General features: G+C 38.6%; 2 protein-coding genes and 1 pseudogene across 4 annotated transcripts; 2 read left to right on the top strand and 1 right to left on the bottom strand.

Moving 5' to 3' along the window:
• The first annotated feature begins 32,636 nt into the window (after nt 1–32,636).
• LOC118572624 lies at nt 32,637–47,772 on the top strand (annotated as a pseudogene).
• LOC118572338 (zinc finger protein OZF-like) lies at nt 46,836–89,504 on the bottom strand. 3 transcript variants are annotated; one of them, XR_004943487.1, is made up of 6 exons: nt 89,353–89,504; nt 83,207–83,333; nt 80,137–80,229; nt 73,980–74,089; nt 71,690–73,227; nt 46,836–47,691 (listed from the first exon to the last, which is right to left on the bottom strand). XR_004943487.1 is itself a non-coding variant. In XM_036171888.1 (5 exons), exons 1-5 carry the CDS (start codon nt 89,353–89,355, stop codon nt 71,857–71,859), a joined length of 1,704 nt encoding a protein of 567 aa, XP_036027781.1. In that variant the 5' UTR covers nt 89,356–89,504; the 3' UTR covers nt 66,010–71,856. The 3 variants fall into 3 exon arrangements, 2 of the variants coding, with proteins under 2 accessions (XP_036027781.1, XP_036027782.1); XM_036171888.1 differs by lacking the exon at nt 46,836–47,691 and having other exon boundaries at nt 66,010–73,227; XM_036171889.1 differs by lacking the exons at nt 46,836–47,691; nt 80,137–80,229; nt 83,207–83,333; nt 89,353–89,504 and having other exon boundaries at nt 66,010–73,223; nt 73,980–74,041.
• A 21,252-nt stretch (nt 89,505–110,756) lies between these two features.
• Nucleotides 110,757–111,698, top strand: LOC118572623 (olfactory receptor 7A17-like). Its single transcript, XM_036172349.1, has one exon. The coding sequence runs from the start codon at nt 110,757–110,759 to the stop codon at nt 111,696–111,698; it is 942 nt and encodes a 313-aa protein (XP_036028242.1).
• Nucleotides 111,699–119,591: the final 7,893 nt, after the last annotated feature.

Genomic DNA, 119,591 nt, shown 5'->3' with positions numbered 1-119,591 from the left:
AACTAAATTATGCAAAAACAGAGAAGTATGCACCTAGAACCTTGCAAGATACCATTGATTTTGTTTTTTATTATCTCATTTATGGAAATAGATTTTTCTTATACTATATTTTTTATCATAGTTTTCCTTCCCTCAATTCCCACCAGAACTTCTCCAACTTCCAACATTCCTAAGAACACACACTTTCTCTCTCCCACTCATTAAATGATGCATACATGTAAAATTAATTAACTAATTAATTAATTAACTCATTTTAGGAACCAACCAACCAAACAAACAAACAGAAAAGTCATAATTCCCCACTGAGTTCATTTTCTGTGGCCATTTACACCTAAGCATGTGGCCTGCCCTTCATTGTGGTTTGTGTATCCTAAGAGGCTTCATTGGATAAAATTAATTTTTCCTTTCATTTCCTAAGAATATCTAAGTTTCTGCAGTGATTAATTTAAAAAATAGGAATTTTCTTTTTAAAGCACCTGAAGTAATGTGAAAGTGATCATATAGAGAGAAGGGATTATCTTTAAAATGAGCTCATGCTTTTTCTTCAAAATTTAATAAATACCTAGTGTTAGAAAACTAACCTGGAGAGATTCTCACCCTACAGATATCTTGTCGCTCTAGATAAAAAAAATTATGAAAATAAACAATGTTCAAAGTTATTGTCATAGTAAAAGTAAAATGACTGTGTTGAGAGACACCAGCTACAACAAAGATATTTACAGTCTCAGACCCTATATTTTAAGGTAAGGAACTTCATTAATATGCACCATTACAGTTCAAATATTCCAATAATCTAACAGAATTCAACCTACATATCAGCTCACATATGCAAGGACTGCATTGACTTATGAACAAATAATTGTATGTCATTTTCATTAGTTACTTTTCTCTTCCCTGTGCAAAAGATGGCCTGAAATGAAAAATGTCATGAAAGACAGGCTTATGTTACTTCCTCATCTTTAAGAGATGCCATCATCGTTATTATAAGATACATATAATAGGATGCAGGTGAGCTCTAGGTTGTGAGATTTGGGTATATTAACTCTTCACTTAGTAGAGAACAGCCAATCTGAAAATGAAGATCAGAGCCTGAGGCAGATAGAACCTTCAAAAGTCTGTGAATAAAGATCTACGTCTACCAAACAGGCTCAAACTCTTCAAAATCCTACATTTCCATATATCACCTGAACCTAATTATCACAAATGAGAGAATTAGAGAAAGAACAGTAGTTCTCAATAAAAGCATCCTTAATTTCAGATGCACATTCAATATCTAAGAGTAGTATTGAGATGATCTGGTCTGCACTGCAACATCCTGTGACATCAGGTCTGCTTGCTATAACATAAATCACCACAGTGTGAGTTCAGTTCCACACCATGTGTATGGTTTCCTTAGTGTGCTTGTCAGTTAATTCTGAAACACTGATGCCAGCTACATTGGCCTCCTCATGTTTGTAACCCTTTTTACTTCCTGCAACACAGAACCAGTTAAACCATCTTAAACTTAAGCCTGGAGCCTTGCACCATAGTTAGAGTAGTCTCTTTGTAATAATCCTTGGCAATATGTCTATATTTGATCAGTTTCTAGTGGGGATCTACTTGACCAGCATTTTCACCGAAATACATTTTGAAGGAAATGGCATATTTTCATTTTAAGTCTTCTATGGTACCTGTTTCTAATCAAGGAGAAGCTAAATATTTTCAATGTGCACAGCATAAAATTTCCACTTAGTGGTATTTATCTTTTTACCAATTAGAAGATCTTTGTCATGAACTGCCTGCAACTTTGACTCGCCAGGTTTGATCCAAGATATTAGTTCTTTGAGAATTGTGTTCCATAGATATAAAACCTATCTGATATTCTGAAATTTCTGCCATGTTTAAAGCCATCAAGAAAATGAGTCTATCTAGAACAGAGATGAGTGTCTGGGTTGTAGTCAGAGAGGCAACTGTGCCTGGGTCCCACCACTGGACACAGGCCACCCCAGGAGGATCTGACCAACTTGGCACCAGTTTCCTGCCAATGGGCAGACACTGCAGGAAGGCTCCCCTTTTCCAAGACTGCAGGCAGACACTGCAGTCCCCACACCCTGCCCCACACCCATTTGCCCGAGACCACAGCCACTTCCTGAGACTCAGAGACCAGCCCCGGCTCCCGTCCGCCCCAGAACTCCCATCTGGACCACAGGTGAGAGCCTGTGGTTATAGCCAGAGAGGCAACTGCCCCTGGGTCTCACCACTGGACACAGGCCACTCCGGGAGGACCTGGCCAACTTGGCCCCAGTTTCCTGCCAATTGGCGGGTCCTGCAGTAAGGCTCCCCTTTTCCAGGACTGCAGACTGACACTGCAGTCTCTGCACCCTGCCCACACACCCATCTGCTGGGGACCACAGTCACTTCCTGAGAGTAGGGGACCAGTCCCCAGCTTCCATCCTGCCCTGGAGCTCCCATCTGGACCAGGGACCTGAGGAACTCCCATCTGGACAAGAAGAGCTCCCATCTGGACAAAGTGAGGAGACCCCCGGGACTTCCTGAGGCTTGGAGTCAAGCCCCCAAGCTCCTATCCGGCCAGCACTCTCATATGGACCACCACTCCCATCTGGCACAGAGCTTCATTCTGGACCAGAGAGAGGCTCCCTAAATCTGTCAACTCTCTCTGGACCAAGTACACTTATAAAACCAATAACGAACCCAAAAGGAGATGGGCAAACGTCAAGGCAGAAGTACATACAACAAAATAAAGAGCAATACAGCATCACCAAAACCTAGCCCATCTTCAACAGCTAGACCTGAACATCACAGAATGGATAAGAAGAAGAAAACAACCTTATAAGTAACATCAAGAAAAGGCTAGAGCTTTATATAGAAGAAATCAAAAATAAAGTAGAGGAACAGACAAACAAAAAATGGGAAGAATGCTATAAAAAATTAGAGGAAAGGACAATTAAAAAAGAAGAAAACAATAAGTCTCTGAAAGACAATCATGAAAAAGCAAGGGAGACAATCCAAGAACTGAAGAGGGAAATAGAAAAAATGAAGAAGACACTAGCAGAAGGAATGCTGGAAATAGAAAATCTGAGTAAACAAACAGGAACTTCATGCAAGTATAACCAACAGAATGCAAGAGATGGAAGAGAGAATCTCTGGTGTTGAAGATACGGTAGAAGAAATACATTCATCAGTCAAAGAAAACACTAAAACCAACAAAGTCATGACCCAAAATATCCAAGAAATTTGGGACAGCATGGAAAGACCAAACCTATGAATAATAGGGATAGAGGAAGGAGAAGAATACCAACTCAAAGGCACATAAAATATATTCAACAAGATCATGGAAGAAAACTTTCCCAAATTAAAGAAGGAAATGCCTATGAAGATACAAGAAGCCTATAGAACAGCAAACAGACTAGACCCCAAAATAAAATCCCCTCGCCATATAATAATTAAACAATGAAACACAGAATAAAGAAAGAATGTTAAGGGCAGCAAAGGAAAAAGGCCAAGTGACTAACAAAGGCAAACCCATTAGAAAAACATGCAATTTCTTGATGGAGACTTGAAAGCCAGAAGGACGTGGACAGATATAATGCTGACACTAAGAGACCATGGATGCCAGCCTAGACTAATATACTCAGCAAAACTTTCAATCATCATAGATGGAGTGAACAAGACCTTCCAAGACAAAATCAGATTCAAACAATACTTATCCACAAACCCAGCCCTACAGAAAGCACTAGAGGAAAATTCCAACCTAACAAAGCAGACTCACCCATGAAAACACAGGCAATAGAGAACACCACAGCAGTAAACCGCAAAGAAGAGAAGTACACACAAACTACCACCAAAAAATAAAAATAACAACAGGAAAGAACAATCACTGGTCATTAATATCCCTTAATATCAATGGACTTAATTCACCTATAAAAAGACACAGACTAACAGAATGGATACAAAAACAGGACCCATCTTTCTGCTGCATACAAGAAACATACCTCAAATTCAAGGACAGACACCTCCTAAGAATAAAAGGCTGGGAAAAGACTTTCCAATCAAATGGTCTTAAGAAGCAAGCTGGTGTAGCCATCCTATTATCCAGCAAAATAGACTTCAAACTAAAATCAATCAAAAGAGATGATGAAGGACATTTCATACTCATCCCAGGGAAGATCCACCAAGATGAAGTCTCATTTCTGAACATTTATGCCCCAAACACAAGGGTAACCACATATGTAAAAGAAACATTACTAAAGCTTAAATCACATATAAAACTTGACACATTAATAGTGGGAGACTTCAACACCCCACTTTCACCTCTGGAGAGATAGGCCAAATTGAAACTTAACAGAGACATAATGGACTTAACTGATGTTATGGCTCAATGGACTTAATCGATATCTACAGAACATTCCACCCAAACAAAAAAGAATATACCTTCTTCTCAGCACCCCATGGAACCTTCTCCTAAATCGACCACATACTTGGCCACAAAGCAAATCTCAACAGATACAAAACAATTGGAATAATTTCCTGTGTTCTATCAGACCACCATGGTTTAAAGTTAGATTTCAACAACAACAACAAAAAAAACCCACAGAAATCCTATAGTCTCATGGAAACTGAATAATGCTGAACTAAATCACCAATGGGTTAAGGAAGAAATAAAGAAAGAAATTAAAGACTTACTAGAGATCAATGAAAATGAATACACCACATACCCAAACTCGTGGGATACTATGAAATCAGTGCTAAGAGGGAAATTCATAGTACTGAATGCCCACATAAAGAAGCTGGAGAAATCTCATGCTAGTGACTTGACAGCATACCTGAAAGCCCTTGAACAGGAAGAAGCAAAGTCTCCCAGGAGGAACAGACACCAGGAAATTATCAAATTGAGAGCTGAAATAAATAAAATAGAAATAAAGAGAACAATACAAAGGATTAATGAAACAAAGAGTTGGTTCTTTGAGAAGATCAACAAGATAGACAAGACCTTATCCAAACTAACCAAAAGACAGACAGAGAGCATCCAAATTAACAAAATCAGAAATGAAAAGGTGGACATAACAACAGACAATGAGGAAATCCAGAGAATCATCAGGTCATACTTCAAAAATCTCTACTCCACAAAACTGGAAAATCTAAAAGAAATGGATAATTTTCTGGATAGGTACCACATACCTAAGTTAAATCAAGACCAGATAAACCATTTAAATAGTCCAATAACCCCTAAGGAAATAGAATCAGTCATTAAAAGTCTCCCAACCAAAAAAAGCCCCGGACCTGATTGTTTCACTGCAGAATTCTACCAGATCTTCAAAGAAGACTCAATACCAATACTCTTTAAAGTGTTCCACACAATAGAAGTAGAGGTATATTACCAAACTCCTTTCATGAGGCTACAATTACCCTGATTCCTAAACCAAACAAAGATGCAACAAAGAAAGAGAACTATAGACTGATCTCCCTGATGAACATTGATGCAAAAATACTCAATAAAATTCTGGCAAACAGACTCCAAGAACACATCAAAACAATTATCCACCATGATCAAGTAGGCTTCATCCCAGGGATGAAAGGGTAGTTCAACATACAAAAGTCCGTCAATGTAATACACCATGTAAACAAACTCAAAGGAAAAACCACACGATCATCTCACTAGATGCAGAAAAGGCATTTGATAAAATCTAACACCCCTTCATGATAAAGGTGTTGGAGCGAACAGGAATACAGGGAACATACCTTAAAATAATGAAGGCAATCTACAGCAAGCCAACAGCCAACATCAAATTAAATTGAGAGAAACTCAAAGCATTACCACTAAACTCAGGAACAGGGCAAGGCTGTCAACTCTCCCCCTACTTATTCAATATAGTACTTGAAGTTCTAGCCAGAGCTATAAGACAACATAAAGAGATTAAGGAGATTCAAATTGGAAAGGAAGAAGTCAAACTCTCCCTATTTGCAGATGACATGTTAGTTTACATGAGTGACCCCAAAAATACAACAACAGAACTGATCCAGCTAATAAAAACCTTCAGCAGCATTGCAGGATACAAGATCAACTCAAAAAAATCAGTAGCCATCCTATATACAGAAGACAAACAGGCTGAGACGGAAATCAGAGATATGTCACCATTTAAAATAGCCACAAATGACATAAAATACATTGGGTTTACTCAAACTAAGCATGTGAAGGACCTATATGACAAGAACTTTAAGTCCCTGAAGAAAGAAATTGAAGAAGAAGTCAGAAAATGGAAAGATCTCCTATGCTCCTGGATAGGCAGGATTAACATAGTAAAAATGGCTATCTTCTGAAAAGCAATCTACAGATTCATCGCAATTCCCATTAAAATTACCAACACAATTCTTCACAGATCTGGAAGGAATAATACTCAACTTCATATGGAAAAACAAAAAATCCAGGATAGCCAAAAGAATCCTGTAGAATAAAACAACCTCTGGAGGCATCACAATCGCCGACCTCAAGCTCTACTATAGAACTACTGTAATAAAAACAGCTTGGTACTGGCATAAAAACTGACATATGAAACAATGGAATTGAATTTAAGACCCTGACATTAACCTGCACACCTATGAACATATAATTTTTGACAAAGAAGCCAAAAATGTAGAGTGGAAAGAAGAAAGCATCTTCAACAAATGGTGTTGGTATAACTGGATGTCTATGTGTAGAAGGCTGCAAATAGATCCATATCTCTCACCATGCACAAAACTTAAGTCCAAGTGGATCAAAGATCTCAACATAAATCCAGGTATTCTGTACCGATAGTAGAGAAAGTAGGAAGAACTCTTGAACTCATTGGCACCAGAAATCACTTTCTAAATATAACACTAGTAGCACAGACACTGAGTAAAACAATCAATCAATGGGACCTCTTAAAACTGAGAAGCTTTTGTAGAGCAAAGGACACAGTCAACAAGACAAAGTGACAGCCTACACAATGGGAAAAGGTCTTCACCAACCCCACATCTGACAGAGGGATGATATCCAGAATATATAAAGACCTCAAGAAATTAGACATCAAAATGCCCAAGAGTCCAATTAAGAAATGGGCTATAGAACTAAACAGAGAACTCTCCACAGAGGAAGTCAAATGGCTGAAAGACATTTAAGGAATTGCTCAACATCCCTAGTTATCCAGGAAATGCAAATCAAAACAACTCTGAGATACCACCTTATACCTGTCAGAATGGCTAAGATCAAAAGCACGGAGGATGTGGAGCAAGTGGAACTCCCCTCCACTGCTGGTGGGAATGCAATCTTGTACAGCCACTTTGGAAATCAATATGGCGCTTCCTTAGAAAATTGGGAATCCATCTCCCCCAAGACCCAGCTATAGCACTCTTGGGCATATACCCAAGGAATGCTCAATCATACCACGAGGGCATTTGCTCAACTATGTTCGTATCAGCTTTGTTTGTAATAGCCAGAACCTGGAAACAACCTAGAAGCCCTTCAACTGAAAAATGGATAGAGAAAATATGGTCCATATACACAATGGAGTACTACTCAGCAGAGCAAAACAATGATATCATGATATGTGCAGGCAAATGGATGAAAAAAAAAATTATCCTGAGTGAGGTAACCCAGACTCAGAAGGACAAACATGGTATGTACTCACTCATAGGAGGATACTAGATGTAAAACAAAGATGACTAGACTGCTACACAACTCTAGGGAGACTACCTAGAAAATGGGACCCTAGGAAAGACCCAAGGATCACCCAATGACAGAGAAATGGATGAAATCTACCTGAACAACCTGGACAACAGTGGGAGTAATGAAGGGCAAGATTTGAGGGAAAGAAAGCTTAGGGGAGCAGGAGATCCCAGCTGGATCAAGAACAGAAAGGGAGAACGAGAAATAACAGACCATGATAAATGAATACCACATGAGAACAGGAATAGGCAGAGTGCTGGAGAGGTCCCCCAAAATCCACAATGATACATCCTCTATAGACTGCTTTCAATGGTCGAGAGAAAGCCTGATCTGTCCTAGTCTGGTGATCAGATGGCTAAACACCCTAACTGTTGTGCTGGAACTCTTGTCCAATAACTGATGGAAGTGGATGCAGAGGTTCTCAGCCAGGCCCCAGGTGGAGCTCCAGGTGCCCAACTGTCGAAAAAGAGGAGGGACTTCAAGAGTGTGAATTGTTGTATCCAAGATTGCAAAAAGTACTGGGACTAATAGCCAAACAAATGGAAGCACATGAAGTATGAACCAAAGCCTGTGATGCCCCCAGCTGGATCAGGCCCTCTGGGTAAGTGAGACTATTGAATAGCTTGATCTGCTTGGGAGGCACCCAGTCTGTGGGACCAGGATCTGTCCTTAGTGCATGAGCTGGCTATTTGAAACCTTGGGCTTACACAGGGACACTTTGCTCAGTCTGGAAGGAGGTGACAGGACCTGCCTGTACTGAATCCACCAGGTTTAAATGTATCCCCAGGGGAGTCTTGGCCCTGGAGGAGATGTGAATAGAGGGGAGGGGATGTGGTAAGGCAGGAGGTGTAGTACAGGGGAACCCATGGGTGATGTGTAAAATTAAAACACAAATATTAAAAATGAAGGGAAGTTTAGGAAAAACACTATGGATGTAGGTACCAGTGTGAATTTTTAATAGAACTCTATGAGCACAAGAAACAAACCCCCAATTGGCAATATCATTACATGAGGTTACTCAGCTTTTCCACACCAAGGAAATTGTCAATGAGTGAACACAAAAAAATTCTGAACAATGGGAGTAAACTTTTTCTTCTCTTCTATAGAGTGTTAATATGTGGAACATTTGAAGAAGAATTAAAATTGAACAGCAAAACTAAAAATAAATTTAAACCAACCACAAACTATTGACCAGAAGTGGGTACAAACCTGCAAGGATAGTATCCAAAACAATTCAAATATCCTGGAAATGCATTTTAAGATGCTTGCCATCTTTTTCTTCCTAAGGAATTGTTTTTATTCATTTTACATACCAATCACATATCCTCCTCTCCTCCCTTCTCCTGCCTCTATCACCTTCTCCCACCAGCCCACACCCCATATCCTCCTCCACCAAGGTAAGGTCTTTAATGGGAAGTCCTCTGAGTCTGGTAAAGTCAGTAGAGGCAGGTCCAATGCCCCCACCCCTCACATCAAGGCTGTGCAAGTTGTCCCACCATTGGTAGTGAGCTCCAAAAAGCCTACTCATGCACCAGGGATGGATCCTGATCCTACTGCCAGGGGGCGCCTTAAGCACATCAAGTGGCTAAACTGCCTATCTGTTGTCCAAAGCTCAGTGTCTAAAACTGATGATTATCCCTGGTTCTACCACTACAGGAGAATTGGCTAACAAAGTCCTAAAACACTAGCATATCCCAAGGGAGAATAAATACCTGCAGAGGAGAGACAAATAAGCAGTCCATCTGCATAGCTCATATAACTTAAATTATCAGAATCCCTATGATGTACAAAGGTATCTTGGTCACCACACCCCATTAACCTGGAGTCATTTACACAACCTTAACTTACTCCTATTCCCAAGGTTCAGGATAGAAGAAAGGTGTCTCAGGGACATTGATCAAATATTGCTCCCAAGCCTTGCGTAAAGGTACAAGAAAAAAAACAGTACCTGGATAGTAAACAAGGCAGTCACAGCCAGAAAAAATGAGGAAGGGGTTAATCTGTTTCTTGATCCCTGACTTTATCTTTAGTATGCAATATTAGCACCTTAACTTGGACCTAAATTCATAAAGAAACCTTCTAGGTTGCCCTGGTATTGATTAAGTTGTAAAAGCAGAGAGGGAAGGAGATCATTAGCTACAGGGGGATCACAATTGTCCATGTCCTCTGCCATATTCAATGGCAGTTGATGGGAGTGTCTTTTTGTATGCTGTGAAATATGTTACTCTGATTGGTTGATAAATAAAGCTGTTAGGCCAATGGTGAGGCAGAATAGTGTTAGGTGGGACATTCTAACTAGAGAGGAAGGAGAAAGGCAGAAAAGAAGATACTGCCAGCCGCCATCATGCGAAGCAAGATGTAAAGATACCAGTAAGCCACAAACCACGTGTCAGGGTATAAACTTATAGAAATGGGTTAATTTAAGATGTAAGATCTATTTTTTTGTTATTTACTATAATTATGTTTTAATTTTACACATCAGTCATGAGTTCTCCTGTCCTTCTACCTCCTGTCCCCACTCCCACCTTCCCCCAACCCCTCCCCTCTATTCCCATCTCCTCCAGGGCCAAGACTTCCCTGGGGATTCATTTAAACCTGTTGATTATAACTAACAAGAAGCCTGAGCCATTAGGCCATATAGTTTTAATTGATATAAGCCTCTGTGTGTTTATTTGGTTCTGAGTGGCTGTAGGCTAGGCAGGACTGGAGAAAATTCCAGCTACAAATGGAACCCAAGGGCTGGCTCAAGTTTCCACCTGAAACCTGAGAATACTTATTAAGCAGTTCTATAAGGAGCCAAAAACAAAAGTTCCTGCTTCATGTCTCATTCAGGCTATAACATGCAGGCTTGAGCTACAGTTTGGCAGGTTTCTGGTATGCTGGCTTAACCAATGGCATAGCTATGGATTCCCACCACAGAACACAGAGGCATCTCCAAGCTGCACAGTGTGTTGCCTGGTGGAGAGTTGATGGTAAACATGGCTCTCAGAGACAGAGCAGGTGGTAAACATACCACCGCCATGTTGGAAAGCTGAGATGGGTGGAGCCAGCAGCCAAAGCTACCATTTTTGTCCTAGTAATGCAGCAGTTTAAAGCAATAGATTCACAATCAGATCCAGATTGAGTAAAACTCTAAATGGTTTACATTGTGAGTAAAATTGTAAGTAGGCTTAAAAGAAAGAGGAAAAGGAAGATAGAGAGTTATGTAAAGAAATAGATAGGTTTAAAATATAACATCTTTAAAAGGAAAATAAAAGTAATATAAAAATAAGCCATGTAAAAATGGATATTACACAGAGAATCTGGATTATGTTGTCTTTGATATTTTTAATGGCAGAAAGATTGTAAAGGCTGCTCAGTTAAACCAATATGTACATTTTAAAGGTATTTTGACTTAAAACTATGTATCTAAGGATATGTTTCTTTGGAAAGGAGGCTCTGTTTTTGTTTCCCCAAGAAACAAGAGGCTATGTATTTGTTCCAGGTTAAGATACATCATGTTTGATGAGCCAAGACCCCGTGAAAGTTCTCAAATGACACCATGGCCTAGATCATCCAATATCCAGAACAGTTTAAGAGGCAACTGGCTCAGACAATGCAGCCTCACAGACTATTAGAGTCAGGACTTGTTTCTGATTCTTAATTTTCTCAGGATCCTCATTAGATTGCCAGCATCCTCATCTAGCAGGAAGTAATATGAGAAGCTACGCCCAAATTCCCAAAATAGTGTTTATGAATATTTATTTTTATTTAAAGCTGTTGATTCTAAATGCAACCTCTTTCTAAAATAGGGGTCTAGTATAGATATGATAGGATGAAAGGGAAGATTAATGAACCTACTTTTAAAGAGCAACAACTTGTTTGAAATGTTTTTCATTTCTATGAATTTTAGTTTATTGATACAAATTAATAGTTGATTTTCATATGTATATGCCTCTGTGTGTTTATTTGGGCCTGAGCAGCTGTGGGCCAGGTAGGACTGGAGAAAACTCCAGCTACAGATAGTAGATGAGCAAGGTATATTTTAGGCTGCACTAGAGGTCTATGAAGTCTTTGGTTCAACAGGGTCAGACATGGAATTTGAGAGCCTGATATATGACCTAATAAAACAGTCTGGGAATCAGAGTGTTATTTCACCATTCCATAGAAACATGCAAGCATATCCTCTTCTGGAAGTCAAAAGGACATCCAGTTCATTCTAATTTTGTTGCTGTTGTTGTTAATATATCATTCCATCTAACCATAGATTTAGTTAATTAGTGTTAGAGTATCTTTGGGAAGCATAAATTTCCTGAGTCTAAATTAAGATAATTAAGTACAAAAAGAGCATGATTTAAAATGTGAAGGTGGAGAAATATTTATACTCTACTTGTTATAACTTGTGAAGTTATGATTTTAATACTTGATGAAAGCATTTCACAATGGCCTGTCCCTAAAGATCATAGGGAATCCAGGTTGAGGGTGCAGTTACATGGGGAATATGAAATTATAAATACAGAACTAGCATTTCTCCTAAAATCTTATGGTTAGAGCCTCTCCAGAAGAGTTATGCAAGTTTGCAATGTCATGAATTACTGTTGCTCTTTCAGGGTAGTCACAAGATGTGTTGGAAGGCAACATCCTTTTATTAGAATCATGAATTCATGGTCAAACTTGAAACATCAAATTGTTAAGGATTGAATTAGGTACACTGTTTATTGGATATTCATCAAGGGGGTGTTTTTCTCTTATAAATAGATATTTATCCATGGCTCTGATACAGTAATTCTAGAGGATTACAGCAATATGATTTGTATAAAAAATGCAAGGGGAGCAGGTATCACATAGGCTCCTGGGGTCATATCCAGAATTATCCTGCTATGTTGCTGAAGATTTTTATTAGCTGTATAAGTTCCTTGGTTGAATTTTTGGGGTCACTCATGTATACTATCATGTCATCTGAAAATAGGGAAAGCTTGACTTCTTCCTTTCCAATTTGTATCCCCTAATCTCTTATGTTGTCTTATAGCTCTGGCTAGAACTTCAAGTACTATATTGAATGAGTATGGGGAGAGGGGACAGCCTTGCCTTGTTCCTGATTTTAGTGGTATTGCTTTGAGTTTCTCTCCATTTAATTTGATGTTGGCTGATGGCTTGCTGTAGATTGCCTTTATTATGTTTAGGTATGTTCCCTATATTCCTGATCGCTCCAAGACCTTTATCATGAAGGGGTGTTGGATTTTGTCAAATGACTTTTCTGCATCTAGTGAGATGATCATGTTTTTTTTTTTTTTTCTTTGAGTTTGTTTATATGGTGTATTACATTGACAGACTTTCATATGTTGAACCACCCTTACATCCCTGGGATGAAGCCTACTTGATCATGGTGGATAATTGTTTTGATGTGTTCTTGGAGTCTGTTTGCCAGTATTTTATTGAGTATTTTTACATAAATATTTATGAGGGAGATCGGTCTGTATTTCTCTTTCTTTGTTGCATCTTTGTTTGGTTTAGGAATCAGGGTAATTGTAGCCTCATAGAAGGAGTTTGGTAATATTCCTTCTGCTTCTATTGTGTGGAACAATTTAATGAGTATTGGTATTAAGTCTTCTTTGAAGGTCTGGTAGAATTCTGCACTGAAATCACCTGGTCCTGGGCATTTTTTTTTTTTTGGTTAGGAGACTTTTAATGACTGATTCTATTTCCTTAGGGGTTATTGGACTATTTAAATGGTTTATCTGGTCTTGATTTAACTTAGGTATGTGGTTCCTATCCAGAAAATTATCCATTTCTTTTAGATTTTCCAGTTTTGTGGAGTAGAGGTTTTTGAAGTATGACCTGATGATTCTCTAGATTTCTTCATTGTCTATTGTTATGTCCCCCTTTTCATTTCTGATTTTGTTAATTTGGATGCTCTCTCTCTGTCTTTTGGTTAGTTTGGATAAGGGCTTGTCTATCTTGTTGATCTTCTCAAAGAACCAACTCTTTGTTTCATTAATCCTTTGTATTGTTCTCTTTATTTCTATTTTATTGATTTCAGCTCTCAATTTGATAATTTCCTGGCTTCTGTTCCTCCTGGGAGACTTTTCTTCCTCCTGTTCAAGGGCTTTCAGGTGTGCTGTCAAGTCACTTGTGTGAGATTTCTCCAGCTTCTTTATGTGGGCATGTAGTGCTCTGAATTTCCCTCTTAGCACTGCTTTCATAGTGTCCCATAAGTTTGGGTATGTGGTGTATTCATTTTCATTGATCTCTAGGAAGTCATTAATTTCTTTCTTTCTTTATTCCCTAACCCATTGGTGATTCAGTTGAGCATTATTCAGTTTCCATGAGATTGTACGATTTCTGTAGTTTTTTTTTTTTTTTTTTAATGTTGTTGTTGTTGAAATCTAACTTTAAACCATGGTGGTCTGATAGAACACAGGAGATTATTCCAATTGTTTTGTATCTGTTGAGGTTTACTTTGTGGCCAAGTATGTGGTCGATTTTAGAGAAGGTTCCATGGGGTGCTGAGTAGAAGGTACATTCTTTTTTGTTTGGGTGGATTCTTCTGTAGATATTGATTAAGTCTATTTGAGCCATAACATCAGTTAACTCCATTATGTCTCTGTTAAGTTTCAATTTGGCTGATCTGTCCAGATGTGAAAGTGGGGTGTTGAAGTCTCCCACTATTAATGTGTGGGTGTTTAAATGTGATTTAAGCTGTAGTAATGTTTCTTTTACATATGTGGATGCCTTTGTGTTTGGGGCATAAACATTCAGAATTGAGACTTCATCTTGGTGGATCTTTCCTGGGATGAGTATGTAATGTCCTTCATCATCTCTTTTGATTGATTTTAGTTTGAAGTCTATTTTGCTGGATAATAGGATGGCTACACCAGCTTGCTTCTTAAGACCATTTGATTGGAAAGTCTTTTCCCAGCCTTTTATTCTTAGGAGGTGTCTGTCTTTGAATTTGAAGTGTGTTTCTTGTATGCCACAGAAAGATGGGTCCTGTTTTTGTATCCATTCTGTTATTCTTTGTTGTTTTTTTTATAGGTGAATTAATTCCATTGATATTAAGGGATATTAATGACCAGTGATTGTTCATTCCTGTTGTTATTTTAATTTTTTGGTGGTAGTGTGTGTGTACTTCTCTTCTTTGGGTTTTACTGCTGTGGTGTTATCTATTGCCTGTGTTTTCATGGGTGTATGTGCCTTCCTTAGGTTGGAATTTTCCTTCTAGTGATTTCTGTAGGGCTGGGTTTGTGGATAAGTATTGTTTAAATCTGACTTTGTCTTGCAAGGTCTTATTCACTCCATCTATGATGATTGAATGTTTTGATGGCTATATTATTCTAGGCTGGCATCCATGGTCTCTTAGTGTCTGCATTATATCTGTCCAGGTCCTTCTGGCTTTCAAAGTCTCCATTGAGAAATCGGGTGTTATTCTGATGGGTTTGCCTTTATTTGTCGCTTGGCCTTTTTCCTTTTCTGCCCTCAATATTCTTTCTTTATTCTGTATGTTTAGTTGTTTAATTATTATGAGGTGAGGTGACTTTGGGGGGGGGTGTCTATTCTATTTGGTGTTCTATAGCCTTCTTGTATCTTCATAGGCATTTTCTTCTTTACGTTGGGAAAGTTTTCTTCCATGATCTTTTTGATTTTTTTATTTGTCTGTTCCTCCACTGTATTTTTGATTTCTTCTATATAAGGCTCTAGCCTCTTCTTGATGTTACTTATAATGTTTTCTTCTTCTTCTTCTTCTTCTTCTTCTTCTTCTTCTTCTTCTTCTTCTTCTTCTTCTTCTTCTTCTTCTTCCATTCTGTGATGTTCAGGTCTAGCTGTTGGAGAAGGGCTAGGTTCTGGTGATGCTGTATTACTCTTTATTTTGTTGTATGTACTTCTGCCTTGGAGTATGCCCATCTCCTTGTGAGTTCGTTCTTGGTCTTATCAGTGTACTTGGTCCAGACAGAGCTGACAGATTTAGGGAGCCTCTCTCTGTTCCAGATGGTAGCTCTGGGCCAGATGTTAGCTCTGTTCCAGATGAGAGTGCTGGCTGGATAGGAGCTGGGGGGCTGGAGTCTGAGTCTCAGTATTTCCCTGGCCTATCCTTATCTTGTCCAGATGGGAGCTCCTCTTGTCCTGATGGGTGTCCTGGGGCAGATGAGAGCTGGGGGCTGGTCTCTGAGTCTCAGGAAGTGGCTGGTGTCTCAGGCAATTGGGTGTGGGGGCATGGCGTGGAGGTTGTAGGGTTCACCAGAGAGTCTTGGAGAGGGGCAACCTTCCCAGTCAGGACGGGGGTTCCTGCCCTATGGACAGAACCTGGGGCCCAGTTGGGCATTTCTTCCCTGGAGTGGCTGGTGCCCTGGGATAGGACCTCTGGTGCAGATGGGAGTTCCTGGGAGGATGGGAACTGGGGGCTGGTCTCTGAGTCTCAGGAAGTGGCTGGTGTCTTGGGAAAATGTGTGTTGGGGCAGGGTGTGGAGACTGCAGGGTCTGCCTGCAGTGTTGGAAAAGGGGAGCCTTTCTGCATGGCCCACAGAATGCCCAGAAACTGGGGACAAGTTGGGCAGGTCCTTCTGGGATGGCTGGTGCCCAGGGTGGACCCAGGGGCGGTTGCCTCTCTGACTATAACCCCAGGCACTCACCTCTGGTCCAGATGGGAGTTCCCTTAAATCATCATTTAATAATTCCATTAGTAACATCAGTCAATTGAGTACTCCCCATAGGAGCTCTCATAAATCAGTGGAAAATAGGGAATGTGCTGCTCTAACCAGTCAAGTAAAACTTGTGCTCAAGCCTTTCCTCAGCTATTGATTTTTAAACAGTGGTTCATGTGCTCAATTGCTCATACTTCTTCACTTTTGCAAAACTGCTCACTATTACCTACACTGATACCATATATTGTGTGCGTCTTACACTTTTATGAGTACCCATTTCTCAATAACATAACACTACTTCATGAAAGGCAATAAATTCTTTGGGAACAACACTAATAGATTCATCTAATTTCTTGTGTACTATGCATCTGCACAAATGTCAAAGACTTTAAGTGCTTTCTGAGTTGTATGTTGTCCTCTGCTTCTAATCATTCTTTTTGTAATCTACTGGCTATTAACTTTCACAAATAAGGGAGTGTATAAACTATGCTAATGTCTATGATTAAGTTGAAAACAAGACAGATTCTACCATTGAGAATTTGTCCATAATTATGACTTTTTTAAATACATTTTTTCATACAGTGTGTTCTGATCATAGTTTTCCCACCCTCATCCTTTCTCATATTCTTCATACTTTCTGGACATCTAACCCTCTGACACTGTTTCCCAAAAAAAAGAAGAAAAATAAACAAAACATAATAATACAAAAATATATGAAAACATCATGATAAAGTAAGAGAAACAAATACAATGGCAAAGACAGACAGACAGACAGACACACAACACACACACACACACACACACACACACACACACACACACACACGTATGCATTCATGTACATAGCAATGGAGCTATTGCAACAGTAACATAAATCTTGGGTGGGGGGAACCAACCAACATCTGGTTTGACTTAAGGTCCACACAATGAAATGTAAAACATACCTGGCACTGTTTTCATGATTAAGCACCTGAGAATAGGTAACCCAAGGACCTAGGGTAAAACTAACTACTACTATTATAATGAAGGAATAAAATGACTCCAAAGGATATTCTGGTATATATCAGTGCTTTGCACAGCCATTGTGAGAAAACTTTCCCCCTGAAGCAGATGGAAATAATAAAGAGACCCACAGGCAGACTTTATGCAAAGACTTGGAACACTCAGCCTTAAGAGGGATGTCTCCACCAAATCCCTCTTCTCAGGACACAAGGAACCCTGTAGCAGGTATGGTAGAAAGAGTATCATAATGAAAGGGGATAGAAAAAAAACAAGAAAATGAGGCATTCCAGATCAATGGAGTAGATGCATATATAAAATAACAGAGGTTGAGGTAACATGAGTCTGTACAGAAAGATTCAACTGCAACATAGTTTATGTACAAGATTATATACAACAAAAAAGTTATCAAGAATTGCAGTTTCATATCCCATCCATTTGTATTTGTCAAAATTAGAGAAAAGACACAATTATCTATACTATCTTGGTGAATCAAAAATTTTGTACCTAATTCACTTACTATCCTAAGAAAAACTTTAACTATGACTATGTAGTCTTCAACTCCACCAAAGACCCCAAAACAAATGAGAAATGTTACCTAGTGAGAGGGACATCTCACTGTTTGGACAGTTACCTTAAGTTCTTATGTAATGTTGGGATGTCCATCTTTGTCCCATAAGTTTAGTATATTTGACAGACTTTCCTGTTAAGCAAGGAATTTGGAAGGAATGTCCTACCTTGTCTTGGCAAAGTTCAGCAGCCACTTTTCTTGTGTCCTGCTTGCCCAGTTTGGACAATATACTGTCAGCAATTGATGCCATGACAATTTCTATGCTAATATGGCTAGATTTTGCCATAAAAAAGAAACTCCATACAGAGTATCTTTGATGCCCATTATCTTCTCTGAAGTAGATTGTTGCTGCCAGGAGCAGATGTATCTCACTGTCATGAAAAACCTTAGGTTATTAAACATATTAAATGCCATATTCTGTAATTTGTTAAAAATTCTGCAAGAGCGTGAATTGTTGAATCCAAGTTTGCAAAAAGCACAGGGACAAATATCCAAAAGAATGGAAGCACATGAAGTATGAACCAAAGGCTGTGGAGCCCCGAGCTGGATCAGGGCCTCTGGATAAGTGAGACAATTGAATAGCTTGATCTGCTTGGGAGGCACCCAGTCTGTGGGACCAGGATCTGTCCTTAGTGCATGAGCTGGCTATTTGAAACCTTGGGTTTACACAGGGACACTTTGCTCAGTCTGGAAGGAGGTGACAGGACCTGCCTGTACTGAATCAACCAGGTTTAAATGAATCCCCAGGGGTGCCTTGATCCTGGAGGACATGGGAAAGGAGGGGAGGGGCTGGGGGAAAGGTGAGAGTGGGGGTGGGAGGGGGAAGTACAGGGGAACCCATGGCTGATGTATAAAATTTAAAACATATAATAATAAAAAAATTTGAAGATGATATTTTGAAATATGTGTATGACCTTGAAATATACCTACACGACTATGTTTGCCTGTTATAGATGACTATAATCTGCATTTCATTATTATTTTTCATTAGTTTTTAATGAAATTCCAGAGTACAATATTCAAAACAAGAGTACAAACATACATACAGTATAACATAATAATTTTAAATTTGTATTAACAAACAAAAATCCATACCAATGTAAAATACTTTGAGATTAAGAGTTCTTGTTTTGATTAAAGTAGATTCAATAATCTATCCATTTGACCTATCATTTCTATATCATATACCCCTTCATTCCTTTAGAAAGAAATCTTTGAATTTAACTCTATCATTTAGCTTTTTTGATACTATGAACAATAACAACTTGTAACCAACTCCACTTATATGAAAACAAGCATCCATAACCAATCATTTGGGAATGTGAGCATAGTTCTCTAGACAACTTCCTATTGTTTGGGGCCACTGGTGATCTTTGAGGGACAGGAGACTATTCAGAATTTTGGTCAAGTGCTTATTGGAATATTCTGTTTGATGTATAATCTAAGCTGGGAGCCTTGAAGCTGTTCTGGGTGCAAAACTCTGAGTAAACTGCAACAGAGGAACTTTAAGATGCTGGAACAACTGGGCCATTCTTTTTCATTGGTTTCTGGTCCACTTGTTCTGAAAATATATAACTTTTTAAAGGTAACATGCATATCTATATTAATGCAAGGAAAGAGTGTGCATTGTACACAATCAGTCAAAGATATTTTTTATTTTGTATAATATGCAACACAAGTCTTGCAGATCTTTTAGATTTATTTCTATATATCTGCAATCGGGATTTTCAGAAGTTCTTTCTTGATCAAACCTGATTTTTTTTAACTTCGAATGAATCCACAGACTTTCTTTTTCTGTTGAAGTAAAAGCAGAACCTCTTCCCCAAAATAACATATCTTTTTATTTCCACAGAGTAGTCAAGACATTTAAAAAATATATAGGTTGTTTAATCTAGAAACATATGTACTCAGTATCTCTTCGCAGCTATTGTTCCATCTTTAGCAATCAAAAACTTCAAAGAGAACTCAATAACTTACAGAATCCAGACATTTTGTGTATTTTCCAATATGACTTATATTTTATATTACTTTATTCCTTTTTTAAGGACTTTTTTCTAAACTTTTATATACCATGTCCTTGGCTTCTCATTTTCAAGAGGTCCCATTTATAGTTTATCTCAGTGTCTATGCTACGGGTGTTATATTATGAAGTGGTCTCTGGTGCCAATACTACTTGCTACTTTCTCTTCTATCAGGTTCAGATTAACTGGGTTTATGATGAGGTCTTTGATCGACTTGGACTTAAGTTTTGTACACGGTGATAGATATGGATCTATTTGCAGCCTTGTACATGTTGATATACAGTTATTCCAGCATAAGGAATTGCTCAACAACCCTTAACATCAGGGAAATGGAAATCAAAATGACTCTGAGATACCACCTTATAACTGTCGGAATGGCTAAGGTCAAAAGCACTGAAGACAGCTTATGCTGGAGAGGATGTGGAGCAAGGGGAACTCTCCTCCACTGTTGGTAGGAATGCAAACTTGTACAGCAACTTTGGAAATCAGTATGACACTTTGTGAGAAAATTGAGAATCAATCTACCCCAAGACCCAGCTATACCACTCTTGGACATTTACCCAAGGAATGCTCAATCATTCCACAAGGGCACATGCTTACTCATTGCAGCATTGTTTGTAATAGCCAGAACCTGGAAACAACCTAGATGCCATTCAACTTCAGAATAGAAAAATAAATGTGGAACATATACACAATGGAGTACTACTCAGCAGAGAAAAACAATGACATCATGAGGTTTTCAGGCAAATGGATGTATCTAGAAAAAATCATCCTGAATGAGCTAACCTAGACTCAGACAAACATGGTATGTACTCACTCATAAAATGTTACTACATGTAAAGCAAAGGATGACTATATTGCTACTCACAACTGCAGGGAGGCTACCTAGTAAAGAGGACCCTAAGAAAGCACAGGGATCACTCAATGACAGAGAAATGGATGAGATCTACATGAGAAAACTGGATGTGAGGGGGGTAACGAAGGGCAAGCGTTGGGGGAAAGAGAGCTTAGAGGAGTGGGAGATCCTAGCTGGATCAAGAACAGAGAGGGAGAACAAGGAAGATATACCATGATAAATGAGTACCCCATGGGAATAGAAAGAAGCAAAGTGCTAGATAGGTCCTCAGAAATCCTAAAAGATACCTCCACAATAGGCTACTGGCAATCATCAAGAGAAATCCCAAACTGACCTATGCTGGTGATCAGATGGCCAAACACCCTAACTATTGTGACAGAACTCTCATCTAGTGGCTGATGGAAGAAGATGCAGAGATCCATTGCCAAGCCCCAGGTGGAGCTCTAGGAGCCCCATCAGTGAGAGAGGAGGAATTATATGAGCAAGAGATATTGAGACCATGATTGAAAAAAACACTGGGACAAATAGCCAGCATTTTGCTAATCATGACATGATAAATTAAAAATAATGCTTCACAAAAACAGATGATAAAATGTTAGCTTCATATTTCCCTATTGCTGACATCATTTCTGCCCTGTTGATCATGAGCTGTATGCAATGGCATTGTTAGTATGTGTTGATATTTATTGAGGAATTGGTATTCCTAATTCCAATGATGTTATACTGTTTTTATGGTTTTTTTTTCTTAATGTTGGGTTTTTCCAGCCTGTGATATTTTGCTGACATGGCTCTAAATTAATGAAATTAATTTTGAAAGTGTCTGGACTTTGGGCCTTTTGTCATGACTGTGATGGGGTCCAAATCAAGTGTCTTCTGTATTCACATTATATCCTATACTACTTTATTCAACACCCTTTTCTTCAAGTCTTATGTCCATATCCTCAAATAAGAATCCATGACCTGAAGCAATTAAAAAATCAGGAAAAGATAAATCAGCAGGGTGTGCATCAGGGGGGTGTGGTGAAGATGAAGAGCAGTACCCCAGTGATCTGAATGGGAAATGACAAAATGGGAATGGGTGACTTTAGTTAGGAGATGAGGGAGGTAACTACAGAAGGGAAAAAGGAGGGATAAATGACAGGAAATGCCACATTTTAAAGAGGAATCACACTTTTAACTGTCTATACAAAAATAACTAAAATTCATGTAAATCTATGAATAAATATATATAAATAATACTTATGGTAATTTCCCATCTAATTTAATGCTCCTCTGAAGAGCAATAGAGCACCTTACAAAATAGAAACACATGATTTGTGAAGAAATTTATGAGTTGTTGTCCAAGATTCTTCTAAAATCCTAGAATTTATGTTCCTGATGCCAGAAAGAACATCTACTTTAGAAATAACACCCAGAGATTTTGAGTTAAAACTATTGTGCAAATCTCCCTAAAGTTTTGCTCCAGTATAAATGAAGTTGTTATGTGAAGTTCAAAGGGAGACATTGTAAGTAAGTAATTCTGACTACAGAATAAATACTCTCCCCTAAGGAAAAACATACAGCTTTAAAGAAAGAACTGGAAAAAAAAACACATTACAAATGGAAGGATGCAAGTAGAATGAGGCAGAAGGGTACTCCAAGGATGTCTAAACAGTTAGAAAATGGGGAGGAAAACCAATAAAATCCAACCTCTTGCAGAAATATTCTAAGTGAACCCATTACTTTATAAGCTAATTAATATACAAATCAATGTGAACTCAGCTGCAGCCTGACTCAAGGTCATTGTTCTGCATCCCAATTTCTATTATCTCTCTCATATCAATGTCCATTTGTTCAAATTTCTTTATTTTTCTCCCCAATCTAATAAAAATGCAAGGTGTTTTGATGTCTATCCTACTGACATGAACTGTAAGTTAAACATACATGTGACACATCACAGGAAGAGATCATAAGTCCTAGTCATAATATAAAATACCAAGTATCAGACAATAAAATGAAAATGAGAACACAATATATTGAGGGCCACAATACATTGCCACATTTCCCCTTTTCTTGTCTAATAAAAAATTAAATAAAATAAAAAATGTATAACTAATATAAGAAAAACTACATACAATAAGTACAATAACTATATGTAATTTATACAAGCAATTAATATATTAACAATGCCTAGTCCATTTGCACTTTAGAAATTCAAAGAAAATACTTCATTATCTATCCTATTTTAGTGAGTCCAAAGTGTACTTAATTCACTTTCTATCCTAACTTATTTTTATGTCTTTCAAACTTATACATTTTATACCTCATAGTGAGTTTCTTTTGTGAAATTGTTATCAAGGAAAACTGTAACTACAACTATATAATCTTCAACTCTCTCAGAGACCTGAGGAGGAAATATTACCTAGTAAAACAGTAAGTACAAACAAGTGACTTCCAAAATATGTGAATTATGACAGAAAAAATCCATTCTTCCTAGACAGTCACCTAAGGTTTCTCTTTAATATTGTGGCATCATATTTGTCCTACAGGATTAGAATATCTGACACACTCATTTGTGAAGCAGGATTACAGAATGCCTACAGCTCAATCCCACATTCAGTGCAAGCATTCCATGTACCAGATAAACATGAATTCTGCCAGTGTCCTGTCTTGATTCAGGATTTTAAATACTGGCAGGTATTTTTGGAATTTGGCTTACCATTCTTCTCAAATTGTGGGTGGCTTCATCACTTTTATTAAATGCCAGTCTAGCATTGAGAGGCCAGACTCCATCAGTCTAGTTACTCCTACAAGAATAATTGTTCCAGCTATTGTTCCATTGTACACCAGGATCCATCAGCTCACTGCCTGTTCAGCTGCCTTGGAAGAAAGGGACACTGTACCTTTTCTGCATTGCAAAGTCACTTCAGTGATAGTGCCATATTGCCCTGGTCTCAGAGGACACCTGTTGCCAAAACAGCAACCACACTTGTCTTCATAAGGATTGGCAGTCCTTTGTTTTGTGACCTGCTTGTTGCTATTGAATAGCATCCTTTCAGCAATCAATGTGAGGGCACTTTCTTGCTTAGTGGTTTACTTTTGCCACAGTGAAAGTAAACTCCATGTGGAGGTTCTTAAATGCCCATATCTTTTCTAAAGTAGATTGGTGCTGCCAGGAGCAGACATCTCGGAATCATAAAATGAGAAAAAAAAATCTATGTTATAAAAACATTTTAAATACCATATTATGTAGATCTCTGAAGGGTTTGAAGATGACCTGTCTAAGATATATCTCTTTTTGACCATGAAAACATTCAATTGTAACATCTAACTACTTTCATTTCTTTATATCCTAGTCGTTGGTAATAATAACTTTCAAGATTATCAAATTGCATTACATTGTTAAATGAACTGTATGGGTACAATATCCTCAAGAATGTTAGAAATATATGTACAATATATCAATCTCAAATTGGCATCAATATACATAAGTTTTATAGGATATACAAAAATCCAATCCAATGTAAATTATTTAAAACTCATAGTTGCTTTCTAGAAGAAGATTCAACAATCTACCTTTTATCTATGTCATATCTATGTCCTCTCTTTTTTGTTTTTGGAGTAGATACAATAATCTTACCTTTATTCTATCATTCATACAACATTTTTCAGAGTAGATTCAATAGACTACCTCTTATCTATATCCTTTTTTTTTTTCTTGTTCGTTTTCTTAAAATAAGAACCATAAATTTAACCTCTGGTGTTTAGTATTTTACCTGATCATTAACAATAACAACTTATATCCAACCATTCTAGACAATGATAATTATCCAAAACACACTGAAAGACAAAATTACTACCTGCCCCACTTCTTTGGAATGTGGGCATTATGTTATCAAAATTGCTTCCTGCTGTATAAGGGTGATGACATCTTTAGGGGATCCTGAAAACCAAAGTTTTGGATTAATTGTCAAGTCTTGGGAGAGGTAGCTGTATCATATGTTGTCCAGCCTCTGTGTAATGCAAAAGTACAGGGCTTATATCAAATCCTTGCTTGAATAATCTGTAAGGTTAGATTACCTCCACTTGCCATCTCAAAATTTTCCTGAGTAGTTTGTAGTCCAAAACTGATATTCAGGTGATGTTTGTCAGCATAGTGTTGTTATTATTATTGTTGTTCATCTGGAATCGTCATTGTGGGGTCCAAAAATCTTTTTGGATACTTCAAATTTGCTGTTAGGTATGGTCATGATTCCCTGCAGAGAACTGACAGAGACTTCAATACATAATATGAATAGGCAGCTGAATGAAGCCTTTTTTCTAGAATTAGTTAGTACTCTATATGACCAATAATATAATAAAGAAAGTTTAAAACATATATGTTAATATTACAAATTTTGATATAAAATTCATACCTTAAGAAAAGTTTAAAGAATAAAAATAGAACCAAGGAATTATGAGATTGGTGACAATAGAATAGTCCCTTAATTTTGAATTCATTCTGTCCCATACCAGGTGGCACTTCTGACATGATACAGAGATTTTGCATTTTCCTTTTAACAAAAGATCTTGGGTTTAGAGAGGAGAATGCCATTCTCCAACTCCAAAGCCAGTTTTAATTTTCAATTTAACTTGGACTACCCAAAGACCATTTGCATTGTGTGACTGTAGAGAAGAGCAGAAACAAACATTTAGGAAGACTTATGAAAATGTATATGTGATATACAAATAGGCCAATTTACTCTTTTTCTTGGGATTTTTTTTCTGGATGTTTTGACCTTTTCCTTCAGACGTCTCATTTGTCCAGTGTTCTTCAGATTCCTTAGCCTTTATTCTCCTGAAAGACAAAAAAAATCTTCTCCAAGCCTAACTTTGGGGAGGTTCCCTTTTGGTTCCCCTTTGGCAAGTTATATCTGATTAAATGAAAAGTATTTGTTAGTGGTATAAGTTAATTTTAAACTGGATGGTCTTGCTGGCCTTTAATGGCCTGATTACCCTCTTGAATGCTTCACTTGCATTCTCAAAAGCCAAAGTTTCAATTATCTGTATAGCTTCTGAATTTGATATCATTCTATTTACTGCTAAAGACAGCCTTTGTAAGAAATTTGTGAAGGATTCTTTGGGGCCCTATATAACTTTTGTAAATGTTCCAATTTTTCTTCCCTGCTTCTTCAGTTCTGCCCCATGCATTCATAGCTGCCATGCAGCATAGAATTAGAATATGGTATCATATAAGCAATATCTTTGAATATCGGTGTAATTGCCTTCTCCAAGAAGCTGATCCTGGGAAATTTCTACCCCTCCACTCCTACATTGTTGTTCCATAGTTTTAACCCCCTCTTTCCACCATGTTCTTCACTGTAATTGTAGTCTACCCACTAGGATGGCTGTAATTAATTCTTTCTAATCCTGAGAGATAATTCTATTACAAATTGACCACAAGTTTAATATCTGCTTTACAAATGGAGTATGTATGCCATATGATACTATAGCTTTTAAATCTCCTTAAATCTATCATTTCCACTGGAGTCCAGTTAGCTCATACACATTTCCCATTTGGCAATTCCTGCAATGTTACTGGCTAGATTACATTTGGTCATTTGAAAACAGGCTCTTTCTCTGTAACCGTATAATTCAATCCTGAGATAGGTTCATTTTAAATTCTTTTATCTGAGTCTGACTTTCTCTATAATTCCTTTTTACAGATTTTTCTAAAGCTTTTATCTTTGCAATCAAATTGGTCAACCATTTTAATACTAAAATAAAAATTTTCAAACAAATAATATTCATATACATTCCATCAACACTACTTATCCTCTCATTTAATTGTTCTACTTTCAGAATGACCAATGTTTTATCAGAGACCAAATTCTATCCACTGTAAAAATGTTTCCCATTATTTAATATGGAAAAAATTATCTTTTAAATAATTTCTCCCTTAAAATTATCTTTATTGATTTACCAAGACTGTTGACTGCATAGAACAGTAGAAATCTGAGGGAATTTCAAAGCAGCTACCTAGTCTGAGATGGGAGTCTAGAGAGAGCTTACCATGCACCAGTAGAAAAAAAAAGCCAAAGAGACTCCTTCAGCCAAGGTAGAGAGGAGATCCAGCTGTGTGCAGCTATGGCATGAGCCATGAAGTTTGGGCCTGAGCCAGGGACCTGTAAAGCCAGAAGTAGCTTTTTACTGAATTCTTTCCACAATCATTGGAGCACCAATGGTAGAAAAATTGCTAAATGGTCTCCTTAAATAAAAAACCAAGAGCCAGAAATTGGGGTTAAAGCCAGAGAAAGATCAGAAGAATAGGAAAAACCACAGCTAACTTCACCTCACAAACTCTGCAGCTTCCACAGTGAGCTACTTTCTGTCTACCCACACCTGAATGCCTTTCTTTTCTGTTCATTTGTTCTCTGAGCCCAGTTACATCACTTCCTCTTTCTGTCCAACTCTTTCACTTCCTGTCTGCCTGTACACACTTCAAGATATCTATGGATAATGCTGGAATTAAAGGCATGCATCACCATGCCTGGCTCTGTTCCCAGTGTGGCCTTTCACTCACAGAAATCTGGACAGATCCCTGCCTCCAAAATGATAGGGTTAAAAGTGTGTGCTACCATTGCCTGACTTCTATGCTAATATAGTGGCTAGCTTTTGCCTCTGATCTTCAGGTAAATTTTACTGGGAGATACAATATACTGGGGCACAAAATATATCACCACATTTTTCCATAAACCTGAAACAAAGAAATTCAAGCTGAAGGCTTCCTTGGTCCTATATAAATTATGAATCTCTGAATAAAATAGACTAGGTTTCTATGAATCAGATCATGAAGTCTCAGTAGTTCTGGCTTCTGTATTCCCCATCTTGGACATTGGTCTTTCCAACAATATCAGGTCCAACAATAATTACCTTATCAACATTGATAACCTCATAAAATTACTCAGGTTTAATCAAAATTCACAGATATCAAAGTTTAGAGGCTTAACATAGCCATCTGGGAGACACAAATATAGACTCACTAATAACCTTTGTCAAGATAATAAAACTGCAGACCCCTATGACCCTCAGTAAATGTAATTGTTTTCAAAACTCGCTTTTATTCTGAAGATTGACATTAAATTGTGTGGCAGTACTCAGATTAGAAGCTAGCTGGTATATTCAACTTAGCCACTTAGGATGTATGAAGTAATTGAGTGTAACAATGTGTAGTTATGGCTAACATGTTTGGTATAGCTACACAGGTGAAATGAAATTTACAATTATAACACTTTCTGCTCCTAAGATTAACTTCATTTAAAGTATTACAAATAAACACTTTACACATAATACATGCATTTATTTATTTATTTATTTATTTATTTATTTATTTATTATTTACCTAGGGAAAATGGAAGGAGTGCATTCAAATATCACATTAAATAAAACATAAATAGTCCTTGAATAATTTCTCTGGGTGTATGGAGGAATTGGGATTTTATATTACCTGAACATTTCAACATTGAATAAAGCACAATAGCACAGTATGTCTCAGTTCAAAACATAAATAGAAAACATAAACTGACCATTGGTTGAGCCATTAATTTGTAATTCATGAATTCAGTTTATCAGTTTCACAAAGGTGGTACAGACTAATTTTGAGGTATAGGGAGACATGGAAGAAATATTGGTATGCAGACATGGAAGATTTATAGAAATGATGATTTTAGATTCATCCAGAACATTGGCAAGTCAGGCTGGCATAGGGAATGACTAGTTTAAAGAGAAGGGTGTCCTACTGATTTTTACTGAGTCATGTCTGGCTGGGACATTTTTGAGGATGTTTTCTGTCTCATCTTCCTTGAAATTCTCTCTTGCATAGTCTTTGCAACATCTTGAGTCACTGTGTCATGTAACTTTTATGGCAGAGAGCTCTTGCCAAATCTATTCAAGACGATTTTCCCCTTGCATCTTGTTGTTCTTTCTTCTGGAAATTGTGGAGCCTGGGATTAAGGAAGATTCCCAAAAGTATTTTGAAGCTTGTTTTTATCTTGAGTGCAGGGTCTGAAATGGGAAGTCTCAGGGAAGAAAATTGTCCAAAATTCTCCATGGAATATAGAAGAGGCTTGTTAAAAATGTATGTGATTAGAGTAATTACTTTCATCACCAAAAATATTACCAACTCTTCTGCTCACAAAAACATGATCTCTATATGTAGCAGCTGAACAAATTGGGTTCTGTATCCCCATGCTTACAGTGTGGTAGACACTACAGTTTCATGATGTTCTCTTGGATTTTTCTTCTCTTGCTCCTGGAGACTCTTGCTCATTTTTACACCTTTAATGATTTTCAATGCAACTTAAAGTCACTAAGTCCTTTACATAGTGATGGAAATGTGAGGATTGCTGCACTTTTTAATTATTATTGCACAAAAACATCATTTAAATGTGAAGATAAACAAATGATACAGGAAGTGCTTTATAATGATTCCTTTTCAGAATTCAGATTTCATTGTCCTCAAGTAAATTTGGTTTCACATGAATTTATCTTTAATTTCCCATCCTGACATTCTCTTTCTTCTACTCACAAAACTTTTTCAGGTGTGCCTTTTTTCTTCTCTCAAAGAAAGAAGAGTTTGTTTTAGTTCATGTTTTCTTACACATTTGATAAGCTGAATCTGTCTACATTCCTCTGCTTTGCCATTAGCTTTTCATGTGTGGGACATTTTTATGGATTTCTCTACAGAAGATTTTTTAAAAACCGATACGTTATTTTGGGAAATTTTCAAAGTGTAGTTTTTCTCCTTGGGGAGGAAATAATGCCATACATTGCAGTGACTACAGAGTCTTTGTGTGATGATAGAGTGAGAGGGACTGCCTGTGCTAGCTGCTGCTGTTTTGGAAGTCAGAATATGAGAATTTGCTTTTAGGACTTCATCTGCTAATTGGGATTTTACAGTGACTTACAATATGTATATATATTTTTGATTAGTAATTTTCTAGAGTGTGTTACTTTTACACCATTCTATTTCATTCCAGTGTTTCTAATTATGTACAACTAGTATATGTCTGTTCTGTAAGACACATAGATGTTGTTTCTTAGTTTGATGCCTATAGGATTAGAGGGGATTGGCAGACAAAGTGATAGACTCTGTCCTGTGGAGAGGACTCTGCTAGAGAGAAATGTCTTCTTTGTGAAGGATGCAAGATTTATTGTTTTCCATGCAGACATTTCTGTGGCTGTAGAATCCACCTCTTAATTTCTCAAATGGAGGAAGGTAACTTGCATTCCATTTTAGAACAAAACTCTGTGAAACGATGATGTGCAAGCAAGGTACAGGATGAGAGTCAGCAGACAGACAGTTAGGAGTGAATATACATTTACAATTGTGTTTTTGCTGAAACCAGGATGTAGTGCTAAGTTATCAGTCCTGGAATATAGAACAGGTTAAATGACCAGGGAGGAAAGCGTAGTCTGAAATAGACAGAGCAAATATGGTGACAGAACTCTGTTCGCATGAATGTGCTTATGAGACTATGCTGTGGATATTGCTCTGTATAAATGAAGTTCTGATTGGCCAGTGGCCAGGCAGGAAGTATAGGTGGGACAAGGAAGAGGAGAAGGCTGGGAAGTGGAAGGCTGGGAAAAACACTGCCAGCCGCTGCCATGAGAAGCAACATGTAAAGACACTGGTAAGCCACAAGCCATGTGGCAAAGTATCAACTAACAGAAAGGGTTAATTTAAGATAGAAGAAGTAGATAACAAGAAGCCTGCCACACCATACAGTTTGTAAGCAATATAAGTTTCTGCATGTTTACTAGGTTGGGTCTAAGCGTCTATGGGCCTGGCAGGTGAGAGAGATTTGTCCTGACTCTACGCCAGGCAGGAAAACTCTAACTACAAGACTATATTTGGAAAGTGGGTTTGTTTTGTCTTTTCCCCTCTTATTTGATTCTCCTCACATTTTGATTGGTTCCACACAAGTATTTTCTTTCTGATAATCATAACAAAAAGTACATTGAATGTGTGACCAGGAATATATTCTATTGCTATAATATTTTTATGTCTTAATCTCTAATTTTATTTTACCTTTGTGAGGTCTTAATTAAAAAAAAAAAACTACATATACATTCTCCACATTCTCACCAGGATTATCTGTGATTAGAGTTTTTGGTCTTAGACATTTTGACATCTGTAAGTTAGAAGATCAATATTCTTTTGATTTGCCTTTGGCTGATGGCTACGGCTGTTGATCATTTCTTTAAGTGACTCTCAGTCTTTTGAGGTTCCTCTACTGAGATTTTCTGTTTAGGTCCCTACCTATTTTTGAATTGGATTATTTAGTCTCTCACTGTTTAGTTTCCTGAGTTTTCATATATTTTGGATATAAGCTGTCTGATATGAAGTTTGCGAAAATACTTCCCATTTTGTAAGCTGCTGTTTTGTCCTTTTGACAGTGTCCTTTGCCTTAGAGAAGGTTTTCAGTTTCATGGAGAATGTATTCCTTGTAGTCTGGACTTCATCAATAAACATCTTATTTATATATTAATCATAATATTTCACAATAAAGGACACAACATTTGCTTTGTGGTTATTCTAAAATTTATCACAATGTTATGTACATTTCAAATAGCTTTTATATTTCTTTTTGTGAAATAAAAATATTAATTTCAAAATTGATCAAAAGCTTTCAATCCTTATCTTTATTATTCAATTTTCTCATATATACACACTGTCTACAAATATGACCACATCAATTCTTCTAGTCCATACACCCTCATTAATTATATAAACTGCAGGTAATTTAATGATCCCTGAAATATCTATGGTTTTACCACCCATTAATTTTTCCCATCATTCATATCATCCTTTAAACTGAATTTCTAACATGTTCTATCTTTTTTGATTTTTCAATGTAAATGATGTTAAATGGGAACCATTCAGAAATCCATAGTGGACATTTTTGTACTTAGTCTCTTTGTATCTCTGTATCTGAAAACATCATTACTCTACTCAAAATACTGAAAATAATCTATTTGTAATTCTTTTTAGTATTTGCATATACCTGGTGATCAGTGTTGTTGAAAACTTTTTAAAGTAGGTAATAGTTGTATATATTTTTCTTTGGTACAGAATCTGTTCATGTAAATGAAACATGTTTTCTACCTTTACATGGTTTTCTGATGATAGTTTTTTTTTTCTTTTTTGCTGTACAGAATATTTTCTGTTTAGTTTCATTAGTTGCATCTGTATTTTGTGTGGTTCCATCTTTTGACATCTAAGGATATTTTCTGTAACATTGTCATTATCTTCAGTAGGTTCTTGCCTACACTAATGTCTTGACAATTATTAGGTGTGTATTCTCCTATCACATTCAGTGTTTCATGTTTTAAGCTAAGGACTGTGATTATTTTGAAATTAATCTTATACAATGTGCAGGATAATGTTCCCATTTCACTCTACTGTGTGTTGATACCCAGCCTCTCAGCTGCCTTTGTTGTGTAAGCTGTTTGTCCTTAACTGTTCATTTAACATAGTAAAAATAGCAATCTTACCAAAAGCAAACTAAATATTCAATGCAATCCCCATCAACATCTCAACACAATTCTTCACAGATTTGTAAAGAACAATACTTAACTTTATATAGAAAAACAAAAAACCTAGGATAGCTAAAAGATTCCTGTATAATAAAGCAACTTCTGGAGTCATCATGATCCCTGACCTTAAGCTCTACTATAGAGATACAGTAATAAAAGCAGATTGGCACTGGCATAAAAACTGATACATGGACCAATGGAATCAAATTCAAGACCCTGACATTAATCTGCACACCTATGAACATACGATTTTCAACAAAGAAGCCAAAACTGTACTATGGAAAAAAGAAAGCATCTTCAACAAATGGTGCTGGCATAACTGGATGTCAACATGCCGAATATTGCAATAACATCCATTTTTGTCATCATGCACAAGCTCATGTCCAAGTGAATCAAAGACCTACACATAAATCCAGTTACACTGAACTTGACAGAAGATAAAGTAGGAAGTAGTCTTTAATGCACTGGCACAAGAGACCACTTTCTAAATATATACCCCTAGCACAGACACTGAGAACAACAATTAATAAATGGGACCTCCTGAAACTAAAAACTTTTGTAGAGCAAAGGACACAGCCAATAATGTGGCAAACAAAAAAATAGCCTACATGGATTTTCACCAACCATACATCTGATAGAAGGCTGATCTCCAAAATATAAAAGGCTAGACTTCAAAATACTGAACAATCCAATTTAAAATGGGCTACAGAGTTTAACAGAGAGTTCTCAACAGAAGAATCTCAAATGGCTGAAAGACATTTAAGGAATTGCTCAGCATTTTTATTCATCAGGAAAATGCTAATCAAAACAACTCTGAGATACCATCTTATACCTGTCAGAATGGCTAAGATCAAAAACACTGAAGACAGCTTATGTTGGAGAGGATGTGGAGCAAACTTGTATAGCCACTCTGGAAATCAGTATGGTGGTTTCTCAGAAAATTGGGAATAAGTCTTCCTCAAGAACCATATATAATACTCTTGGGCATTTACACAAGGAATGCTCAATCATACCAAAGGACACACGCTCAACTATGTTCATATGAACATTATTTGTAATAGCAAGAACCTGAAAACAACCTAGATGCCCTTCAACTGAAGAATGGATAAAGAAAATGTGGCACATATTCACAATGGAGTACTATTCAGCAGTAAAAAACAATAATATCTTCAAACCTGCAGGCAAATGGATGAAACTAGAAAATATCATCCTGAGTGAGATAACCTAGACTCAAAAGGACAAACATAGTATGTACTCACTCCTAAGTGGATACTAGATGTGAGGGAAGGGATGACAAGACTGAAACCCACACCTCCAGAGAGGCTTTGTAACAGGGAAAGAACCTAGGAGGGACACATGGATGCCCCAGTGAAGGAGAAGCAGATGAGATCTGCATGAGCAGACTGGGAGTGAGGGGGTGGTAGAGGGCAAGGAGTGGGGGATGAGGGTAAAGGGAAATGGGGGGGTTGAGCTGGAACAGGGACAGAGCAGGAGGGCAGGGAGGGAGATAGCATGATATATGAGGCCATCATGGGATAGGAAAAGGCCGGGTGCAAGGGAGGCTATCAGGAATCCACAGGGATGACCCCACCTTGGACTGCTGCCAGTGGTCAAGATGGTGCCTGGATCGTTCTATTCTGGTGACCAGTCTAGTGAATACCCTAACTGTCATCATAGAGCCTTTGTCTAGTGACTGATGGAGGCAAATACAGAGATCCAAAGCCAGGCACCAGCCTAACCTCCTGGAATCCAATTGATGAGAGAGAGGAGGGATTCTGCAGGTGGGGGATCATGATGGGAAGATGTGCAGAGTTGAGCGGCCACACTAGTGGAAGCCAAGTGGCTGTGGAGCCCCCATGGGACTAGACTAGGCCCTCTGGATATGGAAGACAGTTGTTTGGCTTGAAACTGTTTGGGGTGCACCCTGGCAGGGGTATTGGGATCCATCCCTGGTGAATAGACAGGCTTTTGGGAACCTGGTGCCTGTGGTGTGATGACTTGTGCAGCCTTGGTGCAGTGGGGATGGGCTTGGACCTGCATAGGCTCAGTGTGCTGTGCTGTGCTGACTTTCCATAGGACACTTTGATTTGGGGGATGTGGGGATGTGGGTTGTATTCGGAGGGAGGGCTGGGGAGGGGAAGGAGGGAATAGGTGGGATCTGTCAGAGGTATGTAGAGTGAGTAGAAAAATTCTTAATAAAGAATAATGAAAAAAAATAAAACACTGATTGGCCAGTTGCTAGATAGGAAGTGTAGGCAGGGCAAGCAGCCCAGGAGAATGCTGGGAAGAGAAAGGGCAGAGTCAAGAGTCACCATCCAGACACAGAGGAAGCAAGATGACAGTGCAGAACTGAGAAAAGGAACCAAGCTAGGTGACTAAACATAAATAAGAATTATGGGTTAATTTATCTGTAAGAGCTAGTCAGTAATAAACTGTAGCTAATGGCCAAGCAGTTATAATTTTAAAAATGGGCATAAATATAGCTACTCAAAGAGGGAGGAACTTTCCTATCCATGAGGGTATTCCATCCAAGAGATGAAGGAAAACCTGTTAATTCAGAAATTCACTTCAGTTAAATTACACAGAAGCTAAAATGATGCAACTGAAGTGCCTTAAAAATAGAATTATCCACTATTCAATGCTTGAGAGAATACTTTATCTTCATGCCTTTAATATACATGATCAAGAAAAAGTCAACAAATAATCATTCCTGGGTAATTTGAGAAACAGGGATGTGTCTAGGTTTGAAAGATGTTTCAGAAAGCATCTTGCATTTAGAAGGACTCATCAGAGTTATTTTGAGAGCAACTATACAGGAAATCCTTCTTTTAACCTGCAAGTTCTTCAAAGGCTCCTGGATTTTAAATAAATAATGAATTTTGTGGTACTATGAAAAAAATATGTAAGACGCATTCTAAAATAAAACAAGATTTTATGATTATTGTTTGTTGAGATTAGATTTTTATCTTTTTCATTGTTAAAGGAAAACCTCACAGAGGGATCTTTAGTCAACGTGTTGTTAGTTTGGGCAGAAACAAAAGCAGGCATTCAGATAACAAATAAACATGAGGGGCAAAGGACATTTTACCTCAGTTAGAGGAAAAATGGCTTAGACTTACCAGTGAGAATCAGCAGTGAGACCCAGTAGAGCCTACCATTGAAGGACTTTCCTGGCTAAAGTTTTTCTCTGACATGGCAATTCATCCTTAGAGTCTCTGTTGAGGATTGTGATTTTAATAGGATCTTTTTAGTATCTAGTGATTATATCATCTAATAACGTATTAATGTTAAAACAAAATGGAGGAAAAACATTAATAATGACAAAATAAACACCACAGAGTGCAGATAATTTCTCCACGGTTGTATATAATATGGGTGTGTGGATCCTATTGGACTCAATGGGATAATCATATATAATGGTGGTCACCATTTTGGATTGTCCCAAGAAGTCACATTGAGTATGCTTGTTTTATGATATCATAAGGCAAACTTAGCCAAATGGTTGCTTCCATCTTGAAGAGGATCCTCAAGTCATGTGTGCAATAAACCAGGTAATATATTCTGTTCAAGATGAATTCAGCTCCAGGATAATGTAATTATGCCTATCATCAGGGCATTCAAGGTTGCTGTGTAATCCACTTTGTGTGGGAGGTTAAGAACATAGTGAAGGGACAAATAAAAAAAAAGGCAAATGATAGAAATAGTAAAAACTTGCTAAAATAAACTAGCCCAGGGGATTCAAGTTATGACTATAGACTGTTAAACTATAGGAAGCTTACTCAGTCATTCTGCTCTTCATTGTATGGCTCTCAGAAAGGAGAGGAAGATGACATGGGAGAAAGGGGAGGTTGTTCAAAGAGATGTGTTTTGGTGCTGGACCGCTAAACCCTCTCAGATTCAGATCCAAGGTTGCTTTGGGATTGATACTTTCAACATAGGCAGACATCCCCATAAGCATTGATGGCCCTTCATCAAAACAAGTGAAAAGCTGCAGTCTACCCATCTACGTACAGACATAGTGATTGTGGTGAAAGGGGACTTGGGTTTTTTATAGTACAGAACAGGGAAGCCTTTAAGGATGGAGGTCTCCATCAGCTGATTATATAAAAAATAAAAAAAATATATAAAAAAATAGGGGGTTTTATTTGTGTTCCCCTATACTAGAGATTCCAAGGTTAATATCAGTGCAGGTCAAGGTTCCTGCCAGGAAATTTTAGACATACTCAAGCCTTTTAGATAATTAAACCATCACTTACTATATACCATGGTATTCAAATAAATCCCCATGATGACAAAAATTATTGTTGTAGATATATAACATTGAAGGTATAAGGTCATTAGTACCATAATATCTGCAATGTAGTCCAGCATTGTACTGTTAGATATGATATGAGTCCATACCATGAATTTTGACAATCCTTCTCTGCAGGTTCAAATTGAGGAGCTATCAGTTTTCTTTGGCCTTCATATTTGCATTGAGGAGATCAACAGGAACACTCACATTTTACCCAACACATCTCTAGGATTTGAACTGTATAATGTCGAAATCAATCTTCAGGATATTATGGAGTAAGCTTTTTTTTGTGTCTCACAGGAATGGGAATATACATTACCAATTACACATGTAGAAGGGAGAACAAGGTTGCTGCTTTACTTACAGAAACAGAATGGGAAATGTCTGTACAAGTTGGGAGGCTGCTGAATCTTTACAAATATCCACAGGTGAGGAACATGGCTGGGAGGGAAGAAGAAACCCATATTAAACTGCAGATATCTGGTATATTTTTAATGTAAAGAGGTGAAGCTGTGGCATTCATCTATCAAAGAGAATAAATCAGGTTATTTGGTTATATGTCCTCATATACTTTCTTAAGACAGAGAAGAGGAAGATGCTGGAGCCTATTGTAGGTGTTTAGAAAAATCTGTCTTACAGGGCTTATGTGGGGACACTTTGCTCAGCTTGGAAGGAGGGGTCTGGACTTGCCTGTACTGAATCTACCAGGTTGAGCTAAATCCCCAGGGGAGTCTTTGCCCTAGAGGAGATGGGAATGGGTGGGAGGGAGGTAGAGGCGGGGGCGGGAGTGGGGAGGACAGGGGAACCCATGGCTGATGTGTAAAATTGAAACACAAATATCTATATAAAAATAAAATTTGAAATAAAAAAAGAAATTCTCTATAAATATCTTCAGAAACAAGATGCAAGTTTAAAATTCCATGAGCAGAAGGTAGTCTACACCAAAATAAAGTGTCACCTTAGGTTTAAAACTGTGTTCTATGTCAATGTTTTCACTTATGTTTCCTATTTCCTTCAGATTACTTTTGGGCCATTTGACACTATGCTAAGTGACAGAGTCCAGTTTTCTTCTCTCTACCAGACAGCACAAAAGGACATGTCTCTGTCACATGGCATTGTTATTTTGATGGTTCATTTCAACTGGACCTGGGTGGGACTGGTTCTCATAGATGACCACAATGGTGCAGAGATTCTACCACACTTGAGAAGAGAGATGGACAGGAACAGAGTGTATGTAGCTTTTGTAGAGATGATTCTTAACAGCCAGGTTTACACATACTATGAAACCAGATCAATTCATCAAAATATCCTGAAATCATCTGCAAATGTTTTTTTTTTCCTTTATGATGTTACTCGGTATTTATATATTCTAATAATACATATAGGAATACATTCAATTACTCGGAAAGTCTGTATCATAAAGTCACAATAGGATGTGCATTGCATGATAGTCTCATTTTTGCAGAACACCATGCTGAGATTTCTGATTTTAGGAAGTTTACCCAGACATACAGGCCTTCCAAATATCTAGAAGACCATATCCTTGCTCTTTTGTGGAACAACTACTTCAATTGCTCTTTTTCTGGACCTGATTGTAAAATATTAGGTAACTGTCTACCCAAAGCTTCCTTGGAAATGTTGCCTGGAAATGCTTTGCAAATGGAGATGACTGAAGAGAGTTACAATGTATATAATTCTGTATATGCTGTGGCTCACAGTCTCCATGAGATGGCTCTGAAACAAGTACAAAATCACCCTTATGAAAATGGGGAGGTAAATACCTTTCCTTGGGAGGGAATTTCTCTTTTATATATTATCAAATGCACTGTGACTACTGAAGTTTCCTAAAACACACAAGACATGATTGTACACTGTAGCAGATTCTACCAAAAATCAGCTGAGAGACTGTATGTAATTTGTTGTCTAGAAGTCTTTGCAGACACATGTGTCATTGTTCAGGTTAAATGGGTGGCAATAAAGTTTAAATGTGTGTATGCCATTATCTGCATTGTGTTACAGTTATCCTCAGAATATTCTCATGATTCTATACTCAATTGAAACCCCATTATCTCTAAGTATGTGGCAGAACAGAAATAGGAGAACTAGCTCTTTAATGGTCAAACTCAATTAGATCCTTCAAAATGAAGCTATGATTAATATTCCTAACTGACCATTTTATTTCATTTTGGACATTAACACCCCAATTTACAAACAGAAACTTTGTGTAGATTATTATTGTGGAAATTTGCTTGAATCAACATTCATTGATTGGAGGAAAAATTGCAAAAGCTCTTATTAATAAAAAACTCAGAGTCAGATATCAGGGTTAAAAACAAGAGATTAGAAAAGCAGGAAGAAGTCAGCAATGTTCTTACCACTTGGTGATCCTCAGCCAAAGAAACCTAATTATTGTATACCCACACATATATGCATTTCTGCTCTTCATCTCACTTCCTTTCTCTGCCTAGCCACATCATTTCCTGTCTCTCTGTACAGGCCTCCAGACCTCTATGGTTAGTCCTGGGTTTAAAGGTGTGTGGAACCATGCCTTCCTCTGTTCCCCAAGGTGGCTTTGAACTCACAGAGATCCAAACATATCTCTGCCTCCCTAGTAACAGAATTAAAGGCATGTGCACAATTGCCTGACTGCTATGTGTAGTATATAGTAGCTGGCTTTTTCCTCTAATCCTCAGATAAACTTTATTAGAGTGTACAATATAGTGAAGGGCACAATACATCACCGCAATTGATTAAATCATTTTGTTCGCTTGTTTATTATTATGTGTTTGTGTGTGTGAATTCTTTCTTTTGAAATTAAATAACAAGAAACATTATGATATATACATTTTTATATTCACCCATTAAAGTGTTTATAGCAGCAGGGCGGGAGTGGTGCACACATTTAATCCCAGCACTCAGGAGGCAGAGGCAGGTGGATCTCTGTGAGTTCAAGGCTAGCTGGTCTACAAAGCAAGTTCCAGGAAAAGCACAAAGCTACACAGAGAAACCTGTCTCAAAAAACATAAATAATCCAGCTGGGATCTCCTGTTCTGCTAAGCTTTCTTTCCCTCAAATCTTGCCCTTCATTATTCCCACTGTCGTCCAGGTTGTTCGTGTAGATCTCATCCATTTCTCTGTCACTGGGTGATCCCTGGGTCTTTCCTAGGGTCCTGTTTTCTAGGTAGCCTCCCTGGAGATGTGGATCAAGTACAGAAAGGGAGAATGAGAAATAACAGACCATGATAAATGAAGACCACATGAGAACAGGAAAAAGCAGAGTGCTCGAGAGGTCCCCAGAAATCCACAATGATATATCTTCTGTAGACTGCTGGCAATGGTCGAGAGAAAGCCTGATCTGAACTAGTCTGGTGATCAGATGACTAAACACCCTAACAGTTGTCTGGGAACTCTCATCCAATAACTGATGGAAGTGGTTGCAGAGATCCTCAGCCAGGCCCCAGGTGGAGCTCCAGGTGTCCAACTGTCCAGAAAGAGGAGGTACTGCAAGAGCATGAATTGTTGAATCCAAGATTGCAAAATGCACAGGGACAAATAGCCAATCGAAAGAAAGCACATGAATTATGAACCAACGGCTGAGAAGCCCCCAGCTAGATCAGGCCCTCTGGATAAGTGAGACAATTGAATAGCTTGATCTGTTTGGGAGGCAACCAGGCTGTGGGACCAGGACCTGACCTTAGTGTATGAGGTGGCTGTGTGGAACCCTGGGCTTACACAGGGACACATGCTCAGCCTGGAAGGAGGGGACAGGACCTGCCTGTACTGAATCTATCACGTTTAAATGAATCCCCAGGGGTGTCTTGGTCCTGGAGGACATGGGAATGGAGGGGAGGGACTGGATGGAAGGTAGGGGTAGGGGTGGGAGGGGGAGGACAGGGGAACTGATGTATAAAATTAAAACACATAATAAAAAACCATAAATAAATAAATAGATAGATAGATAAATAAATAAATAGATAGATAGATAGATAAATAAATAAATAAATAAATAAATAAATAAATAAATAAATAAATAAATAAAAAGTGTCCATAGCTTGGTATAACTTACAATTCATATCAGGGATTTAGGACAATGAGACCCATTGCTTCATTGGGTTCTGCTGATGTTTCTTGGAATAAATTCATCATCAAATTCTGTATCTCTTTTAGCTTCACCCTTATCTCAATAACATCCATTTCAAAAATGGTGCTGGGAAACTTATGGTTTTGGATTCACAAAGAAAATTAGAAACTGAATATGATATTCTCAACCTCTGGAATTTTCCAGATGGTCTCAGACAAAAGATGAAAGTTGGAACATTTTCTCCCAAAGATCAACAGGGCCAAGAACTGTTTTTGTCCGACCATGTGATAAAGTGGGCCATAGGATTTACAGAAGTGGGCTGGATCTTATCTCATCGCTTTGATCTCTATGTCAATAAATATTTGTTTGTGGATGTAATGATAGTTGGTTCCTTATAGAATGCCCATGTGTTTGTACAAAACTACTGCCATATGAGTAAGTTTTTATTGCATTATTCTAAGTAATGGGATTGTTTACTTTTCTATACTTTTTCCTGTGTGCACTTATTTCCAGTAATAAATACAGTGCCCATTTATTAAGATTTCGTTCTTGTCCTGAAACCACTTGACAAGTGTAGTAATTTGTCTTCCATTTAGAAAATATCAGTTCATGGTCAATTGATTTTAGGCCCGTGGCAATGCACAATAATATGTAGGGCACATGTGCACAGGCCAATTACATGTCTACCTGATAAAAAAAGACAGCAATTTGTCAAACAACTGAAAAAAAGACAAGCTGACATAACTTAAGAATATAGATTTTATGGGTCACATTTGGCATGAACAGTACATAATGACTCAGGCAATCAGGTTGGCAACAATCTGAGACAGTGAGTTATGTTGTATCTTCAATCAAGAAGTAGATAGATGTGAACACTGCTGTTCACATCACTTTTTGTTATATTTCAGTCTTTAAAAACAGCCAATGAAATAGTGATACCTAATTATGGAATATGTATTCTTGCTTCAGGTACCTACATGAGGATCATTGCTCACACAAATTCACAAAGACTAGTTTATATGGTAATTCTAAAATTTGTCAGATTGACAAATGTAAATTAAGCATTACCATTAGAAAACAAAGCTGCTCACTCCCGCTGTCAGGAAGTACACAACAGTATCCACATTTCATCACAGTAGCACATTTAGACAAGAACTCATGACCAAATTTCTTATATTGACCTACCTTTTAAATTTTCACAATTGTTCAGATTTCTATTGTCTTTGGATCATTGTTTAAGCACATTGATCTTCATGGGTATACTATATTGACATTAGAAAGAAGTGGTGCATCAAAACAAGAATCTGCTAAAATAATTATAAAAACTTGCCAACTCATTTTTCAATATTCAAAAAAATACATTATTGTTTTAAAACTATACACTCCTGAGTATTTTCTCTTCTATACTTAATTCCCATATTCCTCGTTCTTTGTGCAGCAAGAACTGTTTTCCTGGATTCAGAAAATCCCCCCAGGAAGGCAAGGCTCCCTGCTGCTATGATTGCACTAGTTGTCCAGACAATGAGATGTCCAAGGAGACAGGTAAGTGTCAGTCTGACTGGGGTATTTCCCACCTCTCCACGGTGTTCTGAAATGTCTAAGTAGATGGAAAAGTTGTGAGAAGGAACAACAGAGATAAGTTCACTGATTCTTTAAGTTAGGAATAAAAATATTTTGGTTCATTTTTAATCATCAGTTTAAATGGTGCTCAGGCCATTTAAATTAATACCTGATTTATTTATTTATTTGATGTATTATAGCCATTGTTACTTTCAGAGAACAGCTTTACTCAGAATAGAGTACTCTGCCTGATTCACCATGGCATTTAACACACACACACACACACACACACACACACACACACACACACACTATAAATTCCTGACTTTTCATATATTTCAAAGCATATTTAGTATATAGTTAACAGATATTTAATAGTTTGATCCTTATGACTCTTAAATGCAGAATTTCAGTCATGGTTCTATGTTTATAAGAGGTTATCAGAAAGGTCAAATTTGATCTAACTGTGGACATATTTTTTAAATGTTTTACTTTAGATTTTTATTCATTTTGTTTTATCTGTAAGTGTTTTGCCTTCATGAATGTAAGTGTACCATGCACTTGCTTAGTGCACATCAAAGTTGGAAGAGGGATTCAGATCTCCTCGTGGTGGAGGCAAGGATAGCATTGACCACTATGTGCTTACTTACAACTGAAAACAGGTCCCTCTTAAGAGCAACAGATGAATGCTAAATATTTCAAAACAGTGAATCCTCTACCTCAAATCCTATAAAATGAGGTGTATCTGTATTGAAAAAATCATACTTACATCTTTCTAAAATATTTGTCATGACTTATGTACCCTGTGTTTTGACTAAAGAATATATGTGGTTGTGCATATGAAGCATTCTTGCTCTGTTTAGAAAACAATAGAAGTAAACACATGGAATACAGTAGAGTCATAGTGCCTTGAGAGTGTGAGCACAGGAGGAAGGCATATCTGGATCAAACAAATAAGATGCTCCTAATGGAATAAAATATTCTATAGACACTGGCAAAAAAGATGAATTTAATAGGTTTTTATTTACTTTATTTTTTCAATAGGTTTTTAAATTAGAATTTTCAACAACTAAATTGCAAATCCACTCTGAAAAAATAAAATAGAAAATAGAATTATTTTAATGAAAATATGTAATTAGTACATTGATGCATATATCTTTTGAATTCATGATGAAACTCACAAATTAGAAAAGATGAATTATCACAAAATTATTCCATTACCAACTAAGACTAAATTAAGACTTTTTTGTTTTGTTCTTTTTTTGTTTTTTTGTTGTTTTTTAAGGATTTTATTTTATTTTTCCCCTTTTCTATTTTAATAAAAGGAAAAAGTTACAACTAATATAAGAAAAACTATATACAAAAATACAATAACTATAACTAATAACACATATACAAACAATAACTACCTAAACAATGTCTAGTCCATTTACATTTGACAAATTCAGAGAAAATAATTCCATTACCTATCCTATTTTGGTAAGTCCAAAATGTACCTGATTCACTTTCTATCCTAACTTATATTACTAACAGAACTGTCTTATAACGTCTTTCAAATTTATACACTTACAGCTCTTAGTGAGGTTTTCTGAAATCCTTAAGAAAGATAATTATAACTGTAACTAACTGATCTTCAAATCCCTCAGAGACCCAAGAAGGAAATAATACTACCTAATAAAAAATAAAAACAGGAAGTGCATGCAAGCAGCTTCCAAAAAAAAAAAAAAATGTGAGTTGACAGAAACAGCCAGCTGCCTGGACAGTCACCTGAGGTTTCTCCACAGTGTTGGGGCATCATCTTCAGCCTATAGGCTTAGCATATCTGACAGACTCTTTTGTGAACTAGGATGTATACAAGGTCAACAGTTTGACCTCACATTTGGTGAGAGCAGTCCATGTACCAGAAGCACCTGAATTCCGTTATTGTCATGTCATGATTCAGGATTTTAAATTTTGGAAATTGTTGATTTTTTTCAATTCAGCTGTCCATTTTTCTTGGCTGTGTATATGTGGCTTCATCTCAGCATCCTGTTCTTCTCCACATCTCTCTATTAAATGCCAGTCTACTATTGAGAGGGGTGAGCTTAGTTATTCTTCAAGAATAACTGTTTCATCTGCTGTTCCATTGCACATCAGAAGCCATTGGCCTACTCCCTGTTCAGCTGCCTTCGAAGAAAAGGGCACAGGACCTTTTACAGATTGCAAAGGCCACTCACTTCAGGGATGGTGCCATATTGTCCTGGCTTCAGAAGATGCCTTTTGTTAAAGCCACAATCACACTTGTTTTGTCAAGAATCGGTAGTCCTTTGTTTCATGTCCTGTCTGTCCTGTTTGTCAGCAGTTGATTCGAGGATAATTTGTTGTCCAGTGGCTAACTTTTGCCACAATGAAAGGTAACTCCATACGCAGTTTCTTCAATGCTCATATTTTCTCTGAAGTAGATTGTTACTGCCAGGAGCCGACATGTCTCATAGTCATAGCAAAAAAAAAAAAAAAAAAAAAAAAAAAAAAAAAATCCTAAGTTATTAAAACATTTTAAATGCCATATTCTGTAGATCTCTGAAGGGTTTGAAGATGACCTGTCTATCTAAAATATATCTGTTTGATCTTGAAAACACACCTAATATGACTAGAAGTTCAATTGTAATGTCTAACCACTAACTTTCATTTCTATACATCCTAATAGTGGGTAATACTAACATTCAAGGATTAGCAAATTGCATTACATTGTTAAATGAATGGTATAAATACAATATCTTGAGCAAGATTAGAAATATGTGTATGGCATATTCTAACAATCTCAATCATCATCATCATCATCATCATCATAATAATAATAATAATAATAATAATAATTTGTATACAATATAAAACAATCCAATCCAATGTAAAGTATTTAAAACTAGTAATTGTCTTTTCCTTTTTTCTTTTTCTTTTTTCTTTTCTTTTTAAACAAGCCCCTTTTGCCTAGCCCTTTTCCTAACCCTTAACAACAACAATTATAACCAACCCTCCTAAACAATGAAAACTATCCCAGATCCAAATCCCATAAAAAGACCAAAAACCCACCCACCCCACAGCACCCCTTTGGGAATGTGGGCGTCGTAGTCTTAAAATTGCTTCCTGCTGGGTATGGGTGAAGTTATCTTTATTCTGAAAAGAAAAATTTTGGGTTAATTGACAAATTCTAGGAAAGGTAACTATATTCTTTGTTATCCATAGTGCCAAAGTTCAGGGTTTATCTCAAGTCTTTATTCAAGTAGTCTTTGAAACTGGATCATCTCAGCTAGCCATCTCAGAATTACTGTAAGCACTTTGTAGTCCAAAGCTGATCTGTAGATGATGTTTGTCAGCTTAGTGATAATATTTTACACATGGAATTGTCATTGTGGGGCCCCATCTTCTTCCTGGAGATTTCAGTTGATGTTAGGCCTGGCAGTGATTTCCTGCAGAAAACTGAGAAAGAGACTCAAACACAAAGACATGTATGGGCAGCTAATTGAAGCCTTTTCTCTAGAATAGTACTCTATATGACCATTGTTATAGCTTTTTAATTTATTTTATGATTATTATGTGTTTTAATTTTATATATCAGCCATGGGTTCCCCTGTGTTCCCCCCTCCCATATCCACCCCCCTCTCCCACCCAGCCACTCCTCTCCATTCCCATGTCCTCCAGGACCAAGACAACCCTGGGGATTCACTTAAACCAGGTGGATTCAGTACAGGCAGGTCCTGTCCCATCCTTCCAGACTGAGCATGTGTCCCTGTGTAAGCCCAAGGTTTCACACAGCCAGCTCATGCACTAAGGACAGGTCCTGGTCTCACAGCCTGGTTGCCTCCCAAACAGATCAAGCTATTCAATTGTCTCACTTATCCAGAGGGCCTGATCTAGCTGGGGGCTTCTCAGCTGTTGGTTCATAATTCATGTGCTTCCAATCGATTGGCTATTTGTCCCTGTGATTTTTGCAATCTTGGTCTCAACAATTCACACTCTTGCAGTTCCTCTTCTTTCTGGACAGTTGGACACCTGGAGCTCCACCTGGGGCCTGGCTGAGGATCTCTGCATCCACTTCCATCAGTTATTGGATGAGAGTTCCAAGACGACTGTTAGGGTGTTTAGTCATCTGATCACCAGACTAGGTCAGATCAGGCTTTCTCTCGACCATTGCCAGCAGTCTACAGAGGATATATCATTGTGGATTTTGGAGACCTCTTGAACACTCTGCCTATTCCTGTTCTCATGTGGTCTTCATTTATCATGGTCTTTTATTCCTCATTCTCCCTTTCTGTTCTTGATCCAGCTGGAATCTCCTGCTCCTCTAAGCTTTCTTTTCTTCTTCAGATCCTGAAATTCATTACTCCCACTGTCATCCAGGTTGTTCCTGTAGATCTCATCCATTTCTCTGTCATTGGGTGATCCCTGTGTCTTTCCTAGGGTCCTGTTTTCTAGGCAGCCACCCTGGAGTTGTGTAGCAGTCTAGTTATCTTTGTTTTACATCTAGTATCCTCCTAAGAGTGAGTACATACCATGCTTGTCCTTCTGAGTCTGGGTTACCTCACTCAGGATGATTTTTTTTTAGATCCATCCATTTGCCTGCAAACCTCATGATGTCATTGTTTTTCTCTGCTGAGTAATACAAACACCAAACAGAACCACTGTCTCCAGAAAGCAGTGACATTTCTGTCCTATGAAGAACCTTTGGGGATCCACTCACCTGCTTGTACCTGAGCTTCTCTGCACTAACAGCTGGTGTATTGGAGGTCTTTGTAAAGTACCACCATGCTCCCATTGTCAAGGCCAAAAATCAGGCTCTCTCCTACATCCTGCTTATCACTCTGCTCTTCTGTTTTCTTTGTCCATTGCTCTTCATTGGCCATCCCAACACAGCCACCTGTATCCTACATCAGAGCACATTTGCAGTTCTCTTCACCATGGCTCATTCCATAGTCTTGGCCAAAAAACACTATTACCATGGTTCTGGCTTTCAAGATCACATTTCGAGGAATACTGATAAGGTGTATAATGATATCAAGGGCTCCTAAGCTCATTATTCCTGTCTGCACCCTTATCCAACTTGTGGTCTGTGGAATTTGGCTAAGCACTTCTCCTCCATTTATTCAGTCAGATGCTTATTCTGAACATGGCCACATAATTATTATATGCAACAAGGGCTCCACTATTGCCTTCAATTCTTTCCTGGCATACCTCTGCTGCATGGCACTTGGGAGCTATACTATGGCTTACCTGTCCAGGAACCTACCTGATACATTCAATGAAGCCAAGTTCATCACTTTCAGCATGTTGATGTTCTTCAGTGTGTGGGTCAACTTCCTCCCTGTGTACCACAGCACCAAGGGGAAACTCATGGTGGCCATGGAAGTCTTCTCCATTTTGGCTTCCAGTTCAGGTACCCTGGGATGCATCTTTCTTCCCAAGTGCTATATTATTCTGTTCAGACAACATAGGAATGTGCTTCATCATGTCAGGAAGAAAGCACATTCTAGAGGAAAAGTGAATCTTACAGCTTAGTCCATGTTTTTCTCAAGTCTTTTTAGCATGAATCAAATTGTCAGAGATTTCAACTGAAATTGTGTACTATGTAACTCCTACATATTTATGAATACTCGTTTCTCCATATTGTATCAACATTTCATATAAAATAAATAATTCTGATACATTTTATTTCTTGTATAATATACAATTGCATAAATGTTTAAGACCTTATGTGCTGTGTGCCTTGTATCATGACATTCATTGTAATCAGTCTTTTTATAGTTCACAGGCAATAAAATTTCAAGAATAAGTTAGAGTGTTAATCATATCTACAATTTTAATTAAATTAAAAACCAGCCAGTTTCTATCTTTGAGAATATGTTCACTTCTTTCACTTTTAGAAATATATTCTATTTTGGAAAATAAAACAAAAAACAAAGAAAAAACCCAACAAGAACAAAACAAAGATTATCAAAACGACGTAAAGAAAGATAGACACACTCACTCACGTTAACATATGTTTACACCCAGGTGTACAATCTACAATATAAGCAACTGCAATAACAGCATAGATCTTGGGGGAGTAATGAAGAAACATTGGATTTGACTTTTAATCCAATCCATGAAAGGGAAAGCATACCTGACACTATTTTCTTGTTTCAAAACACCTAAAGATAGATAACTCAAAGACCTAGGGAAAACCCAATATACAATTCTAGTAAATAACATAGCAATAAAATGACTTATAATGGCATTCTGGAATATATCAATGCCTTCCTCAACTATTGTTTAAGAAGCTTCCTCGAGCAGCAGATGAGAGCCAATATAGAGACCCACAACCAGACATTATGCTGAGAATATTAGATGTTGGAATTCTCTGCCCTAAATTGTGTGCCTCCATCTATTCCCTCCCCTTAGGGCACAAGGAACACTGTGGCAGATGAGTCAGAAAGAGTTTTGGAGACAGAAGGGATAGAGGACACCAAGAGAACAAGACCCTCCACATCAACAAGATAGATGCACACCTGAAATCACTGAGACTGCAACAAAATACACAATGCCTACACTGGTCCTTAACAATTAGGATCCCAGAGCTAAAACTAGAGTGTTCATATTCCTCCATTCCTAACCCAGTATCTATTTCCAATTTCTAGGCAATTGATAATGAAAGTCTAGTTTTCTCTAAGAGAGTCTCACTAAGGCAATAAAATCTTTTAACTATACGCTAAAAAGCTAGTAGTAGATTGCCAAGAGAAAACAAACTCGATCATGTTTTTGGAGCTTCCTTATATCATAATGTAGTGTCAGGGCTTTTCGTTTTTTCTCTTTTATTTTATATTTTGTATTTTTGTATGTATTATTGTTTCTAGATCAGTGGTTTTATAAGGTTCCTGAGAGTGTGAACAAGTGGGTCCTATGTCTATATGTGTTTCTTATGTGCTTTCTTAGACAATTTTCCTCTTGTGGGGTAGCTTTGTACTATTCAGATAAATTAGTTTTTGTTTCATATGCCTCTGTATTATATTATATTTTATAAGTATTAAATAGAAGCCTGACTGTTAATGAGAGATAGAATGGGGTTGGGTCTGAGTAGGAGAAGAAGAGAATGTGGAAACTAAAATTGGGATATATGGTGTATTTTAAAAAGATATTTTCCATCAATGAAAAAGATAGATAAAAAAGACATTAAAATATAATTGGAAACCATAATATCTAAGCAAATGATTAGTAAGCTAAATTATGAAAAAGCAGAAAATAATGAGTGCCCAAACTTACAAGATACCATGATTTCAATTCTTAAATTTTCTTATTTATTGGAAATAGATTTTTTTTTCATACACTATATTCGTATCAGGGTTTTCCTTACCCCACTCCTGACAGATCATCCCCACCCCCCCCAAAAATAACCACACCCTTTCTTTTTCCTTCTCAGTTAAAACACACAGACATTTAAGAAAAATTAGTACATACATAAAACCAATACAATCTAGTAAACAAACATACAAATAGAAAAAGTCGTAAATCTCCATTGAGTTCATTTTGTGTTTCCATCTAATGCATGGCATGGTACCTATACTTCATCTTCAGTGTGGTCTGTGTACCCTGTGAGATCTCATTAAAGATAACTAATTTTCCCTTTCATTTCCTGAGCAAGTTTCTGTAGTGATTAAGTGAAGAGGCTGGAATTTTCTTCTTAAAGCATCTGAAGCAGTGAAAAATTGGCCATAAGACAGTGGAAACTGTCTTTAAAATGAGCCCACGTTCTTTCTTTAAAATGTAATAAACACTATGTGGTAGGAAAATAAACCTAGACATATTATCTCCCGAGAGATAACATGTAGCTCTAGTTAAAAATTTATTAAAATCAGCAATTGTCAAATTTATTCTTATAGTAACAAGTACAAATATTGTGGTTAGAGTCAAAAGCTGTAAGAAAAATATTTACACTCTCAGACCCTATACTTTAAGCTAAGGTACTTCTTTAATAAGCAACTCTCCAGGTCAAATCTTCCAATATTCTAAGAGTCAAACATATATATCAGTTTATATAAACAAGGACTGAAGTGACTTATAAACATATGATTATTCATCATTTTTGTTAGTTACTTCTCACTTTCCTAAGGGAAAAAAAATGACCTGAAATGAAAAATAAAATGGAAGATAAGCTTATTTTGCTTCCTGATGTTTAAGCAATACCATAATTATTAAAGGAAAGACACACGGGATTCAGGTGGGCTGCAGGTAGTGAGATTTGGACGTATCAACATTTCATGATAGAGGGAAAGAACCTGAGACTGAAGGCCAAAGCTTGAGGTAGGCACAACCTTCAAAAGTCTGTGAATAATGACCTACTTTCAGTATATAGGCTGAAATGCTTTGCAATCAGAACTCTCCCTCCTTCTAAGTTCTCCCGCTATACTAGAACTCTGTATCACAAAAGAATGAATTAGAGAAAGAACAGCAGTCATCATTAAAATAATCCAAATTTCAAACCCACACCCAATATATAAGTGTAATATTGAGATAATCTGGGCCATGCTGTGACATCCCATAGCATCAAGTCTGCTAACTATAACATACATTACAATAGTATGGGTTCAGTTCCACAGCAGGCATATAACCTTCCTCAGCAAAAGGTATTCCAGGTGCAATATGGTCTTACGCTTTCCCTAATTACAGGACTCTGGACTTCCTTTAGACCATTGTCAGTTAATTCTGAAATCTTGATGGAAACTGCCATTGGATACTCGTGTTTACAACTCCTTTTACTTCTTGCAACACAGAATCATATTTTTAAATGCTGCCAATCCAGTAACCATCTTAAACTGTATCAGGATGGCTTGCATCATAGTTACAACAGTCTCTTTGTGGTAACCCATTGTAATAAGTCTGTATTTTATCAGTTTGTATCAGGGATCCATTGTACCAGCATTTTTAGTCAAATACATTCCAAAGGAACTTCCATATTCTCATTTGGAATCTTCCATGGGTGCTGTTTTAAAGTGAGGGGAACCTAATTATTTTCACTGTTCACAGCACAAGTGTTCTGCTTAGTGGTATTGGTGGTATTCCTCTCTTTGCCATTTCCAGGAGCTTTGTCACAAACTGACTACAACTTTAAGTCACTGGGTTTGAACTAAGATTAAAGAATTGACTATTCCTCTCTATTAGTTCTTTGAGAATTGTGTTCAGTGAGTACTGTAGATTTTCTTCCCCTTCTTCCAGTTATATTAGATCTAACACCTATCTGTAGCCCAAGAACTTTCTGCCATACTTTTCTTCCATCAAGGAAAATGAATCGTATTCTTTAAGTTTTTGGACTGTATTCCGCTGGAACATAGTTGACTGACCCAGGGTATAACTCTTGAAAATAATTCTTATTTCTTCTCCCCATGGATGTGTCAAATGCCAGTAATTCTTCAGCAAGTGGTAGGTCTTCATAGCTATCTCCAATCTAAATTGAGGGATATGGGCCCTGTGTGCTTGCACTGGGTTTGTGCATGTTGTCACACTTAATGTGAGTTCATATACTCAACTGCCTTGTTGTGGGCTGAGGAATGGTTTTCTAGTAGTAACATTAAGCATGGTTCTTACTTACAATCTTTCCACTCCCTTACAATGACACATGAGGCTGGTGAGGAGGAGATATGATGTTCCAAAGGGCTGAAAAGTATCCACTCTTATTTCATGTACCTTGGCCAATTTTCTGTCTCTGTGTATCACCATCTCCTCCAAATAGAAACATCTTGTTGTGTTAGTTAACTTTGAGTTCATTCTTTTTACAGTTTTTAATATAAAACCTGTTTTGTTGGAAATTAAATACTTGATTATGACTTTGATCAAAATGTAAAAAGGATTTGTATATCAGCAGCCTAAAGACAATGGATAAAAATGTTGCACTCACCTTAGTAGTCTTAAGAAAATAAGAATAGAAAACAAGAGGTCTCAGGGTGAGATGGATGTGTAGACAGTATTTCCATGGTACAAGATGAGTAGAAAGGAGTAACAAAGGAGAGAGTTCATTCCTTGCAGTGCATGAAAGGGCAGACACTGAAATCCAGAAAGTTTCATGACCCATATAAATAGGAAAACAGAAAGACAGTGTAATGACCTGAAGGAAACTGTCCATACTTCCAACATGGAAACCAGGTAATAGCAGAATAGAGGACCCATACAGGATAAGGCATCTGAGCAAAGAGCTATGTTTCTGAAAGATTGGCATTCCTTTTCAAAGGAGAGACATCTGATGCTGGTGTTAACCTAGTGGGATAATTTTCTGTTACAGTATTTCTTTCTTCATGGCATACTAGATGTGAACACAGGGATTTAATTTATTCACAATTCATAGGATACTATAATTAGGAGACCACTGGAACATGATCCTGATCAGTCAAAAGCAAAGAAGGCTAGGTGTCCCACTGAATGAGCTTGTGTATATTATGTGGCCACAATAGGCAGTCATGGACATTGGCCTATTCAGATGCAGATATTCTGATTAAACTCAAGGAGAAAGAGGCTGGAGTGGTTATATTTTTATGTCTCTCCCTCTTTGATGAGAAGTGAGCCTATTCTTTTTAGTAATTGTGACAGTATAGGTATACTAAGACCAGAGTCAACAGTTTCTGTATTATCCACATTTTTTTCTTTCTGTACTTGGTCTACTGTACCATGGGACTAAGAATTCTAGGCTACAAGCCTCCCCCTACAGTGTGCTCACTGCTCAATGGGCTGTGAACTCAGTGAGGTGCTTATACTGAGGCTAATTTCTCACAGTCCCATGACCCAAAGACTCCATTTGTCTTAGATTTCTGCCTTCCATCAGTGCAAAAATTTAGTGTGGTTCCTCTAGTGAGTAGTGTGATGCATAACTCACAAACTATACCACCAAACACACCCAGACCCAGCTAGCAGATTCCAGTATTAGTTGTTGTTGACAAAAGAATTTCCTCAGTTGATTATTTTTTCTCTTTTTATGCTTTGTTACTCCATTTTAAGTAAGGTTTTACCATTCACACCAGCATGGCTTTGTTCTACAAGTATAGCAGAAGAATAATTTCACATGTCAAGTCATTTAAACAAAAGTCAATTTCTTATATGTACTCCTTATATTTTTAAACATTTCATAACTGTCTTTCATATGCAATGTATATATATACATATATATGTATGTATATATATATAAATATACTTACATATAAATCAATATGATATTACATTTAATTAATTAATCATGTTTTTCTTTGGATTATGCTTTTATTCTGAATAATACCACATTTTAATGGGATATATTATTTCCTGAATATCATATTGTCCCTAATCACAACACAGTGGGCTATTTTTGCTGTTATTAGGTAGACCAATTTATGTCCTATTTATAAACAGAAAGTCAAGTGATAATCAACCAGATTAAATAGTATATAGGTAGATACATAAAGTCTTTGTTATTACTGTGAATGTATATATTAACTGTCAAACTATAACCATTTTAGAATACTGTTCTCATATCTCTCTTTTCCATATGTATAGTTCTTTATCTACTGACTGTTTTGACTTTCTTCCTTTTTGTTAAATTGTTCACAGGAAATTATGTTTTGGGTATCCCTGCAAATTTTATCACTATCTGTTTCTTAGTCATTTATCACCATTACATAAATGGCATCTACTTCATTGAGAATGAGAATCTCTTTCTGATTTCTCTTTCTGTTGAATGCTATACCATACAAGTGTATAAGTGTGAGAGAACTTTATAGTATGGGCATTTACTCAAGTAATCTTTCTCTCATCATAATCATTTTTGATAGTTGAGGAGCCATAAACATTCAAAAACAGCAGGACAGAAAATATTTTATTAAATTTTCCAATTAAAATGCAAACAATTCAAATGGATTCAGACTTTGAGATTTACCTTAGACAGTGACAATTATTTTGTTGTTAAATTGTGAAGCAATTTATGTGACTGAGATTTACCATAGAAGCTCCTATCAATATCCTCTTAATAATAGTTTGTACATGGAAGGAAATCCAGCCTCTTTCTGTGGAGCACTGTAACAGACAGAAGACAGATTTGAAATACCTTATTAAACAACAGAGACCAACAAACAATGCAAATGCCAGGTCCAGAGGTAGAAATGCTAATGTTACAACACAGTACATTTGAAGCAGAGCCATGGAGGTTGAGCTGAGTTGGGCAAAACACACTAAGGAAGACAGTTGTTAAAATCTACAAGAGATCTCATCCATGAGATCTACATAAACAACCTGGATGACAGTGGGAGTAATGAAGGGCAAGGTTTGAGGGAAAGAAAGCTTAGGGGAGCAGGAGATCCCAGCTGGATCAAGAACAGAAAGGGAGAACAAGGAATAACAGACCATGATAAATGATGACCACATGAGAACAGGAATAGGCAGAGTGCTGGAGAGGTCCCCAGAAATACACAATGATACACCGTCTGTATACTGCTGTCAATGATCAAGAGAAAGCCTGATCTGACCTAGTCTGGTGATCAGATGGCCAAACACCCTAAAGGTCGTGCTGGAACTCTCATCCAATAACTGATGGAAGTCGATGCAGAGATCCTTGGCTAAGCTCCAGGTGGAGCTCCAGGAGTCCAACTGTCAAGAAAGAGGAGGGACTGTAAGAGCGTGAATTGTTGAGACCAAGATTGGAGAGGCACAGGGACAAATAGCCAAATGAATGGTAGCACATGAATTATGAACCAAAGGCTCTGGAGCTCCCAGCTGGATCAGACCCTCTGGATAAGTGACACAATTGAATAGCTTGAATTGTTTGGGAGGCATCCAGGCTGTGGGACCGGGACCTGTCCTTAGTGCATGAGCTGGCTGTTTGGAGTCTTGAGCTTACACAGGGATACTTTGCTCATCCTGGAAAGAGGGGAGTGGACCTGCCTGTACTGAATCCATCACATTTAAATGAATCCCCAGGGGAGTCTTGGCCCTGGAGGAGATGGGAATGAGGGGAGGGGAAGGGCAGAATGTCAGGGTGGGGGCGGGAGGGGGGAGGACAGGGAAACCCATGGCTGATGTGTAAAATTAAAACACAAATATAATTTTTAAAAAAGTTAAAAAAAAACTACAGGAGAGACTAGTATAGAATAATCTAAGTAGATCTGAGCTATGAAGTGATTCATTATAGAATTTTAATTATTGGTAAAAAAAATAAACAGTCTAAGTCATGGATAATGGTAAACAAAAGAAATAAAAAGTATTTGAAAGAAACATACATTCTTTCTTAACATGTCATAAAAATGCATCATGGAAATCATGTCTGAATACAAAATCTCCCTGGAGGAAATTCTACACTACACAAACATTTTTACAAAAAATGTTAAAATTTGATTTTTAATAAAAAAAAAAATGCATAATTTTACTGAGACACATTTCCATATAATTTTTTGCTTCTTTTTATTATTGAGAAATTCTCTATTCATTTTACAAACCAACCACAGACACCCTCTCCTCCCTTACCCCTCTTTCCCCCCAAAGGCTCCCCAACACAGCCCCTGTTCCCATCTTCTCCTAGACATGGCCTCCCATGGGAGTCAACAGGGCCTGGTACATTCAGTTGTTGAAGGTCCAAGCCTGTCTCTCTGCCCCTAGACTCTGGTACTTGTCCCACCATAAGCACTGGGCTCCAAAAAAGCCTGCTCATGCACTAGTAACAAATGCTGGCCATGCCAGGAGACCCTTAAGCAGGTCAAGCTAAACAACTGTCATGCCTATGTCGAGGGCCTAGTCAAGTCCCACGGAGGCTCCCCACCTTTTGGCCCACAGTTTATCAGTTCCTACTAGATTGGCTGGGTTGTGCCTGTAGGTTTCCCCATCTTGATCCTGATGCCTCTTCCTCAGAGAATCCCTCTTCTCTCTCATCAACTGGGCTCCGAGAGCTTAGCCTGGTGCTTGGGTGTGGATCTCTGCATCTGCTTCCATCAGTTACTGGATGAGGGCTCTATGATGACAGTTAGGGTATTCAGCAATCTGATTAATGGAGTAGGCCAGTTCAGGCACCCTCTCTACTATTGCTAGTGGTCAAAGGTGGGATCAATGTTATGGATTCCTGGGAACTTCCCCAGTACCCTTTTTCTCCTTATTCCCATGATGTCTTCTTCTATCAAAGTATCTCTGTCCTTGCTCTCCCACTCTGACCCTGTTCCAGTTTGACCACTCTGTTCCTTTATGTTCTTATTCACGATACCCTACCCTCCACTGCCCCCCTCACTCTAAGTTTGGTTATGGATATCTCATCTATTTCCCCTTCCCAAAGCAATCCATGCATCCCTCTTAGTGTTCTCTTTGTTAACTAGCTTCTCTGGAGCTGTGGGTTTTAGTCTGGTTATCCTTTGACATACTTCTAGTATCCATTCATAAGTGAGTACATACAATGTTTTCCTTCTGTGTCTGGGTTAGCTCACTCAGGAGGATATGTTCTAGTTTCATCCATTTCCCTGCAAACCTCATGATATCATTTTCTTTTTTTTTTTTACTGCTGAGTAGTACTCCATTGTATATATGTGCCACATTTTCCTTATTTATTCTTTGGTTGAGTGACATCTATATTGTTTCTAGGTTCTGGTTATTACAATAATGTTGTTATGAACACAGCTGATCATGTGTCCTTGGGGAATGATTGAGCATTCCTTGGTTATATCCCCAAGATTGGTACCTCCGGGACTTGAGATAGATTGATTCCCAATTTTCTGAGAAACTGCCATATTTATCTCCAAAGTGGCTGTACAAGTTTGCACTCCCACCACAGTGGAGGAGGGTTCCCCTTGCTCCGAATCCTCTCCAACATAAGCAATCATCAGTGTTTTGGATCACAGTCATTCTGACAGCTGTAAGATGGTATCTCAAAGTTATTTTAATTTGCATTTCCCAGAAGACTAAGGATGTTGAGAAATTCCTGAAATGTCTTTCAGCCATTTGAGATTCTTCTGTTAAGAAATCTCTGTTCAGCTCTGTAGACCATTTTTTAAAATTAGGTTGTTCAGTATTTTCATATCTAATTTCTAGAATTGTTTGTATATTTTGGAGATTCAACCTCTGTCTGATGTGGGGTTGATGAAGATTTATTTCCATTATTTAGGCTATCATTTTTCTTATTGACTGTGTCCTTTACCTTAAAAAAATCTCAGTTTCAGGAGGCCCCATTTATTAACTGTTGCTCTCATTGTCTGTGCTAGTGGTATTATATTTAGGAAGTGGTCTCCTGTGTCAATGAGTTCAATACTACTTCCTAGTTTCTCTTCCCTCAAGTTCAGTGTAACTGGATTTATGTAGAGATCTTTGATCCACTTGGACTTGAGCTTTGTGCGTGGCAATAGATATGGATCTGTATGCAGTTTTGAATGCCGAATGACGATTATTGAAGGAGGGAGGAGGTCTTAAATACAGGCTTACAGTACAATGAGTGAACTCCATAGGGCAGAAATTCACTTCCAATGTTTTACAATCTTGCATCTAAGCTGTTAATGCCCAATATGCAGGATACACAGACAAGGAACTTCCCTTAATCATTCACTAGGGTGGAGTCTCACAGGGAATTAGCATTGGGAGGATATCAAGGTCAAGGTCAGCAAGCAAGGCTACAGTTACCCAAAACAGGGGTCAGGACCCTACAGGTATCCTCCTTTTACTAAAAAAATGAGCTTCTGACTTAGGTTGCCTGGGACATCAGCAGGTCACATTACCCATCATGGAGACACCTGTCCAGGCCACACAGGCACTCTGTCTTAGAAGTACCCCCCAGGAATTACCCTTCTCTGAATACTCATTATCATACAGGCTAAATCATATGAGAGCTGCAGAGTTAACTGTTGCCAAAGATCTCTAAGTGGCACTGGGCTTGCAATCTGTGTGTTCTACACAGAAAAGACCAACAGAAGTGTTAACCCACCCATAGCCAGTAGGCTAAAGGCAACTGAGCTATTCCTTTCCTATATTAATCCTATCTATCCATGAGCATGGGAGATCTTTCAATTTTCTGTTATCTTCTTCAATTTCTTTCTTCAGATGAATGTTCTTGTCATATAGGACTTTTACTTGCTTAGTTAGAATTATCCCAAGGTATTTAATATTATCTATGGCTACTTTAAATGGATTAAGTTAGATTTCAACAACAACAAAAGTTACAGAAAGTCTGCAATCACATGGAAATTGAATAATGCTCAACTGAATCAGCAATGGGTAGGGCAGAAATAAACAAAGAAATTAAAAATTTCCTTGAATTCGATGAAAAGTCTGGGTACAGCATACTCAAACTTATAGGACAGTATTAAAGCAGTGATAAATCCCTGGGCACCAGCCATTCTGGGGAAGACCAGCCCAACTTGGCCCTAGGTTCTGACAATCAGGTGGGAGAGACACCAGGACATTATCAAAATGAGAACTGAAAGCAATAAAATAGGAATAAAGAGAACAATACAAAGGATTAATGAAACAAAGAGTTGATTCTTTGAGAAGACCAACAAGATAGACAAGACCTTAACCAAACTAACCAAAAGACACAGAGAAAGCATCCAAATTAACAAAATCAGAAATGAAAAGGGGGACATAACGGCAGACAATGAGGAAATCCAGAGAATCATCAGGTCATACTTCAAAAACCTCTACTCCACAAAACTGGAAAATCTAAAAGAAATGGATAATTTTCTGGATAGGAACCACATACCTAAGTTAAATCAAGACCAGATAAACCATTTAAATAGTCAAATAACACCTAAGGAAATAGAATCAGTCATTAAAAGTCTCCCAACCAAAACAAGCCCAGGACCAGATGGTTTCACTGCAGAATTCTATCATATCTTCAAAGAAGACTTAATACCAATACTCTTTAAATTGCTCCACACAATAGAAGCAGAAGGTATATTACCAAACTCCTTCTATAAGGCTACAATTACCCTGATTCCTAAACCAAACAAAGATGCAACAAAGAAAGAGAACTACAGACCGATCTCACTCATGAATATTGATGCAAAAATACTCAATAAAATACTGGCAAACAGCCTCCAAGAACACATCAAAATAATTATCCACCATGATCAAGTAGGCTTCATCCCAGTCATGCAAGGGTGGTTCAACATATGAAAGTCCATCAATGTAATACACCATATAAAAAGAAAAACTCAAGGAAAAAAACCACATGATCATCTCACTAGATGCAGAAAAGGCATTTGAGAAAATCTAACACACCTACACGATAAGGTCTTGGAGTGATCAGGAATACAGGGAACATACCAACAGCCAACACCAAATTAAATGGAGAGAAACTCAAAGCAATACCACTAAAATCAGGAACAAGGCAAGGCTGTCCCCTCTCCCCATACTTATTCAATATAATACTTGAAGTTCTAGCCAGGGCTATAAGACAACATAAGGAGATTAAGGGGATACAAATTGGAAAGTCAGAAGTCAAGCTTTCCCTATTTGCAGATGACATGATAGTATACATGAGTGACCCCAAAAATTAAACCAAGGAAATGATACAGCTTATAAACACCTTCAGCAACATAGCAGGATACAAAATCAACTCAAAAAAATTAGTAGCTCTCCTTTATAAAATAGACAAACAGGCTGAGAAGGAAATCAGAGATACATCACCCTTTACAATAGCCACAAATAAAATAAAATACCTTGGGGTTACTCTAACTAAGCATGTGAAGGACCTATATGACAAGAACTTTAAGTCCCTGAAAAAAGAAATTGAAGAAGAGGTCAGAAAATGGAAAGATCTCCCATGCTCATGGATAGGCAGGATTAACATAGTAAAAATGGGGAGCTTACCAAAAGCAATTTACAGATTCAATGCAACCCCATCAAATTACCAACACAATTCTTCACAGATCTGGAAAGAATAATACTCAACTTCACATGGAAAAACAAAAAACCCAGGATACCCAAAAGAATCCTGTACAATAAAACAACCTCTGGAGGAATCACCATCCCCGACCTCAAACTCTACTATAGAGCTACCATAATAAAAACAGCTTGGTACTGCCATAAAAACCGACATATGGACCAATGGAATCAAATTGAAGACCCTGATATTAACCCCCACACCTATGAATATATAATTTTTGGACAGGGGAGCCAAAAATGTACAATGGAAAAAAGAAATTAACTTCAACAATTGGTGCTGGCATAACTGGATGTCAATGTGTAGAAGGCTGCAAATAGATCCATATAAGGAATTGTTCAACATCCCTAATTATCCAGGAAATGCAAATCAAAATGACTCTGAGATATCACCTTACACCTGTCAGAATGGCTAAGATCAAAAGCACAGAAGACAGCTTATGTTGGAGAGGATGGGGAGCAAGGGGAACTCTCCTCCACTGCTGGTGGTAATGCAAGTTTTTACAGCCACTTTGGAAATTCATATGGTGCTTCCTTAGAAAATTGGGAATCCATCTTCCCCAAGACCCAGCTATAGCACTCTTGTGCATATACTCAAGGAGTGCTCAATCATACCACAAGGGCATTGGCTCAGCTATGCTCATATCAGCTTTGTTTGTAATAGCCAGGACCTGGAAACAACCTAGATGCCCTTCAACTGAAGAATGGATAAAGAAAATATGGTACATATACACAATGGAGTACTACTCAGCAGAGAAATACAATGACATCATGAGGTTTGCAGGCAAATGGATGGATCTAAAAAAAATCATCCTGAGTGAGGTAACTCAGACTCAGAAAGACAAACATGGTATATACTCACTCATAGTAGGATACTAGATGTAAAACAAAGATGACTAGACTACTACACAACTCCAGGGATGCTACCTAACAAAACAGGACCCTAGGAATGACACAAGCATCTGCCAAAGACAGAGAAATGGATGAGATCTACATGAACAACCTGGATAACAGTGGGAGTAATGAAAAGCAGGTGTTGAGGGAAAGAAAGATTAGGAGAGCAGGAGATCCCAGCTGGATCAAGAACAGAAAGGGAGAATTAGGAATAACAGACCATGATTAATGAAGACCACATGAGAATAGGAATAGGCAGATTGCTCGAGAGTTCCCCAGAAATCCACAATGATACATCCACTGTAGACTACTGGCAATGGTCAAGAGAAAGCCCGATCTGATCTAGTCTGGTGATCAGATGGCCAAACATCCTAACTGTCCTTCTGGAACTCTCATCCAATAACTGATGGATAACAGAAATCCTCGGCCAGGCTCCAAGAGTCCAATTGTTGGGAAAGATGAGGGACTGGAAGGGTGTGAATCGTTGAGACCAAGATTGGAAAAGCCCACGGACAAATAGCCAAACTAATGGAAACACATGAATTATGAACCAAAAGCTGTGGAGCCCCCACAGGCCCTCTGGATATGTGGGTCAATTGAATAACTTGAGTTGTTTGGGAGGCCCCCAGGCAGTGGGACCCGGACCTGTCCTTAGTGCTTGAGCTGGCTCTTTGGGCTTACACAGGGACACTTTGCTCAGCTTGGAAGGAGGGGACTGGACCTGCCTGTTCTGAATCTACCAGTTTTAGCTGAATCTCCAGGGGAGTCTTGGCCCTGGAGGAGATGTGAACGGAGGTGAGGTACGTGGGGGGGGGGAATTGGAGCGGGAGAGGGGCGGCAGGGGGAAGGACATGAAAAATTAAAACATAATTATAATAAAAATCGTTAAAAACAACTCAAAAAATATGGGAGGTAGCAATGAAGACCTACCACCTACTGAGGCACTAATGTCATTTGATATATGCTTAGCAAGAAGGAATGAAATTTTTTTAAAAGAAAGTATCCATGGAATATCTACTGGATTTTACAAACAATGCAGTCATATGTGGACAAGATTTATTTACTTCATCTTTGAGAAATAAAGCAGAAAGTTAAGGTGATGAAACTAGAGGTTAGATCAAGATTCCCCAGATTGAGGGAAAAATCATCAAAATGCATTAAAAAAATTCACAAAAAACTAATAAAAGTAAATAAGGAATTCCTTGATCCTCGGCCAAAATTGGTAAGTTAAAGCTGCATGCAAAGTGACAAAGCTCCTGTAATTGGTAAAGAGTAATCCCTTTGAAATATATTTGCCTGAAAATACCAAGCAAATAGATCTATGCTTAAGACTAATCAAATATAGACATATTCCTGAGGATTATCACAAAAAGATTACTATAACTTTGAGATATACACCAGGGTACAGCCTAAGATTTTCATAGGACATGTCAGAATTTTAGAAATAGTTCTGTGTTATAGCAATTAAAAAGACTTGCAAACATGTGGGCTTCAAGGAAGCTTGCATCAAGAATTCATAATTCACTGAGAGGTGGTGTGAGGCATGTCCATTGTCCTCTAAGGTAGCCTTAAAGTGATATTGCATCTTGAATGGCTTCTGCTGAGAAAAAGCATATGAATGGTGTGGTACTGATCCAAGCATTGGGTAATGTGTGTTACAGAAGCTGATCTGAAGGTATAAGATATCCTAATTTGGACTAGATCATCCTAATAATAAAATTTGATGTTTGTTCCAGTACTGAAATTAAGGGCCATTACTCAATTTATGCTTTTCTGGATTTATTTCTGTCTTTTGTGGTACCCAGGTTCAGGTGATATGTGGAGGCTGTGGGGCTATTAAGATTTTGAGCCTGTATAATGGAAATAGATTAGTCACAGGAGTTCAAAGTTATACAGACTTCAGACTGGCCATCAGTATCAGCTTTCTTGTCTTCTACTATGTTAATAGGAGTTGATAACTCATGCTCTCACCAACTACAGCTCACCTGCACCTTGCTGGGTCTACCCTGCAATAATGATGATATTTCTCTAAAAGGGAAGCAAAATATGCCCATCTTCCCTTACATTTTTTTTTAATTCAGGTAAGTTTTTTTTCAGGGAAGAGAGGAATAACTAATACAAATGAACATTTTTTTTCATCATAAGTCAACATATTCTTTTAAAATGTGAACTGATGCATATGCTGGATTCATTAAGAAAATAAAAATACTTCAATTAGAGAGGTGCATGTAAAATGAAGTTCATCTACTTTAAGTTTGGCATCTTGGAATATTAATACTTTGCTGTACCTGGTATCTCTCATCAAAGTAGTTGCATATATTATTACTAGAAGAATAAATTTGAATATTGCTTACTTTACCTAGAGACATGAATTTCCTTCCCGTGAACCTTTAAGAGGTGGCTTCCTGGTCCATGAAAGTGGCATGGATGGCTCTTTTGGGAAGTACTGCTATCAAACACTTAGATGGTGTTTATGAGCAGCAGACAGGGTGCTGATTGGTGGCATCATGGACCCAGAAGCTCCCCAGAGTAGGGGTGGTAAATGTGGCTCTTGATGGTGCTTCTGTCAAAAAGCTTGGCTCTTAGGGAACCAGGCTGAGTGCATCCAACTGCCAGGGCAGAGTCTGAGGTACTAGCCATGTCCAGATATGCCACTTAGCAGTTTAAAGACCTGTGCAGACAGAAAAAGATTGAGGCTATGTAGTAAAGGATTCAGAGGGAAGACACCTCTAAATGCATTAGAATAAGTTTTAAAAGGCCAGTAGGCTTGAAAGAGTAAAGTGAAAGTGTATAGCTCAAGCACTAAGGACAGGTCCCGGTCCCACTGCCTGGGGCCTCCCAAACAGTTCAAGCTATCATAAAATAGAACTTCAAGAGAACTTCTTAAATTACAAGTGTCTGTCAACCTTTAAGCGTGGAGGCCTGGATCCCACATTGTCCATCAGCTATATAAGCAACTGGTGTGTTTTTAATGTTGTTTGTGAGTGGGGTCATCACTCTAATAACGTATTTTTTTTTTTAATTTTTCATTTTTTAAACAATCCTCTTCTATTCCATGGAGAATTCTGGAAAGTTTTCTTCCCTGAGACTTCCCACCAGAAGCCCTGTGTTCAAGGTAAAGACAAGCTTCCAAATGTGTTTGTGTGTTTTCTTCATTCACAGGCCCCATGGTTTTGTCTAGGACTACAGACAGTAAGATCCCAGGGATGAGATCATCTTACCAGAACTTTTCACAAGAGAATTTAATGTTACAACCACTTATGATGATACAAAAGGGTTATCCAAGGATGTTGTGAAGATGAAAGGTGAAGAGCTAGACCTGGCTTGTGAAAATCATAAAACATCTTGCTGAATAATTCATTAGCTAATCATTAGTCATAATTATTTATACAAGACAATTTTATAAAACTGAAGTACAGTAAAGATAATTCAGTTTAAACAGCAAAAATTAATACTGAAAAGGAGTACACCACAAAAATAATCAACAATGCCAAATGATGATTAAGAGAATAATGAAAAAGGATATCTGGTCAATAATTCTTTTTAAAAAGTCTTTTAAGACATTAATTGGACAAATGAATATAGATTAAACACTCATGTTTTATGGCATAAATAGCCTATGAAAGAAGCACTTTAACATAATCTTGACATTGCAGAAAAACATCATTCTCACAGAAACCTCAATGGTACAGTGCACTGTATATCTACTGTGAGTTAAAATCACCACCATATATGGAGCCCAATGATGATAGCCTTGTCACATGACTGCATGTTATGCTGCTTTAACAATTTGCACAAACTTGGAAAAGATTTAAATGAATATACACATGTAACAGATCCTTACCTTTTACATACAAAAGGAGGAGGGAGACAAGGAAGACTTTAACACTGAAGAATAGTTATTCCCACTCAAATGAAAACTCATTGGGACAATGAGGGACACTTGTGGCAAAAAGGATGTTGTGATCTTTCTTTACTTTAAGAGAATGTAGAAATAAAGGGAAACTGTAAAAAAATTCCTATGTGAAAGATTTCCTTTCAAGGGTAAAAAGAAAAATAACACATTAGGGGAAACCACATCTCACTACATAGATCAACTACTTTGTTTTAGGTTTGGTTGAAATAGTGTCTCTCTCTTACATAGTCTTGGCTGTTGTGGAACTATGCAGACCAGGCTGGCTTCCAACTCACTGAGATTTACCTGCCTCTACCTCCTGTATGACTGGGCTACATGCCCTACCTTCAACTACTTTGAAAAGGGAAGGAAAAATCAGAGAGCCCAGAACAAAACAATAGGCAAGAGACTTGAATGGCTATATTGTATAGAACATATACAACTGTTCATTCATTATATCCTCAACATATTTAAAAATTAGAGAAACAAAACAAAATCAATGCAAATGTACAAATTAAAACACTACTGACATGGGCTGGAGAGTTGGCTCAGCGGGTAAGAGTACTTGCTGCTCTTGCAGAGGACCTAAGGTTCTCAACATCCACATGGTTAGTCTTGTAACTCTGGTTCCATTAACTCCAACATTTTCTGGTATCTGCAGGTAGCAGGCATGTGTGTGGTGTATGTACATAGAGGCAAGCAAAACACTTGTACACACATTTTTTTTTTAAATCTCTTTAAAAAAAGATAGCATCAACACACATATTAATATGGGGAGGGTTAATCTCATAAGACTCCAACTCTAGACAAAGAACTACAGACAACTAAGGAATGCTAACAGAAGAAATAGACTTCCCTAGGAAAGAACATACCAATTGTTTATCCAATACTCTGAAATCACACACACACAAAAGTAACATGTGGACTGTATACATATGTACATATGTATATAAATATAGAAATATTTATATGTAATAAATTTACACACACATACATATGTGTGTACACACACACACACAAACACACACACACGCCTTTAACAAAAGTTAAGGAGAAAGAAATCATGAATTTGAAAGAGTAAAGGAGTACAAGGGAAATGTTGGAGGGAGGAAAGGGAGAGGGAAAATAATACTGTATTTTAACTTTAAAAAATATGTAAAAACCCTGCTTGAGAAGAGTTAAAATAAGTGAATTAAAAATTAAATATAAATCATCCATCTAGGAAAATTAGCTTGCGAATATAATTGACATTCTCTTACCAATGAAACAATATAGAAATTAATGTCCATGTGCATGATTATAACACAAGAGAATACAGCAATAATGGCTCAGAGTTAAAACCCCACAAGTGCAGAGAAAAACAGTCACAAACTGCTTAGAATGTAGAAAGGCCATAGGTTCATATTCATGATCCCAATTATACCCTGGCAGACAATGTTTACTACAGCACTTTCATTTTATTTGCAAATTGTTCAACTAGATTGTAGAAATCAATCTTATGTATCTGAAAAGTATTTCTTTCTAAGAGTACCTTCATAGTTGCAAATCCATATCCCTGCAATTAAAGTATGTGGCAACTGGAGGAGTTTGTGCAGTCTGATATTTGGAGAATACAGTCAAAAACCTGTTTGTATTACTGAGTACCTTCAATCACTTCTACAATGAGTATGTCATACATACATGCTCATTTATGATAATCTATCCATTATCATTCTCCCAATATACTGGTAGTTATGTATAAGAACTATATTTAGTCAATAAATTTGGAGTCTAAGAGCTTAAATTGTGGTGGCTAAAAGATAGTGGTTCTGTAACCAGCACCAATGGTAGATTGAAACCAATGTGTAAGACGAGAGGGAGGCAGGCAGCCAAGGTCTACTGGCCAAATTCCCCCACATCACTGCTATCATACCCTCTACCATTTGCATTATTTACAGGACCTTGTATACTCAGCTGTGTGTAGAAAAGGTGTGGTTATATGTTAGGCTTTGGTTCTAAAAGAAAGCATAGGAACTGATCATAAATGCAAATTTCTAAATCCAGGCTGGGGAACTGTAGATTCACATAGTACTGGCCACTAATTTTTTCTGGGTTTATGAGGGACACATGCTACCTCTTATCTGCCCACACTAGAAACTAACTCCAAGTCAGTGAAAACCTCACACTTCTGTATATTCAAGCACCTTCATAGCTGGGGGGCTTGAATCTTGTCAAGATGACATCACTCTGATAATGCAGACAACATGCCCCCAAACATATTCTTAGGTCTAACTCTTCTGAAGGGAGCTTTTCTATGTGCTGAGATTTCAAGACTTCTTCCTAAGCCTCAGCCAGACTCCTTGTCTCAAAGCTCTGATTCCTGGACCACTCACATCCACATAATCATTTAATGAAGCAGAATCACCAGGTCAGTGAGAAAGGTGGCATGTAAAGGGATGACACTGTGCAATCACAGTAGCAATATTGATGAATACATGTGCTTAGTTGCCCACTCAAGGTCCAGACAGCTGCTGAACTGAAAACTCATTAATTTATTTGCTAGATACTCTTTGATACACCACTTGGAGATACTAGAACCGTTACCTGACTCCCTCTTATTTTATCATTCCATTGAGTCAGGGTGGATTACTAAAACTCTTGGAATATATTAAGGTAAGTAGTAATATTTTAGCATATGTTAACTTTACAAATCAGTACCTCTTGCCCCAATTCAACCTGAGCATATAATCTTCCGAGTATTACAGAGAAAGCATAAGTGGTGAGGGTTACTTCCATCCCCAATGGGTCACATCTGGAAAGTCTTACCCAACAGGAATTACATTTTTCCCAAAAAGCATAGATGGAGGATAAGGCCCCTTCCCTAGTCTTTCTGGGCATCCATACACACATACAAATATACATACATACACACACTTTCTCTCTCTCTCTCAATCTTTTCTCCAGAGAGTCTGTAGATTGCCAGTTAGTAGGAAGCAGCTGGATACTAGGGGGAGAGGAGAGTATAAACTGTTGGGACCAGAATGTCTCTGACCCCTCTAAATTGCCCCCACCTCTCCTGTTCTGAGTACAGTGAGGTCAGATGTTTTGCTTATCGGTACATCTCGTGGTTTGGCAGCTGTGGCTTCCTGGGACATGCTGGCCATTCCTTGACCCTGGGTGCTTGGAAACAATTGTTTGTTCCTCCTGAAAGGGTGCATAAGACGAGAAAGAATAAAAGGGTCCTGATGCTTGCAACTTAACTGGTATTTGCTGTGTTCATCCCGACTTCCCCCACCAGATTTCAGGCTCACTTGCCCTGCAGGTGCGGCAAGTGGAGGTTCCACCAAGATCTGGAAAGAGGGGCTTAAAGGACAGAGTTACTCCTGAGCTAGCAAACAGAGTGAATTGGGCCCACGAATAATTAAGGTATATACCATGGGGAACGCTACAAGTAAATCTCAGATGGCCACTGAGATCACTAAGGTTTTAAAACAGCAAAGAACAGAAATTAAGCGAAGTACCGCAGCCCTATTTGTTGAAACAGTTGCAGAAGTCAGTGCTTGGTTTTTAACTGGAGGGAGATTGAACATCCCTGACTGAGAACAAGTAAAACAGGATTTACAAAGGGCCCTTCATTAGAGGGGCCCAGATAACTTACCTATAGCTACATTTTCCTTATGGAGATTAGTTAAAGATGCCTTGCTCACAGAGGTTAAAGTACAAGAACAATTAGCTGAGGCTACTAGACTTTTTAATGAGGTTCAAGAGGAAGAAACTAAGAAACCTGTAAGCACTGTTGATGAGAAATCAGACATGTTAAGGGGTACAGAGACCAAGTTGTCAGAATCAGGAGAGGACTCAGAGGAGGAGAAATTAGAGTGAGAAATCAAGGAGTTAAATGAAGAAATTTAAACAATGTAAAGTGAAACCAAAAGACAGCTAAGGCAAAGAGTACACTGTCGACACTCAGTTGTCTGCACTACCTCTACCTCCGGCCTATTAAGATGAGGACTGGAAATGGCTGAATGTAAAGGAGTGTAGAGGAGGTGCCCATGCATTCCCAGTCATAGAGACAGATGATCCTGCTAACCCTAGTCAGAGAATAAGACAGCATATTGCCCTCACCTTCAAGGAAATAAGGCAGTTGAAGGAAGCTGTATCCAGCTACGGTGCCTTGGTTCCTTTTACTTTATCTTTGGTAGAATCTTACCAGGTATCTAATCTTACACCCAGTGATTGGCAGCAGCTATGCCGTGCCGTTTTGTCTGGAGGTGATTACTTACTATGGAGAGTATCAAGAAAAGTGTATACAAATTGCCTGTTTAAATGCACAAGCCCGATTTCCTCAGAAGAATTTAGACATGCTGAAGTCAATTATTCTTCTGGGAAAAATTTTTAGCATTTCTTCCTTTCCCTGTTTATTAGCTCCTTTCTTTTTTGCAGTGTGGAATTGATACTGGGGAGGGAGGAGGTGCTTTATTAAAATTGTTCTGTTATGTCCAGAGTTGCAGCCTCAGCAATTTCTGGTGTGATGAAGATAATGTGTTAATTGTGAGAATTCCTACTGCCATTCCGATGCTGGTGGAAGCATCTTCCCAGTTTCCTGTACAATTGTACAGAACAAAGAGAGGTTTTGGAATCACTGTTGCCATTGTTACTGCTGTTGCTGCCGCTACTGAGGAATTGTCCTTTCTCAACAGACTCAGCAAGCTGATGTGGTGAAAAGTCTCTAATGCTTTGGACATTCAAAATCAGATAAATGGACATGTACATTCTGGACTGCCAATGCTTAATCAACAAATGGCATTGGGACAAGAACAAGTAAATTTGTTATGAACTCAACAACAGTCGACCTGCTCTCAGATGTACATATCTATGTGTGTGACTCCTGGAAAGGTTGTTAATGCCTCTCAAGAAGTTTGGAGGCTGAATAAGTATGTTTCAGGGTCCTGGAATATGACATTTGTAAATTTTACTATGCAGCTTTTTCATGCCATACAAGCCATTAACGATACTAGAATTATTCCAATTTTGGATATTTGATGGTGGGGTTGGGTAGCCCAGGTTGGAGGCTGGTTTCAAAAATGGTCAGGATCGCTTGCTATAGCAATCCTAGGATGTTTTGGAATCGGAGTATTCTTCTGGGCCCTCTGCCAACTTAAAACACAATTTACCACTCATGCTGTGTCACCTGACAGGCCCCACTAGCTGTCTTAGCACATACTAAATCCACTCAAGTGTGGATTCAGATGATTGATAATCGGTAACCAGAAACGGATAACTTCCTAGGATAGCATGGGTGCCTAAGACAGGAAGTATGGAGAGCACTTTCCTATGACAGATACATTAATGCTACAAAGTCAACCTAGACAGGTGCCCCTTAAAAAATAAAGGGAGATGTTGGGATCAGAATGGATTTGACCACTCTAAGACTGCTCCCACCTCCCTGTTCTGAGTGCACTGAGGTCAGGCTGTTCCACGGATATTTTGCTGATGGATACATCTCGTGGTTTGGCAGCTGTGGCTTCCTGGAGTATGCTGGCCATTCCTTGACCCTGGGTGGCTGGTAAACAATTCTGTTTGTTCCTCCTTCTGAAAGGGTATATAAGATGGAGAAGCAAGAATAAAAGGGTCCTGATGCTTGTAACTTAACTGGTGTGTGCTGTGTTCATCCCGACTTCCTCCACCAGATTTTGGGCTCAACTGGCGTGAGGGTACAGCAATAAACCATCAGCAAGCCCAGATGGGATAAGCTTTTGCAAGGAGGCACAGCTGAATTGTCCATGATGGAACTTGCTTGGCTCAGAGGACAGTCACCCAGGACACCACTGTTTAGATTCTCTTCTGCCAGGGTTGGTAAATGATAGTGAAGACTATTCTCCCTTTAGTCACAAACAGTACTGTTACTTTCCGTCAGACTGTGTATATATGGCCCAAGTAAAATGGTGCAGAACTAGTGCAAACCGCCACTGTGCTGAGATAGGACATTTGATTCTGGCTCTAACACTCACTTTGTTTGTTATCTTAGGCAGAGGTCTATATTCCTTTGCATATCTGCAAAGTGTGGTACAAACCTCATTTATATGGGTCTCTCCTGTGCTTGTAATTTGATAGAACTGTCACCACTCACAGCCATCACTTCTCTGAGGAGGATCCGGAAATAATTGTTAATTTCTTGACTCATATGTCAGTGACTGTTAGATTAAAATAACTATCAGATCTACCATCTTTTCTCTTGCCAGATGAGAAAAGGGAAACAGAGCACTTTAACAGTCCCACAAAAGACAGTGCCTCCTACCAGGTACAGTGTCACAGTCACATCCAATATACCTCAACCCCACTTCTAAACTACATCACATTTCTATACATGCTATTACAACACTCTGGGCCTATCAGAGTTGGAGAAGCTATGATATTTCTAGTCTTGAACAGCTATGTCTCAATGAACATGGAACATAAACAAATACCACAATACATGACAAATTTGTTATCTGTACATAGCCTCTCACTTATATAACTGTTCTGACACAGAATGTGATCTGACTTATCAAAGTTTTCCTATGTTCTTTAACAAAATCTCTTAAATGGTTGTTTTCCAAGGTTAGTACATATACAGTAGTCTACAGTATATAACGTTAAGATTTTTAAACATTCTGATTCTTCATGACATGTATACTAATGTCAACTGAGATTTGACTTATCATTCAAAACTTTTGACCTTTAAATTCATAAGCATCTTCACATGCATGAGATGCTTACACTGAGATAATTACAGTAGAGCTTTCCTACAGTAGAGCTTCCCTATGTTCTTACCAGACACAATGTCTCAAACCAATATGGCTTTTCTGATGTTGAGAAAGGTCTCCCTTGTGGCAGTTTTCACATGTTCTTTGCTGTCATCATTCTACATGCATTCTCTGATGTCAAGTGATCCTGGCTGACTGCAATCTTTCTTGCTTTCTCAAAACTATTAGTGTGCCTCATCTGAGTTCGTTCATATTGAATGAGGAATGAGTTACAAAGGTAAGTTTTCCTGCATTATGTACATCTACAGGACTTCTCAACTGTAAGAAGTCCATGGTATGGAGTGAGGACTGATTTACAGTAGAGAGTTTTTCCTCATTCTTTATATTTACAGGATTTCTCATTTGTATGACATTTCTGATGCTGGCTGAGCTGTGAGTTGCAGGAAAATGCTTTTCTCTCTTCTTTGTATTAGTGTCATGTGTATGAGTTCCCAGATGTCGGGCAAGTCCTGATTTGCAGAAAAAAGCTTTTCTGCAATCTTTACATTCATAGGGCTTTTCACCTGTATGGATTCTATGATGTAGAGTTAAGTGTGACTTGCGACAGAAACATTTGCCACATTCTTTACATTCATAGGGCTTCTCTCCAGTATGAGTTCTATGATGAGCAGTGAGCTCTGACTTGGAGGAGAAAGCTTTCCTGCACTCTTCACATTCATAAGGTTTCTCACCTGTATGAATTCTATGATGGCGAGTTAACTGTGACTTGTAGAAGAAAGCTTTGCCACAGTCTTTACATTCATAGGGCTTCTCACCTGTGTGAGTTCTCTGATGTTCAGTCAGGGTTGACTTATAATAGAAAGATTTCTGACATTCTTTACACTCATAAGGCTTTTCACCTGTATGAATTTTCTGATGAACACGGAGGGTTGACTTGCAGTAAAAAGCTTTACCACATTCTTCACACTGATAGGGCTTCTCACCTGTATGAGTTCTATGATGTGAGGTGAGCTCTGACTTGGAGGAAAAACCTTTCCTACATTCTTCACATTCATAAGGCTTCTCACCTGTATGGGTTCTATTATGGCGAGTTAAGTTTGACTTGTAGAAGAAAGCTTTGCCACAGTCTTTACAAACATAAGGCTTCTCACCTGTATGAATTCGCTGATGTTCAGTGAGGGTTGATTTATAATAGAAAGCTTTCCAACATTCCTTGCATTCATAAGGTTTCTCACCTCTATGAGTTTTCTGATGTACAGTAAGTGTCGACTTACGATAGAAAGCTTTACCACATTCTTCACATTCATGGGGCTTCTCACCAGTATGAATTCTATGATGTACAGTGAGTTCTGATTTGGAGGGGAAAGCTTTCCTGCATTCTGTACACTGGTAGATCTTCAATCTTGTACGAGTTCTCTGATGTTCAGTGAGTGCTGACTTACAATAGAAAGCTTTCTGACATTCCTTCCATTCGTAGGGTTTCATACTTGAATAATATTCATGCTGCTTGTTGTGCTGTGATGGCAGGTTAATCATTTTCATACATGGTTTACCTTCATAGGGATTTATACCTTGATGGAGTTCCAGCTGAACCTTCATTTCTGCCTTGAGACAAAAGAATATGTCAAGGTTTTATATCAGGTATCTATTTCTAGCATAAATTTAATGTTCTGTGAGGTTAATAAATTCTTAAAAGTCTTACAAAAAGTACATATGTAATTTTCCCCAATGTAAAGTCTGTTATTAAAAAAGCAAGAACATTTTTAATTATGCATATATATGTAGGGTATTTGCATCCAGGTGTAGGTGTCCCCAGAGGCCAGAGGTGTCATATTCCCCTGGGGCTAGAGTTATAGGTGATAAGGAGCTGCATGACCTGTGTTCTAGGAACCTAACTTGTGTCCTGTGTAAGAACAGTTCATGTTCTTAATCTCTCAGCTATCTCTCACTCCAGTTTACCACGTTCTTTTGTGAGTCCTGTTACATGCAATATTTTTCTTTCCTGAGATATGTTTTGCACAGTACGTGTTATATAAACAAAAGATTTCCAATGCATGAGATGAGAGGTTTCTAAAGTATCAAACTTTTTTTTTTATAACTGCCTTTGTTTAGATGTATATCCCTGGTCAAATATTTTGAACATCATAATGTGAACTTTCAAATTTGTTAGGGAGACCAAGGTGCTCAGGGTGCCAGGGGGACTTATCAGTTATATTATCAGCTTCTTCACTAATCAGCATCAGATTAGGCTCACTATGGACACATTCAACCACAGGTTAGGGCCCTAGGAAAAAATTCCACTCTTTATATTCAAATTCAAAATGTAAAGGTTGTGCTCACAATCATGTTTTACCTACTTCAAGCATCTCTCTATTTGACAGATTCCTGCTGTTGCTTCCTACTGGCCACATATGACTCTTGAGATTTTCTAGGCAACTCTTATCTGGAGCATACACTTCAAGAACACCTGAAATGATATGTTAAAAATATCATTATCCATAAATCATATACATTGTTTATTCAGTTTGAATAAAATCATACAGTAGATACTCCTTCAGCTTAAGAAAAGTTTTGCACAAAAAGATAAGGCGGTGCTATGTTATGTTCCATCACTGTTTTCACTCTTGTGAAATGAATGAAAAAAGGTTATCTGCCTACTTCTCAGCTACTGTTTCTACAATACTAAATTTTAGCTGCTGTTGTTAGATTGAGCTCCAGTTCTCGATTACCTTAATTGTACAAATACCATTTGACATCAAATCTCTCATTATGTGAGCTGGTAAGATTTTCTTTCACTATACATCCACATGATACAGGTTTCATAACCTGTGTCATGACCAAAAATGTAGGTTTGTAAAAGGATTATTATACATGTGTGATAAATTTGTTTAATTTGCTCTGAATAGCCAGAGTAGCATCTTTCATTGGTCATTATATGCAATCACCTTTTTCTCAGTCTAGAGGACAGGTTCTTCAAAAGTTTCCTACAATCAATCTTCTGTTCTATAAATCTCTACTGTCTCTCAGACATAAACATGATTTTTAAAATATGTGTGTACTTAAATTAGAGGTCCTGTAGAAGTCAGGAAAACTAATGGAGGATATAACACAAGTATTATAAAGGAGTAAAAGTGAAATAATTGTGCAAATAGGATTCAGTGGGTTGAGAGTAAAAGGACAGGGACAGGAGGGAGTATATAGGGAGAGATGACACTAAAGACCTTGTAAAAACCCATATGGAAAACCACTTTAGATGCTTTCGATGATAGGCAGACAGACAGACAAAATGGAGTTACCCTATTCGGGAGAAAATGCCTCATATACCATAAGCTACTCAACAAAATGCTCAGTACATTGAGATTATCTATTTTCAAGGTGTTGGCAGTGTGGTGGCAAAGACTACCATTGCCCCAACATTACAAGACATTGCTACTGCTCTTAGGTACCCTCCAGAACTTAATGATAAGATCCCATTTCTGAAGACACTTCATATTTCAATTATAGGACATAGAGAAACTAAGGTGATATTGATTTGGAAGCTTAATCCTTACTAGCTAGCTTTCATAGTCCTGGGAAGTGCTATAACAGTACTGGAAGACAACAGTAATTAACACCCTTAAGCAGCTGTGACCCCTGAGAACTACAATAATGAACGGCCAAACAAGACATGCCTACTTTTGCAATAGTGGCATGAAATTTATGGGAGTAATCAACCACTCTAATTAGAGTTAAGGCCCACAGCACAAGACAGAACTCATGCCTGGTATTGGTAACTGGGTCAAGAACCTATGGCTGCATAGGTCACAATCTATCAAGCACAAACTACTTCTATTTTTCTACTAAATAGTTATAACATTACAGTGCTGTGGGATGTTCTTTATGTCAAATGTGTTGCTCTGATTGGTTAAAATAAATAAAGTGTTGATTGGCCAGTAGCCAGGCAGGAAGCATAGGGTAGGCAGGGGCAAGAGAGAGGAAAAGGCAGGGAAGTGAAGGCTGGGAGGAGACACCACCAGCCGCTGCCATGAGAAGCAACATGTAAAGACACTGGTAAGCCATAGGCCACATGGCAAAGTATAGACTAACAGAAATGGGTTAATTTAAGAGTAAGAGCTAGACAATGGTAGGCCTGAGCTAATGGCCAAACAGTTTAAATAATATAAGTGTCTATATGATTATTTTATACATGGGTTATGGGACCGCGGGAGCTTGGTGGAACCTGGAGAGAAGCTCTCCAGCTACACAGAACTCATGCCTGGTACTGGTAACTGGGTCAAGAACCTATGGCTGCATAGGTCACAATTTATCAAGCACAAACTACTTCTATTTTTCTACTAAATAGTTATAATATTAAACAACCCCTTAAGTACTTATCTTTATATTTATAGATTAGTATAGTTTTCAACCTTCATTTTCCAGAGTGTCCATATACCTTCCTCCCAAAGGGATCAGCATGGAAGAAGGGGAAAAAGATTTTAAGGCCAGAAGTAGTGTATGACTGTTCATAAACAGCATTTTCTAGATATGACAGAGTCACAGCACACATTAACTCACATGCTTTCTGGTATCAGGGTTTCAGCTAAAAGATCCAGAAGGTTAAATGGGCTTGCCATCATAGTAACAAAGCCTTGCCTCTTATGCTGTAAGTTATCTTTCCCTACTCCGTACTCTGCATTGTAACTATAACCATGTTTGAGAATTTTTTTTTTTTTTTAAATTTATATTGGTCAGTGCTTCTGAATGGCTCCTTTCCTAGATGTATGTATATTCTCTGGTTTTGCTTTTTTGTTCATTCCAGATATTTGTACAATTTAACTCTATTTTATGCGTTACATTTTCTGTGTCTTTCTGTGTCTACCATTTCCCTGTTCGATACCACAGAGTCATAGATTGCACCTCTTTATCACAGCCCCGGGGACTTAAATGTTAGTCATGACTGCTCTTCCTTTTCTCATAGAGTTCTCTCACTACAATAACTGCTCCACCTTCTCTTCATTCCCGATGTGCTTCATTCTACACAGTCTACTCCAATGAATGCTGCTTTCCAATGATTGCTTTACTTAATAAGCTTCTTTCTTCAATTATTTAAGTTTGTATTTTTTGTCATGATCACTATTCACTGAATCTGTCACAGAAGCACTAAATGAGCTCTACTCATCTATTTATGTGAATGCTGTTTTAGTGCATGGATCATTGCTAAAATCATACTTTTGCATTTTATACCTGACACTCCACTCAAAATTCCCAGAATCAGTTATTGGAGACGTCTTAGTTTTTTCCAATAATTATTACTATTTGCCTGCTTGCTGCCATGCATATTAGGCTTTTGTGCCATTGACTGCCACTTTGGAAGAATGGGGATTTGAAAGCACCCCTCGTCTTATAAAGAGAGTCTTCTTAGCAGCCTTCACCTGTGGCTTCACCTCCTGACACCACTCAGAGAGAAATTAAAATGCTAAAAGAGCAACAACACCAAAACAAATCAGACACAGACATGACGTTAGAATTTAAACAGACAAAACACTATCAGTAACTACAGAAAAAAAAGTAAACATGCAGAACTATTTGTGACATTAAAATTAAGGAGGACAATATCAGCAGGATTAATGAAAAAAGTTAAAAGCACTAAGAAAGGAAAAAAGGAATGTAGCAAAGGTTAAAAAGCCAGAGAACAGAATCTGATAGTCAAATATAGAAAAAAGTAAATAAAAGTATAAAAAGGACAAGGAGAAATAAAAAAATACCAACATCAGAGACTTCAAAAGGATAAAATAAGTCAAAACGTGCTAGCTAGTTTTATGTCAACTTGACACAAGATAGTCATCTAAAGGAGGGAACCTCAATTTAGAAAATGCCTCCATAAGATCTGGCTATAGGGCATTTTTTTAATTAGTGATTGATGGGGGAGGGCCCAGCCCACTGTGTATAGTGCCACCCTTGGGTTGGTGGTCCTGGGTTCTGTAACAAAGTAGGTTGAGCAAGCCATGTAGAACAAGTCAGTAAGTAGAACCCCTCTATGCCCTCTTCATCTGCTTCTGCCTCCAGGTTCCAGCCTTGCCTGAGTTCTTGTCCTGACTGCCTTCAATGATGGACTACAATATGGAAGTATAAGTCAAATAAATCCTTTCACCCACCAACTTGCTTTCAGTCATGGCATTTCATCACAGCAAAACCCTAACTGGGATACAAAAAAATGCTAAAAATGTCTGATAAGTAGAAAAATAAAAATAAAAAAATTTTAAAAAAGCACTGGGGAATAATTTCATCCATGTCCACTATTACTGGAATTCACCAACCGGCTGCTGGGGTTGGTGGGTAATAGCTGAGGAATAACATTCATGTCTCTGTTCTCACCTTACCTGTTAGTATTTTCTGTATACTAGCTAAGGACTTAGTTCAACAAGGTTATGTTGGTGACAAGCTTGAATTTAAAGATGAAAACTATATATCTGTATAAAGGAGTCACTGCTGTACTCAAGCCAAACACCATATGACTCTTTCAGAAATGTATTTCTACACTCACTGATGGAAAGCAAACCTCCATACCTGAGATGTCTCTGCAGAGTTAGCCTATAGAGCAGAGGGCAAAGAGATTCTGTGTTGCTCAGGTCCTTTGGAGCTCAATAAACAACACATTCTAGTAAGAAGAGAGCTGTGAAAATCTAGTGAACTATTGTCCCTAGGCTCTAATCTTTTAGTCCCAAGGTACAGTAAACCTATGAAGATGGAAAAATGGTCTAGAGGTCAACCAACTGGCCAACTCTGGGCCCACTATTCTTATTCTCTGCCACTGTCTATGAGGAATGGGCATACTCCTCACTAGAAAGGTAACACTCCATGATCCTTTCTTAAGGAGCCTGTATCTTACCATGTGAGCTTCCATGGCTACTGTTCCCACCTACTGCATAGAAATTTTCAGCATGTCCCCACCCTCCTGAGTTTTGACTGATCTCAGTGATCATGCCCCAAGAGTGGATGAGATGGCCCTGGTATAGCATTCTGTATATGGATAAATGCAATTAGTTTTCCATTTTATTATGCCAAAATCTATAAGATACTGTCAGACAAGTCACTTTCTGTATTAACACTTGCCAGCATCACAGGTTTCTCTCATGACAAAGAATGCCAGTCTGTGGCAGCAGGGCACTTTGCACATTATGGTCATTACCTAGTTGTAGCATTCACCTCATTCACTTGGGATTTGAGATTAAAAGTGTAGCTGGGCGGTGGTGGCATATGACTTTAATCTCAGGCCTTGGGAGACAGAGCCAGGATCTTTGTGAGTTCGAGGCCAGCCTGGTTCTGGTCTACAGAATGAGTTCCAGGACAGCCAGGACTATTTCACAGAGATACCCTGTCTCAAAAAAGAGTGTAGCCTGTGGTGCACTTTTCTCAAAAAGAGAGAAAATAGCTTTTGTCTTCTAGTATATACTATCTTGTCACCTCCTTCTTGATATCAAGTACTCTTTCTCTCTTGTTCTCCTTGGAAAACATTCTCTCCTGTCTTTGTGACTCTGACACTGAGCATCCATGTGTTACCGTGGTTTAAAAAAAAAAAAAAAATTTACCTACCATCCTATCCTTAAACTTTCGATACATTCTTTCCTATTTTGTATTTTTTTTTTCCCCAGACAGGATTTCTCCGTGTAGTTTGGTGCCTGTCCTGGATCTCGCTCTGTAGACCAGGCTGGCCTCGAACTCATAGAGATTCGCCTGCCTCTGCCTCCCGAGTGCTGGGATTAAAGGTATGCGCCACCACCTCCCAACCCCATTCTTTCCTAATTTAAAAAGATATTCTGCAATTGATTTTCATCATGCCACTAATTATCAAATTCCTTTCCTCATTCTAATCACACTGTCTTCAATTCAATTTATACCCTGGCTGTCCTGGAACTTGCTCTATAGACAAGGCTGGCCTCAAACTCAGAGATCAGCCTGCTTGCCTAGACTTCCCAAGTGCTGCTAATTCAAAACTTTTAAAAAGAGTAATCACAACACTAAACTAAAATAAATTAATAATTCTTCAATAGTGTCTTACTTTATACCTTTCCTAAAATAAAAGTCCATGTATTTTTACCTCAGGGTAAATATTCTTGGTGTTTCTTATCTTATTGTGGTACATTACTGCATCATTTCACTTTCCTCTCACTGAATGTAAGCCCTTCAAAAGATGCATTAGAATGTTAATGATTGCTATGAAAATGTCAGATCAAGACCAAGCACTGAAATAAACCCTCAAGATAAAACAAGGTGGGAAGGACAACTGAGATAACCTATAAAAAAAATTAAATATTTTTTAGCAAATTTAGGAAAACAGGCTTCAACAACAAAAATAAGGAGATGGACTGACATAGAGATCCCCACTTGGAAACTACATAAAGTAAATGCCTTACAGACAAAACTCATTGTTGCTTAGGCTAGTCCTGGAATGTCGGTAAAGACAGCTCAACATGACCAATATCCTATGAGCAGTCATCCTTCCTGAATTTCCTTGCCTTGTTCACATTCACTGACCTGGGAGACTCCAGAGTGAGGTCTCTCCTATGGTCCAAGGCCCAAATCCATGCTCCAACCGGAAGATCAACTCAGGCTTAGTCACGCAGTGTCCTGTCAATAGAAGAAAATAATATACAAATTGCTCCCAAGCAGAAAGTCCATTTCACTGATGGAATATGACAGTTGCATTTAAGCTGTGCTATGAATGGTAAATGAAGCAACACAGAGAAAAAAACTTTATGGACACAAAAGAAAAGAAAAAAAACGCCTAGAAAATAGATGAAAAACTTCTTAGAGAACACAAAGTCAAAAAACTAAAATACCATGTACACATGGTAAAAAAAAAAAAAAAAAAAAAAAATCAAAAACCAAAAAATTAATTGTTGAGAATTCCCCATTTTACATTCCTATTCAAGTTTTTTTTTTTTTTTTTTTTTTGTGTGTGTGTGTGTGTGTGTGTGTGTGTGTGTGTGTGTAGCTGAGGATTGAACCCAGGGCCTTGAGCTTGCTAGACAACCACTCTGCCACTGAGCTGAATCCCCAGCCCTACATTCCTATTCAAAACAGCTGCAGGCCAACTATCAGTGAGCTAGGTGCCCAGTTTTACTGCATAACTTATTAACTGATGAGCCTAATACCAGTCTGAAAATTCCCAAACACTGAAAAAGTTAAAAAAGTCTTCCCCTTACCAGATGGAAAAATCCCAGGACGCAATAGCTGAGACAGGAGGACTGCTGTAAGTTTGAAAAGACTTTGAACTACAAAGTAAGTTCAAGGCATGCCAGGATACACAGTGAAACCATGGCTCAGAAAGCCGAAAACAAAACAAAAACTGTCCATGCTCCAGAAATTAATCCATCACCTCCTATTTATGCAAAGAATCTGAATCAAACTCAGTGGTCATTAAGAGAAAGAGAGAGGGGGGGGAGACCGTAGATAAAATACATTGCATACATATATGAGATTATCAGTAAAAATAAACTAAATAAACATTATGAAAAAAGACACAAGGAATAGGTCACCACATTCTATATTAATACACGGAAGGAGTAATATTAAAAGAAGCAATACCCACACTGATTTACAGATTCAACAATATCTTCAGAGTAAAATCAGTATTATTCTCCACAGAAACAGAAAAGCACTTCCTAAACAACATCTTAAACATCATGTGAGAGCACCAGAGACCCCAAATTAGCTAAGTGTCTTGTTCAAAAAGCACAAATATATAGCTCTTGATACCTACTTTCAAAACCCACTACAAATAGACAGCGGGGAACTGGCACAAAAAGAGACAGACACCACTGGAAGAGAACAGAGAGCCCCAAGCAAAACTGTATCTATTCAGGGTTATAGTGGGGATTTGAAATGCATTCCAAAGAATACAGCATTCCAGTGATGAAGTCATAGTTACCAGTCTTTGATAAAGTAAGCAGGTACAGTCTAGCAGAAGGAAATGTGGCCATGGGGAGATGCCCAAAAAGGGACGCTCACATGTCAGAATCATAGGCATGTGCTCCCTCCATGACATTCTTCCTCACTACAGGACCAAAGTAACATGGCCAAGTAAAACCAGGGGCAAACTATGAGCCAACATAAACCTTACTTTTATGATTTCGCTCAGGTATTGTGTCAGAGTGAGGGAAAGCTGACTAATACATTCAGTCAACTGATTTTCAATGAAGATTTCAAGACTTTTCAACCAGGAAGGAATTTCTCATCTGTAAATCTTGCAGACAAACATAGACTATTCAGGCTGATGAAAGTCAATAGACGGCCCCACTCTCTAAACCTTACAGACACCAACTAAAACAGATAAAGTTCTGCATGTGTTACCCCACACCTGAAATCCCAGCACTCAGGAGATGTCAGAAGATTCTCAGGAGAATCAGAAGGTCAAGATCAAAGGGAGTTCAAAGCCAGCCTGAGAAACGGCATTACAAATGCATAATAAGGAAAAACAAAACCAAAACAAACAAAAGTAAATCAACGGTTTAAATATAAGACCTGACATAATGATGTCCCTAGAGTATACAATAAATACCTCAGAACAGTGAGGAAGACAAGAGTATTTTGATGTCTACCAGATGCACAGCAAAATCAGCAAATGAAATCACAGCAAACTTAAAATTATCTGCACAGAAAAGGTTGCAGTGGCTGAGCCAGAAAGCACAGGAAGGAGGTGCTGATATCCTAACAATTTTTCTTGGGCATTACCCCACAAACAGAAACATCTGTCCAGGAACAGAACTGGAAAAGCACACTGTGAAACTATACATCACATTTCTGAGCCCACAATGATCCCTACTATGTTAAAGCTGAATAACTGATGGCCCACAGGAGACTTTGGTACACATATACAGCAAATACCTAGGTCTCTAGCCACAGTAATGATGCTGTCAACATTTCCTCAGAAGACTGTCATGAACCCCTCAAGGGAGATTCCAAACCCTTCTACCCAACTGCATATGTCATGGAAGGCAAAACAGAGTAAGATGAAGAGGTTTCAGGGTTACCACTGTCTAAGAGTCACTCTGGCTCTCTCACTACAAAAAATACACTCTGATTCGCCAGACTAGAATAGATGGATGTTTTATTGACTTCCTCCATAATTGAGATAAACAGATGATTTCTTACATCTACACAAGAAAGACAAAACATCAACAAACCACGTTTGCCAAAAAAATGCAAAATCCTACATGTCCTCATTATATTTACAAGCTCAAGGTAATTCCAAAGAAACAGAGAAAGTGGCGGTTATAAGACTAGAGAAAAGATACAGGACTAGGGGACAGGGCAGGGAGGGGAGGGAAGTTGGAATGTTGGGGAAAGGGTGTTAGACAGGGACAAGCTTTTGGTATGCACAAAACGTATGTTCCATAGTAGATTAATAAACACGTTTGACAAATCTTTCAAAATAGCTATCAGGGAGAATTTAATATATGTATGTGTGTGTGTGTGTGTGTGTGTGTGTGTGTGTGTGTCACACACACACACACACACACACACACACACAGCATTAGCATGTACCAGCTAAAACATCTATAAACTCAGTATTAAAAGTTAGCTGCCTCGGCGTCAGCCTCACCCAAGGACACCAGGCTGCTGTAATTCTCCAGCATCACGTCTCTGTAGAGGGTCCTCTGAGCAGCATCCAGCTCCTGCCACTCCTGCCAGGTGAAGTCCACAGCCACGTCCTCAAAAGACACCAACCCCTGCAATGACACACCTCCTGTCAACCAAGGCCTCTGATCTGGAAATGGAACCCATTTCTCTAGCTGTTTGTGTCTTGCCAGTATCACATAGAAGCTAGGGCTTGACTTGAATTCTGTATCGTGTAGTAGATTAAGATCAACACAAGTTATTTTACCTCTATGTTAAAGTAGTGAATAAAAAATTACAATTAAAGAGCTCTCCATGGAATTATAATAGGAACAAAGTTGTAACTGAGTATGTATTTGTAAGGTTTCCAGTGAGAGGAAGAGAGTGGATTCTATAAATTCAATCCTATAAAAACATGATTCAATATGTAAGGCATGCACAGCACAATGAAAAGGCAGATGCTGGGGCTGGCAATGTAGCACTGTGCTGCAGTGCAGAAGATACAGGGGCATGAGCTCAAGTCCATCTTCCTATAGTAGAATAGATCTTATTCTTAAAAGCAAGGTAATGACCTCATTTGGGGTTATATATGTGAACGTAGGGTCAGAAATTTATTTTTGCAACAGGGAGGATTTCTAAATACACCACAACCAAAATTTAACTTGGAAAGACATAATGAATCCAAGGTTTTGGACAGTCCTCTGCGGATAGCACTCAGCCATGTGGAGACAGGTGACAGCACTGTAGCCTTTGCTGTGAACGAACACCACGTGCACTAGGCACTACTCATGCCGTTACCATGCAGTATCAAGGACCATTGCTTGAAATGATGTTTTATACTGCAAGGCTTTTACTCTGCATACAGTTTTCTGATCTGACTGAAACAATGATTTAATCATGGAAATTAAAGATTGTAAGTATTTTCCCAATATCATTCCTCACACTTTAAGCATAAAATTAGCATATATTTGACTTGTGTTGTATTATAAAAACACACACATTCATTTTATTTGTATGCAAAGTTCATTTTGTCTTTTGTAACCAATAAAATCATAAGGAATTATTTTAAAATAAATGTGTAAGATTTATTAAACACATGTTGGGCTTGCATTCCTGTTTTATATGAACCTATACATCTGGGTTCATACAAAGCTTTTCAGGTAAAAATGGATCATAAGTGGAAAACATTTATACATATCATTTCTCTCTCAAAAGCATAAATGAGTTGCCCTCTATATACTGGGAAACTGAGACAACAATCACATCTCATCGATGAGTTCAAAATGCTTAGATACACACATGAGCAAGAACTCAACTTGCATCACATTATACAAGAGGAAAATGATTCTATGCTCCTGAGGTCATCCAGAGGGTGGGAAGATAATGGCCATACATGTAAATATATGGACCCACACACCTCTCTTGAAAACTGAGAAGAATCATACTTTCATCTGCTAATACAAATATTTCCACTGGCCTCATCACTTGGGATCAAGACAGAAAACAGGTTAAAACTCCAATGCCACATTTCTCCCTGAAAGGACTCTCCACTATGGTCAGCTAACTGCTATTACTGATAGCTGAGCTTTTATTTGCCCCTCAAGGATAATAGAGAAAAAATCAGTACCCTCTGACAGCCTCGATGGGAGTTTAGACTACTGAGCCCCTCCATTGCTCACACACACCTCCAGGTCTACCAGTTGTTCATAGAAGGAGTCTGCTACACACTGAATAGCTCAGCTTTAAACTGGGGTGGTTTGTGGGAATATATACTGAACTCTCACATTCTGGGAACAAGGCAATCTGGCACATGCGAATCTCTTTTGGGCCCAGAAAAACAACTGTCTAAACCCCATAATTAATGCAGAGAAGGATGACAAGACAAATTCCAGTCTAGTCTGAGAAGTCATCGGTTCTTTAAGAAGCTATTGGACAGCCTGAATAGTAAGAAGTTTGCCCCAAGGATTGGATGTAGCAGACAGCATACTACTTGCAGCCCCAGGAAAGCTGTGAAAATGACCATGTCAAAGCAATGACAGACTACAAGGGTCAGATTACAATGGACATGGCAAAAAGGGAACTCAGTTCTCTTCTGTTGATGTGTAAAATTAGTAAGTACAGTCATTTTACAAAGTAGTATTCAAGCTCTGGAAAAAATGTAAACACAGATCTTCCATATGCTCCCATAATCACCAAGGCTGGTAAACATGCAACAGACATCTAAATATGAAGAAATGGTTTTATATCCACGTTCACTGCCAAGAATGCTAATAGTTAAGTGTCATTTAGATGAGGGTATGGCAGGACATTCCTCCAACATGCATAGCATCTACCTATTCCCAAAAGAAGATCCATAGTACACATGAAACTGCTCCCTAGAAGAGAACCCAAGGGCTGGTATTCAGTAGAACTCCAAGGGAATAGAAGCACGGCTTCTGTGGGTACTTCAGACCAGGAAGTACAGATGCTGGGATAAGGGGGCATCATACTATAAAGTTTGCTAGGTGTGAGTCCCACACAGTATAATAAGATAAGGATTCTGTTCCTAGGGTACACAGGAGAGAAACACAAGATCATTTACATGGGCTCAAGTGAATTTTCTCAGCTTTCTTTTCATGTGAAATGTTCATGGACAGAATTAAATTCTTCAAATATCCCCTGTTCCAATGTCTGTTTTTAATAAAGCATATATTACAAGGAACAAATAGCTCAGCATACTGCAGAAAATGACATTGATGGGGCTGGTTCAGTTCCCAGCATCTACACAGTAGCTCACAACTGTCTGCAACTCCAGTTCAATGGAACATGATGCCCTCTTCTGGCCTCTTCAGACTACTGCATGCATGTGGCACACAATTTCATTCACACTAGCAAAAAAAGATGTTGATATCTAGTAATACTTAAAGGGGTGTAACATTTTAGGAATTTGTTGCCAGAGACACAAGGAAGTACTATCCATGGTTCTGGATTTTCAAACTTGCTTCCCACACAACTGGAAGACTCAGGGAAAACAGTTTACCCATAAGGAGGATGTGAGCCAAGAGTTGGCCATCCAAATTCCACATCCTTCATTCCTGATACTGTAGCCAAGACTGCTGTGGATCTCAGTCTTCCACAAATAGCAGAACAGTCAAGAAAGAGACAGATACAGAATAAGCTGGCTCCTGGCTTCCCTTCCTGGGTCATGCCAGGTCCCCAGACAGCGCCCTCTGGGAAGTGGATCCTCAACAGGTGTTCCTGCTGTTAAGAGCATTTGGGATACTGCTGCCTGGAGGAGGCTGAGGAATTCCCTTCGAAGACCTCCTCTCACAGGGACTCTCTTCCTCCCTCAGGCCTTCACTTCCTCTCTCATAACTCAGTCTTCTTCCTATCGGTTCTCTTCTCTCAGAACCATTAGTACCTTATCCATGCTCATCATCAGCATTTCTCCCACCCACTTGAGGAATCACTGCGTCTTGTGCATACACTGCCTTCTCCTGTCCTATGAGGGCCAAGTCACTGTCCCAAGGAGTCAGGCTGGTATAGTCACCCCCTAGCCTCAACTTTCTGTTCATTATAGTGAAAACAGCTTCATATAACACCCTTCTGGTCTCAGGGTTCCAAAACGGAAGGTTTGTGTACACTAAAGCAGCCTTTGGCTTTTTCATGGCAAGACCATGTGTCTTGCTATGGCTGCACAACAAGAGATAAGGGGGTGATATCATTCTATATAATAGACTCTAAAGACAGGGATTGGCTTCTTTGAGGTCCCACAGGGGGGGTGACAAGGTATGGAACCTATCACACATGCCCAACAAGCATTCTACCACTTTAATGGTTTGTATCCTTTTCTTGAAGGCATGGTTTCACTAAATTGCCCTGGCCCACCATGAACTCACTTTGCACTCCTCAGACTTGCAATATATATTCTGACCTGCACCACCATGCCTCCTAGCTTGGAGGTGAGATTTGAACCCAGATCTAGGCCTCCCTCTCCTGTTTCACCTTACCAGAGCATGGAAAGAGATATCTAGAGAGAAAAAGAAGAGGAGAGGTAAACCCTCAATGCACAGCTACTTCTGGATTTCCAGGATAAAAAAATCCTAGTGAGTGGCCAGTTAAACTACCTTCCAGAGCAGGGCTCCACAACAAACTTTCAGAGACTGAGACACGCCAAAGACACAAACATATAAGACAAAAAGGGACAGGGAGTTGGATATGGTAACTCATGCCTAAAAGATTCCTAAGGATCAGAGGGCCAAGGCAGGAGGGTCACCATAAGCTTGAGTCCAGAGTAGGCTACAGAGTGAGACCTTGCCTGAAAGATCAAAGATAAACAACTACAGAATCACACAGACAAGGGAGAGAGGGAGGGAAGGGATGGAGGTACAGATTTGCAGGCACATGGGGACATACATCAGGTTTAAGGTACAGGCCCCATTCCCTGCACTGAGTCTCCTAATTCAAATCCTCCTTCGTCTCCCATGAACCAGACAAATATCAAAGGAGATCTGGAAAGCCCAGTGCTATATGGCCAAATCCCAAGGTGGGACACTTGGAGACTGCCTCTCTGCCCCGTCTCTCTCTTTCCACAATACATCAACCAAGCACCTGGCTCCTTCCTCCCTGCCACAAGTGTGAAAATGGAAAAGCAGAGAGAGTCAACATGGCTGTCCTGAGTCTGGTCTTGGGACCTTCCTGAGCCCTGCTAATTGGCTGCAGGTCTTGCTGTGTCACTGTCGCTGTCTCTCATATCTGCTCCTCTGCCTCTAGCCCTCTTTTGCTCTGTGCATCTTGATCACCCCAGAACCATCCTGTGCTACCCAAGCGACGCATGTGTGCCAGGACCCCGCCAGGAGAGAGGCCATCTGAGTTTCTCTACATCCCCAAGAGCACTGGTGGGGAAGCCAAAGTGGAGGAGGATGAGCAGCTGGTACCTGAGCTTCTTCCAAGTATCAATCCCTACCTTGGGGTCCTTTCTTTACTTCCACAAAAAGTACAAAAGGCTGGCCTGTGTTTCCAGCTATGGGAGGAGGATGGAAAGCTGCATTTAAAACTACATCTCAAAAAATAAAATGAAATAAAACAGTGAAAAAAAAATAGGTAGAGGCTCACAAGATCCCATTCCTCCTTCAGGATGTATAAGCAGTTAATGTTTTTTCTCGGGAGAGGCTCTTTATTCAGTAGTGTGGACAATGGTTTGAGGCCCATGCTCCGGTAACTAACTCCTTCCAATAAGCCTGCAAAAGTCAGGGGTCATTTAAAAAGAAAAAAAAAAAAAAAAAGACATAAAGACATCCAAGAGTAAGGGGAAGTTCTAGTGAGATTGGGGAAGGGACCAGGAGAGTAATAGGAGTTGGCATTAAGAAAATACATAATACACGGGTATAAAATGTAATGAACACCACTACTATGTACCATTAATATATGATACTAACTAAAAACGTTAAGGAAAAAAAAAAAAAAAAGAATGAGCGACTGGTTTGGTTCACGGCAGAGCACTACCATGCATGCTCATGCACTACCTTGCAAGAAGGAATTCTTAGGTTCCATCCCTAGAGAGGCAGAGCCAGAAGGCAGAGGGGGGAAGTACCTGCTCCAGGTCACTAAGAGACTCCAGGACCTGAAGAAAAGGCCTCCATGGAGGAGACATGTTGAGAAATCCAGAGACACTAGGGAAAGATGGGCCATTAACAGTAGACTCCCTCAGCCAGAGGTTCAGAAATACAGCACAAGATTGAGGCACGGGCAGCCAGGGACAAACACCAAGGTGCAAGAAGAACTCAGAGGGCGGGGTGGCTTCAGGAAAATCCTGGGGAGGCCGGTGACCTTAAGGGCCCTGAGACAGAACAGCCAGCACCCCCTCATGTTCACCAAAGTCCTACCAGATCTGGGGGGCGGCAGGGAAGATCCTGCCTGCGCTCGGGCAGCCACAGGTCCCACAGCCCTGGCGTTCCCACCTGGGAGGCGTCCGCAAAGGCTCTGGCCAGGAAAATGTCACTGCGGGTCCCCGGTGCGCGGACGCAACAGGACCCCGGGCTGCAGTAGCCGCCCTAGCCCAGCCACAGTACAGGGGGTCCGGACGCAAGGCGGCTCCCACGGGGGCCACTGGAGGGCGGCCGGGGCTGGGGACGATACCGTGGGTACACGCACCATTTCAGGATTCTGGGTGAGCGGCACCCTCGCGCTGGCTGTCCAGGCACCAGCGACTCACACCGCGACACAGACCGGTTGCAATGCGGAACCCAAACCTAAGAAGAAAAGCGGCCACAGACGCAAAGATGGCGGGGTCAGCCACAACGGACCCCAGGCAGAACGCCCCGCCCCCTAGACTCCATCCGTGTGCCTGATTGGGTAGCCTTCAGCCCAGTGCCTCTGATTGGGTGGTGCTTAAGATCCCACCCTGAGTGACAGTTCGCGCTTCAACCCATGGGTGGATGAAGCCAGAATGACAAGGCCTTGCTTTCTCAGGTAAGTTAAGGCAGGGCTTCCTGTGACAGAACTTCCTTCCTGTTTGTCTGCATTTAACCTTGTAAATAAAATAGGAACATTTATGAATGATATATAAATCCATATACCTTTTCGTGTAGTATGTAATCCAAAAAGAGCAATTTTTATAAAAAATATTCACTTAAAAAAAAAAAAAAGACAAGCATTTGAACTTGATTGTAAAAACTACCATTTAAGAAATCAATACCATGTTTTTCATTACTTACCATAGGAGAAATTTGAAAATATATATAAAATGCATTCCACATGCGTGCAAAATATTTCCACTCCTTTCAGATTTGCAGGACGGTATTTTCCTCACAGACAGTAATTCAATGTCTGTGCTTAAGTCATACTCCTGGGAAAGCTAGCGGCATTCGTACAGATGTGCCCACCAAGAATGCATTTCCTCCTGCAGCAATGCAGCCAAACTGGAGAGCATATCTTGAATTTGTTCTTTATTTTAGCTGGCCAAAGCTGTTTTCTTCCCTCTAGAAATGAAATGCTGTATCAGGCAAAGCCTCACACCACACATGGATGTCATACATAGCTAATGCACACCACACCACAGAACTCAAGGTTGTAACCTCTGACTATATGCAACAATTTCCAGAGGAACTTTTAAAATCTGAAAAAGTCGGGTTGGGGATTTAGCTCAGTGGTAGAGCACTTGCCCAGCAAGTGGAAGGCCCTGGGTTCGATCCCCAACTCAAAATAAAAATCTGAAAAAGTCAGTTTATAAAGGCATAGTGAAATCTGAATCCAGGTTCTAGATGCTGGCATTAATAATGCTTAAAGCTCTCCAGAGTAATTCAGTGTGAGTCCAATCTCCGCCCCCCCCCCCAAAAAAATTGCTTGCCAACATCATCATCGATTGAATTGCTTCCTAGTGGCTTCTTAAATGTTTTATGAAATTTTCCCAAATAAATGTCTATTTCCCAAAACTGAACAAAAACAACTCAATGAAGAATCAGTCCTACTCAAACATGGCGTGATGTACTGTCTCAGTGTTATATTACTATGAAGAGACATCACAACCAGGCAACTCTTATAAAAGAAAACATTTAACTGGGTCTTACAGTTTCAGAGGTTTAGTATATTCTCACCAGGGTAGGGAGCTTGGTGGCACACAGACAGAGACATGTTGCTGGAGACACAGCTGAGTGTTCTATATTCAGATCAGTGAGCAGCAGGGAGAGAGACATTGGGCCTGGATTGGGTTCTGAAACCTCAAAGCCCATCCCCAGTGACACACTTTCTCCAATAAGGACACATACACAACAAAGCCATATTTCCCAATCCTTCAAACTAGTGTTACTCCTAGATGACTAAACATTCAAATATATATGCATATAGGGACAATTCTTATTCAAAACACCACATGTAGCAATGAGTTTAAATTTTATTTTATGTATTTATCTGTGTTTGTGTATGATGGAGTACAAAAGTCACAGGACAATTTGCAGGACATTGTGAGTCCCAGAAATCAAACTCAAGTCATCTAGTTTGGTAGTAGGAGTTTTTACTTGAGAAGCCATCTGACAACCAGAGGCACCACTGAGTTGTCATAAATGACATCTTTTCATAGTAGATGCATCATAACTCTTTTATTGAAAGGAGATCGGAGTAGCATGCTCTGTCAGTTACTCCTGTGCCTGTACTAGTAATTGATAATTTTAAAGTGATGTCTTCCACATGATAAAAGATTATTTTGTTTTGTTTTGTGGAGGTGTTTGTTCTCTGGAGTGGGAATTTGGTTGCTTGCTTGCTCTTTTTGCTTTGTGGTACTCAGGATCCTAGAGACACCCTTGTACATGGTAGGTGTATGCTCTATGACTAAGCTACAGTCCTGTCTCCCTTATTTTCTTATGAGACAGGAACTCCCTGTGTATCTCAGGATAGCCTTGGACTCCTATTCTTTCTGGATCTACCCCTAAGTGCTAGTATTACAATAGTGTAACACCACAGCCAATGCTGCACTGCGAACTTATATTGCCCCAGATATGTGCTGACAGGAGCAAATTCATTTGACCCTCACAAACATCCCATGAGACATACATTTTAAGTAACTTTATAGGTAAAGAGACTGCCATTCATAAAGGGAAAATTTCTTTCCTAAAGTTACACAGCTAGTAATTAGGAGAACTAGTATTCAAATATAAATGACTACAGACTGAACCAAGCACTCCTGCATGTTATTGACGTGTCATCCCACTGACTTATACTTTTGGCCTCTGAACACTTTGATAATGATCAAAAACTGAGAAATATTTTTCACTTATTAATTTTCTTGACATATTATACATACAAAGCACCTACCACTGGGTGTGGGATATTGTGTTCAATAATTGCATTAGTTACTTTTTGTGGCCATGATAAAAAACCATGCCCAAAAGCAACATATGGTAGAGTGAATTTATTTTTACTTGCAATTCCATAGTCCGTAATGGTGGAGGAGACATGGCAGCAGGCTGCAAGAGCACAAAGCTCAGAGATAATACCTTCAATCAAAATGTGAACAATTTGTAGAGAAAGCAAACTAGAAATGAGGCGAAGACCTCAGTGACATACTTCCCCTAGCAAGGTGCCTCCAGCAAGGTTCCATGTCTCCAATTGCCTCCAATTTCATGTGCCACCAATTAGCTTTCAAACTACAATAAATTTTGATTATTGCTGAGGATGATGGATGATTATTTTAGTCTTACCATTAAGGCTATAAATTATTCTTTGATTTCTATTGGATAGCATAGCTGAATACAACTATCTCATTTGGCAATTTTGTTTGTTTAAGGGCATGAAAAAAAAGCCTATGCTTTCTGGTAGTAGAGTTTCAGCTTAAAAACCTATTTTGCTAATAGGTAACTACACACTTGCCTGTTACCACTTTCCTTATTCTGTGCTCTTGACATTTTAACTACTCATATAATGACTTGAGGAAAGTCTTTTTGGTACAGAATCACATGAATTTGTGCTTCTGAATGGCTTCCATTGCTGGATGATGTGCCTTTTGTTTTGTTTTGGTTTTAGTTGGTTTGTGGGGAGGACTAAAGTTGTGCGATTTTCTTTTACGAATTCACAGAATATGTTCTTGATGTTTTGAGTTTACTTCACATCCTCCTCTCTAACCCACAGAATCACAGGTGCTATCTCTTAATCATTCACAAGGAGGTCTTAACTGCTGTGTTCATGGGTGTTCTTCATGATCATCTTACTGCAAATATTCCTTGTCTTCATTTCTTTATATTCTTTCATCTATATCATCTACTCCATTGCTATTTTCTAATGGATGTTTTACTTATTGAGCTTTTTCCTTTAAAGTTTTCAAAAGACTGTATTTTCTTTCTTTTTTATTATTAAGAAATTTTCTATTCATTTTACATATTAACCTTAGAAACTCCTCTCCACCATCCTCCTTCCTCCCAACCCCAGCCTTCCCTCCCAACTTACCTCCCATCCCTACCTCCTCCAAGGCAAAGCCCCCCATGGTGAGTAAGCAGTACCTGGTACATTCAAGTGAGGCAGTTCCAAGACCCTTTCCCCTTCACCAAGGATGTGTAATATATCCCATCATAGGCATTGGGCTCCAAAAATCCCACTCATGCACCAGGGTCAGATCCTGATCCCAATGCCAGGGAGGCCTTTAAGCAAGTCAAGTTAAACAGCTGTCTCACCTATGCAGAGGGTCTAGTCCAGTCCCATGGAGGCTCCACAGCTATTGGTCCACAGTTCATGAGTTCCCACTAGTTTGGCCTGGTTGTCTCTGTACATTTCCCCATCGTGATTTTGATTTCCCTTGCTCATAGAATCCCTATTCTCTCTCTTCGACTGGACCCCTGGAACTCAACCTGGTGCTCAGCTGTTGATCTCTACAACTGCTTCTATCAATTAATGGATGAAAACTCTATGATGACAGTTAGCATATTCACCAAATGATTACCAGAGTAGGCCAGTTCAGGCACCCTCTCCAATATTGCTAGTAGTATAAGGTGGAGGCATTCTGTGGATTCCTGGGAACTTCCCTAGCACACTAACCCCACATCTGACGGCATGCTGACCTCCAAAATATATAAAGAATTCAAGACACTAAATATCAAAATACTGAACAATCCAATTGAAAAATGGGCTATAGTTTTAAACAATGAATTCTCAACAGAAAAATCTCAAATGGCCAAAAGACACTTAAGTAATTGATCAATATCATTAGTCAACAGGGAAATGAAAATCAAAATGACTCTGAGATACTATCTTACACCTGTCAGAATGGCTGTGATCAAAAACACTGATAACAGCTTATGTTGGAGGGGATGTAGAACAAGGGGAACACTACTCCACTGTTGGTGAGAGTGCAAACTTATACAGCCACTTTGGGAACCTGTATGGCAGTTTCTCAGAAAATTGAAAATCAATCTTCCTCAAGACCCACTCTTGGGCATATACCTAAAGAATGCTAAAATATACTACACAGACACATCTCAATTCTGTTCACAGCAGCATTGTTCATAATAGCTAGAACCTGGAAACAACCTAGATGCCCCTCAACTGAACAATGTATAAAGAAAATGTGTCACATATACACAATGGAGTACTACTCAGCAGTAAGAAACAATGACATCATCAAATTTGCAGGCAAATGAATGGAACTAGAAAATATCATCTTGAGTGAGGTAACCCAGACTCAGAAGGACAAACATAGTATGTAGTCACTCATAAGTGGATACTAGATGTAAAGCAAAGGATAACCAGTCTACAATCCACAGCTCCAGAGAAGCTAGCTAAAAAGGAGAACCCTAAGAGGGATGCATGGATTATCCTGGGAAGGGGAAATAGATGAGATCTTCATGAGAAAACTGGGGGTGGGGGTAGGACAATAGAGGGTAGGGGATGGGGGATGAGAACATAAGAGAACAGGAGATTTGAGCTGGAACAGGGAAGAGTAGGAGACCAAGGAAAGAGATACCATGATAAATGAAGACAGTATGGTAATAGGGAGAAACAGGGTGCTAGGGAAATTCCCGGGAATCCACAAGAATGACCCCTCCTTAGACTACTAGCAGTAGTCAAGAGGCCAGGTGGTGATGGTGCACACCTGTATCCCGGCACTCAGGAGGCAGATCCAGGCAGATCCTTGTGAGTTAGAGGCCAGCCTGGTCTACAGAGTGAGATCCAGGAAAGGTGCAAAGCTACACTGAGAAACCCTGTCTCGAAAAACCAAAAAAATAAGAGGGTAATCAGATTACCCTGGTAATCAGATTGGTGAATACCTTAACTGTCATCATAGAGCCTTCATCCAGTAACTGATAGAAGCAGATGCAGAGATTCATAGCTGGACACCAGGCCAAGCCCCAGGAGTCCAATCACTGAGACAGAGGAGAAATTCTATGAGAAATGACATCAAGATCATGATGGGGAAATTACAGAGACAGTCAGCCAAACTAGTGGGAACTCATGAACTGTGTACCAATAGCTGTGGAGCCCTCATGGGACTGGACTAGGCTCTCTGAATAGGCAAGACAGCTGTTTAGCTTGAACTGTTTTGGGGACCCTGAGGCAGTAGACCAGGATCTGTCTTTGGTGCATAAGCAGGCTTTTTGGAGCCCAGTGCCTATGGTGGGACACCTTGTGCAACTTTGGTAAAAGGGAGAGGGGCTTGGACCTGCCTCATCTGAATGTACCAGGCTCTGCTGACTCACTGTGGGAGACCTTGCCTTGGAGGAAGTGGGAATAGGGCGTGAGTTGGATAGGGTAGGCTGAGGGGGCAGGAGGAGAGAGGAGGGAGGAGAGGGAGATCTATGATGGGTATGCAAAATGAATAGAAAATTTCTTAAAAATAAAAATGTTCAGGAAGTCCAGGGCACCATGAAAAGGCCAAACTTAAGAATAGTAAGGATAGAAGAAAAATAATTCAAGCTCAAAGGCACAGAAAATATATACAACAATATTATAGAAGAAAACTTTCCAAACCTAATGAAGTAAATGCCTAAAGCAAGAATTACAGTTACAATATTAAAGAAGATATCCTATCTATCTTATATTTGTGAGTCTAAGGTTTTATATCTAACTTACCTTTTATCATAACTGAGGAAATTATAACTATCTAGTCTTCAACCACATCAAAGGCCTCAGAAGGATATAATATTACCTGAGAACTGGGAGAAGGATGCAAGCAACTTTCGGGAGTCTTATAGAAGAAAACTTTCCAAACCTAATGAAGTAAATGCCTACAAAGCTTACAGAACACCAAATAGGCAAACCCCCCCCAAAAGGAAAAACCACAAACTTCCAACACAACAACAAAACCAAACAATAATAGGAATTAACAATCACAGGTCATTAATATCTGTTAATATCAATGATCTCAATTTGCCTATAAAAAGACACAGGCTATCAGGAAGGATATGAAAACAAGATACATCCTTTTGCTGCATGCAAGGAACATACCTCAACTTTAAAGACAGACATTACCTCAGAATAAAGGGTTGGGAAAAGATTTTCCAATCAAATTGACCCAAGAAACAAGCTGGTATAACTGTCCTTATATCTATCAAAATAGACAACAAACTAAAATTAATCAAAAGAGAAGGAAAAGAACATTTCATATTCATCAAAGGAAAAATTCATCAAGATGAAGTCTCAATACTGAATATCTATGCCCCAAATACAAGGGCACCCCCACATATGTAAAAGAATCATTACTAAAGTTTAAATCATACATCAAACCCCACACACTAATAGTGGGAGACTTCAGCAACTCACTCACAACTATGGACAGATCTGCCAGAAAGAAAATTAATAGAGAAACAAGGTAACTAACAGATGTAATGATCCAAATATGTTTATCAGACATCTATAGAACTTTACACCCCAAAACAAAAGAATATACTTTTCTACTCAGCAATCCATGGAACCTTCCATATAATTGACCACATACTAGGTCACAAAGCAAATCTCAACAGAAAAAAAAAAACTATGGAATAACTCCATATATATTATAGATTCACCATTGCTTAAAGTTAGAATTCCACTACAACACAAATTTAAAAAAGCCTACCAAACTCATTGAAATGGAATAATGCTCAACTGAACCACCACTGGGTCAAGTAAGAAATAAAATAAGAAAGCAAAGACTTCCCAGAATTCAGTGAAGATGAATCCACAACATACCCAAACTTCTGAGACACTATGAAAGCAGTGTAAAGAGGAAAGTTCATAGCAATAAATGCCCACATAAAGAATTTGGAGAAATCTCAGACAAATGACTTAATAGCACACCTGATAGCTCTAGAATAAAAAGAAGCAGACTCACCCAGGAGGAGTAGATGATGGGAAACAATCAAATTGAGTGCTGAAATCAATAAATTAGAAACAAAAAGAACACAACAAAGTATCAATGAAACAGTGTTGGTTATTTGAGAAAAACAACAAGATAGACAAACCCTTATCCAAACCAATGAAAAGACTGAGAGAGAATCCCCAAATTAACAAAATCAGAAACCAAAAGGTGGGCATAACTACAGATTCTGATGAAATCCAGAGAATCATTAGGTCATACTTCAAAAACATGTATTTCACAAAATTGGAAAATCTAAAATGAATACACAACACTGTAGCAGGAATCTTAAAGAGTCTTATTAATAAAATCAAACTCAGAGCCAGGTATTGGGGTGAATGCTGGAAGATCAGAGAAGCAGAACAAGCCACAGCTTCCTCACCTCCACAGTTCCTCAGCTGATCCTGTTTCCTCAGACTGGAAACTTCTGAGTCCTCATCCAGAATCAATCGCAGCTGCTGCTCAAAAGCCTAAAAGCTTAACCAGCCAAATGGTGCTAGTTTCTGATCTTCCTGCCTTATGTATCTTTCTGCTTTCTGTCATCACTCCCTGGGATTAAAGGCTCCCTTTTTGGGATTAAAGGCGTGAGTCACCATGCTTGGCTGTATCCTTGAACAGATGGATTTCTGCCCCCACAATTCTAGGATTAAAGGCATGTGCTACCACTGCCTAACCTCTATGTTTAATATTGTGGCTGTTCTGTCTCTGACCCCAGATAAGTTTATTAGGGTGCACAATATTTTGGGGAACACAATACCACCACACAACACTCTTGATAGGTACCATATACAAATTTAAACCACAATCAGATAAACAATTTAAATAGACCAATAACCCAAAAGGAAATAGAAACAGTCATTAAAACTCTAGCAACAGCAACAACAAAAAGACCAAGACTTGATGGTTCTAGCACAGAATTCTGTCAGAATTTCAATGAAGAGATAATACCAATAGTTCTCAAATTGTTCTACACAATAAAAACAGAAGGAATAATACCAAATTCTTTTTGAGGGCACAGTTACCCTGATACCAAGACTAAACAATGATACAACAAAGAAAGAGAATTACAGATCAATCTCCCTTATGAATATTGATGCAAAAATACTCAATAAAATACTAGCTATCAAAATCTAAGAACATGTCAAAGAATTATCCACCATGATCAAGTAGGCTCCATCCCAGAGATGCAGGGATGGTTCAACATACAAAAATCTGTCAATGTAATCCACCACACAAACAAACTGAAAGGATAAAACAACATGATCATCTCATTGGATACTGAAAAAGCCTTTTACAAAATCCAGCACCCATCCATGATAAATGTTCTGGAGAGAACAGGGATATATGGTGCATACGTAAACATAATAAAGGCATTATACAGTAAACCAACAGCTAACATTAAATTAAATGGAGTGAAACTCAAAGTGATTCAGCTAAAATCAGTGCAAGACAAGGCTGCCCACTCTCTCCATATCTAACCAATATAATATGCAAGGTTCTAGCTAGAACAATAATAAAACAAAGGAGATCAAGTGGAATCAAATTGGAAAGAAAGAAGTCAAACTCTCACTCTTTGCAGATGATATGATAGTATACATGGATAACCCCAAAAATTTTACCAAGGAATGTGGCTGTATACAAGATTAACTCAATAAAATTAGTAGTTCTCCTGTATACAAACTGTGCTGAGAAAGAAATCAGAGAAAGAAACCCTTTACAATAGCCACAAATCATGTAACATATCTTGGGGTAATTCTTACCAAACAAAGCAAAGACCTATATGACAAGAATTTTAAGCCTTTGAAGAATGAGATTGAAAAAGATATAAGAAAATGGTTTATCTCCCATATTCATGTATTAGTAGGATTAACATAGTAAAAATGGCAAACTAACCAAAAGCAATCTATAGATTCAATGCAATCCCCATTAAAATCTCAACACAATTTTTCACAGAACTCAAAAAAAAAAAAAAACCAATCAACTTCATATGGAAAAACATAAAACCCAGGATAGCCAAAACAATCCTATATAATTCAAGAATTTCTGCAAGTATCACCATCCCTAACCTCAAGCTCTACTATAGAACTATAGTAATAAAAGCTGTTCGGTATTGGCATAAAAAACAGACAGGTGGATCAATGTAATCAAATCAAAGACTCCAGTATAAATTCACTCACCCAAGGCCACATGATTTTTGACAAAGAAGTCAAAAATATACAATGGAAAAGAGAGAATGTTTAACAAATTGTGGTTGCATAACTGGATGTCAACATGTTGAAGAAGGCAAATATCTTCATATCTATCATCAATCAGAAAACTCAAGTCTAAGTGGATTAAAGACCTCAGTATTAAACCAGCTATACTGATTCTGATAGAAAAGAAAGTGAGAAGTAGCTTTGAACACATGACACAGAAGACCACAACCTAAATAAAACACCACCAGCAAAGACACTGAGATCAACAATTAATAAATGGGACCTCCCCAAACTGAAAAGCTGCTATAAAGCAATGGACATGGTCAATAAGACAAAATGACAGCCTAGAGAATGGGAAAACTTCTTATCCAACCCTACATCTGACAGAGAAATGATTTGCAAAATATATAAAAACTAAAATTTAAGAAACTAGACATAACTAGATGTCAATGTGTAGAAGGCTGCAAATAGATCCATATCTGTCACCGTGCACAAAACTTAAGTCCAAGTGGATCAAAGACCTCAACATAAATCCAGTTACTCTGAACCTGATAGAAGAGAAAGTAGGAAGTAGTCCTGGATGCATTTGGCATAGGAGATCACTTCCTAAATATAACAGCAGTATCACAGACACTGAGAGAAACAATCAATCAATGGGACCTGTTGAAACTGGCAAGCTTTTGTAGAGCAAAGGACATGGTCAACAAGACAAAACGACAGCCTACAGAATAGGAAAAGGTCTTCAGCAACCCCACATCTGACAGAGGGCTGATATCCAGAATATGTAAAGAACTCAAGAAATTAGACATCAAAATGCCCAAGAGTCCAATTAAGAAATGGGCTATAGAACTAAACAGAGAATTCTCCACAGAGGAAGTTCAAATGGCTGAAAGACATTTAAGGAATTGCTCAACACCCCTAATTATCCAGTAAATTCAAATCAAAATGACTCTGAGATAACACCTTACACCTGTCAGAGTGGCTAAGATCAAAAGCACTGAAGACAACTTATGCTGGAGAGGATGTGGAGCAAGGGGAAATCTCCTCTACTGCTGGTGGGAATGCAAGCTTGCACAGTGACTTTGGAAATCAATATGGCGCTTCCTTAGAAAATCAGGAATCCATCTCCCCCGAGACCCAGCTGTAGCACTCTTGGGCATATACACAAGGAATGCTCAGTCATACCACTTGCTCAGCTATGTTCACATCAGCATTGTTTGTAATAGCCAGAACCTGGAAACAACCTAGATGCCCTTCAACTGAAGAGTGGATAAAGAAAATGTGGTTCATATACACAATGGAGTACTACTCAGCAGAGAAAAACAATGAAATCATGAGGTTTGCAGGCAAATGGATGGACCTAGAAAAAAACATCCTGAGTGAGGTAACCCAGACTCATAAAGACAAACATGGTATGTACTCACTCATAGGAGGATACTAGATGTAAAACAAAGATGACTAAGATGTTATACAACTACAGGGAGGCTACCTAGAAAACAGGACCCTAAGAAAGACACAAGGATCACCCAATGACAGAGAAATAGATGAGATCTACATGAACAACCTGGAGTGAGTGGGGGTAATGAAAGGCAAGGTTTGAGGGAAAGAGAGCTCAGCGGAGCAGGAGATTCCAGCTGGATCAAGAACAGAAAGGGAGAACAAGGAATAACAGACCATGATAAATGAAGACCACAAAGACCAGGAAGAAGCAACGTACTAGAGAGGTCCCCAGAAATCCACAAGGATACATCCTCTGTAGACTACTGGCAATGGTGTGGAGAAAGCCTGAACTGACCTAGTCTAATGATCAGATGGCCAAACAACCTAACTGTTGTGCTAGAATTCTCATCCAATAACTGATGAAAGTGGATGCAGACATCCTCAGCCAGGCCCCAGGTGGAGCTCCAGGAGTCCAATTGTTGAGAAAGAGGATGGATTGTAAGAGTGTGAATTGCTGAGAACAAGATTGGAAAAAGCACAGGGAGAAATAGCCAAACTAATAGAAACACATGAATTATGAACTAAAAGCTGTGGAGTCCCCAGCTGGATCACGCCCTCTGGATAAGTAAGATAATTGAATAGCTTGAACTGTTTGGGAGGCACCCAGGCAGTGGGACTGGAACCTGTCCTTAGTGCATGAGCTGGCTGTTTGGAACCTGGGGCTTATGCAGGGACACTTTGCTCAGCCTGGAAGGAGGGAGCTGGACCTGTCTGTACTGAATCTATCAGGTTGAGCTGAATCCCAAGGGGAGTCTTTGCTCTGGAGGAGCTGGGAATGGGGGGGGGGAGGCAGTGGGGGAAGGTGGGATTGGGAGGAGGGAGGACAGGGGAACCCATGGCTGATATGTAAATTTAAAACACAAATACCCATATGAAAAAATAATAAAATAAATATATTTTTAAAATTACCAAATAATCTCATTTAAAAATAGGGTCCAGATTTAAACAGAGAATTCTCAAAAGAAGAATCTCAAAAGGCTGAGATACACTTAAAGAGCTGTTCAACATCCTTAGCTATACAAATCAAAATGACTCTGAGATAACATCTGATACCTCTCAGAATGGCTAACAACAAAAATATTAATGACAGCCTATGTTGGAGAGGATGTGGAGTAAGTGGAACACTCCTCCACTGATGGTGGGAATGCAAACTTGTACAACCATTTTGGAAATTAGTATGGCATTTTCTCAGAAAATTGGGAATCAATCTACCTCAAGACCCAGCAATACCACTTAGGCACACATCCAAAGAATGTTCAATCATAGTATATAAGGACACTTGCTCAACTATGTTCATAGCAGCTTTATATGTAATAGTCAGATCCTGGAAACAACTTAGATGCCCCTCCACTGAGGAATGGATAAAGAAAATTTGGTACATCTACACAATGGAGTATTACTCAGCACTAAAAAACAATGACATCATGAAATTTGCAGGCAAATGGATGGAATTGGAATAAAATAATCCTTAGAGCGGTAACCTAGACACAGAAAGACAAACATGGTATTGTATTCATGCTTAAGTTGATATTACATGTAAAGCAAAGGATAACCAGGCTATGATCCTCAGCCCCTGAAAAGCTAGGTAACAAGAAGGACCCTAAGAGAAATGCATAGAACTCCCTGGAAAGAGGAAATAGATGAGATGTCCTGGGTAAACTGTGGGTGGGGTAGATGGGTGGGGATGGGAACATAAAGGATCAGTATGGTCAAGTTGGGGGCAGAGTGTAGGGAGAAATTAATGAAAGAGATATGTTGATAAAGAGGGGGAATTATGGGTTTAGGGAGAACCTGATGCTAGGGAAATTCCCTGGAGACCACAAGAATGACCCCAGCTAAGACTCTTAGCAATAGTGGAAAGGGTGCCTTAACTGGCCTTCCCCTGTATTTACATTGGTGATTATCCTAATTGTCATCATAGAGCCTTCATCTAGTAACAGATAGAAGCAGATGCAGAGATCCATAGCCAAGCACTGGGCTGAGCTCTGGGAGTCTAGTCAAAGAGAGGTAGGAGGGATTGTATAAGCAACGGGGGTTAGGGGGTACTGTGGCTATCGCTCTGTATGCTGTGTATGTGTTTTCTATGATTGGTTACTAAATAAAGTGCTGATTGGCCAACAGCCCAGCAGGAAGTATAAGCAAAACAAAGAGAGAGGAGAATTCTGAGAACAGGAAGGTTGAATGAGGAGTCAACAGCCAGACACAGAGGAGCCAGATGTAAAGAAACTGGCAGGACTGGCAGGTGAGAGAGATTTGTCCTGACCATGGGCCAGGTTGGACACAGGACATTTTCAGCTATGGGAAATTCCAGGGAAACCCACAGAGATAGATCACATGAGTTTGTGGAAGCTCACAGACTCTGGACCAACACCTAAGGAGCTGGAATGAGACAGACCTAGGCCATATGCATCTAGGTGACTGTTGTCTAGCTTTGTCTGTTTTGTGGGGCTCCTAGCAGTAGGACAAGGTTCTGTCCCTGGCACATGAGCTGGCTCCTTGGAACCTGTTCCCTGCAGTAGGATGCCTTGCCCAGTCTTGATTCAAGGGAGAGGAGTTTGGTCCTGCTTTAACATGATATACTGTGCTTTGTTGACTCCCATGGGAGGCTTTACCCCTTCTGGATGGAGATGAAGGAAGAGTGGATGGGGGGTGGTAGAAGGAAGGTGGGGGTGGGAATGGGAATGGGAGGAGAGGATGGAAGGGAAACTGTGAGTGGTATGTAAAATACATAAATAAACAAATTAATTAATTAATTAATTAATTAAAATATCAGACAACACATTTCCTTCAGAAATCATGAATCTCATAATAATGGCAATGAATGCTGCTTGAACCGGATGATCCAAATACATCCATACTTATCACCCATAAAACTCAACTCCAAACAGATTATAAACATCAACATAACACCAGATCCACTAAATCTGATAGAAGAAAGAGTGAGGGCATAGTCTTCAACTCAGTGGCACAAAAAAGACTGAACATAACACCGTTAACACTCTGATCAAAATTTAATAAATATGGCCTCATGAAACTGAAAAGACTCTGAACAGCAATAGACATTATCATTTGATAAAGCAGAAGCCCACAGAATTGGAGAAGATTTTTACCAACTACACATCTAATAGAGGAGTGATATCCAAATTATATAAAACTCATAAACTGGAAATCAAGAGAACAAACATCAGTTAAAATTATATAGTGTATAATTCTAAACAGAGAATTCTCAAATGAGGAAATTCAAATAGCTTAGAAACACTTAAATATGTTCAACATCTTTAATCATCAGGGGAATGCAAACCAAAACTACTTTGAGATTCCATCTTACACCCATAAGAATGGCCAGGATCAATAAAACAACTGACAACTCATGCTGGAGAGGATGTGGAGTTATCCTTTGATTGTGGGGGTGCAAACTTGTATAGCCACAGTATGTCATTTCCTCGGGAAGTTGGGAATTGACCAACCTCAGGACCCAATTATAGCATTCTTGGGTATATACACAAAGGACCCTTGATGCTCCAACAGAGATATTTGCGCAACTATGTTCATTGCTGCTCCATTAATAATATCCAGAAATTGGAAACAAGCTGGATTTCCCTCAACAGAGGAATGGCTAAAGAAAATGTGGTACATTTATCCAGGGGAATTGTACTCGGCTGTTAAGGAAAGAAATTCTCTAGAAAAAACATTCTGAGTGTAGCAACCCACTCCCAGGAAAATGAATATAGTATGTTATTGCTTATGTGTGGATATTAGCTATTAAGTCAATAATAAGCAAGGTATAATAGAAACACAGAGGCTAGACAGAGAGTAAGCACAAGTGAAGACAGATATATCTCCCTAGGAAAGTGAATGGAAAAGATAATTATGGGTGGAAATAGGGGAGACTAGAATGTGAGGATCAAATGGAGAAGGAGAAGGGAACAGGAGGATTAAGGAGGAAATATGGGAAGAAACAACTAAAATTAAGGGATATTTGAGGGATAATATGGAAACCTAATATAGTAGGAACTTCCTGAAATATATACATACATGAAAGTGATAAAAATGACATTGACAAATCATAGGAGAGACATAATGCAAACTATTGTCATAAATTCATGTTCTAGTACAGGATGCATTGCGTCTAATTGAAATGTAGGTCAAAGGGGTCTGATGGGAACTCCCAAACATCCCACAATTATCTCAAGTCTATATGTTGCTCCGCAGAAACTAATGGCAAGGTCCTATTGCTCAAGACTGCACCAATATAGCTCATTGAACATAGAGAAGTTGAGTTGGTGCATATATAGACCCCTTACCCCTACATGGTAGAGTCTTTGGTACAGGAAGGTACTATGCATTTTACTAAAATAGAAACATATACATAAACCCAGCTACAAACCCTTTTCTCTAAAATAGTGTCCTGCCTTCAAGATATGCTAATGCTATAGTGGCACAAAGGTTGGGGAAGTAACTGGTCAATATCCTACTTGACTTAAGTCCCACTCAATAAGATGGACCACAGACCCAATACTACTTGGGTAACCTGAGATTAGATAGCCCACAAATGTGGTGGTATTGTGTTCCCCAAAATGTTGTGTACCCTAATAAACTTATCTGGGGTCAGAGAACAGAAAAGCCACTAGATGCAGAGGCTAGAAAATAGTGGCACACACACCTTTAATCCTAGCATTCCAGAGGCAGAGATCAGCCTGGATCTCTGTGACTTCAAGGCCACACTGGAAATATCCACGCATGATGACTTATGCCTTTAATCCCAAGAACTGATGGCAGAAAGCAGAAAGGTATATAAGGCATGAAAACCAGAAACTAGAGCTTGTTAAGCTTTTAGGCTTTTGAGCAGTGGTTCATCTGAGATCTATTTGAATTAGGACTCAGAGGCTTTCAGTCTGAGGAAAAAGTATCAGCTGAGGAGTTGGCAACGTGAGGAATCTATGGCTTGTTCTGCTTCTCTGATCTTCCAGCATTCACCCCAATGCCTGGCTTCGGGTTCGTTTTTATTAAGAAGAACTTCTAAGATTCATGCTACACACAGACCTAGGATAAAACCAAATACTACTGCTATATAACAAATAAACAAATAAACAAACACTCAGGAAACTTTGCCCATCCCCTAAAAAATCCATAGCAATATTATGAATGGTAATGGCATTCTGCTATATTCATACATGAATACCTTGCTTAACCATCATCAGAGAATCTTCCTCTTGCAGTGGGAATAAATATAGATACCTACAACTCACACAATTAAATTCAGAGGGTAAAATATCAACAAAAAGACGTGAAAGCAGGAGGGAGAATTTCTGGGTAGAAGGGTTTCAGTAGGAGGTACTAACACTAATATATGGAAAACTAATTAGTTAAACATTTGATATTAGTAATCATCTTGTAAAATGTAGCATGAAGTCATGCATTACATTTCATAGTTTTGTATCAAGGAATCATAGATTAGTGTCTTATAGGAAAGATTAATATTAAAACATGGATTTATCAGTGGCTCTCTCCCAAACACAAACAAATGCTTTGGAATTCATGCGATGCTGCAAAGATAGATTAATTGTAAACTGGAGGTCCTTGGGCTGAGTAAGAATTTTATAGCTTTGGATACCAAAAGAGTCCATGGAGAAGTAATCTCAACGAATGATTCACCTGACAACAACTAGGTGTCTAGGGGAAATGGAATCAGCAGGAAAGAAATTGGTTTCTATGAAGAGTCATACCCCATGGGGAAATGATTGGCTAAATGGTGGAATAATGAGATGGAAATGTACCTAATGAGCAGACATGCATAGTTGTAAATACTGCCCCTGCTGTTGTCCCTTAGTGTGTGCACTTTTGGATTATGCATTGCATTGTCACTTCCTTTAATGTCCTCAATGTTTCAGGGTCTGATGACTGTCTCCCTGTGATCTATTACATAGTGTCAGTCCTCTGTCAACCTTCAACAGGGCAAATTGTTCTTCCACACAGAAATCTTCTGTTTAGACAACTCATCCAGGTGAGTCTCAAAGTCACCACAGTAAAGAATGTGAGAGACAGAAGACAATGTCATTTGCTTAAAGTCTTCTGAAAGCCAGACCAGCCAAGCTAATCTGAGGGATGGCTCAGAGGTGGCTGTGGATGTTTTCTTGCTTCTTCCAGGAAATCACCAATGTGTGTAATTGATATGGTAGGAACAGAAGTGAACCTTCAAGTCAGAAATTCAAGATTATTGTTGACTGTGAAGTGGCAGCAAATGGGAGCCAATTAAAATGTGAGTAGAGGGGCTTGAAGGGATTTCATGTAAGCAGGGCTTAGGTCAGGGGTCCTTGAAGTTCACTAGGGGGACAGGAGAAATTACATATTACATATGGTGAGTAGGAGGAGGAAGTTTGAGCATTACTTATTTCTGAGTTCCATTACTTCTCTGATTTTCTTAGTATTATTCTCCTATAACTGTTTCCTATCTATAAGTGTATCAGTAGAATTTTTGTTTTTAATACTGACATATTTTTGGAATTGCTAGATATTTATGGTTATACACATTAAAACAATTTCTTATGTGAAATATGTCTGTGTTTTTTCTCCTGAGCTTTTCATCTCAGGCAGCCCACCAATGAACTTTAGCTTTCTTTGCATTATTCAAGGTTTTAAAACTCATCTAAAATGTGTTCTCACCATGTGCTAAATGTCCATAAATAGCATTGTCAGTGTGTAGTAACCAAGAGGCTTCAGTGTGGCAAAATATTATAGGACCATTGTTCATTGAGTCTTTTAGTGTAGATTATTGCTAAGTAATAGATAGATAGATAGGTAGGTAGATAGATGATAGATAGATAGATAGATAGATAGATAGATAGATGATAGATAGATAGATAGATGATAGATAGATAGATAGATAGATAGATAGATAGATAGATAGATGATAGATAGATTGTAGGTAGGTAGATAGGTAGATAGATAGATGATAGATAGGTAAATAGATAGATAGATAATAGATAGGTAGGTAGGTATATAGATAGATAGATAGGTAGGTAGATAGATAGATAGATAGATAGATAGATAGATAGATAGATAGACAGATGGATGGGTGGGTGGATGGATACGTGGATGGATGGATGAGCGGATAGATAGATCACACTCAGTTATTGGTTTTTATTTTTATTTAATTCTTGATGATGAACACAAATCTGTAAAATAGAATTGTTTGGAACTCTTTCACTTTCTCTATAGCCCCTGACATTCCATGTATGCCTTACATTTAAATTTTCTTTTTGATGTTGTTGTTGTTCTGTATAATGCACACATATTCTCTACCACTGTGAGAGTCCAAAAGTGTGCAAAGCAGGTGAGGTCTCCTCACATAGCTCTCACACCTGAATGTGAAGATTCAGCAGAGTGTTCAGTGTGATGTCAGCAGGGACTAGTCACATAGCGAATTGAATTAAGTGTGAAGTAGAAGTTTCCTGGTGAATGCAGGATTTCAGAGAACATGTTGTTGGGAGTTTTTTGCATGCTGGAGGAAACAAAAGGAAAAAAAATGGAATATGCTTATTGGATTTTGCAAAGATTTCAAAACTGGAAGTTTCAGAATAACACAGGAAAAAGTTCCATACTGAGCCTGGGGCAAAAACACGTGATATTAATAGGAGGCCAAGAATCCCATGAGATCATGAGACCATGTTTTGTGACTTGCTTTCAACAAGTGTGTGAATTGATGTATGTGTGTGCTTTATGTATGTGAGTGTGTGGTCTATCTGACTGTGGGGGTAGGTGTAGATTTGATAGGACAAGGTTTGTTGAATATATTCCAAAAGGATACACATATTATAGAGGGCAGAACACATTCAAAAAGTGACACACCTAAATAACAAAAAGGCAATTTCAACTGATAAAACATCTTTCCAGCCACATTAAGATGCAAATTAGTGATCAGAGTAACTACTGGTAACTTCATGTGTCAGCGGCATCAAGGGTACTTTGTTTCTCATCATTTTCCTCTGCCACAAGTTCTGGTCATATGCTATATTTAAAGACTCTATTTTTAAATTTATTTTAAAATTTTTACACAATATATTTTGTTACTATTCTTCCCCCTCCCATATACTGACCCCTTTCTATGTACCTAACTCCATGTTTTTATTTTTCCTTCTTCCATTCTCTTGGCCATAAGCTTGATATATTCTGCAATGTCTTCCTTGTTTTTCTTAGTGTTTTGTTTCCTCAGAGAAATACATCACCATTTGTGTTGCAGGGCAAATAGAACAACACGACACTGGATCTTGGTTTCTTTGGTCCTAGTCTACCTACCTTCCTTTTTAAGGTCTTTCTGTAAACCAAATAGTAGATATCATTTTATTTAGAGATATTGAAATGTTTTGGATTCTTCTACATCTTTCTAGTTCCAACTGTTAAGGCAGAGCCTGCTTTCTCATACCAAAACCACCTGGGCATGGGGTTAGCACACCCATATCAGTTACCAAGCAAGAGAATCTGCCACAAGCTTAATCTTACAGGGGCATTTTTACAATTAATCTTCTCTCTTCCCAGAAATGACAGGGTTTGTTTCAAATGGGAAAAAGTTCAACCATCATAAGGGGTAGGTTTAAGTATTTTAATGCATAACTTTTCAGTAAAGCTGAGAGTGAGCGACTATGTCCGCATCAGAGAAGGCTAGGGTGCTAAGAGCCTTACTGCAGATGTATTAGATGATCTAGGACAGATGTATGAAATGGCACAATGAAGAAACTGTGACCACCTGTTGTTCAAACAAGTGGCCTAGAATAGTCTGAGCCATTTTTATTTATACACTTTTGCTGGATTGCTTGAACAGTTTTACAATCAGATTTGTTTCCTTAAGTTTCTAGAAATGGTTACAATAATTACGTTTTTTTTGGGGGGGAGGCTTCTTTCACCCTCCCTCCCCCTACTTTCCCACTGGTAACCATTACCTATTTGATCTAAGGCCCTAATATTAGAAGCACAAGCAGTGTTGCAAGCCACAAAGGAAGTTTTCTAACTGGGCACACCTACAGATAGAACAGTTGGCAGCATGTGTGGATACAGCATCATGCAGAGTGCAAGACAGTTTTGTCTCTATTGTTTAGTATTTACATCTGGTAAGGTCTGGGTTCTTGCAATGCACTCACCAGCCAAAGCTGGATCAAGTCATACTTTCTGCACTAATCCATCTCCTCTGGGGATATACCAAGGTTTTCCATTTATCCTATAGACAACATAACTTGGAAACTTACTCTTAATAGTTTATCCCTTAAATGTTTATCCCTTGTCCTTATATCCATCAATCTTATCTTCTTACAGTATTAATACAGTTATTAGAAATGAGAGAACTATGGATTTCTATGATTCTATGTCATTACCTGTCTCTAGATTGTTCCCATTAACTCCTGATATCATCTCTTTTTAGCATTTCTCCAAAGTGCCTATGATTAAAATCATTCTTCCCAGGACAGTTGTATAAATATGCAATATTAAACTTATGAGCTACTGTAACTCTCTTAGGCTAGTTACAAGGTGCACTGGAAAGGCAACATCCTTTTCTTAAAAAGCCTGAATTCAAGGTCACATTTGAAACATGAAAGGCTTTAGGGGATGAATCAGGTCAACTGTGTAATTTAACAATATTCCCTTTGGCTGACTCAGAGGAGAGTCATCAGGAGGAAGTTTTCCTTTGGTAATTGCTATTTTATCTATGACTGAGAAAGTTAAACTAAAGGTAGCCAGAAATATGACTTGTATAGCCAAAGCAAAGAGAGAACTTAGTGCCTATGTTCTTGGAATCAAGTCCAGAATTATTCAGCAAACTGTCCACAGGCTTTGCCAAATAAGCTAGGCTCTCCAGGGCCTTGCCTTATTCCCCAAAGAAGTCACATGGCTCCCACCACTAGAGGGAGAGCTATGCAAAATTAAACACACATGAAAAACTGAAGAATTCAGAGCTTGACTAATATGGCAGTGTTTTTATATGGTTACATAATTTCATCATAACATTTCCCTGTTTTTTGTTTTATTTTGTTTTAATTTTTAGTAACATAATTTACATGGAGCCAGAGAATGACACAGAAATTTCACAATTTCTTCTTCTCGGAATTTCAGAGGACCCAAGGTTGCATCCTGTCCTCTTTGCACTGTTCCTGGCCATGTACCTGGTCACTGTACTTGGGAACCTACTCATCATCCTGATCACGATCTCAGAATCTCATCTTCACATGCCCATGTACTTCTTCCTCTCCAACTTGTCATTTGTGGACATCTGTTTCACCTCCACCACTGTACCAAAGATGCTGGTGAGCCTCCAGTCACATTATAAGTCTATAATATACAAAGACTGCATCACTCAAATGCTTTCCTTCATATTCTTTTCAGGACTGGACATTTTTCTGCTAACCATAATGGCTTATGACCGATATGTGGCCATCTGTCACCCCTTGCATTACACAGTCATCATGAATCCCAGACTCTGTGTGTTGATGGTTGTGGTATCCTGCATAGTAAATGTCCTGCATGTCTCATCACAAGGCTCTATGGTGCTACAGTTATCTTTCTGCACAGAACTGAAAATTCATCACTTTTTCTGTGAGCTGAATCAGGTGTTACAACTCACCTGTTCAGGCAACTTTGTCACTGTCCTTGTCATGTATCTTTTACCTGTGCTGTTGGCAGCTGGATCCCTCATTGCTATCCTCTGTTCTTACTACAAAATACTTTCCTGCATCCGTGCCATCTCATCAGCTCAAGGGAAGTACAAAGCATTTTCCACTTGTGCATCTCACCTCTCGGTTGTCTCTTTATTTTATTGCACAGGAATAGGTCTATATCTGAGCTCTGTTGTAACAAAAAATTCGCAGCCCACGGCCAGAGCCTCAGTTTTGTACAGTGTTGTCACTCCTATGGTGAACCCATTCATCTATTGTCTGAGGAATAAAGACATAAAAAGTGCTGTGAAAAAGTTTTTGAGACAGAAACAAAATCACACCTGTTGAGCCTAAGAAAAAATCGCCATGACTGTAGGATTCAGACCCTCAGGTCGTATCTGAGATTGTAGAAGTAGAATATGCTCCTTCTACTGTGTTCTTGGAAGCTCTCTAAATGTGGCTTCATTATTCAATTTAAAGTCTTATTTATTATTATTTTCTATTATCACCAAAATATCCAACCTTCTCCATGATCTCATTTTCCACATTTTCCTAAGAACTACTTAAAATTTTTAATTATCTGATACCGCATGTTTAAGTATAATTTATTTCAAATGACATATATAACAAGTAAACTTTCACTTCTTTAAAAATAGTAATATATTTTATTACTGTTAAGAAAAAACATACTTGACATACAAAGCTCCATATATAAATTTATGGTGAAGCAAAATCACAAACTATGGCTTTTCCATGTGTATTCTTCATCTCATAGTGTATGATTAGCCAATTGCCATTTCTTGTGGTATATTAGTACATTATTGCTGGAAGTTATATTTTATTCTTACATTTAAAATTATGTTTTTATTTCAGCTCATTATCCTGTATATAACATAGTCTTATCCAATCCAATGTTTGTAATCTTAGCTATAACAATGAGACAAGATATAACAGGGGTAAAAAGGGGGAAATGAAGAAGTCACACTATTCCTCTTTGCAGATTACATGTTTCTATACTTAATAGAACCCCAGACACTATAGAAAAACTTATTTTAGAACTAATATATGTGTCTAATAAAGGGACAGAATAAAAAAAATCAAAGTAAAATTCAGTAGCTTCTATATATACCAATAAAGAACTTGGGTGAGCGACAAATTGGGGAAAATATCTCATTTGCGATATGTACAAAAATGAAGTACCTAGTAATAATCATAACCAAAGAAGAGAAAGACCTCTAGAACAAAAAAACTCTAAGACAACGGAAAAAAGAAAATAGAGACGATAGTGAGACCTTCCATGATCTAGGATTGACAGAATTAATATTGTTGATATTGCCAAAATCTAACACAATTCCCATCAAAATTCTAGTACCATACTTCACAGAGATAGAAGATTTTCAAGTCCATATGGAAACACAAAGAGTCACATAGACAAAGCTATTCTAAACAGAATGAACACTGATAAATGTATCCTACTAGAAACTTCAGCCTATACCATAAAGCCATAGTGAAAAAGACAGCATTGTACTGCCATTAAATATACATGTAGATCAATGAAACAGTGTGGTGGTTTAAATGAGAATGTGCTCATAGGCTCTTGCATTTGAACATTTCATTACTATTTGGTGATGCTGTTTGAGGAGGTTTAGGAGGTATGACCCTACTGGAGGAAGCTTCCACTCTCTGGGGGTAAGTCCCCCAGGTTTAAAAGCCTTGGCCATTCCTAATTATTTCTCTCTATTTCCTGCTCATTGTTCAGGATATGAGCACTCTGCTTCTGTTTCTGATGCAATGCCTGCCGTTTGCTCCCTTCATGGATTCTTAAACAATCTGGAACTATAAGGCAAATAAAACCTTTCTTTTACATTGTCTTGGCCATGCAGTTTATTATAGCAATAGAAAAGTAAATAATAAAAGGAGAATAGATGGCTGAGAAATTAACCCACATGGATATGGCAAGAACATCTGAAGCATGTAATAATAATAGTAATAGAATACTGTGAAAATTACTGTGGGTTCCTATGTGTAACTGTGTATGTTGTTCAGCAAATATCACTCCTTTATACTCACAAACAGCCTCTTGATTTTATGGTCTTTATGGCCCCTCTTCCATGAAGATCTTTGAGACATTGGAGGGGGGCATATAATGTAGAAGACACATTTAGAGCTAAACATTCTCTGTACCCTGACCAGTTGAGGATCTTTGATTCATTGCCATCTACTGCAAAAATCTAAGCTTCTCTAATGAGGGTTGAGAGATGCTCTAGTATATGGGTTCAGTGAGAAGTTCTTCTTTCCTAAATTAAACCCTATAGAATCCCAGCATAGAAGTGAGGGTGTACATGAAGTCTAAACCCTAGCTAAGGGAGTATTAGGAAGGAGATGGAGAGTCTTATTTCTTTAATGGTGTGACTCTGATGGGGCAACCATGCTCCACATACCCATGAGTATAACTGTAGCACAAATTAGACTGTATGTATATATATGAAAACACAAATTAGAGTGGGTAGAGCTATGATTGTGGATCTATGAGGAGTTTGGGGACATGGTGAATATGGTCAAGATACATCATATAAAATACACAAAGAACTAATTTTCAAGAGGAATACGACAAGAAGTCTGTGCAACAAATGGTGCTGGCAAAGCATCATACCCACCTGGAGAAAAATGAAGTTAAATCTATGTCTCTTAACTATATAAAAGTTATGTCAAAATGAATCAAATCTACAAGCTGAAGTTATGAAACTGCCAGAAAAAATCATAGGCAGTATACCTCAAGATGCAAGTGTGTGAATCACATAAGTGCTGTGGCAGTTAAGCATTTTGCAGAGGCCTCAGGGAAATCTGCAGACCCAGTCCAGGGACCATATTTGACATGAGTTAGACCCACAGACACAGAAGAAGCTCCACTTTTCACAGCAACCTTAGCAGTAGATAAAGACACAGTGTGGGCCAATTGTGAGCATAAAGCATATTGGTCCTTTGAAATTTCCGCATCTTATAGCAGTTTCAGAAGCTGTGAACTCAGTAGTGGGGATAGAATCTAGCTCTGGGTAAGACTCGTGGTGGGGTGGGGTGGTAAGATCCATTGCTCACAGCATAAGCTGCATACCAAGACAGGAGGCCTGAGCTGAAACAGACCAACACATGATCCACAGAGGAAAGCCTGAATGAGAACTTGTAGCTCTAAACACTAGTCCCAAAGAAAATGACACCTCAAGCCCAAGTATAAGTCAGAACTCTAAAAGCATTGCAAACTCCACCACTGAAATAAAAGAAGAGCTGAATATGCAAAATAAAATATACAAAAGACAGAAAGAAAAACTCCAGCAACAAAACAACTACAGATGCACGAGTCCCATCCCAGAAAAAGAAACAACACAAAAATCTTAGACAACACATATTCTACACAAATCTTTAATCTCATATTGGTAACAAATGCTGGTTGAACTGGATGATACAAACACATCCACCCTCACAAAACTCAACTCCAAATGGATCATAAACTTCAACATAAAACAAGATACACTAAATCTGGAAGAAGAAAACATGGGGAGACAGCCTTCAACTCAGTGGCACAAGAAAAAAACTGAACAGAACATTGTTAGCACAGCCACTAAGGCTAATAATTAATAAAAATAACCTTATGAATCTGAAAATCTCAGCACAGCAAAGGACACTTGTAGCTAGAGTTTTCCTGCCTGGCCCATAGTCAGGACAAATCTCTCTAAACCGACAGTCCCACAGTCGCTCAGACCCAACCAAGTAAGCACACAGAGACTTATATTGTTTACAAACTGTATGGCCATGGAAGGCTTGTTATCTGTTTCTTCTATCTTCAATTAACCCATTTCTGTTAGTTTATAAGTTGCCACATGGCTTGTGGCTTCCCAGTACCTTACATCTTCCTTGTCATGGTGGCGGCTGGCAGTATCTCTCTACTGAGGCTTCCATTTCCCACAATTCTCCTCCTCCTTGTCCTGCCTACCCTATCCCTACCTGGATACTGGCCAATTAGCACTTAATTTATTTTAACCAATCAGAGCAACACATTTGACATACAGAACATCCCACAGCAGACACTATCATTTGGACAAGGTGGTAGCCTTCAATCTGTGGAAAGATTTTTACCAACTACACATTTGATAGAGTGCTAATTAACAACATATATAAAGAACTAAAAAAAAATAGATATCAAGAAAACAACTCAGTTAAAACTGGGGTACAGATCTAAACAGAATTCTCAAAATAGGCAAGTCAAGTGGCTGAGAAACCCTTAAAGAAATATTCAATATCCAAAGTCATTAGGGAAATGCAAATCAAAACTATTTTGAGATTTCATGATACATCCACTAAATGGCTATAATCAATAAAACAACTAACAACTGAGGCTATTGAGGATGTGGAGTCATCTACTGTTGCCGGGAGTACAAACTTACATAGCCACCATGGAAATCAGTGTGATGGTTCCTCAAGAAGATGGGAATCAGTCTACCTCAACTTCCAGATCTGCCATTCTTTGGCATATGTCTAAAGGATGCTCCGTCCTACCACAAGAACTCTTCCTCAACTGTGTTCATTGCTGCTCAATTCATAATAGCCAGAAATTGGAAACAACCTAGATGTCCATCAGCAGAAGAATGGATAAAGAAAATGTGGTACATTTATGCAATGGAATATTATTCTGCCATTACAAAATGAAATTCACTAGGAAACATCATTTTGAGTGAGGTAACCCTGACCAAGAAAGACAAATATGGTATTGTTATTGCTTACATGGGGATATTAGCAGTTAATTCAGTGATAAGCAAGCTACAATCCATAGAACCACAAATGTTAGGTAGAGAGTAAGGGCAAGTGGGGATATATATATATATCCCTAGGAGAGGGAAATGAAATAGATAGTTATGGATGGATGATGCAAGGAGACTGTAATGTGAGGATCAAGTTGTGAGGGGAAGGGAGGAGAGGAGCATTGGAGGAAATGTGAGGAGAAACAGCTAAAATTAAGGGGCATTTGAGAGGTAGTATGGAAACATAATATAGTAGAAGCTTCCGAAAATATATACATATATGGTGGTGATCTAAATGAAATTGCCCAATAGTGGGAGAGGCAGAGCCCCAACTTTTGTCACATGTGAATCTTCCATTACAGGGTGGGTTAAAAGGGGTCCTATGGAAACCCCCCAAAATCAACATTTTTGTCAAGTCTATATGTGTTCTGCACAAACTGATAACAAGGTTCTATTCTCGGAGACCACACCAACACAATTCATTGAACATGGAGAGGTGTAGCTTGTGCCTTCATAAAGCCTTTATCTATACATGCTGAGTCTTTGTTACAGGATGGTACTCTGCATTCTACTAAAGGAGAAGCATATACACCAACCCAGCTACAAACTTTTTGCTCTATAAGAGTGCCCTGCCTTCAAGATATGTTAGTGCAATAATGGGACAAAACGTGGGATAGTAATCAACCAATATCTGACTTATCTTAAGGCCCACTCCATAAGATGGAACCTATACCCAACACTATGATGGTGACCAACAACCTGAGATAAATTGCCCAGAAACATAGGGTAAAACCAAATACAGACAGAAAAACTGCACAAAGACCAAAAAGCAATGTACCAGTAAAATGACTCCTACTGACATTCTGTTGTACTCATAGATGAGTACTTTGCTTAGCCCTCATCAGAGAACCTTCCTCTGACAACAGATAAAAACAAATATAGAGACCCACAGCCAGACAATAATCAGAGTTTGAGAGATTTTGCAACACTCAGCCTTAAACAGGATGTCTCTATCAAATCCCACCCCTCAAGTCTAAGGAAACTCAATGGTAGAGGAGATAGAAGGTATAACAGCCAGAGTTGATGGAAGACACCAAGGAATCAAGGCTGGAATCAAGGCTGTCTACATCAATAGGACCAATGATTATATATCTATATATATCTATCTATCTATATCTATATCTATATCTATATCTATATCTATATCTATATCTATCTATCTATCTATCTATCTATCTATCTATCTATCTATCTATATATATATATATATGAATTCACAGAGACTGAGGCAGCACAGGGCTTGCATGGGTCTGCACCAGAAGGGATCTTAGAGCTGAAAAAAGAAGACAACACATTCCCCCTAGCCTAGTAGCTATCTCCAATTGACCACCACTTGCAAATGAAAACCTAGTTTTCTCCAAAGGAGTCTCACTGGGGACACAAACTACTTTTAAGGGTAGTTTGCATGTCTAGCAGCATGTGGCCAACAGAAAATGAACTGAACAGCATCTTTAGAGGTTCCCTGTCTCCTAGTGTTGTGTCTAGGCTTTTTGCTAATCTTATTTTTTTAGTTTTCTTTCTGTTTTATTTATTTTTTATTTTTTATTTCCTTTGGAGCTGAGTATCAAACTCAGGGCCTTGTGCTTGCTAGGCAAGCACTCAACCACTGAGCTAAATCCCCAACCCTAGTTTTATTTTCATATTTTAATTTTATTTATATATTTTTACTTTTTTTCTGTCTTTTTACCCTATAGGCATTTTGCATATATATCATAGCCTCTAGTTTAATGTGTGTATGGAATTCCTGAATGAGTGAACAAGTAGGTCTCTAGTGCCTACTCCTTGCAAAGCTGTTTACAGAGCAAATGGACAAGAGAAATAACAACATACAAATTAGAAAGAAAAAAAGCCAGTTTACTCTCTTTGCTGGAAAACTCATAGAGATGAAACAAAGGACTTACCTTCCCAGGGGGAAAAATACAATTGATAAAGCAATTAAATAGTAGGATACAATCACAGAGAAATATGTATCATGTCTGCATACAGCTAGTAAAACAACTGAAAAAAGAAATTGAGAAATTAATACCATTTTTTCCTTGTGAATTTTTTTATTTTATTTCTGTTTAATTGTATTTGACAACCACATAAAACAGATGTATTGAAACATAATTCTTGTATCATATAACTCATGGGTTTAAAGGATACAATTCAATAGTGAAAGGCTGAGTCAGGATGATCACTGATTAGGCTGAAGTCAGCTAGAACAGCATAGTGACCCAGTGAGAACTCACCTCTAAAAGGAAGTTACAGTTCTTTTTTTGTTTTGTTTTGTTTGTTTTATTATTATTAATAATTATTACTATTATATTTTTGTTTAAATTTTACACATCAGCCATGGGTTCCCCTGTCCTCCCCCTCCCGCCCCCCCCCCCACTGTCCCCCCAGCCCTCCCCTCCATTCCCATCTCCTCCAGGGCCAAGACACCCCTGGGGATTCATTTAAACCTGGTGGAGTCAGTACAGGCAGGTCCAGTCCCCTCCTTCTAGGCTGAGCAAAGTGTCTCTGAATAAGCCCAAGGTTCCAAACAGCCAGCTCATGCACTAAGGACAGGTCCCAGCCCCACTGCCTGGGTGCCTCCCAAACAGTTCAAGCCATTCAATTGTCTCATTTATGCAGAGGGCCTGCTCCAGCTGGGGGTTCCAGAGCCTTTGGATCATAATTCATGTGCTTCCATTCATTTGGCTATTTGTCCCTGGGCTTCTCCAATCTTGGACTCAACAATTCACGCACTAACAGTCCCTCCTCTTTCTCGACAATTGGATTCCAGGAGCTCCACCTGGGGGCTGGCTGATGATCTCTGCATCCACTTCCATTGGATGAGAGTTCCAGCACGACCTTTAGGGTGTTTGGCTATCTGATCACCAGACTGGGTCAGATCAGGCTTTCTCTCGACTATTGCCAGCAGTCTACAGAGGATGTATCATTGTGGATTTCTGGGGACCACTCCAGCACTCTGCCTAATCCTGTTCTCATGTGGTCTTCATTTATCATGGCCTGTTATTCCTTGTTCTCCCTTTCTGTTCTTGATCCAGCTGGGATATCCTGCTCCCCTAAGCTTTCTTTCCCTCAAACCTTCCCCTTCATTACTCCCACTGTCGTCCAGGTTGTTCCTGTAGATCTCATCCATTTCTCTGTCATTGGGTGATCCCTGTCTCTTTGCTAGTGTCCCGTTTTCTAGGTAGCCTCCCTAGAGTTGTGTAGCAGTCTTGTCATCTTGGTTTTATATCTAGTATCCTACTATGAGTAAGTACATACCATGTTTGTCCTTCTGAGTCTGGGTTACCTCATTCAGGATGATTTTTTCTAGATCCATCCATTTGCCTGCAAACCTCATGATGTCATTGTTTTTCTCTGCTGAGGAGTACTCCATTGTGTATATGTACCATAT

The sequence above is a fragment of the Onychomys torridus genome, chromosome 22 (assembly GCF_903995425.1).
Source record: "Onychomys torridus chromosome 22, mOncTor1.1, whole genome shotgun sequence".
NCBI lineage: Eukaryota > Metazoa > Chordata > Mammalia > Rodentia > Cricetidae > Onychomys > Onychomys torridus.
This window is presented reverse-complemented; position numbering and strand designations above follow the sequence as displayed.

What these genes read in the sequence shown, in the direction of transcription:
- LOC118572338 (XM_036171888.1), bottom strand. An exon ending in CAGCAGCCTGGTGTCCTTGG is followed by an intron (nt 80,230 to 83,206) that starts GTGAGGCTGACG and finishes TTCTATTGACAG; the next exon opens with GACACTGCGTGACTAAGCCT. An exon ending in CAAATAGAGAGATGCTTGAA is followed by an intron (nt 73,228 to 73,979) that starts GTAGGTAAAACA and finishes TTTTGTCTCAAG; the next exon opens with GCAGAAATGAAGGTTCAGCT.
- LOC118572623 (XM_036172349.1), top strand. Translation starts at nt 110,757, where the DNA reads ATGGAGCCAGAGAATGACACAGAAATTTCACAATTTCTTCTTCTCGGA.